Consider the following 144179-nt stretch of genomic DNA (forward strand, 5'->3'; position numbering starts at 1 on the left):
TTGTCTCTGCTTTCTTTCATCGAAACACCTCACAAAATATTTCTACACTTAAACTCTACTTCCTCGAGTCCCAATGGACTTCTAGCCCTATTAAAACTGTTCTTGTCAAAGGTTACTGTGAGCCTAGAAACCTGTCTTGCTTTTCTGGACCTTCCAGAAACACCTACTTTAGCCAGGAGTTTGGCCTAATGGTACAAAGCTTGCCTAGCATGTATGAAGCCCTGGGTTAGATTCTTTAGTAGCACATATACAGAAAACGTCGGAAGTGGTGCTGTGGATCAAGTGGTACAGTGCCATCCTTGTGCTAAAGAGCTACAGGATAGTGCCCAGGCTCAGAGTTCAAGCCTCACTAACAACAAAAAAAAGAGAAAGAAAAGAAAAAAAGAAGAAACACTTGCTCTAATTGAGTATGCACTCATGGTTTCTAGTTGTGTTTTCACTTCACCCATTACTCCTTCTCTGGTGCCTGGCAAGCTACCACTCTAGATAGTAAAGCTTCATTGTTGTCTAGGTTGCATCTAGGTATATGTCATCTTCCCTTACCAGTAGCTTCTCAGCAGGCAATCTCATCAAGCCCTATGAGTTTAAGTAGCATTTGTGTGCAAAAACAAAACAAAAGAAAAGAAAAACTAAACAAAAATTTGTGTCTCTAGTCTTTTTTTTTTTAAATCTTTCTATTCTTGATCGGTCCCGTAAACCCCAGGCTTATATTCTAACTGTTTGGCTTGGTGGAAGAAAATGAAGGATTTTTGTTTTTGTAGCCACAGGATATTTGAGATGCGTCACTATACATCCAAATGAAGATAGGAAGGAAGCATCTATTGGGAGTTATCAGCAAGAGCTTGAACTCCACAGGAGTTCCAGATGAATATATCTAATTACCTGCTTGATATCCACTTCTCTGTGTCCCACAGCCTACTGAGGCGACCATCAACTTTTATCTGGACTAATGAAATGGATCTCTCTTCTTCTACTGTTGCCCTTCAAGAATCCATTCTCCTTGAAGCTGTCACAATGATCTTTCTAAAATACAAATTCAGTCCTATTCTTTTCATTTTTTAAATATCAGCATATATTAGTTGTAAACAGGGTAGTTTTACGGTGACATTTCTACACATGTATAGAATGTATCCTGATCAAATTCAACCCTTCTATCACTTTCTACATCTCATCTTCCCTTCTTAAATCACTTTACCAGATTTCATATATGCATATAAATTACTTTCATATTCATTCAAACTCCTCTGTTAGTCTCTCTCCCCTCAGTCCTACTTGTGCATGTGCAAAGCATGTGTGTGTATGAGACAGACAGACAGACAGACAAACAGAGAGAGAGAGAGAGAGAGAGAGAGAGAGAGAGAGAGAGAGAGAGAGAGAGAGAGAGAGAGAGGAGAGGGAGAGGGAGAGGGAGAGGGAGAGGGAGAGGGAGAGGGAGAGGGAGAGGGAGAGGGAGAGAGGAGGGAGCGCTCATGTGCCTGTTCTGGGTGCTATCCTTTAGCTTTCTCACTCAAGGCTGGCACTCTACCACTTGAGCCATAGCTCCACTTCCAGCCTTTTGCTGGCAAATTGGAAATAAGAGCCTCACAGACTTTCCTGCTCAGGCTGGCTTCGAACAGTGATCCTCAGAGCTCAGCCTTTTGAGTAGCTAGGATTACAGGTATGAGCCACAGGTGCCCGGCTTCATTTTCCCATTCTTTTTCTTTTTTAATCCTGTTCTTTAACATGCTCAAAATACTTCAGTGATTTAAAACTGAATAAAGCATCAACACTTTCCCATGGCTTACACAGCCTTGTGTGATATGATCCCTTTCTATTTCTCAAAATCTCCCTCCATACCTTCACACTCTCTGACCTTTCACCCTTGAAGCTGTCCCCCAGCTTTTCACCTGGCGGGTTCTTACTTATCCATAAGGTCTCTCAAATGCAAACATTATCTTTTCATTGACAATCTCTCTAACCACTTGATATAAAACAGGTATATAAAACATATATATAAAACATCACAAGTCCACAACCCTGACTTATTTTCTTCATTTCTCACACTACAAACGGGTTATTTGGTGCACCTATGGATTACCTGCTGATGATCCATCCTTTCTCCCCACTAGACTATCAGAAGCACAAAGACAAGGCTTTTGACTTGTTCATTGGTCTACTTCAAGTATCTCAGGACAGTGCTTGGGGTCCCATAAGGACTCACTGAAAGAACTAGTATCCACATCCATATCTTCATTCAACCAAGTTTTCAGGAATAGAGCTTCTTCTGTGGGCAGAAGACCTGCTCTGTTTCCACAGGCACATGTGTAAATGCTGTGTGGGGCCTGTCCACGTGCAAGGGGAAGGAGGGGTGGGGACACAGGGGCGTTTGCAGCACTGGGAAGCCAGTGCTGGGAGGGCCAGACAGGAGGCCAAAGGGAGCCTGCTTCCCCTCCATTGATTGCATTAATGCCAGGAATTTGGAGTGAGGCAGGTTGGGTAATGGGTGGTAATTCAGTCCAGGTTTCCAACAAATTCATTGCTGAGAACCAGAGTAGGGAAGGATGAGAAAGACAAATGGGGAGAGAGGCAGGCGCCTCTGGGAGCCTGTGGAAGGGTATGCTCCAGATAGCAGCACTAAGAGCAAGTTTGGGCCAGAGACTGTGGTCCTGCCTGCTTTAGACAGCTCAATGCTCAGGGTAGTCTTGTGTGGGCCTGGGGTGTCTGGAATAGGAAATGTACTTGCTGCCTTTCCTGTCTTGAGGACAGGTTTGACTGAGGGGCATAAAAGGGCACCAGAGATAGTGAGCCACTTTCTGATGGTGTAAAAGGGCTACCAGTGGTTAATGTATAATATGTATTCCGTTGGATTAGGGGACTTGAGGCTCACAGTTTTCCTCTCTCTTCCAAGTATTCTATCCTTGGGCTCAAGTTTCCTCCTCTCTCTGGCAAGGAAGAATATATACATATTGTATGTTTATAATATATGTATATATATTAATATATACTTATATAATATTTAGAATAACATAATTTCAAGAAATTAGAGCCGACATAGTCCCCAGTCAGAGGGGAACCCAATCTGCATGTGTGTAAGTACAGTTTCATGATCTAAGCTTACCAAGATCTAAGCTCTGTGTCTAATTGCTGTAGTCCTTGGCTTATTACAGGGTACATAGGCTGGCAGGTATGAGCAAAAGGAGAGGGGAAGAAAAGAACTATCCAAGTGCAAGTTGTGACTTTATATCTTGGCCTTATGTGTGATGGCCACTTCTTTTCCAGTCTCATTTCCTTAGCCTGTATCATGTACATAACCCCAAATCAAAGTGGATGACCTGCAAGTGGCTGGCTACAGTAAGCACTCAGTGGATGGTAGTAACTTTGCACTTGAACAGCTTTGGAGAGCCTTGTGGAATGGAAAATTAACTTTGTGGCAGAATATGGGAGTATTAGAGGCTCCAGGATGGAGGACACAGAGCGAAGAGATTAACCAGAGAATCTTGGGGCTGGGTGGGACGATCCTCCTTAAGAATCAAGGGTTCATTGAAGAGACCAGATTGGCTCAAGGTCATGGATTCTGGATGAGATAGGATTCGAATCCAGAGCACCTGCCCTACCAGCAGTGCTTGAGGGTAATTAGGCCCCTAGCATGCATGGACTAAGCAGATGGCTAAGAGCCCCTGAGGACCGTGCAGACCAAGAGGAAATAAGGTGTGACCCAGGGAGGATTGCATTGGTGGCTTTAGAGTCTTGAAGGAAGTGGCCTCCATCTCTAGAGAGTTGAGTTACGGGAACTGGCCTTCACACACAGGTGGGAGCCCAGGACATTCTCAGGAAAGAAGCTCTCATCATCTCCTCCCAGGCCCAGGCTGTTTCTGCTTCCTGGGCCCAGGTACCGCCTCCAGGTGCCCCCTGCTTGGCCCCAGAGGCGTGGACTAGGGGGAGATCAGACTGACAGCTGCTAGGCCACGGGCTGGCGGACGCCAGTGTGAGGGTAGGAGTGTGGAGGGGGGGTCAGGCTCAAAGAGGGCCAGCGGGCAGGAGCATGGAGAGGAAGTTCACAGTCTGCGGCAAATGGATTTCAAGGCCCTGTTAAGTGGAAAAGCCTCCAGGAACGTGGCAGAGAAAGGCCCCTGTCTTTGGAGAGGGGCTGTGGGGCAGGATGGGGGGGGGTCTTGGCAGGGTGAAGTTGAGCTGCATGCTTTGTGTGTGATGAGGAGAGGGGATTGGGGGAGGGGGCAGCTGAGCAAGTGGGGCCTTCGGATTGATGTCTGGTTAAGACTAGGCCCGGGTCATAGCTCCAGCTCCAGAATTCAGGGACCTCGGGACTCAGTGTTGTTTCTTAGAGGCTAACTGAACTCAGGCTAACAAGAGATGACTGACTTGTAACAGTTCCTTAACCCATCTCTCTCAACGATGACAGTCAGGGCTGGAATCTCAGATCACAGGAGGATATAGAATTAGTTCAATCATAATTTCTGTTCTCCCAGAGCTTAGAGTCCGATAGGAAGATTAGTTTTTACAAATATAGCACTTCACAGCTTCCAAGACACTAGTCCATCCATTCCTATCTCCCAGGACGATGAGGTAAAATGATCTGAATGGGGAAATGATAGTAAAGAATTGTTTTCTTAAGCTGCTCAGTGACAGAGATGAAGTCCTGGCTTCTGTCTGCTCTTGCCTTCCTGGGTTAACTATAAGCCTCCAGCCATCCTCAGGCTCTAGATCTTGCCCTAAATGACACAGCCTTCCTATGTAGCCCAGCCTGGCTTTGGACACGTGGTCCTCCTGCCTCTACCTCCTGAGTACTGGGAGGAGAATTCCTCTCAAGGGAGATGCTATATAGGATGGCTCAGACCCAAATCCCCATTAGCCCACTGGCCAAGTGCTCTCTTGGCTGTGCTGTTCTTGGGGAGGCTAATCTTACAGCCCTTTCCTTCTATTAGCCTCGGTGTCTCTCATACGATTCTCAGTCCTAAAAGAAGAATGGAGAAGGGCTATGGAGCCAGAGAAAAATCGACGAGGGCTGTGCAGGCAGCTGAGCAGTAGAGGAGGAGCCTTGGGCCCCTTTCCCAGCCAGGCCTCCTGCCCTTTGCCTGGCCTGGCCCCAGGCACAGGGCCCAGCCAGCTGTCCCAGGGCGGGCAGGCTAGTGCATTAGCAAATGTGTTTGCGGTTATGGGCCGCTCCCGAAAGCAGAGAAGTCTTGTGCTAGGGGGGTAGGGATTGAAGACAGACTAGGCTCTGGTTCCCAGCCCTAGCCAAGAAAATCAGAACCAGGCTAAATATAGGCCCCACCCCCAATACCTTCCCTCGATGATACCTTCCTCCTCCCTGGCCTGGGAGAAGTCCAGTGAACTCAGGCATGTCTACAGTGAGCTGTGGAGGGATGGAAGTGGAGAATATCCCTTCATCTACCCTCTTCATCTTATTTACCCTTCCTCTTCTCCCCCCTGAAGAGATATCCAGAGCAAAGGATGGAGACAGGTCTCAGCCCCCTTCATATAACCTGCACAGCAAAACCCATCCAGACTGCAGCAGGATACAAATCTTTCTAGGCCACCTTCTTTTTCCAAGATTGGCCAGGGACTGGCAAGGATAATGCCAATGGCCCTGACGTCTCCTAGCAGCCTGCTAGGACCTGCCCTATCAGATGGCATCCACTATGCAGCAAGTCTTGGCTACAACTGGGCTGAGGCTCAGGGAACAGGAAGGATAGGTGAAAAACTTAGGGGTGAAGACAGGCAGAGCAGGTAGGACTTGGGCAGGCACTATATAGTGTGGTACAATCTGAGCTGACACTTTTTAAGATAATGACAAAGATATCAATAATAATACAGCCAGGTGCCGAGGAACTAGACCGTGCCCAGGCATTGGTGGCTTATACCTGCAATCCTACCTCTACTCAAGGGAATAAGATTTGGGAATCCAAGTTCAACACAGCTCAGACAGGAAAGTCCACGAGACTCTTCTTCCTTCCTTCCTTTTTTTGTTTTGTATGAGACTAGGACTCAAATTTGGTGTTTGACACTTTCGCTCATTGGCTGGCACTATACCACTTGACTCATAATTCTGACCCTGACTCTTATCTCCAATATAAAAAAGAGCTGGAAGGGAAGATGTGACTCTAGTGTTTTAGCACCAGCCTTGAGCAAAAAAAGCCAAGGGACAGTGCCTAGGCCCTGAGTTCAAACATCATTCCTAGCATTCAAATAAGAAAAAAAAATGTATACTGGAAAATCAGGACTCTAAGAGATGAGATAATTATCATGAAAGGCCTTCTAACAGGTAAATAGTAAAGCAGAAAAATCCCGGAATTTCTACACCTGTTCCTTCCTGCAGAACAGAGACATTGTGATCTAACAGACAAGGAACATGGGGAAGTCAGAGTCTCACAGCCACTGGGGATGCTGACAATTAGCTCAAGGGCTGTGTCTTTCTGTCTGGGCTGCTGTTACTTCCCTTGTCAACTTGGCCATCTATTATGTATCCTTCAAGAGCCAACTTAAAAGTTCTGTCTCATCAAACCTTCGTATGGATGTCTCTGTATTCCCACTACTTCATTTCTGTCCTTGTTATTATTCTTGAGGAAGAGTTTTGTTCTTCCCTAGATCTTCAACTCCTAAAAGCTTGAAAAGTCTTTTTGGTCTCTGTTAATCTCCATCTCCTTTGTCCTATAACTAGAATGATTTTGCATTTGTCTCTATGAAATATGAAGCATCTCTTAGTGTACAAGTTATAAACATAGGCATTTCATCAGACAGACTAGAGTTTGAAAATGGCCAGAAGGGGATAATAGTATATGTCTGTAATCCCAACACCTTGAGGTAGAAGATCTTGAATTTAGGAGTCAGTCTGGACTTTGTACGAGCTGTAACTCAATCTGGGCTACATAGTGAGATCCCGTCTCAATAAATAAATAAATAAATAAATAAATAAATAAATAAATAATAAATGAGTGAGTAAAAACAAATGGCTCAGTCTACTCTTCACAGTAAATTTGGTGTGGTGACAAGAATGAGTATTCTGTTCATTTCTTCTGGAGCCACCAGCCACTGGCATGGAAGAGACACTCAAACTGGGCAAGTTCTGAGGATAAGATCTCCTCAGCAAGGCTCACAAGGATGGAGTAATCTAAAGTAGGTATTCCATAAGGGCAAGACTGTAACAACCTTCTCTGTGGACTTGGAGGCACAGCAGTTAGCCAGTGGGTGTGCCTTGCCTTCCCAGAGATAATGGAAGAAGTGGAGAGAGAAGCCTGCCTTGGCCATGGCTTTGAGCTTGGACTCAGACAGACTCAGCACATTATCACCTAGAGCCGCTTGCCACCACCTCCATGCTGGCTGCTGTCTCAGGCCTGGCATTCTTCCTGTGGCAGAGGACACCTGTCAGGCCTGAAGGAAGCTGGCAATAGGCTGAGGAATGAGGCTTTTGTCTGCAAGCTAGGCAGTTCCAGGATGAAACAAGCCAGGGCTGGATGAGAAAGCAAAGCCGAGGGGAAAAGATGTGACTGGCATGAAGGCCCTGATGTCTGCTGCAGTGAACACTATGAATCAGTCATGCCCACTCTATTGATGGAGAAGATAAGGCCCAGCGAGGCAGAGGGACGTCCCTATCCAAGCAAGCGGCAGTGTTGATTTCAACCCAGTTGTGTGCTCCAGCACCCATGTGCTTCTGCTTTGCTCAGTTGACTTTGAAGGAGTTAAAGGTAAAAAGGCAAGATCCACTGAGTCCTGGGAGTTTGTCCCTTACCTGTGGACAGGAATGAAGCTGATGGAAGGGTCTGGTCACAGAGGGACAGGGAGGTGACAGCTAGAGGGACAGGAAGGCGATGATAAGTGGGAGAAGGTAGAAGAGCAGTAGATAAATTGGAATGGGTTCAGAGGCAGGCAATGAAAATGATTAAGGGAAGAGAAGGATTAATTTATAAAAACGGAGATTAGAAGAGCTGCACTGGACTGCTTGGCTAAGGTACAGCTTGAAGGCTGGCAAGTGTCAGTGAGGGATGGGTGCTTGAGAGAGACAGGGAGCCAGCCCCATGACTCACAGGATCCCACCAGTCCTAGGGTCTGGGCTAGATCCTTGTCAGCCAGGAGGGTCTGGAAGGAAGGTCTCTGAGGGCTCAGCAGCCTCAGTAATCACGACAGCCTCAGAAACCCGCTTTGGCCTTCTTCCCTGGTGCTGAGGAATGACAAGGAAGAGTCATCAGAGCAGCCCGCAGAAGCTCATAAAGATACTTCACAGCAGCTCAGAGAGGAGGGTGGCTTTCTTCCACCAAGTAGGCAAGGAAGAAGCAATAGAACAGGGTGCTTCTCAGAGAGGGAGTGATCCTGCTCTGATCACACAGGATTCCATCCCACCACACACCACTGGTCCTGCTTCTGCAGGGCAGCATAAGAGCCATCTTACTACTGCTAGGGTGGGAACAGGAAGCGTGCTGGAAAGCATAGTGACAGATTCCAGTGGGCACTTCTTTCAGGTTCTGGTCCTTGTGGTTGCAAGAAATTCCTTCTTATGTCTATGCACAATCTTTCCTGCTGCCATTCCACTTTGATTTATTGTCTGGAGGGAAAGGGAAAAGGGAAGGAAGGTAGATGGGGAGAAGAGGTAAAGGTAAAAATGAGTGAGGGAGAGAAGATGGACATGCGTATGTACATGGCTCTGTGTGTGTGTGTGTGTGTGTGTGTGTGTGTGTGTGCGCACGCACACGTGCACATGTGTTTCTCAGTAGTGGGGATCCTGGGTACTGTCTCTCAAGACTGGGGCTCTACCATTTGAACCACACTTTCACTCTAGTTCTTGCTTTTGGGTAGTTTATTAGTGGCAAGAGTTTCCCAACCTTTCTTGCCTGGGCTGGCTTTGAATGATGATCCTCAGATCTCCAATTCTTGAGTAGCTAGGATTACATGCATAAGCCATTGGTGCTCATTTAGTCCTTCAGATTTTGCATCTATGATGTATCTGTGAGCTATTTCCACCTATTTTAAGAGATCAAAATAGATTTTGATGTCATTTAAATTTGGTGACAATTTTATAATGTGAATCTTTTACAGCTGAGATACTGAAGTTTCGTGTACTGGGTGTGTGTGTGTGTGTGTGTGTGTGTGTGTGTGTGTGTGTGTGTGTAAAATGATTAGACCAAGACCAGGCAAATGGGCTGTAAAGTTAGAATTTCACCCCTATCAGGGTTAGGTTACCTAGCCAAAGTCTGATATGTCGGCTGGGTCCACAGCCCTGACCATCTATAAAGAGGGAAATCAGAGCCTTCAGTGGTTTGCACAGCATTTGGGGGAGGGTCTTTGCAGCAGGTGCTCAGAGGTAATGAGCCCAATAAACAATTAGGTATCCTGGAGATGGACAGTAGTGACTATCCCAGAAATATATTTATGGGTATGAAAAAGTGGAACACAACACAGGGGCAGTCCTAGTTGGCTTCAGGGCCCAGAGTCCAGACTATTGGGTTTAGATGGTGTCAGGGGCCTGACATGATCTTCCTTCCCTACCTTCCCTCAGGACCCCAGCCACATCCCTTCAGGATCACTGCTCCCCTCCCATCTACTTTCAACCAATATTTCTGGCACATATGATTAAAAGTCTGTGGAATTGTCTGCCCGCAAGATTGGGGGAGCTGGCACATTTGTGGGGGCCATGACACCCAGGCCCTGACTTTGAGATGCTGTATGACTATCTGAATGAGCCTTGCAGGCCTGCCTTGCCTGATGAGCAGAGGTGGGTGAGGCTAGAAAGGGGGAGGGGAGAAAGAGGGGGGAAGGGTTCTCTCTTTTTCCTCCCTCTGGCAGAAATGAGCTCATGTTTTGTCTAATCTAAATTCTGTCAAGCAAGCGAAAAGGAGAGAGACAGAGACAGCACCAGAGAGAGAGAGGGGGGGGGGGAGGAGAGGAAGGGAGGGAGGTAGGGAGAGAGAGGGAGAGAGGGGGAGAGGGGGGGTCTACAGAGTTAATAAAAATCTGCCAAGCACATGTTCTTTCCAGCTCAGAGACAAACCAAAAGAAAAAAAAAATACCAGGAGAGCTGAAAGAGCAGACCAGACGGGGAATGTGTTCTCAGTTCACACAACTTCCTCTTCAACCAGAGAAAATCCTACCTCAAGTCAAACTCCTTGCTTACCCAGCCAGCCGGCCAGCTTTCCACTCAGGACCTATATCAAGGTGGGAGAGTCCAGCCCCAGGAGAGTCTGATTGTTCTCCTAGCTCTCTGATCTTCTTAGGAATGGAAATTGAGGTGAGGATGGGATCAGGGCACAGAACAGCAAGACCTTGATCTCACTTGCCTCTGGTGCATCCTGGAAGATATAGAGGTCATACTGCTCTGTGGCCAGCATATAGGGAGGGCACATTTCCAGGCCCCAAGGAAAACCTAGATAGGCTTTCCTGGAGCCCTATTACCTGAAAAATGGGCTGTGATGCCAGTAGAACAGGGAAGACACACCTGATGAAAAAGTAGCAACTTCTATGGACTTGGGAAATGTGATCCCTATCTGCAGCCTTTCTCCTCTCAGTCTTTCCTGCCAGGCTAGCCTGTAGCCCGCCTCCCATGTCTGAACAGGGCTGGCTGTGCAGTGGAATGTGCAGCTATTCCAACGGGGAGACAGGGAAGTCAGGGGAGCTGAATTGGCCATGCTGAGCAAGACGTTTAAGTACTCAAGCAATAATAGGGCTTTCATGGAGATGGCCAACCTTGGGTTCTGAAGCTATTTTCCACCCGCAACCCTCCTTCCTCCCGCCCTAAGTTGCCCAGCTGAGAATCCTCCTTTGTTGGGCTGAGCCCTGGGGGAAAGAGGGGCTGGGCTTTGTGGAGGGGGGCCCCCAGGCCAGGCTGACTGGGCTCCCTGTTGTCTGGGTGGAGCACATCTGGGCAGTGGAAAGGAACTAGGGCCAAGGCCATGGCCAAGAAAGCCAGTGCTTCCTTCCCAGCAACCCCCAGGGCATAGGCCCTGCCTCTGCTTCTGGGTGAGAGTTTGAATTTGTGTGCTGATATTTCTCACATCCCACTGAGGGACACAGGGACAAATGGTCACTCTTTGTCAAGTACTATGTAGCCAGAGCCATTTTTCATTACAGTGTAATGGACCCAGACATGGAAGAAGGCTTAGGGAAGATCCCAGAACCTGACTTTGAAGGTCCCAGTTGGGGGCCCACAAAGGCTCTGCAGAGGGGTGGGAGCCAATTGGGTGGGGGTGAGACTGAGGCTGGGGCTTGGCCTGGCCTGGCAGGGTAATGAGATCCAGCTGGAAGAGAGGATGGAGGAGGAGGAGGACGAAAGGAGGGGGAGGGGAGGGGGAAAGGGAGGAGGAGGAGGAGAAGGCTCCTTTATCTCTCCTTCTGCTCCACACGTTCTCAGGGCCCAAGTTTTTGAATTTGTGTTGGATAAACAATATGGGATTGTGTACGCAAAGAAGCTCTAATTATCCCCTGAGGTTGTGTTTCCTTAGAGGAAATGAACTGGGCCTGGCATTCGAGGTGGATCGCAGAAATGCACCAGTCCAATAGCTTCCAGATTGCTGCTCAGGCGTGCCATGCTGGGAGCCCCCTCCAGTGGGCCTATTCTCTCTATATCCCCATGTGGGTCTGGAGCACAGCCTGTGCCCTGCCTGACCTGGCCCTGGCAGGGAAGAAGATGGGCTGTTTGTCCTCAGTCTTGCTTCATCCCTGTGCACTGAGCCACCTCTAACCCCTATCAACCTATGCCCCCTGCCACCATCTTTATTGAAAGGTGTCAATGAATGGTCCCTGTGGGGAACCTAGGGTTCCCATCTCTTTTCCTGAACCATGTTTCCCCAAAGCACTTCCACAAGGTAGTTCCCCATGGAGGCTGTCTCTGGGATGAAGGAATGCAGTGAGAAACTCTGCATAGTTAAGGATTTCAGTCCAAGGGACCAGTCTTCCTGGGCCTCCAGCTTCTGAAACAGTACAAACAGCTTTGGACATCACCATATTCTGATTGGCCACCTTATCATCCACCTCCAAATTCTTCACCTGTCTCAGATCCACAGGAACTTGAGGCCCAGGGAGGCAGAAGAAGCAGCTGGGCCCCCAAACCACAGGCAGATAAAAGGTCATAAGAAAACCAAGCAGTTGAGAGATAGCTAAGTGGGTAGAATAGACGGGAGGTGTCAACCGCCGAAAATTAAAATCAAAACATCAGCCTCTCCCCATATATACTCCTCCATTCTCATCGAGAAGGATAAAGTATTCCCAAAGACTAGGTGACAAGGACAAGGTCAAGTGTGAATGTATGAAGCCAGGCACTAGTGGCTTATGACCGTAATCCTAGCTATTCCGGAGGCTGAGATATGAGAATCATGATCTGAAGTCAGCCGGCGTAGGCTACAATTAACCAATAGGAAAATAAACCAAGCTTATCTACCTGTAGAAAGCTAGGACTGGAGCAATGGCTGAAATAGTTTAATGCTGGCCTTGAGTGTAAAAAGTTAAGGGACAAATCCCAGGCCCTAAGTTCAAGCCCCAGTATCAACACACACACACACACACACACACACACACACACACACACACCAATGCATTGAGTTTTGCTGCCACTTCTCTATGCCTAGCCAGGGGCTCAACAACTGCTTTTGGACAACTAAGTTGTTGGAAAGTCCCACAAAATGGATTCTAGGGTGCTACTAGAACTTAATGAGGAGAATCTTTGTCTTGCATCCAAGAAATAGTGGAGGGCCGAGCAAACAGACCCCAGGAAGTTTATCTTGGGGAAGTACAAAACAACAGTACTGGGGTGCCCCCCTTCCCTTCACCCCTGCTGAGTCTGTGGGGATGGACCAAGCAATGGAGGTGGGGAGGGTGGAGGTAGGGAGGTAGCTGGCAGCCCTGGGCTGGGACTGCTCCCACTCCGATGGAAGGTTCGCCCCCATGTCTCCCTTTTATCTTTTCATTACATACAAATTAGGAGTGCGATTAACTTTATTAAAAGCAAACAAAGCTGGTCAGAGAATGGGGCCTGGAGACAGAGCTGGGGGGGGCTTGAGGAGGAGAAAGCGGGAGAACAGGGGAGGGCTGTGGTTGCAGCAGTTAAAAGGGCAGGAGGTGGAGGGTGGGTGGGGGGAGGGGGCTTCCCCCGCAGGATTCTCCATCCCCAGGGATCCCACCATTTTTATGGCCGTCTACAGCCTTCTGAAGTTATGCCAGCTCAGCCCAGCCTGCAGACAGAATTCCAGACTTTAAGAGCTGGAAGGAACCATAGACCATGGCGCCTGTCACTGTTCCCCACCTCCAAATAGAGATGGGGAAACTGAGTCCCAGAGAAGCGTTTAGCCGCCCAAGGCACCCATTTCAGTGAATAGCTGAGGTGGTATGATGAGGTTCCAAGGTTTCTATTTTAAAGATGTTCAGGAGGGCCATCCCTCTGCCTCACCTTCCCACTGTGTCTCAAACGTCTAATCTAAATCCTTCTGCTGCAGATAAGTCCATGTTGTCAGTGGAGCCTTCATGAATGCCAGAATGTCTCTGTCTTGTTCCCTTGGCTTTCTCTTTTTATATAGTTAACTTAGGGAGCCTTGACCACAACATACAGATATTTGGGTATCCTTTTTCGGGACCTCATCATTTCCTCCTGAAATGACTACTAGACAAGTCAGAATCTACTTGCTTCAACTTTTCATTAATTACTTCATTCAGAAAACATTTACTGAGTGTTTACTTTGTGCCTAGTAATGTGTTAAGTGCTGGAGATTCAGTGATGACAAGACAGATGTGAACTTTGACCTCATGGAGTGTAAAAAGGAGAAACTCAACTTCAGAGGGACCATCTAATGGCATAGATAGAATTAGGAGCAGGGTGTGGTGGTACATACCTGTAATCCCAGTACTGAGGAGGTAGAACCTGGAGGATAGTGAGTTCCAGACCAGTCTGGGCTATATGGTGAGTTCAATATCAGCCTAGGCTGTATAGCAAAACCCTTTCTCAAAAACCCAGGGACTGGAAGAACGTAGCTTAGTGGTAAAGCACCTGTCTGCTATATGTAGGGCCCTGTGATTTTGTACAAATGAAAAAAGGATGTGGAGCAGTTGTTAACTTCCTTGATTGGATCATTATAGACTGTAGAGATGTACTGAATTAGCACCCTATGCCTCATAAATTTGTACTGTAAAAGTAATAAGAAAAAGCAACGACAATGAAAAATCTAAGCAAAGTTGAAATTAAAGAGGAGCACTGCTGGGTGTCGGTGGCTCATGTCTATAATCCTAGCTACTCAGGACACTGAGATCTAAGTATCACAGTTCAAAGCTAACCGGAGCAGGAAAGTCTGTGAGACTTTTATCTCTAATTAATCATCTGTAAATTGGAAGTAGAGTTGTGACTCAAAATGGTGGTGTACTAGCCTTGAGCTAAAGAGCTCAGGGCCAGCATCCAGGCCCTGAGTTCAAGCCCCGTGACTGAGGGTAAAGAAAAACAGGAGCACACATTCCCTACTCTATGTACATGTGCTTCTGCCCTGAGCCTTTTTTTAACAAGCCTGTAGTGATCCAAGAGGGCAGACAAGGTGGCTGTGTCTACAATCCCACTCACTGTCCCAGCGTCTTAGTGACTTCTTGTAGCACCTCCATTAACAATGAACTTCAGACTTCTAAAATGATAAAGGTATTTTTTCCTTCCTTTTTGATAAAAAAAAGCCCTCCAGGCTTTATAGATCAAGCACTCTAATAGTGCAAAATTGGTTCCAGGAGGAATTTTTCAACTCTTCAAAGTTGTATAGTTTCTAAGCCCTTTAGAAATATCTTCTAGAAACCAATTATTCATTCTTCACAGAAATTGATCTTAGCAATTTCCCTTCTCTGAGGACATAAAAAAGGAGTGGAAATTGCCCCACCCCACAATAAACTCAGTTGTTATCAAACCATATGAAATTGCCATCCTTGAAGGCCAGCAATGGGTAGGCATTGGCAATTTTGTATGGTTCAACCATGTTACCCATCATCCTGGGTTAAGTGGATCTTCATGTTGGGTTTTTTTTGTGCATAGGTACATATGTGTGTGTGCGTGTGTGTGCGTGCGTGTGTGTGTGTGTGTGTGTGTGTGTGTACACACATGCCAGTCCTGAGGCCTGAACTCAGAACCTTGTGTTTTTGTTCATCTTCTGCTCACAGTGGGCACTCTACTGCTTGAGTCACACCTTCATTTTTTGGCTCTTTATTGGTTGGTTGGAGATGAGTTTCGTACATTAGGAGCCCAGCATGTGGCCTAATGGTAGAGTGCTTGACTAGCATGCACGAAACCTTGGGTTCAATACCTTGGTATCACATACACAGGAAAAAGTGAGAAATGGTGCCGTGGCTCAAGTGGTAGAGTGCTAACCTTGAGAAAGCTCAGGGACAGTGAGTTTTTTCGATTTGCATTTCCAGGTGGGCATTGAGTTATAATCCTCAGATCTCAGCCTCCAGAGTAGACAGGATTATAGGCATGAGCCCCGATGTCCAGCATCCCCACTTTTGTCAAAGCATTGCACTAGGTTCCTTGAGGCTTCCTGGGAGTATTTTCTTCTTGCTAGCCAAACCATTGTGAAACTGAAAATGATGAGAGCCAGCATTTATTTGCATGAGCCTTCTATGTATTATTAGATCCTGTGCTAATTAAGGGATTCACTTGTTCATAACTACCCCACAGGTCAGGTGCAATAGTCCTTACATTTTAGAAACTGGGAAACTAAGAACATTCAAGCAACTTGCTCAACTACTACACACCAACATATTTTTACACTGGCATTTGAACTGTAGCTAGCAGAGCCATTGGCTCTGTTCATATTTCCAACTTGCTTCTGTGCTTGAGTTAGAGGCCCTGTTCCCTCATGACCAAATACTTAGGACAGATGAAAATCTCCTTTAACCTGCCCAAAATCCAACGAGAGGATTGTGGGACTTGAACTATGGGCCTGGCCTCTGTCCCTGAGCAATTCAGCTCCATGTTAGTTCTCTACCACTTTAAGCCACAGCACCGCTTCAGGGTTTATGGTGGTTAACTGGAGAGAAGATTCTTTTGTGCCTGGGCTGGCTTTGAACCACAATCCTCAGATCTTAGCCTCCTGAGTAGCTAGGATTACAGTCATGAGCCACCAGCACCTGGCCAGGAGGGTACTAAGGTGGGATAGAACAGGGCATCAAAGGATAAGTACATGGGGTGGGGATTGAGGGTTGAAACATTAAAGCTGAGGAAGATCTAGGGGTCCCCAGAACTGATCCAGGAAAAGGAAGGGTTACCCACTTTGGTTCTGGTTTCTCAGAAGCCTTCTTCCAAAGGTATTGTCTGATGCTGTGGTACATGGTGGAAGCCTCAGGAATATGGTCCAAGAATTGGGCTTTACTATTAGGTCTGTGCCCTTTCATGTGTTATTTGACCTCCCTGAGCCACAGCTCCATCTGCAAAATGGGGTAATGTTTCAATGAGAAACAAAGCCTAGTTAGAATCTGGCAAATTTCCTGGCCCATAGGCAATGATGGTGATGATTGGACTTCTCATATCTTTAGAGCAGACCCCCAGCTGTGACTCCCAGTCCTCCTCACTCTTGAAGGGCTCCCATCACTCTTGGCGTCCTAGAGCCCCCAGGAACTAGATTCCAGCGACAAAGCGGGACCCAGCCAGTTTAATTCAAGTTTCTATTTGATTTTATTCTCCACTGATATACTGACTAATGCTTTCCCCCTTTCCTCGTAGATTTTCTGGTCTTTCCAAATGTAGGGCCTTAGGGAAGGCTCTCTGTCCCTGCCACTCCTTTTAAAAGCTTTCAAAAAGGGCCACGTGGGCTCAGCAGAGAATGGAACAGTCTATTGTATGCTCCTAGCTCTGTGTGGAAAGATAGGGCCACCCAAACTCTGACAAATGAATCAGAGAGGAAAGAGCCACTCCACAGTGTCCGCCCTATTCTGTCCCTGGTCACGGTGTGGTGGGATCTGGAGCTGACACTACTCAGTGTGGTTTCTTTCCCAGCCTCACATTGATCCTTGGATGATTTAGTATAGGCAAAGCTAATACCAACGTGTCAGGTTGGGTTAATGAAATTGTTTTTTAGAGCTGAACAAAGATCTGTTCTCCTCCTGTCACTTCTATCTCGAGCCTTTTTTCCCAAAGGTAGTATTCCATGCATGCACCACATACAAAGCTACTACCAAGGGACAAGGAACTTGAAGGGCTCCTTAGTAGGTAGTTACCATGCCTGTCTCCCCCCCCTCCAACTTCCACACACTGCCTACTGCTCAGCTCTGACAAGGCTCTCCTCTTTTCAGAGATCTCTGAGGAAGGGACCCTCCAACACACTTTTGCCCACCCATTTCTATTGGCCCACAAAGGCTGCTGACCAGGAAGTTCTTCTGTATCAAACACAAGTCCTTATTTCTCCTGTTCCTCATCCACAATAGAGGGTATCCTGGCCTCCCTGGAGATGGATAGCTTAAGGTCAAAAGGCCTTCCTGGCATGCTTCCTCCATTTCCCTCTTTGGATCATAAAGAAGTAGGCTAGGTGGCAATCAGTGAGTCCTGTGGCTTCCTCCAGCACCTGTGGTCTCGTGTCCATGACATTCTTGAAGTATTGCTTCAGGCAGCTGGAATTCTACTTCTGACTTTGTTATAGCTATTGGACAACAGCTCCTCTCTGAGCCTCAGTTACCCTACCTATATAAAAGGGAGAGTAGAGTGGGACTCTCTGATCTCTATGGTCATCTATAATAGAAGCTTCTCACATGGTGTGGCATTTGAGTAGCTCTTGCTTTTGCAAGGGAGGACAAGAGGCCATTCAGAGACAGCTGGCTGAGCCAGGGCAGAACTTGGGTGGGAAAGAGCAGATGAGGGTGGAGGGCAGCTAGCAGTGGGCAGATTTGAGAGAAGACAGAAGGTGGAAAGGCAGACAGGGAGGAGGCAGGAAGAAAGAGGAGGTGGGAGGGAGGGAGCAGGAGGCAGGGAAGGGAAAGAATAAACACATAATCAGGGTTACTGAGTTTCCTGTGCAGCTGGAGTCATCTTTTGCTCTCCATAAACTCAGCTGTGGCTGAGTTTACCACCCCCTCCGGATGGGTGGCTGCTGCTCTGAAGGAAATCTCCTCTTGAGACCTGAACAAGGAGAGAGGTAGATGGGAGGTGGGCACTCAGCCTAGGAGTCTGAGGCCATTTGCCCACTGCTGTCCTGTCTCAGAACAAGACTGAGCTCATCTTGGCTGGGAGCCATCCATTCCCCATAAGGCAACTTGGTGGGTGAGGAGAAAATAAAGGCCTTGGAGTGAGAATATAGGGTCTTTCTCTGGGTACCCCCTTTCTGAGGTTGCTCTCTCATCTGCAAGGGGAGCTAAGGTCTGGGATGTATGCGGTCTTGCGCATGCACCAGAGGAGAAGATGACACAGTGGCTGGTCAGCAGCTGGACTTCTTTACTCTCTCCCTGCTGTCTCAGCTTGCCTACATCTGGCAGCCTCTCCAGCCTCACCCACCAGGTCTCTGGCCTCTGAAGGGAGGGAAAGAGAGAGGGCAGAGTAGCCAGATGGGCTCAAGATGGAAATGGCTACAGGGGATATGGGGGGTACTCTATCCTTGGTCCTCAATCTTCCTTCCCTAAGTGCTGATTTCCAACAAGCAGGTCTTGGAAAAAGGAGTAAGCAGAGGGCAGGGGCAGATATTACCCTGTTCTCTAGCATTCTCCAAATGAGGTCACCTGGAACCAGACTTGTGAATGTGGGCTCCAGTCTTTAAAGGTCCTTAAACTCCTGATCTTTTCCAGAAAAGTAGGATGTGTGATGGCATCCTGTTGGGAAAACATGTTAGAGTGTTGATGAAGTTCTCAGAGAAAATTTTGGAAAGCCAACATGAGCTACCAGATATTAAGCAAATCACTGTATTTCAGAACTATCCTCATAAATAGCAAATCGCTGTATTTTAGAACTATCCTAAGTAAGCAATGAGTGGCTTTTATCTCAAACTTCCAAACATCTCTGAGGGGAAAGGAAGTTCCCCAAATTCAGAGATGATTACCAAGCTGATAATTGTTTAGATCAGAATGATTCCAGGCTCTCCTGATAATAAAGGCCATGATTGGCTGCAACCTCCATTGCCTCCCGAAAGCTATCATCAAGGCTTGGCCTTATGCACATTTCCTTTCTATGTTCATTCATTCATTTATGCAGTCCTCAGTTCTCTGTTGGCCACCTTGCTTTTTGCTAAGAACAGTGCCAAATGTCAAAACATGCATTCTTCCAGCTGAGTGTTGCATTCGTGTAATCCTAGCATTTGGGGGGATCGTGCACTTGTTGGGATAATGGGATTCTATTAAAGTAGGAGGCTGTTGAGGAGGAGGACAAAGACTAGGAGATGGGTGAGGAGGAGAAGTAGATGAAAGAGGAGGAATAGGAAGACAGGGAGAAGGAGGAAGAGGAGAACAGAAGGCAAAAGAGGAGAAAGAAGAAACAGCAGCAGAAACCACAAATGAAGCAGAAGAGATATACATTCTTCCAAACTGTCCCACTTAGGTTTGAGAAGCCTTCGGGGGGAGGGACTCCAGGAAGGTCCACTGAAGCAGATCGGGTCTGAAATGACTACTCCAAAAGATAAAACTCAAATTTCAAATGAAAGTAAGATACAACTTGCCTTCTTGGAAGCACAAGAATTGAAGTGATGTCCTCATAGTACCCCTTCCAGACTATGAGTCCTTGAAGACAATGGGGATTTCTTAAAGGAAGGTAACATAGGAGTCAAATCCTACCTCTGCCACTGACCAGTTATGTAGCCTTGAGAAAGTGGGTTAACTTCTCAAAGCCTCAGTTTTAGTGTCTGTAAAGTGGGGATAAATATCATGCCTAATAGATTGTTGTGGGGATCAGATGAGTTATCTGTAAAAGTTTGGAAGGGTACACCCAATAAGCAGTTCAAAGCCAGCGCAGGCAAGAAAGTCCAGGAGAGTTTTATCTCCAATTGATGAGCAAAATGCCAGAAATGGTAGAGCTTTAGCCTCTACACACACACACACACACACACACACACACACACACACACACACACACACACACACGATAATCAAGACACCACAGTGTTCCAACCAAGACTTATGGATTTAAAAGTTTTCTTCTAGTGGTGTTCTGAGGAAATAAGATCAGTCAGGTGAGCCAGGTACCAGTGGCCCAGCCTACAATGCGAATTACTCAGGAGGCTGAAATCTGAGGATTGTGATCCAAAGACTATTGAAGGAAGAAAAGTTCAGGAGATTCTTATCTGCAACTAATCAGGAACAAGTTGGACATGGAGATGTGGCATTGTCCTTGAGTAGACAAAGCTAAAGGACAGTGCCCAGGTCCTGAGTTCAAAAAATAACAATGAAACAAAGTAGGATGAAACTGGTGGAACTCAAGCAGATTGCTTGACATGAGTGAAGTAGAATATTAAAACACATTGAAAAATGTCTCCTCTAATAAGTAAGTATGCTTGCTGATTTAAATGGTAGACTAGATAGGAAAACATGAATCCCCTTTAAAAGAGAATTGAAATATTTGAGAACAATGCTATTTGCCTATGTTGAAAATACCCAGTAAGAACTAAACAATCAGTGGATGTAAAGTACTGGGGGAAGAAAAGTTGTTTTGGAACAACATAGTGAACTTCCTATTATTAGTTAATGTTTTCAATGCAGTTAATAGAAATAGCCTGTAAGATAAAAATAACTAAGCTGGGTGCCCGTGACTCCCACCTGTAATCCTCACTACTCAGGAGGTTGAGATCTGAATATCTTGGTTCAAAGCTGGCCTCAGCAGCAAAGTCCATGAGCCTCTTATCTGCAATTAACCACCAAAAAGCCAGAAGTGGAGCTGTGGCTCAAGTGGTAGAGCACTAGTCTCAAGTTAGAAAAAAACGCTTAGGGAGAGCACCCAGGTCCTGCGTTCAAGCCACAAGACTGGCACAAACAAAAGCAAGAACAACAACAACAAAACAACCAAAAGCTGTATCCAGCAGATGTTCAAACTGTTCCATGTTTCTTGCTTTCACCCTTTGCCTCACATGAGTCTTTCCACAAGAGGATATCAGCATTAGTTTTGTGCTCGTCCTGGGGCTTGAACTCAAGGACTGGGAGCTATCCCTGAGATATTTTGCTCAAGGCTATCACTTGAGTCACAGCTCTACTTGTAGCTATTTTGTGTTTGATTGTGATCTTGACAGAGGTAGGTCAGGAAAAGGTCATCTGTGATGGGCAGTGACCCAACTTCTTTTTCATGGCCCCAGAGTCATTGTTCTAACACGTGTCACTCCTATGCTCAGCCTTACTTGCCATGGTTGCTTCATGTCCTCATGACTCATTCCAACTCTGGATTAGGCCTACATCTACCCACTCTCACCTAGGCCACACCCTAGCCTCTTTCTTCATCTTTACTCCTTTCATTTCTGATGCCAAGGATTCAGCCACATCAAACATTGGGTTAAATCGCAGCCTTCTCTTTCCCACCCATTTGCTCCCACAGCTCTTGTTGGGAACACCTAGAAGCAAGCTTTCCTGCCTGTAAACTCCCACTGAGGTCTTACCGAAAGATCCAGGAGTATATAGACTTCCTCTTGGTTAAGGCTATATTCACAGCACTTAGAACCATCCCTGGGACTAACAGGTACTCAATAAATAGCCCTCAGCTGGACACCAGTGGCCCATGCCTGTAATTCTAGCTACTTAAAGGGCTGAGCTCTGATTATTGTAGTTTGATGCCAGCCTAAGAAGGGAAGGCCATGAGAGTCTTACCTTCAGTTAATCATTAAAAACTTTGGAAAGGGGCTGGGAATGTGGCTTGGGGGTACAGTGCTTGTCTGGCATGCATAAATCCCTGGGTTTTATTCCTCAGTACCACATAAGCAGAAAAAGCCAGTGTGATGCTGTGGCTCAAGCGATATAGTGCTATGCTGTGAACAAAGAAAAGCTCAGGGACAGTGCTCAGTTCCTGAGTTCAAGCCTCAGGACTGGGGAAAAAAACACCTTGGAAGTGAGGCTGTAACTGAAGTAATAGAGCCTTGAGTAAAAAAGCTCAAGGATAGGGGCCGGGAGTTTGGCCTAGTGGTAGAGTGCTTGCCTAGCATGCACGAAGACCCGGGTTCAATTCCTCGGTACCACATACATAGAAAAAAGCCAGAAGTGGTGCTGAGGTTCAAGTGGTAGAGCTCTAGCCTTGAGAAAGTCCAAGGACACTCATGCCCTGAGCTCAAGCCCAGGACTGGCCAAAAAAAAAATAGCTCAAGGATAGTACCCAGGCCTGGCACAAAAAAATAAATATACAAAAAAATAGTCCTCAAATCTTGAGTGCACTGCTAGATGGATGAGTCAAATATCCCTCCTCTGTGAAGCAGCCCTGGCAAAGTACATTGACCTCAGCTCATGTTTTGCTATGCCTGTGCCTCGATGTGAGCTCTTACATATTCCATCTCTTCTCTTGAGGCCAAGATCTCACATGACATTTGCTGAGTCCCTGTGGAATCATGGGGGAAATCTCCTCAGGATGTTGGAGTCCGAGACCTAAGCCAGATCAATGCCAGGGAGGGCACAGAGCATGGTCATTAGGATTTTTATAGTTCTCAGCCATGTGATGATTAAATGTGCATCCTGTGGCTATCTTCTCATCCAATGACTGTAATTCCCCTTGTGCTATGAATCTGTCTCTTAGGGGCCCCAGAGGAGATGATGAATGAATGCTTCTTGGAGCATCAGGATGGGGTGCTCAGTACATAGCTCTAACAGGTATATTGTCTGGGTCTACCCTCAATTCCCTCACATTGACCCTTGTAGTAAAGGGGAGAGGCTAGCTAACTGGTTGACTAGGGAGTTCCAGGTCCCATTGCAGGTGTTCAAAGTCCATCTCTCCTCCTTTCTGTTCTTTATCATGCCTTCTTTCTGCCCCTCCACCATCTGTCAGTCAAAGGGCACCAACAAGAGAAAACTTGTGTCTACCAGGTTGACATAATATGCAAAGCCCAAAGGTGAAAAGTTGGGCAATGGGCACTGCCACAGGGATGCCCATGTATCTCAGCCAGCCTTGTGATTTGTGATGTCTCAGGGATCTTTCTGGCAGGGATAGGAAAAGACATCCCCGAGCTGTTCACCTGGGGGAAGACATTGGAATATGAAGTCTCAGGGGGTCTGGGAGACCAAGAGAGGAGAAGCTTCATTATGAGATAGTAATGAGCCATATCATTTAGGAGTTTGGAGTGCTGGAAGGACATGTTCCTGACATCTTGTGAAGCAGAACGAGGAAAAGCTGAGGAATGGTGATGCTCTATTTCCTAAACTGGGTGCTAAAATCACAGATGCTTATTGCCTTACTGCCTTGAAACTTGGTGTGAACATAACACAGACTCTTTAGTAACACAAATATATTTTATAATATACAAAAATAAAGCTAGCCAGGTGCCAGTGGCTCCCATCTGTGATCATAGCTGCTCAGGAGGCTGAGATTTGAGGCTAAAAGTAGGAAGCCAGTCCAGGCAGAAAGTATGTGAGATGCTTATCCCCAATGAGCCACCCAAAAGCCAGAAGTGAACCTGTGGCTCAAGTGATAGACTACCAGCCTTGAGGGGAAAAGCTCAGGTACAGCACCTAAGCCCTGAGTTCAAGCCCCAGTACCAGCACACCAAAAACAAAACAAAAACAAAACTGTTAAAGTTATCTAGGATTAAATATGTCATTAAATGCGCACATTCCACGGAAAAGTAAAGCTATCTGGGTTAATTTTCTAGCTCTTAATTGTTAGATGTTGAACATTGGTTTGGATACTCACCCTCCCTTTTCCCTACTTTTTTTTTTCAGAAGTGAATGGGGCTAATAATTGGCCTTGCTTTTTAAGGTTTATAAACAATTTTGGTAATGCATGGGCATGCAGAGAACTGGATCTGACATAGAGTAAACCTACAGCAAGTGTTAACTATTATTAGTATATGTGTTCTCAAGGATATTAAAATGTGTCTGTGGGGCCAAAGGTGTGGCTCCCGTGGTAGACAACTTCTCTGACATGCTTCCAGCCTTGCGTTCCATCCCCAAGACTGTGAAAAACATAGGTCTGTGCACATAGGTATTGCTATAGTTCCACAGGGCTTAAGGACTAGCATAGGAAAATAACATGTGAGACAGGGTTACATCTGGATACTCGAGCGTAGGAAGTCTATTTTTGTCTTCCTTATTTTCTGTTCCTCTCAAATTTCCTATGTATGTCCTCAATTTTCTGTCAAGAGCTTGATTAACTTGTACAAACAAACAAACAAAAAAATTCTCCAAAAATTTCAAGTGGTGCCTGGGATGTAGCTCAGAGGTCTCAGTTTGATCCCCATCAGAAACATCAACAATAACAGAATGTCAAGAACTTCACCGATATATAGTTGGCTTTTCAGTGCTAAATCACCAGGACATAAAGGCAGATTCATTCAAAAGAGACAACAAGAGTTGTTTCAAGTCCCAGGACCTATCTGTGCAGGGGAGGTCCTATGGAATGCAAGGTCCTATGGAGAAACCCTCTTGTTCTGTGCTTCAGTTTACCCCAGTCTGTTCCCCAGGAACTTCTATGCCTGTTTCCCCCTGACTCACGCTATAGTGTTCTGCACAACCTGGCAGAGGAGGGAATGATCTCTGAGAAGGCAAGCCTGGTTCACCCCTCCCTGCTTTCCTCTCAGGCCATAGAAGATGGCATTAGTACCAGCTCAGGGAAGCCTCGGCTGTTTCTGATTTGCTGTCTTTTTGCCTAGGGGTGGAAGAGAGGGTCTGACCCCACTGGAGACAGGTGTGAGATTGGGGAGGTCTTTCTTGTTGGGAAGGGGAGGAAGAGGAGACTAGGCCTGAAGGCGTGCCCAGGTTGGCTGTTGGGAGGTGGCTGGAAAGATTGGCCAGAGGAAAAAGCAGACATGAATTTCTGCCCAGATTGTGAATTGGAGCTGAGGAAGCAAAGGAGGCTGAGATCTGGGCTGGATCATCTCCAGGGCCCTGGGACAGAAATAGGCCAGGCCACTGGGTTTCCAGATCAGTCCTGTTTTGCCTGCCTGGCTGGGCCACTCATAAGCCACGTGGATGCCTGAGAGGATTGCTCTCAGAATCTAGCTGGGCAGGAATATGGACCTGACAAAGCAGGGCCTCTGTCACCTTGTTCTCCTGTCTTCATAGGAAAATAACTGCTATAAAAACTAGTTGTTCCCCTATGGAAACATAGGCTGCACACAGAACTGGCCTTAGAGAGCCATGATGAGTGCATCATCCTGGGAGGTGATTGGGGAAACTTCTCCCCCCCCAGCTGGACTTTGTTCCAGGGCTCCTGGCTCTACTGAGGGAGATTTCACCCAGCCATTGCTAGTGACTGGAACTCAGTCTTCCCAGTATAAAATGGGTACAGACTGTGAGAACTTAGGTTGGTGATTATACTAGATGGGGCCTCCTTTGTTGACTGGATTATATAGCTCAAGTGAGAAAAAAGGACCCCAGCCATGGGTCTGATTACGAGGTGGCAGGGAGCAGAAAACAGGACAAAGGTCTCAGCGTATGGAGGGAGGCTGGCACTAGTAATTTTGTATCCTTTGTCAGGATCTTCACACTTACTAGGTCCTGTCTCATTTCCATGCCACCTCTAAGTGAGAGTCACCATGCTAGTTTTGGCAGGGCACAGGGACTCGACTCGGGTGGAGGGAAAGGCACCTGTCCCTTTGCCCATGCCATGAAGAATGTTCTGCCCTCCCAGGCAGTGAGGAAATGGGCTTTGGATCACTGCTCACATCCCACAATCCCCCAGACTGAGACATTTTGGCTGAGATGGTGAATTCTTTCCTGTGGGTCTAAGGCAGCTGTTCCAGCTAACCGGGCCAAGTGTGGTCCTCAGGCCTGCTGACAGCAGAGCCTGACACCTAGCTGGGCTGCCTTTTCTATAGAAAGTCCATGGCTGTCTGAGAGCCCACCACCAAGATGAGGGACACACACACACACATACACACACACACACACACACACACACACACACACACACACACACACACACGCACACACTTTAGCCTGGAGCTGGAAAGCTCCATCCATCCTTTGATTTCCATGGGGCTTGTAATCTCAGCATTCAAGGAACAGAGGCAGGAGGATAAAAAAGATTCCTAATTTTTGGGGTAACCTGTGTGAAGTGTGCCTTCTCTAGTCCCACAGTAGAGGGCAGAGAAGGAATGACTGGTCAGACCTTACCAATCATTGGTCCTCTCCTTGGGCTTAGGCAAGTGGCAGCCATGGTGGAGTTTTGTTTTGCTGAAACAGGGTCTCCCTCTCTACTCTAAATTGACCTTGAAGTTGTGATCTTCCTTCTGCCTCCTGAATGCTGGGATTACAGGCATACACCACTGTACTCAACTGTCTATGGAGGTTTAAAACTTTTTCTCAGCATCCTGGTTTCCTGGGGCTGGGGAGGAGTCTAGAAATAGGGAATTGCAAATCAGAAGCTAAAGGTGATAGAAGGATGGAGGTAGCATGTCAGGATAGTGTAGGCCTCAATAAGAAGACAGAACATACACTGAGAAAGGGAGATGTACAAAAGGATGCAGGAAAAAAAAGAAATAAAAGATGGAATAGATTATAGGATACCTCGAGGTCCCCACAATGTCCCCAGGTTCATTTTCTCTGTGGCTCCTCAGCTCAGAGAAAGGCATGCTGGACAGGAAGGTTTCTGACAACCCAAGGAGAATGAAGAGCTTTTGTCTGTTGAAGTCAGAGCCTGGGTGCTCACCCTGAGCTTTTCTAATCCAGGCCAGTGCCCTACTGATTCAGCCAGTCCTGAATCAAGGCTCTACTATCCTTTCTGTCTGTGCAGTGGATTGGCTCTAGTGCTACGTGTTTCTCCTGAACATCAGCACTGGAGAACAGTTTCTCAACCCTCCTGCCAGATAGGTCTGCCAGTTACAGGTCTTCGGAACTGCTTTCCCTGCAAACAGTTGCCCCCTTAAGAGCAACTAAGGCCTGTGGTAGCCCAAGTCTTTAAGTCTCCCTCTCTCAGGCCAGATTGCTACCCAAATGGGATCATCTTTCCTCTGTGTGTCCTGAATGAGACAGTCAGGCAGAGGGAGACAGAGGGAGCAGGAAACTACGCAGTGGGCCTGGTCACAGCTGGGCTACCTCAAGCCTGGCTCCCTCCCAGTCAGTTCCCAGCCCCTCTCACTGTCTTTGTCCTGCTGGCTGGCTGCCTCTTGCTAGTCCCACCCATCCCTGTGTTCCCGATGACTCCAGGCCTTTCCTGCCATGCTCCTCATCCCCTCAAGGCCTCCCATTCCTTGCCTGTCTCTCTCCTCTAGTCCCTGTTTCTGTCTCTCTGATTCTCACTGGCTGCCTGACTCTGGCTGCCTGTCTCTACCTTCCTTTTCCTCCCACTTCCTATGTCCCTTGTCTCTTAAACAGCCTCCTTGCCTCTGATTATGTGTGGGAGACCAGCTTAGATCTGTCCTCCTGAGCCTGGCTGTCGGATCTGGGATGCTGGTTGCTGAGTGGCTGCTTGTACTGTCCCCTCTCAGTGACAATAAAATGGAAGGAGACTTCATGGCTCAGAGGATCACTTAGGGCTGTCTTGGATCCAGTGGCTGCTGCCTCTACTAAGGGAAGGACTGAGGACAGAGGTACAGACGGGCACAATCGCCATAACCTACCTCCCCACAGTGTTTTCTCACTATGGTTCAATTTGGTTGTGCTCATAAAGGGAGCCTGACATCTAGGACAGGATGATATAGGACAAGAAACTGCAGGTGAGAGTGACAAGGCCAAGTGCCATGAAGAACTTCAGTTGTGGTCATGCCAGGCCCCTTGAGCAGTGGCGCTTGAATTCCAAGTCCTACCTCTGTACCAACTATGTGAAATTAAGCTAGAACAGGCATCTCTCTGGCCACTAGCTTGGGGCATCCTCAAGTTCCCCTCAATTGTGCTTTTAAAGATTAAGGAGAATGACGTGTTGGTATTATTAATTATTATTATTAGTAGTAGTAGTAGTAGTATTCACTTGGAGTTACATTACGATGGACTCCAGTTGGGTACCTGTGGCTCACACCTCTAATTGCAGCTGCTCAGGAGGCTGAGATTTGAGGATCACAGTTTAAATCTAGCCTAGGCAGAAAAGTGCATGAGACTTTTGTTTTTAACTAATCAGCAAAAACGTGGATGTGCATGTGTGGCTCAAGTGGTAGAGCACCAGTGTTGACTAAAAAAACCAAACGAACAAGAGCACAAGACCTTGAGATTCCAGCACAAACAAACAACAAAACCAAACAAACACACAAACAGAAACCAACAAGAAGTAGTTCCTAGGCTGCTGGGTCTCTAAGAGCAGAATCATGAGCCTGTCTGGGCCTTGTTTTTCCAAAGAGCATCTAACGGAAGCGGGTGGTGGTAGTGGTAGAGATGGTGGTGACAGAGACTCTACCAAATTCGAACTGGGTGGGCAGCTAGAGAAATGGTGGTGTTGGGAAACCCTGCTTCTTTGCCTCCAAGAACGTGTACTCTACCCCCCATGAGGCTTTGAGTCATAAACAAACAGTTCTGCAGCTCTGCCTCCCTCAGCCCCCAGCCACAGACAGACTTGGAATTTCCAGAGTTTGCTGTTTGCTCTTTTTCATTACTGGGAGTTTTAGAAACACCCATTGCCAAGAGCCAACCTAGGTAGAACAGTTTCTCCCAGTGAGTCTGAGGTTGATTGTGGTAGGGCCTCAGAGGGTGCCCAGGCCAGTCCTCCCTTCATCCCTCCCTTCCCCCCCACAGCCTGACAAATACGTTTTGAGTAGATGCCTGAAGAGAGAGTGAGAGTGAGTGGCTAAAGGACTGCTTGAGGTCAGTGATTGGGCTATGTGGAAACTCCAGGTATACCTCATCATGCCCCTCTGATGTCTGCTCTCTTATACTCTGTTTTCTCATTTCTCTGTCTATGCTGTCTTTCTGTCTCCTTCACTACATACTGTACTCTTCTTTTTCCCAGCAAGTATCTCTGTGTGTCTTAGAGACCCTTAACTAATCAGAACTTCTCTATCCTCTGTCTTCTGTCCCTAAGCTGCCAAAAGCAAACAGCTTGCCACCTGGACCATCACAAAGGACTCCACCTTCTGTAGAGTGGCCCCTTACCTTGTCCTCTTAGGCCACCAGGCAGGCAGGCTGGCCAGGACCCACCTGGCTCTCATTTGTTTCTGAGAAAGGACATTCGGGGTCCTTCTTTGAATCTATCCACCTGCTTCTGCAAGCAAAGCCAAAGTCAGAACTGGAACTGAACTTGAACCAGAACTGGAGCAAAGGGATGAGTTTTACATTCCCCTGCCTAGGGAAATCCTGCCCAGGTTGGAGGACAAGCATTTGTAATCAGGCCCTGGCTTCTGACTGTATTCTTCAGTCTCTTTTCTGAGCAGGTCCTGCTCTCAGAAGGCCTTGCCACAGTATCCAGTGCAGGGTCAGCAGATAACATAAAAGTCCATCTGTCCCTTACTAAGGAGCCAGGTGGGCGCTCCTGCCTGGAGTCACACAGGTGGCACGTGTAGCACATGGCCAGACATTCATATATGGAGTTGATACAGGAGACTTGTACTAGGAGATGGAAAAGGGGCATTATTCCAGTGGGACTGCCCTGTCTTGGCATGTGAAGGAAGAGCCCTGGGCAAAGCAATTCAAATGTTGAGATGCACTTTACTGAGTGACCTTGGCCAAGTTACTTCATCTTACTTTTTTTTGCGTTGTACTGGGGCTTGATTTTAGGGTCTGAGCACTGTCTTTTTTAGCTTTTTGCTCAAGGCTAGTACTCTACCACTTGAGGCACAGTTTCACTTCTGACTTCTGATGACTGACTGGAGAGAAGCGTCTCATGGACTTTTCTGCTCAGGCTGGCTTTGAATTGTGATTCCCCAGATCTCAGCCTCCTGAGTACTAACAATTACAGGTGTGAGCTACTGGTGCCCGTTACTTAACCTGTCTAAGCCTCATTGACCTCATCTCATGCCCTTAATGGGGAATGGACCCTTTGGACTGACTAGGAACCAGTATGATGAGCCATCCCCTTTCTGTTCACTGAGGTAGGCTGCAATCAAACAGAAGAGAGAAAAAGGGACTAATCTAGCCCCTGTATTGTCACCAGCCTATGCCATGTCATAATGCACGAGGACTGCATATGTGGTTTTGTGCTGAGCACATGGCTTAGAGAGGGCAACAGAAGCTCCATTTCAGTCCCCTTGACTATGTGCCTTCATGGCTGTCCTAAAATCCCCATCTGCTTGACCCAAACTTACATTTAATCAATTACTATTTAATGGACCCTAACGAGCTAAGGATACAGGCTCCTAAGAAGCCAGGGCTATAGTACTTGTGACAGCAGAAGGCTGTCTGAATTCCTGCTCAGAACCAAATTTCAAACCAATCCTATTTACTGGACCTCTGACAAAAAGTCCACCTCAAGCCTGGGCACTGTCCTTGAGCTCTTTCTTTTTTATATGTTGTACTTGGGAATTGAACCCAGGGCTTCATACGTACTAGGCAAGCACTCTATCATTTAGCTCATAACTCCACTTCCAGTTTTCTGGTGGTTAATTGGAGATGAGTCTCATGGACTTTCCTGCCTAGGCAGGCTTCAAACCTCACTCCTCAGATCTCAGCCTCCTAAGTATCTAGGACTATAGACATTTTTTCACTATTCTTGACTTGAGTTCAAGCCCCAGGATGGGCACCTAAAACAAAAACAAAGTACCCTCGGTTTGTGGCTGACTGGCTATGTTCCTTTGGCTCAGTCACTCTCCCTGACCAGGCCTCAGTTTCTCCACATGTGGTTGCACTGTGGGGGCTCCTCTAGTTTCTCAAGTCTAACCGAGTTTGCCTTGAGAACCTTGGCTGTCCTTTATAGTCAGATGCCGAACCAGCTTTCCAACTTCTTTTCCACCTCTCCCACTAGCCACACTAGTCCCAACACCCATTGCATTGACCATGGCCTGTCTAGGCATTCTTGCCTTTGCCCGGACTGGGCTACTATTAGGGCCTAGTGAAATTCTACTCAGCATTCCTATGTAGCAAAGAGGAAGTAGCCTAAGACAGGTAGGGATAGGGTTTGCACTGGATGTTATCGCCTGCTTCCCTTCCAGTCTAGTGGGTGTTCTATTTGACAGAACAGTATGAAGGAGCCATAGCTGACCAAGGGATTCTGACAGAGATACATGGGACCTAGAATAACTCTGTGCTTGGTGCGTGTGTGTGTGTGTGTGTGTGTGTGTGTGTGTGTGTGTGTGAGAGAGAGAGAGAGAGAGAGAGAGAGAGAGAGAGAGAGAGAGAGAGGGAGAGAGGGAGAGAGAGAGAATGTGATTGTGCTTGAGATTTTTTTTTGACCCCGTAAGCCTGATTTTGAGGGTATTTTAGAACACAAGCTCTGTATAGTTTGAATGTATATGATCTCCCAAACTCATAGTGTTGAAAGCTTATCTCCAATGAAATATTATTAAGGGAGGAGGTCTTTGGGAGCTAATTCAGTCATGGAGACTAAGCCTTTATGAATGAGGTTTGTGTATGTGTAAAAGAGACCCAAGGGAACTGGGTGTGATAGTAGTACATGCCTATAACCTCAACACTTGGGAAGCTGAGGCAGAATTACAATAATTGTGACACCAGCTATGAATATAGTGAGATTCTGACACAAACAAAGGAAAACAACAACAAAGAAGAGACCAGAGGAGTTTTCATGCCCTTCTCCCATGTGAGGATACAAATGGAAGGTACCATCTTGGAAGCACAGAGAAGCTCAGGGAATCTGATGAAACCTTGAACTTGAACTTGGCCTCCACAACTGTAGGGAATACATTTCTATTTGATATTTATGTGTGTGTGTGGGATAGTACTGGAACTTGAACTCAGACCCTGTGTTCTTGCTTGGTTTTTCCACTCAAGGCTGGCACTCTACCACTTGAATCACAGCTCCACTTCCAGAATGTTTTTCCTGGTTAACTATAAATAGGAGTCTCATAGATTTTGCTTTTTGGGCTTTCTTTGAGCCATAATCCTCAGATCTTAGCTTCCTGACTAGTTAGTATCACAGGCATGAGTCACTACCACTTGACTCTATTATTTAGAAATGGCTCAGATAAAGCCATATTGTTGCAACAGCATGAACTAGCATAGAGTTTGGATCCAGACTGATTTGTTTCACAAGGTGAGTCTGCCTCTTTTCCTAACTGTACACTTTGAGATCCCTGAAATCCCACTGCAGAGCTTCAGTTTCCGCCTCTAAAATAGCATAAATTTTGGAACTGTGGGAGTTAGAAATAACATATGTATAGACATTGCCTAACAGAGTAGCAGCCTTTTGACTGTCAGCCTCATGTTGAGTGAGATATGGACACTTTCAGTCTAATGTGTCCTCAACTTCCTCCACATTCACAAAGTCAAAGTCCCATCTTTTGGTGTGGAAGCTTTTTCTAGTGACTTTCCAGCCAGAATTTCTCTAGGTTCTAATCTTTCTAACCGTGTCCCTTTGCTGACTCTGGACCCTTGGCTTTGTCATGTGCATGACTAGATTTTTACTTCTCAGCAGGCATCATCAGCATACCCTGTGTGTGTCCCACAAGTTCCCCCAGGCCAACTTGAATTTGAATGGAATGTTGGAGGGAGCCTCTCCAGCCTTTCCAAAGTTACTTACTATATTCCTAGAAAGTGAGATGGCTCCTTGTTGTGTTTGTTCTTGCTCTTTGTCCCCTTGTCTTAGGGGGACAAAGATGACTCTTAGGTTTGCTTTCTAAGAAGAGGCAAATAACAAATAGACTTTCATTTTGGTACCAGTCCTGAGGCTTGAACTCAGGCCCTGGGTACTGTCCCTCTGTCCCTGAACATTTTTGCTTAAGGATAGCACTCTACCATTTGAGCCACAGTTCCAGCTTCTTTTTTGCCAGTCCTGGGCTTGAGCTCAGGGCCTGAGCACTGTCCTTGGACTTTCTCAAGGCTAGAGCTCTACCACTTGAGCATCAGCACCATTTCCGCCTTTTTTCTAAGTACCGAGGAATCGAACCTGGGTCTTCATGCATGCTAGGCAAGCACTCTACCACTAGGCTAAACTCCTGGTCCCCAGCTTTTTTTTGATGCTTAATTGGAGATAAGAATCTCACTTTCCTGCTTTGGCTGGCTTCAAACCACAATTTTCATATCTCCGTTTCCTGAGTAATAGGATTATAGGTATGAACCACTGGTACCTGGCTACATAGACATTTTAGTATGGAGCGTACTTCCAGCTCTGCTACTTTATACCTGAGAGATTTTGGGCATATAGCTTGGCTTCTTTATCACTTTACCACCTGCAAATGGGGGTGATGTTCTTCATTTCCCTGTAAAGAGTTCATGCTGCACAACAAGCATTTGAGTAATGGCAGTGCCTCTTGAAGAAAGCATTTCATGAAATACTGAACATGTTGTGGATATGTAATAAATATCCATTGAAATGGTACTTGGCTTTGGGCAAAAGTCAAGGCACAGCTGCCTTTGACCAGGGAATGTCGTGGATGCTGTGTAGGACTCTTAGGTTCACCTTCTTTGGTGTCCCATAATAGCGTGATCACCCTTGGCCTCCTTACTCCAGTCTAATAGGAGTTGCTGAAAGGCCTTATGTGTGGGAGTAAAGAGCAGAAATTTCCCAGGACTGGGGTTCTGGGGAACTTGTAGCTCTACTTATACTGTATGCAGCAGTCTTAACCAGCAAGTAGAATCTGAATGCTTAACCCTAGGCTTGAAAGCCAAGGCTCTGACATGAGGCTGAGCTGGGCTTTGGGCTTAGTGCTGTTCTTTTTCAAAAAAAGTTTTTATTGTTATTATAAGGATGATATACAGAGGGGTTACAATTACCTAAGTCAGGTAAAGATTGCATTTCTTTTTGGAGAATGTCACCCCTTCTCTCACTCTCTCCCAGTTTTTCCCTCCCATCCCTGCCCACAAGTTGTACAATCCATTTTCAACGCAGTGTCTAGTGAGTACCACTGTCAGTGCTGAGGCAGGACTGACTAGGGAAAATGAGGCCTGGTGATGGCAACTCAGAAACCAGATATTTAAAAACATAGAAGCGGGACCGGGAGTTTGGCCTAGTGGTAGAGTGCTTGCCTAGTATACACGAAGGCCTGAGTTCAATTCCTCAGTACCACATGCATAGAAAAAAAGAGGACTGGCCAAAAAAACAACAATAACAAAACACAGAAGCACTATCTGTGCTTCAAAAAGAGACAACAGGATGCATTTCTTATTTCAAGAAGTAGCATCTGTTTGGTGGGAGGATTCATCACTTCCTGAGAGAAATGCCAGCCCCCCAAAATTAAAAAGTGCACTCAAAACATAAACAACCAGAATGGTAAACAAGCAAGAGCCAGAAACTTAGAAAATGTAACAATACCAACATGATTGAAAGCAAAGATGAACACCCATCTGCATAAGTTTAAGTCAGACCTCCTACCTTTATCATATATCACTAATGTCAGACAGCTGCATGTCTCTCTGAGAGCACCCATACTCTGTTAGGGTGCTCCTGCATTTCTGCTTAGTTTTGTCTGAATTATGCCTGCTTTCCTGCTTGCTTCCTTACTCAATAAAGCTCTGCCAAGTTTTCTTACCATTAGGATTTGTCCAGAAACTCTTATTTTGCAATTGAAGTCAAGAACCCTAAGTGAAGAGTCCCTACTTTTACATGGAAACATCACAAATCCTCACCTGCAGCTGGTAACAGGGCTGTTCTTTATTGGTTGAGTGACCCTAGCCAGCTCATGGGAGATGACAGAGCCCGTAGGAAGGTGTCAGAAAGCTGGGAGGAGCTTGGACTGGCACAACAAGGTCAGCAATGAATTAGCTCTGAGTAACAAACACTGCTGGAATCCCTTTTCCTTGCCAAGGCCTGAGCTTAGTGCAAAGGACTCCTAGAGGTGTCATAGAATGCATTGTTACTTGTATTGTGTCAACCAGCAATTGGTCTTGTGTCCTGGCAGTTGTCTGAAGCCTGATCCCCCTTCCCTAGGGGCCTTTGTGAAGTTGGTTCCACCCTGGTACCAACTCCTTATGACTACTCTGCTCCAGGATAAAAGTGTCTCTTGCCGAGCCACTGCCACTCCCTGTGGGGCATCTGCTGCTCCCAGAATCTTATTTTTCTGCCTCCAATCTCAAATTAAAGTAGAGAATAAATGGAGAATAAATGGGAATAATGGATACCAACAGACACAGAGTCCCCTGGAACTCCCTTATCCCCCCCCCTGTTTTCTAGGATGCAGTGACAAGGAAAAGAAGACACCCCACCACCCTCAGGGAACTTGTGTTCTAAGATGATGGCTCAGGATCAAATGGGACAGATTGACCCTGGGTCACCCAGCACATGTCAGAGGTTCCATGCCCCTTCCTGAACCAAGCCATCCTCAGGTTCACCTCAACATCCTTCTCTCACCTTGTCTTGCTCATGTCTCCCAGCACTGGGCAGTCAAGGCTGTTGGGAAGACTTAAAATCCAAGCAGCATGGGCTTTCCCGGGTCCCTGTATGGTGTGGGAGGAGGCATGAGGTCCTCCTCACAGCAGGAAAGGGTTGGGGGCCAGGAACTTGCACAGGCAAATGGTGTCTGTGAAAACATCGACTGCTGACAGCTCCAGCTGTGAGGGCAAGCAATGCCCCTTCGGTCCAGATGTTGGCCTCACCCACCTTCCCCTTGTAGCAGCAGATTTACAAAGACCCTCAAAGCCCATCGGAGAGCAATGTCAGGTTGCAAGGAGAGAAGGAATTGTTAGGGCCACCCAGTCAAGCCACAAGAAGCTAACAGTCTCAAGTCCTCTGCCACCAAGGTTGTGTGGACAGCAGGGGTCACTCCTGGGCTGAGAGTGTCCTAAGGGAAGGTGGGGCCACAGCCTCCTTGGTCAAATGTCTCAGACTTCCTGCCTAGGAATTGTGTGAAGGAGTTGTGATTCTGGCCTCTCTCAAAAGGGAATGAGCTTGTGTCCCTGCAGGTGTGCAATGTGCAATGAGCCTTGGGCACCAAGAGCCAGGAAGGGGCTTGTGACATGGAACCTTCCAGCACTCTGTAGGAGGAGGACCACAGGCCTCCTTTCCCATGCCTGCTAAGTCCCCAGCCAAGGCCCCCAAGCCATTAGACTTCAAGATACAGGGTGCTCATTCCATTACCCCCTCCAAGATCAGAGGGGCTGGAACCTGCTTCCTCTACCCCCACCCTTTAACTGAGTGGGCCCAGCTTGAAGTCTTGATGGAACTCCCCCACCAAGCCGACACTTCTTGTAATGCATCCTCGCTGGCCGGCTGGGAACCGCAGACGGTGCTGTGACATGAGGGGAGATAAGGGGGCTCTCACATTTCCCCTGGCTGGGCTCCTGGGCCGCCAGTATTCACGCTGGCTGATTTCAACATGAAAGGGCCCCTTGAGAAGGAGAGTCCCCCTCCCTTTCCCCCTTCCCTGTGCTAAGCCCCACTCTGCAGTTAACCACTGTCTGAGCCGCCTTTCCCTCTGGAGTACCAGCTCGCCTACTTGCTCACTCGCCTGCCAAAGCCTTTCCCCATCTGCTTCAACCTCATCTTGCCCCTTTGCCATCCAGAACTGAAATCTGCTGCTTGGGGTGGGGGGCGGGGGAGGGCAGAGGCTCCGGACTGCCCCTTCCAGTACCATACTGGGAGGATAAAGGGGAATATTGCAATCTCATCTATCACACAACTTGCTTGGGCTGGGTCTGGAGATTTAGATTATTTAACCAGTCATAGGCCAAGTTGGTGAGAAAACAATGAGAGATCCTGAGACAAAAATCCTAAATCCTAACTCGACAGAGAGGTAGAATACTCTCAGGATCTTTGAGTCTCCTGAAACCTCAGCTCCCAAGTTTCTCTCCTGTCTCTCCCATGACTACCCGAGACAGGTACCCTTCAAAAATCCCCCAAAGGCCTTTCAGGTATCTGCCCTAAATCTTTTCTGTAACAACTTTTTAAACCTTTTATTTTGAGCTAATTTTAGACTTATAGAAAAGTTGTAAAAAATAGAACAGATTGCTCCCGTACACCCCTCACCTAGCTTCCCCTGATATTAACATCTTACGTAACCCTTGTACAACGTTGACATGAAGAATTTAACATTGGTTCAATACTACCACCTAAACTATAGCCCTCATTACCATCTCCCTAGAGTTTCCACTATTTTTGTTGTCAGATCCCATACCAGTTCGCAGGTCACATTCCATAGTCCTGTCTTACTGTCTCTTCCAGCCTGAGGCACTTTCCCATCCTATTGTCATCTTCCATAATCTGGATGTTTGTAAAGAGCAGGTGCTTAGTAGAGACTCTCTCAGGTGGGTTCTCCTCATCCTGTCTCTTAGAGCAGAGATTGTGCAGTTTTGGCAAGAATGGTACAGGAAAAATATTGGCTTCTCTTCTGCTCAAGAGTTCATGGTGTTCATCCGTCTTATGCTGGGTGTCATTTTCCTTGATCACTTGGTTAGGTTGAAGTCTGAAGAGTTAATCCACCATAAAATTGTTGTATTTCTCTTTGTATTAATCAGTGTCCGGGAAAGATATTATACTGTGCAAACATTATTTATCCTATTTTCATCCTTAATTCTCACACACTTCATTGTCTCACCACGCATTACTGTGGTGTTTTTTTTGTTCTTGTCCTGGAGCTTGACCTCAGGCCCTTGGCACAGGCTCTTAGCTTTACTGCTCAAGGCTGGTGTTCTACCACAGCTCCACTTCTGGATTTTTGGTGAGTTATGGAGGGTAAACCTCTTTTAGACTTTCCTACCTGGCTGTCTTTGAACCTCAGGTCTCAACCTCCTGAGTAGCTAGGATTACAGGAATGAGCTACCAGTGTCTGGCAAATTCTCTGATCTTTAAGTATTAGCTACACACAGTGAGTTCCTTTGAATAAGTTCATGGTGAAAGGAAGAAAGGAACGTGCAAAATGAGACAAATGCTAGCTCAGCCATCAGGCTAGTGCAGTACCATCAACTGAGAACCTATCTAAGTAGGGTACTGAAAAATCCATTCTCTACTTCGTCCCTGAGAAAGTCATTTTAGGTGTTCAAACCCAAAATGAGAGCCAGTCTAAAATACACTCAACTAGCATTCCTCAAAGTACCCCAGACCATCAAAACAAGCATTGTGGGAAATTGCCCCTGCCAAGAAGAGTCTAAGGAGAACTATGAGTGAATGTAATGTAGTGTCTCGTATGGGGGACTGGGCTAGGTCAAAGTCATTAAGTAACATATAAAGAAAATGGGTTCATTAATTATCACACATATATCATATTAATGTGTTATGTTAGCAATAGAGAAAAAAACTAACCTCAGGATACATAGGCACTCTGCCTTATGTGTGTGTGTGTGTGTGTGTGTGTGTGTGTGTGTGTGTGTGTGTGTGACAGAGAGAGAAAGAGAGGGGGGGAGAGGGAGAATGAGAATGTAGAGTGTATAGTAGGACTTCAACTCAAGGCTTGCACTCTGTCCATTAGATTTCTCACTCAAGACAGGTGTTCCACTACTTAAGCCATAGGTCAAGTGGCTTTTTGCTGGTTTATTGGAGGTAATAGCCTCATGGACTTTCCTGCCTGGCTGGCTTTGAACCACGATTTTCAGAGATCAGCCTTCTGAGTAGGTAGGATTACATACAGGAGCCACGGGTGCCTGCTGCCTGCCTGACCTTAGCATTATTTTTTTTTTACCTTTACTGTAAGTCTAAAACTAGGCTAAAATACAAATAAAATATTAAAAAAGTCAGTGCTGTCAGCATTATTTCTTGTTCAAATTGCTCCTGCCTTAGCCACAAGAGTCACGTTTGAGTTGGCTGTATTCTTCCAATGAGCCTCATCCTTCTTTTCTGATACAAGAAACTCTGGGTGTATCACAGACTTTTTCTACTCTAAGCCCAATTTGGACATTTCTACAAGGAGCCCTGGTTTCACTCGTTGAGAATGATACCAAAAACCAAACTTTTGGGACTAGGTATGGTGACCCACTCCTGTAATCCTAGCTACTAAGGAGGTTAAGACATGATAATCTGATGTTTGAAATCAGCCTCAAGCAATGTTAACAAGAAGTTGTCCCAAAAATATTTCAGAATAAAAAGAGGCTGGAACTATTGACCATAGCAAAGATATGGAACCAACCTAGACGCCCCTCAGTAGATGAGTGGATCAACAAGTTGTGGTATTTGTACACAATGGAATTCTATGCTGCCATCAGAAAGAATGGCATCGCCCCACTTGTAAAGAAATAGAAAGACTTGGAAAAAATCATATTCAGTGAAGTAAGCCAGACTCAAAGGAACATAGGCTCAATGGTTTCCCTCATTTGTCATAATTAGCACAAACCTTGGACCCTCCTAGCAGAGGTTTACAATAGGGCAAAACCTAGATACATAAGGCCATATGGGATGAGTCTAAATGAAAGGACCTCCAGGATATACAAACAAGAGGCATACAATGAGTGAATGTTGTTCTTTTTTTATATTTTTTATTCTAATTAATAAAAGGGTTACATGATATTTGCCAGATAGAAGGTGCATTAATTCACATTCATTGATACCCATTCACATATCTTGGTCCCCATTACCCTCCACACCACCCCCCCATCTTGGTTTTCCCCCTTCCCTATCCAATTTCAAATAACCAAATACAAATAAATCCAATATATCAGATAACAAAGTGAGATACTGTAACAATATGATATAACCAAGGGAGAGCAAAAGAGATGAGAGATAACATAGTACATCAAGGACAACAATCACTCATTATATGGCTTTTGTTTCTATATCCTGGAGGTCCTTTCAATTAACTTCATACTATATGGCCTTATGTATCAAGGTTTTGCTCTATTGCAAATCTCTGCTAGTAGAGCCCAAGGTTTCTACTGATTATGACAAATGAGGGAAACCCTTGAGCCTAAGTTAATCTCCAAAGTAACAACCATCCCATTAAAAACTAGGCCAAAGACTTAAAGAGAGTCTTCTCTGAAGAAGAAACAAAAATGGCCTATAGACACATGAAGAAATGCTCAACATCTCTGGTCATAAAAGAAATGCAAATCAAAACAACGCTAAGATTCCACCTCACTCCAGTTAGAATGGCCAGGATCAGGAAAACTAATAACAACAGATGCTGGAGGGGATGTGGCCAGGAGGGATCACTACTACACTGTTGGTGGGAATGCAAACTTGTGCAACCACTATGGAAAGCAGTATGGCAGTGCCTCAAAAGGCTAAACATAGAGCTCCCCTGTGTCCCAGCAATTCCACTACTTGGCATTTACCCAACCATCCAGAAACTAGGGCATACTAAATCCACTAGCACAACAATGTTCATTGCAGCATTATTCACCATAGCAAAGATATGGAACCAACCTAGATGTCCCTCAGTTGATGAGTGGATCAACAAGATGTGGTATTTGTACACAATGGAATTCTATGCTGCTGTCAGAAAAAAATGACATCGACCCATTTGTTAGGAAATGGAAAGACTTAAAAAAAATCATATTAAGTGAAGTAAGCCAGACTGAATGTTGTTCTTAATGTACTATGTTATTTGTCATCTCTTTTGTTGTCCCTTTCTTATTCTCATATTGTTACAGTATCTCATTTTGTTATCTGATATATTGGATATATTTGTATTTGGTTATTTGAAATTGGATAGGGAAGGGGGGAAAACAAGTTGAGGGGTGGGGGTGGGGGGAGGGAAATGGGGACCAAGACATGAGAAAGGGTATCAATGTATGTGAAGTAATGCACCTTCTATCTGATGACTATAATGTAACCCTTCTATTAATTACAATTAAAAACAAGAGGCTGGAGGCATGGATCAAATGGTAGAGTATTAGCAATCCTGAGAACTTGAGTATAATCCCTAGTACTTCCAAAAACAAACCAAAGCAAAACCCCTGAAAATCTGGATGCTAGATGCCAGCACTATCAGGGCACACCAGGCCTGCCATTGCTTTTAGGACCTCTCTGCTGACAAACCTAGGAAATATATGTGCATATACTAGCCTACGTTACTGCAATTCAAAATGTTATTGACTCTGTTCTTTCCTTGAGAGATCCACTTCATTTACTGTAACTGTCTCATGATATTCCTTAGCAGAGATCGAACAATGTCTTATTAAACGAGTCCCTTATTGGTAGCTATTCACAACACTAGACATTTTCTTTTACATTATCAAAATGCCATCGGTCCCAGGTGTACACATGTACCAAGTACTTCTCCAGGGCAGACATCAAGGTGGGAAACTGCTGTGCCAAAGGTGTGGGCATCAGAAACCTTGATGGCTCCATATATGCCTTCTGAGGTAGCTGTTCTCATTTGCTATCATTCAAGTCAGCGCTCAGCCCTTCCCCACCTTCCATCCCCCACCACACACTCAGTGCTGGTGAACTAATTGCCATTTCTCTCGTGCTTCTAAGTGTACTATTCATACTTCCTGGGAAATTCTTCCCTCTTGGCAATACAAGGAATTTCACCTCATGTTTCAAAGTTGTTGTATGTATGTATGCCTGCATGTATATACATATGTACATATGTATGTATGATTTATTTTGGTGCCAGGACTGCAGCTTGAACTCGAGGCTTGGATGCTGTCACTGAGGTGTTTTGCTCAAGGTTAGCATTCTACCACTTGAGCCACAGCTCCACTTCCTGCTTTTTTGGTGGTCAACTGGAGTTACCAGGCCCAGCTTAAAGGTTATTTTAAAGGTCACACCCCGTGAAAAGTCTTTTTGAACTTGGTACCACACAAGTAATTGATGACTTGTTCCTCAACGCTCCCTCTGGAGCCTCTTGGATCATAGGGGTTAGTTCAGGAAACTGGTTTAGTCTCACAACTACGTCTCTGTGATCTTTATAGACTGGCTGTGCTCAGGCTGGGCACAGAGAAGGTCCTTGGACAGGTATGCTGAGTAAACAGGTGAGCTTCCCACTGGCTGCAGCCCATGCTTTACCATGGAGCTCCCTTTTGGCTGTTAGCAAGACTCTTGGCTGTAACTCTAGAGAAAGGTAAATATTTGCTGATGGCTAAGACAAATGCCAAGCAAGCTGCCCCGGGAAGGTCAAAGCCATTGTCCTCTTTCCCAGGCCCCCATGGGCTGGCATTTGAAGCAGAAACCTGGGAGCCATGTTAAAATCAATCTCTTTCTCATGCCCCTCACCTCATCACCATAAACATGTAAATTTGCATTTTCAATCCCTTCTGGCTCCTTCCACCTTTTCCTAAGCTTTCCAAGTGGCCCTCCTGCTTCCAGTGCATCCCTTCCCACATAAAAGATCCTAGAGATCAGAAAGGTCATGCCACTGAAGACATCGGTCATTTCCTCCCCCCTCCATATCATATGTGTGCTGTGTGGCCTATGGGCTCAAGTAAAATGTACTCCAGGTGGAGTTTGGGACTCAGAAACAAGTGATCCTACAGAGAGGTCCTTTGCGCTAGACACTGGAATTAACAATTGACCTGAAGCAACTTCATCAATTAGCAGGAGTGGGGTATACTGCAGATCCTGAGCAACACTCAGCTCTCCATGGGACCATGGTGTAGCCCTAAGCTGCTTGTTGAACACTTGGGATATAGCTTTGTTGGTATCTTGGATGGTTTGCCTATGATTTGTCCTGTCCAAAATTCAAGTTGAAATTTGGTTGTATGATGTTAGGATGTAGGGCTTTTAAAAAGGATTCATGTCTTTCTTAGGGGATCTGGGGACTTCTTACTGTGAAGGCTCTTATAAAGTTTCTAGGCCCTTTGTCCACTCTCTCCTACAAATGTACATTTGCTTTTCTACTTCTGCATCAGTCCCTGCCTCCAGAATGATAGACTGAACAACCCCCCCTTTTTACACTACAAACTTCCTAGACTCGGGTGCTGTATGATAGCAATGGAGAAACACCTAAGACAGTATTGCATTCTTCCCTGGAGTACATGGCTTATTATAGGGCCTGATGCATAGCAAGAGGTGTCATTAGTATCAGTGGAGTGAATATATATATATATATATGTGTGTGTGTATATATATATATATATCAGAAGGCTGCGTTGGTGAATGGACGGATATATGCATGGGTGGACAAGCTGATGGAGGGATTGCATCTCTAGACTGAGGAGTAGACTGATGGTAAAATAGGTTAAATTAGTATAGCTAGCTATAGTAGGATACACTGAGATTACATGTGGAATGCTTTTAATTTAGTGAATACCACAAGATTCATAGGCTTGAAATAGATTCAACCTATTTCAATGTATGAAATAGATCCCTAGGCTTGTCTAACCATCTCCTAGCAACATTGAAATTCGGGGCCGACTATCTTTCTCATATTATGATGAGTGAACAGATTCAGAGATGAGGGATTTGCCTGACCTCTCATAGTAATCAGTAAAGTAAAGATTTTAACTTAGGCCTACTTGGCACCAAAGCTCATGTTCTCTCTACAACCTCCCATCAAAAGTGTAGGAAGGCTGAATGGTGAGGTTCATGCCTGTAATTCCAGCTACTTGGTAGGCAGAGATAGGGAGGATTGAGATATGACAAAAAAAAATTGATCCTTGACAACATTTCAGTAAGACCCCATTTTGGTCATAAACTATGCATAGCAGTGTATGTCTATAATTCCAGCTACAACAGACATCACAAAATGCTATAGGTAGGAAGATCTTGGTTCAAAGCTGGCCCCAGGAAAAATTTTGACATCCTATCTAAAAAGTACTTGTGGAAAAAAAATGTGACTCAAGTAGTGTCTGCCTAGCAAGGACAAAGTTCAAAACTACAGTACCACCAAAACCAAGAAACAAACAAACACAAAGCATGGGGCACTCATTATGGTAATCTGAGAGGTAATAGTTGAATATGGACAGCAGATGTGCGTGAATGATTCTAATAGTTACAGGGTGAGATCAGACACGTGTGAGTTTGAATTTAGCCTCAACTACTTGCCAACTGCTTGACCACTTGGTACCTCAGTTTCTCCATGTATACAATGGGAATGGTAACATCTAGTTTCCAAGCTGGCTGTAAGACTGACATGAGCACAGACTTGGAAATCACACACACACACACACACACACACACACACACACACACACACACACACACACACACACACACTGACTGCCTGTTTTAGATTCAGGCTCTGTTAGCAGGGGTGGCCAATTCTGTGTGGTCCTTGCCTTTCTCCTTAGGGAGCTGAGCGTAAGAGACAAAAGTCATAGAAATCAGCAAAGAGTCCTTGGAATGTGTTATGAAGGGAAAAACAAGAGAGAAAACCCACAGTCTCTTGTAGATGAGGTGGTGGTGCAGGATTAGATCTTTCTCAAGAGGGAACATCTCAGCTACCACACAGCAGCCAACCACACAAGGTAGAGAAACAACATTCCAAGCAGAGGAAAGAGCCAAGGCAAAGGTGTTCGGGTGGAAAATGAACTTACTGAGTTTTGAGGAGGGCAAAGCTGGGATATGGAACAGATTGGTGTAGGGATAGAGCCAGAAAAAAAAAAGAAAAAAAGGAGTGGACAAGTAGGAGGAGTTTGTATGCACCTTCTCTCATGGGAAGCCATTAGAAGGTCTTCAGCAGGGAAGTGACATGACCTGATTTACATTCCAACAGAATTTCTTCTCCAGGGGTGTGCAGTCTACAGTGTGGAGAGCAGATTGAAGCAGGGTGGGGACAGAAGCCTTCAGTGAAGCCAGCAAGGAAACTGTAGACTTTAGACTTAAGTCTGAGGTTTTCCTTGACTTATCTTCAGCACTCCGCATCCCATCTGTCAGCAAGCCTCTTGCTCTATCTTCAGAACCTACGCCTCGAGTGGCCACTTCTCGCCTGGCTGTCTCCACCCTGAGGTGACCCTCCTTGCTCCCACTAGCACTCCCAAACCAGAGGGCTTTGGGACAGTCCAAACTAGATCCCTCCTCAAAGCCCCAAAACCCTCTAAGATTGCACCCCTCCTTCCCATTGACCCGCCCATTCGCACCCTCAGTCCAGTCCCACTGACCTTCTTGCAGGTCCTCAAACATCACTGCCTTGTAACTAAGTAACCAGTGTGTGTCTTTGCACCCACTCCTCCCAGCCTAGAATGCTTTCCTGACATCCATCTGCAGAGCTGCCTTCCTTCTTTCCTTCCTTTTGTCCGCTGACCTTAAACTTGAAGCCTCCTACTTCAACCCCCAGCTTGATCTTGTTTCTTCGTCCTATTCCCCCACAGCACTTAGTGCCATCAGTCACATGGTATATTTTATCTTGTTTATTTTGTCTCTGCTCATTGCATTATGATTCTCATAAGAAGAGAGTTCTTTGTTTTCCTTGTTTCTGTTTCTCCTGTGCCTCAAACAGCATTTTCACATAGTAGGTACTTCATAGATCCTTGTTGAACAAACATGTTATTGAGTGAAACAAGAGGAGAAGCTCTGTCTGTGTGCTAATATTACACCCACACAAGGGCTGCCCATTGCTAGAACCATTGGCATGTGTGTATTCATAGACATGTGTGTGTGTGTTTGCATGCCTGCGTGGACATACATGTGTATGCCTGTGCACTTGTACGCTGGCACACATGTGTGCATGTCAATGTGTCTCTGCATAGATGCATGTATGTGTGTGCATGCATGTCTACAAGTGTGCATCTGTGTTTGTGCATGTATATAAGAAAATGTTAATTTGCTTAGGGTATGGGGGCTTCATTTATTATTTCCATTACAATGTTTCTGAGCAAGTATCAACTTGCCCATTTTCCTGCAGTGGCTGGTGTAGTGGGCCAGCTCACTGAGTGCTATACTATTATTTGTTATACCCACCCTCACTCCCCCTCTACTGCCATAGGTTGTATGTACATGCATATGAATGTATGCACATATGTCCTGCCACTATCTGGTTCTCCGAGCCCATTGGATGGGCATTTTTGTCCCTGATTAGGCAGGTGGGGGGAGTAAGTGCAGACCCAGTTTGGTAGAGGAATCTTTCCATATCAGACTCTGGAGTCAGTCATGGATTCAAATCCCAGTGAAAGAATAAATTTAGTCACAAAGTTAAATAGATTAGTTAGGGCTATTTAGTTAGGGTCCAGGGCCCCTGGAGATTATCTTGACACTGGAAGACATTGCTTGCTTGTCCAGCTGAGACCAAAACTATTTTTAAAAATGCAAGATTGCTTCAAAAACTCCCAGCCACAGAGATAGGATGTCCTGATTTCATCTCTTCACCTCTCCTTTTTCCTCATAATCTCAGTTGAGGAGGGAGAGATGTGGTAGCAGGAGACAGATCTAAGAACTAGTTTCAACTCTGTAAGCCTACAGTGACTCAGCAGCCGTCTGATGGGTTGATTTTCCTATGCCTAGTTTGCATAGGATCAACTGATCAAAGGACAGCCCAGGGTATAAAAATCCCTAGATTCTGGCCAGACACAGAGCCAGACCATACAACAGATTGGGAGAGCAGAAACACAGACGGAGCAGCAGAGTTCTTGACAGAGGCACTTCATTCACTCAAGCATTGTAGCAAGAGAAATCTACAGTGTCACTACTAGCGATGGAGCTGAATTCCTGAGACATAAACCTGAGAAGGCTACCACAGTAGTACAAGCAGTGGAGGTGCAACATTGTTAGGAATCGTCTGCTACTGAGATGTGACACCAAGCAAGTGTTGCTTGCTACAGGGCTGCAACTCTAGTGGTCTCTTGACTTAAGAGTCAGAAGGGCTGTAACTAGAATGAGCTCTTCCTACCTCAAGCACCAAGAGAAGAAAGTTCCCTAGCATCAACATAGCTGATTCCCAACAGAGGGACTTTGGGGAATTGACTGAAGCTCTCTAAGCTGCAGCCTCATCTCTTGTACCTGGGGGATTCTTATAATCCCTTCCTCAAGGGCTTGCTGGAAGGTGGAACAAGCAAAGTGTAAATGGATGTCTCATGAATCAGAAAGCATCAAATACAGGACCTAGATATCCACAGCTCTCTCCTGGAATGAGTATCATTCATTGTGCTTCAAATAAAAGCAAGTCACCCTTCTGTGGATATTCCAGCCCCAAAGCAGAAGGGCATGGGAGATACGGTTCACCAAGTAGCTGACCTTTGCAACAGTGCTGTGAGCTAAGTTGTTAGCTTAGCCCATCCACGCTATAAGTTGCAGTACTGCTGCTTAGAAGCAAGAAAGCGTAGGTGGAGAGATGTAAAAGGCTTTGGGGAGCTGGGCATGGTGAGTCAGGGATATGGCTCCACCCTCCCCTTACAATGTCCCAATTCCAGAGTCTGCATTGGCTACTCTCCCATTAGGGTAGGGGTGGAGTGGAAGGGTGGCAGAGAGGAGGAGGCTTGGACAGGCAGGCTCCTACCACAAAATTAGTGTCCCAGTAGGAATTCAGACAATGCTGGAAACCCCAAAACAATTTTCTGACCGTGGGAAAATATAGTGTGGGCTGGTGTGTCCAGTGTGTAGTTCCAAGAGGGGAGCTGTTGGCGATCTCGACTCCCATACCCGACACCCTAAATTTCAGCCACAGACAGGTTGAGGAACCCTTAGATATCATCCCAGCAATCGCTGTTCAGTTCAAACCCCTGGGAACTGGACAAACCTCTGCCCTACTCTAAGCTTGGAGCTTTGAGATGTCTTCATTTCATAGATTTGGGGAAATACCTGACATGATTTTTTTGAATTGTTGACACTACTTGGATTTAAGCTATGTACAGCTACAGCCACTTTTGCTTGAGCAAATATCATGCCTCTTTGGCTTATCATTTTCTCACAAAGGATTTCAGGCTTTTGCCTAGGGTTGGACACAAACTTCTTGTATAGCTGGGATTACAGACCTGTACCACCATGCCTGGTTTGTTAGTTATATGGGGATCTTGCCACCTTTTTGCTTGAGCTGGCCTCAAATGTCGATCCTCTCAATCACTGCCTCCTGAGTACCTGCAATTACAGCTGTGAGACACTGTGCCCAATCATTTCTCAAACTGTCTAATAAAGTCTTATTTTTCTCTATATGCCAGAGAACCCCTTTTATAATAGAAGAAGCAGAGACCTACAGAAAGCAAGATGTTCAACACAGGATACATAGGATAGAGTTCAGGTCCCTGCCCATTTAGGTCTTAGCCACATGGGAAAACTTTCCCGGGAGCACTGGTGACATAGATGAGAATGACACTTTGCCAGTAGCTCACAATTATAACCCTAGCTACTTAGGAGACTGAGATCTGGGATTAAAATTTGAAAACAGCCTGGGCAGTAAAAGTCCATCTGTCTCTTTTTATTTCTGATAGCCCTGGGACTTGAACTAAGGGCCCGGGCACTGTCCCTGAGTTTCTTTTGCTGAATGCTAGCACTCTACCACTTGAGCCATAGCACCACTTCCTTGTTTTTCAGTTTTTTGTGTTACAGAGGAATCAAACCCAGGACTTCATGCATTCTAGGCAAGCATTCTAACCCTAAGCCACATTCCAAACTAGCCATGATACTCTTTTTTCTAATTAATCTCCAAAAAGGCAGAAATGGAGCTATGGCTCAATAGGTAGTAGAGCACTTGAGTTCAAACCCCAGGATTCCTCTCTTCACATATGTGTGCAAACGCCCCCGACCCCCCCACAGAAACAAATGTGATAAAAAGCAAGAGTTCTGATTGGGTGGAAGATAAAAGTATGTCATTATTGTACTGAGGATCTCCATTCCCACCTACAGCTTTTAGGCTGCAACATCTCCTGTAACCAGAGCTGTGGCAAGAAATCAGGAGCCCTCCATTTGGTCCCATAACTGCTACAAATTCCCTGGGGCCTTTAGACCAGACCCTTTTCTTCTCAATCACATTGGTACTCATCTACAAAATGGAAGGCAACTCAAACATCCCCCACACTAAGACTTCTTCTAACTCTGACATATTTGGCTTATAGAAAAAAAAGACCATTTGAGCAGGATGTGGTGGCTCATGCCTGTAATCCTAGCTACTCAGGAGGCTGAGATCTGAGGATCAAGGTTCAAAGCCAGCCCGGGCACTAAAGACTGTGAGACTCTTGTCTCCAACTAACCACTAGAAAACCGTAAGTGGCGCTGTGGCCTCAGGGGTAGTATGGTAGCCTTGAGCTAAAGAGGTCAGGGACAATGCCCAGGCTCAGAGTCCAAGCCACATGACTGACCAAAAAAAAAAGCATTTGAGTAAACTAAGTTGTGGTCTTAACTCTGCCTGCATCCAGAATTCATACAAAGGAAACCATTGCTATATGACCTTGGCCACTAATTGCTTTTTCTAGGTACTTATTTTCCTCCTGTCAACTAAACACCATGGGTATAAGGACAGAAGTAGCTGCAGTTCACTAGACTCTGAAGCCTGAATGGATGCAGCTCTCATTATTCTAACTAGATTCCCCAGATGGAGAGGTTTTGAACAAGTAGGTCTTTCAAGGGTGGAGTGAACCATGTAGGCAGACCTGACATCTCTATATCAGTGGGCCATCAGTGAGAGTATAGAGGCCTCCAGCCAACGGCCTCCCTGCCTTGATGTTGCTTTCTCAGCCTCCAGTTCTGGGTACAAAGTGGAACTTGTCAACTCAGCAAGCCAACAGAAAGGGTGCAGGGCCTAAAACTTGCAGCTTCTGCCAATAGCAGTAGCCCTGCTGAGAGTGGTAACACATACCTGAAATCCCAGTACTCTGGATTCTAAAACAAGCAGTTCACATGTTCAGTACCAGCCTGGGCTACATAGTGAGATTTTTCTCTCAGGGAGAACAAGCTGGATATTGCTAGTTTATGACTATAATCCTAGCTACTCAGGATGCTGAGATCTGAAGAAGGAAAGTCTATGAGTTCAAGGTCCCATCCTGGTGAAGAAGAACAAGAATGAAGAAGAGGAATAGAAGGAGGAGAAAGAGAAGGAGGCGGCAGTGGTGGCAGAGGAGGAGGAGGAGGAGGAGGAGGAGGAGGAGGAGGAGGAGGAGGAGGAAGAAGAGGAAAAAGTGGATGACAATATCATTTACATGGTGTTTCCCATATGATGTACCATCCTGTCCTAAGTATTTTCTATAACTATATTGACTTATTTAATCCAAACAATAATACTATGTGGCAATTACATTAATGATATGCAAAGGAGAAAACTGAAATGCAGAACATTCCAATAACTTGCTTCTAAGGGTACAAGTTGACACATGGAGTCAGGCCTCAGTGTCCACCTTCCTCCCACAGTATTGGAGATTGAAGGAGTCTGTTTGCTACTCTGTGTGCCCCACAGTCTACCCAGCTCATTCTGGGCCCTTGTTTCCCTCCAGGGGTGCATAGCCTTGAACAAATCTATCACTTCATGTTTGATTCTCTAAGCCTTGATTTCCCTCTAGGCAATACAATGATTGGGCCCGATGCTCTGTAAATGCTCCTAGCTCTGCTATATTAGCACCAGTCTAGTCCCCTGCCATGCTTCTGCTTTGAGGTTGGAGCCCCAGGATACCTTTCTTCCTACCCTTTCCAATCTCTCCTCTCCCAGGAGATTGTCACCAAGTACTTTTCTCAGGCTATGGACGGTCAATGGAAAATCAACCAGGCCAGTTCCAACACAAAAATCTGTTTCCCATAATAGGAGAGTAGACATTAGTACCTATGACGGCCCATCCCCATACTAATCTCCCTTAACTTCCTTTCCTCGTCTGTGTGTGGGATTCCAGAGTCACCCCCTAAGTCCCCTAGTTTTAAGGCACAGCTTGCAGCTGTCCAGCAGCTTTGTTTTCAACTCTGTCTTTAGCTTTGATGGTTTGGAGTACCTGGAGTTTGGGACCAGTGGCTATTCTGAGCTTCATGACTCTTCCTTCCTCCTGAGCAATGGTGGACACACAAAAGTGTGCTACGTACCTCTAGGGGAACGTTCTAGTTGCAGTACAAAGAACACACTTTCAATGGATGGACCCAGAACACAACATGGTACATGAGATTAACCAAGCTCAAAGAGACAAATGGTGCATGTTTTCTCTCATATGTGAATGCTAGATCTAAACCACAGTGGGACAAGATAAATTATACGTAACTCTAGGCATTCACACGCAGTGAGACCAAAGGAGGATATTCTTTTTTTTTTTTGCCAGTCCTGGGGTTGAGCTCAGGGCCTGAGCACTGTCCTTGGACTTTCTCAAGGCTAGAGCTCTACCACTTGAGCCTCAGCACCACTTCTGCCTTTTTTCTATGTATGTGGTACCGAGGAATCGAACCCGGGTCTTCATGCATGCTAGGCAAGCACTTTAACCACTAGGCCAAACTCCCGGCCCCAAAGGAGGATATTCTTAAGAGAAGAACACAAAGGTGCAATGCCTATGATCATATAAAATAATATTTATCGAAATAAATGCAGGAAATGGAAGCAAGAAAGACAAAATAACACACTTTCCAGCTGAAGAATAGAAAATACTACCCCCCCAAACACATCTCACTGAGAGCAGCTTAGCCCGTGCAAATGCTTAGCTCTGAACAAGTTGCTCAGCTTCTTTGAACTTCAAATTCCTCATCTCAATAGACAAAATCACCATTTTTTTTCTGCTGGAAGGAATCAGGTACAACAGCAGGCAACAGATCATTTGTGTTCAGAGCCTGGTTTCTAGCAGGAAATCAGCACAAAGAATTCTTTTCTTGTGTCCAGTGCTGGGGTAGAACTGAGGAACTTGTGCATAGTAGGTCAACGATCTTCCATTGAGTGATTTGAAGCTAATAAATGAATCTCAATTTTCTGAGCTAAGAGACAGATACAAAAATACTTCTCCAGTGCCTATAATCGTAGATATTAAGGAGGTGGGAGATCTGAAGATTATAGCTCAAAGCCAGCCTGGGCAGGGAAGTCCATAAAACTTTTATCACCAGTTAACCATCAGAAAATCTGAAATGGAAATGTGTCTCAAAGTGCTAGAGCACTAGCCTTGAGCAGAGCAGCTCAGCAATATCACCCAGTCCCTACAATTGACAAAAAAGAGAAGAAAAGAATTCTCCTCCAATTAAGGTTTGTTTTTTTTTTTAAGAAAACAAGATAATGAATGTAAATTCCTAGTATGCTTTCAGGCAGATGGTAGAAAGTAAAATATATATTTACTGCTCCACCTAGCTCCATAAATTGAGATACAACTATTTGCCCCCACATGTATAACATTAGTTGTATGTTTATAATGTTGTATTATACAAATCTTCCAAGAGAGAGAAAAAGGAACATCTCTCAACAATTTTTCTTAGGCTAGCCACATAACTTGACAAATCTTAATTCCAAAACTAGACAAGGGAAATAAAAGAAAAGGAACACTTCAGACCAATCTGTCTCGTAAACATGGATGCAAAAAAATTCCAAAAGTAAAGTAATAAGGGATGGAATTGAACACATATTAAAAGAATAATTTATCATGACCAAGTGAGGTGTATTTGAGGACTGCAAGAGAGGAAAAAATCAATGAAACAAAAGAGTTGGTTCTTTGAACCAGTCAATATAATTGACAAATCTCTAACAAGGCTGACAAAGAGGAAAAAAAGGAGAGAAGAAACAAATTAGTAATATCAAGACTGTATCAGGAACTATTGATACAGACCCTGTGGATATCTAAAGAAAAAGAGGCAATACTTACGAATAACTCTACACTTAGGAAAGTGACAGCTCAAAATAAAATGGATCAATGTCTTGAAAACCACAAGCTCTTATGGGGTGAGAATGTTGAAGCAGGTGACAAGGATGAAGATGCATTGTTTGCATAAACTGCTTTGTTATATGGCACATCCAGTGTACACCTACATAAAGATAATACTTTATTTTAAAGAAATAGATAATTTGGATTGTCCTACAGCTAAAAAATCAAATTGAAAATTCATACTCACCTCAAATAAAACTCTAGTCCCAATTGCTTTTACAGGATAAGTTTATAAAGAATTGAAGAACAATTTTTAAAATTCCATATAACCCTCATCCTTTTCCATTCCTCTGTGTGTGTGTGTGTGTGTGTGTGTGTGTGTGTGTGTGTGTGTGTGTCTACTACCGTTTGAACTCAGGGTGTTACAATTGCTAGACAGGCACTCTACTACATGGGCTATATAAATAGCTCTAAATTCTATATGATTCTTGACTCATAAAGTCAGTGTTCCCCTGGCATCCAAACTGAACAAAGACAGTACAAAAGAAGATAATACACATAAAATTGGTCAATAAAATGTTACCAAATCTAACTTAGCAAACTGCACACAGAATTATCTAGTACAACCAAGAGTTTATCCCATGAATACAAAGAATCTTCAAAAGAATCTCCTAGAACTAGTAACTTCTATAAGATCACCAGATACAGGATAAACACATAAAATAAGGTTTCACTATATCAAAATATGTATAGGACTTGCGTGTTTAAAAATCTCAAAATGCTAATAAAGCAATCAAAGATCGAAACAAATAGAGGGGCATACTATTCATAGATTTGACGATTTAATATAAGAAATGTGTCAGTTTTCTCAAATTCATATACGAGTTTAATGCTGCTATTACCAAAATTCCAACCGGCTTTCTTTTGTACAGACAAGATGATTCTAAAATTTATATGAAAAGGCAAATGAATTAGAATAGTTAGAATAGCTAAGATAATTTTGAAAAAGAACACAGTGGGAGGAATCATTGTACCTGATTTAAGAGTTATTACATAGCTACTGTAATTAAGAATGTGTGGTACAGAGAGAGAGAGAGAGAGAGAGAGAGAGAGAGAGAGAGAGAGAGAGAGAGAGAGAGAGAGAGAGAGAGAGAGAGAGAGAAGGGGGATCAAGTGAACAAAACAGAGCAGCCGGAATCATATCTGAACATATATCCAATTAATTTTAGACAGAGGGAAAGAAGCAGCTCACTAGAGAACTGACAAACTTTTGAACAGAAGAGGCCAGAGCCAGCCACCAGTGACTAGTGCCTATAATCCTAGGTATTCAGGAGGCTAGAATCTGAGGATTGCGGTTCAAAGGCAGCCTGCAAAGAAAAGTCCATGAGACTCTATTTTTTTAATTTTTTTCTTTTTTATTTAATCTTATTGGGTGATTCACAGAGGAGTTACAGTTACATATGTAAAATAGTTGAGTACATTTATTGGTGGACATTGCTACTCCTTCCATGTATTTCACCCACTTTCCCTTCCTTCACCCCCCCCAAGTTGTAAGGTTCATTTCCAACATATTGTCTTGTGTGTGTCCCTGTTACATTGGTTCACCCTTTGTCTCCAATTTATCACAGAAAAAGCTAGAAGTGGTTCTGTGGTTCAGCTGGTAGAGAACTAGCCTTGAGCAAAAGAAGCTCAAGGACAAGGCACAAGCCCTGAGCTTTAAAGGCCCAGGACCAACACACACACACACACACACACACACACACACACACACACACACACACACAAAGGTGTGGCCATGAAAGAAGAAAAATGGCTAAATTGGAAGTGTCATTAAAATTAAGTACTTAGAGTCCGCAATAAAAATGGATGAAAAAGACAAATTACAGACTAGAAAAAATATTTACAAACCATGTATTTGACATAGGATTCATATCTAGAATACATGAAAAGCTCTTAGACTCAATAGTAAGACCAAACAAAACAAGACAAGATAAAACAAAACAAACAATCCAATTAGGAAATAGGCAAAAGACATGAAGAGACATTTCACCAAAGAGGATATACAGATGGCAAATAAGCACATAAAAAGTTAGTCAACATCATTAATGTAAATTAATGCAAATTAAAACCACAACGAGATATCATTATATAGCTATCCAATGGCTAATTTTTTTTTAAAAGTGACAACGGCAAATACAGAAACTGAAGTGCTCACACAGTGCTGCTACATTCTGAAGTAGCACAGTCACTTGACAAAAATAGCTTGGCAGGTTCTTGTGAATTTAAGCATGCAATACCATATGACCCAGCAATTGCACTTTTAAGGACTTATGCCAAATAATTCAAAATGAACTTTTATATGAAATTTACACATGAAGGCTCCTAGCAACGTTCTTTATTATAGCTCCAAACTGGAAACACTCCAGCTATCCTTCAAAGAGTCACTGACTAAACCAGCTGTGATGTATTCATACAGTGGAATACTAGTCAGCAATAAAAAGGAATGTCCAATACCCGATAACTTTACTCCATCTCCAGAGAATATTGCTGTATGAATAATCCCACCAGGGTTCCATACAATATGATGTCATTGTGGAACATTCTTGGGATGAACACCAGGGAAAGAGAAGAGAATTGTGGTTGCCAGAGTTTTGCGATGAGGTAGAAGGGAAAGGGAGGGGGTAGGACAAAAAAAGGCTTCAGGATTGGGCTTTGTGATGACACTCTTGGTTGGGTCAATGTCACATTTCTAACTATGAAATAGTATTACATATATACTTTTTGTGCTAGTACTGGGCTTGAAGTCAGGGCCAGGGTATTATATTCTTTAGCTTCTGTTCCCAAGATGGTGTTGGTTCATTGGAGATGAAGTCTTTTGGACTTTTCTGCCTTCACTGGCTTTGAACAGAACTCAGATCTCAGCCTCCTTACTGAGGATTACAGGCATGAGCCACCAGGACCCAGCTTAGTATTATATTTTGGTGAAACATTATCACTGGGAGAAACTAGAGGGAACACAAGAGCTCTTTATATGACTTATTACAACTAACTGCATGTGATTTTCCAATGATCACCAGATCAGAAGTACAATTTATTGCCAAGGAAAATTTAAAAGTATATTGAAGAAGTAAGTCATTTCTGATGACCAAGTGAGCATGTGTGTGTGTGTGTGTGTGTGTGTGTGTGTGTGTGTGTGTGTATATACGCGCACTTATATAAGAGTGACTGTGTTTGAGTCCTGGAGCTTGTCCCTTATAGCCACACACACTTCCAGATTTTTTTGTTGTTGGTCATGGGGTTTGAACTCTGGGCATGGGCACTGTCCCTGTGTTCTTCAGCTCAAGGCTACTACCCTACCCCTGCCCTGGGCATTATCCCTGTACTGTTCAGATCATGTCTATTGCACTACCACTGGAGCCACAGCCCCACTTCCCATTTTCTAGTGATTACTTGGAGATAAGAGTCTAACATTCTTTAGTGCCAGGCTGGCTTTGAACCATGATCCTCAGATCTCAGCCTCCCGAGTAGCTAGGATTACAAGCGTGAGCCACAGCATCTGGCCACTTTCAGATTTTTGCTGTTCAATGGGAGATAAGAGGTTCACAGACTTTCCTGATCAGACTGCCTTTCATCCAGTCTTCAAACCTCTGCCTCCTGAGTAGTTAGAATTACTCAAGTAAACTTTAATCCAGGAATTCTAGAGTAGCTAAACAATCAAATGCCAAACATTGTCAATCACCTAACAGAAAAAAAAGGAAGGGAACAAAACGATGACAGATACATAAAAAGAATTTTGCAAAATTTAACACACATCCATGATAAGTCTTGGGCAAACTAGAAATAAGGCATCTTCAATCTGAGAAAGAGCATTTACAAAAATTCATCTTCATAGGCATAGAGTTTGGCCTAGTTGGTAGAGTGCTTGCCTAGCATGCACGAAGACCCGGGTTCAATTCCTCGGTACCACATACATAGAAAAAAGCCGGAAGTAGTGCTGAGGCTCAAGTGGTAGAGTGCTAGCCTTGAGAAAGTCCAAGGACAGTGCTCAGGCCCTGAGCTCATGCCCAGGACTGGCAAAAAAAATCATCTTTAAACAAGAATTAAAGGGAGAAGTAAAATGACCAGTAATGCATTTGACATGACTGTGTTATAGAAAACACAAAATAAGCTATTAGAACTGGTAAGTGAATTTAGCAAGATTACTGGATATGCAAACTTGTACTCTATTTTTGTATACCAGCTTTTCTGTAAAACAGATTTTAAAAAAAAAACATGTGATTTGTAATGTCATAAAAATCAATTACTTATGAATAAATCTATTTGTGAAAAAAAAACATGTGCATTGAAGCTACACATTACTGAACCTAAAATAGACTTAAATAAGCAGAAGGCAAATTTTATTCATTAATTAGAACGTTTGGTATGGTAAAGATGTCAATTCCTACTAAATTAATCCAGAGTCAATATGTCTCACTCAAAAACCCCAGCAAGTAATGGATGGAGCTCATGCCTGGCTACTTTTGGGGTTTGACAACAGGAGGATCACAGTTCAAGGCCAGCCTGGACAGAAACTTTTGCACATGGTAGTGCACTCCTATTACCTCAGCTATCACTAAAAGAATAAAATGGGATGACTGTGTTCTAGGAATATACTATGAAAAGGAAGCAAGAGCTTGTCTCAAAAATAGGCAGTAAAAAGAAGTGGCCAAGACATGTCTTAAGTGTTACAGCACCAGCCTACCAAGCATGAGGTTCTGGCTTCAAACCCCAGTACCACTATAAAAGAAAAGAAAAATCTCAATAAGTGCTTTTGTGCATGTCATATGACACTGGTAATTTGGTCCTAAAATCCAGATGGGGATGCAAAAGGATGGGAACTAGTCAGATAATTTTGCATGAAAATAATTTCTGACCCACTAAAGGTTGTGTTGAGAGTGTGTAAAGAGAACTCCTAGAATAGGAGAAAATATTTCCAATGTTTGGTAAAAGACTTGTAGTTCAGAATATAGGAGGCACCTCAGAAAAATGAGAAGAGAACTTTGACAAACAATTGAAAAGAAACAACAACAACAACAAAAAATATCAAGCCAGGCACTGATGGCTCATAGTTGTAACTCTAGCTAGTCAGGAGGCTGAAATATGGAAAACTGTGTTATAAGGCTAGCTTGAGCTGAAAAAGTCCATGAGACCCATTTCCCATAAGTGACAAAATGCCAGACTGCAGATACAGCTCAAGTGGTATAATGTCAGCCATTAGCTAAATGGGTGAGCTCCAAGTCTTGAGTTCAAACTGTGGTACCGGCAGTATAAGAAAAAAAATATCCAGATGGTCAATAAATGTATAAAAATGTTCTGGACTTAACCAGAAGGAAATGGAAACTCAAAGCCATAATGAGATGCTGGTTACCTAAAGCCAGTAAGCACAATGAGTGAAATGAACGACAATGTAAATGGTCAAGTACAGGTAAAGGGGAACAACTGAAAAACACTTGTGCAATGCAGGAGGAGTCCACAATGCAGAGCCCTTTGGAAAGTTGGAACACACCATTTTTTTAAGGCTGAACAGTAGACCTTTCATAACCATGGTTTCTGTATTTGTAGATTCAACTGTCCGTGGATTTGAAACATTTGAGGGTCAGCAACTGCATCTTTTCTAAATATGCAGACTTTTTCCCCCTTCACTCCTAAACCATTCAGCATAACTCTTGCATAGCACGGAAATTGGAGCAAGTTTCAATCTAGACATGATTTAAATAAATGTGAGCAAGTATGGTGCCGGTGGCTCATGCCTGTAATCCTAGCTACTCAGGAGGCTGAGATTTGAGGGTCATAGTTCAAAACCAACCCAGGAAGGAAAGTCTGTGAGATTCTTATCTCCAAGTAATCAGCAAAAAGCCAGAAGTAGAGCTGTGGCTCAAGTAGTAGAGTACTAACCTTGAACAAGCAAGCTCAGACACAATCCCTGATTTCAAGCTCTAAGACCAGCACATGTACACAAAAAGTAAATGGGAGTATGTTTACAGGTGATGGTGAGTATCAGGTCATTTTACACAGAAAACTTAAGCATCAGTCCATTTGGGTTCTGGAAGCCCATGGATACAGAGGAACAACTGTATCTGCTTTTCTGTAAGTCAACAATGCCTTTGCAAAATTCATCTAGTTTGTTTCTAGTCATCTTAGATATAATAGCCCCTCAGTCCCCAAATTGTGGTTGTCCTGGCAACTGTGTGCAGGCAGAACTGGAGACATGAAGGAGCAGGAGCAAGGAAAGAAATGATGGCATTAGGCTTGGCAGTGACCATGGGGGTGGGTGAGGAGACAGGCTGAAAGACTCAGAGCTAAATGGCATATGGGAGGTCACAGGGAAGCCAAAGACTGAATCTGAAAAAGAGAAGCCTGGAGGAAGAAGACGTGGGAGTGTTTAAGGAGGTGGGTTTGATCTGGAGCAAATGATATACCAGTGGACCAGACAATTAGGCCACACAGGGATGTGTCATATTCTCTGTTCAAAAGTCACTGGAAGGTATTGCCACATACTGTCTAGAGAGATGAAGTAAACTTGAAGATGGAGGACTCTAGGCCCTTGGCCTTATGCACGATGGTGGGTGAACCAGAACTGCCCAGGCGAGAACATCCTCATTCTAAATTTTCTTTGTCAACTATTGCTGTTCAGTGCCTCTAGGTTTCCAATCCAGGTCCTCCGTTGTGTGCTTGGGCTTCTGTTTCTGGACTGATTTTTGTTTCATTTTGGGCTTTTTTAAAAAAAATGAGCCAGTCTTTTTTTTAATGTAATGTATAGTGGGGTTACAGTTATATTCGCCAGATATATATATCCCTTCTCATGTTTTTGTCCCCATTTCCCTCCCCTCCCCTCCTCCAATCACCTTGTTTCCCCCCTTCCCTTTACTATTTCAAATAATCAAATAAATGTATATACAATATACAATATACCAGGTAACAAAGATATAGTAACCAATGGACAACTGAGAAATAAGGTAGTACATTAAGAACAACAATCACACAAGATAAAGCTCTTGTTTCTATATCCTGGAGATCCTTTCATTTAGCCTCATCCTATATGACCTTACGTATCTAGGTTTTGCGCTATTGTAATCCTCTGCTAGGAGAGTCCAAGGTGTGTAAGAATTATTACTGTGGCCCAGGCTAGCCTGAAACTCACGATACTCCTGCCTTTAGCTCCAAGCTGCTGGGATTACAGGCATGATCCATTACATCTATCAATGAACTTGGTTTTGATACAAGTTGGGAGGCAGGAGTGTCTTCCCCGCCCCCCCCCCCCCGTAAGTCCTCACTGCCCAGGCAGTGCGAGCGCTCGCGCGCGCTCTCTCTCTCTCTCTCTCTCTCTCTCTCTCTCTCTCTCTCTCTCTCTCTCTCTCTCTCTCTCTCTCTCTCTCTCTCTCTCTCCCTCCCTCCCTCCCTCCCTCCCTCCCTCCCCCTTCCTCCCTCTATCTCCCTCTCTCTCTCCCTCTCCCCCAGCTCTTTCTCTCTCCCTCCCTCCTCCCCCCCCTCTCTCTCCCCTCCACCCCATCAGGCTGCACTTTAGGGTTTTGCTTTCTGCAAAAAATAGCATCCATTTCTTCCCTCTTATTTGCTCACAAGATTTTCTTAGATTTCACTGATCATCTAAGCTAGAACCCTCAGTGTGGACATGGGGAAACTGAGATCCAGAGATGGGAAGCACTTGTTGATTCCTTGGGAGAATGAAGAGCAGAGGCCGGGCTAGAACTCAGGCCTCCTAATCCACAGCTCTGGATTTCCTTTCCTCCCTTTAAATAAGACAGAAGGAGAAATAGAATATGGAAAAAAAAACAGACAGAGGCACACGGGGAGGCAGAAAAAAAAAAGCAGGAACAGGGGGAGGGCGTAAGAGAGGGAAGAAAGGCCCAAGAGGTGGGGAGATGGAAGGGAAAGAAAGATAGAGAAAAGGAGAAAGGGGCGGGAGCAACGCAGCAGAGCAGGCCAGCAGGAGCCAAGCCCACAGCCATGTAGAAGGCAGAGCTGGGTGGCCCCAGAAATCCTTACCTGCCAAGCCCCATCAGCCCTCAGAGGCCCAAACCAGAACTGAGCAGTCAATCTAAACAGAAAACAAACAGAGCAAACTGAAAACACACCGGCTTGCCCCCCCCCCCGCCCCCGCTGCTGCTCTGCACATTCATTGGCCCCCAGGAGGCCACTGCAGAACGCAGAGCCTCCAGCTTTTGTAACCCTCCTCTCCCTGTGCCCCCCCAGCCCCCAGCCACCCCCCACTAAGAGCCATAGACTCTGTTCTGTTCAAGATGCCATGGCAGGGGAGGGGGCAGGGCTCTTGGGGCCTGGGGTAGAGAGATTGAGCTGGAGGGGCCTTGTATTCCCTGGCCTTGGCCTAGCAATGAAACAGTAAGGCTAGTGTGGGGGGGGACTGAGGGAGGGCAAATAAGCGAGCAGCGTTCTACCCCTCTCCCCATTGCCAGTCAGGGTTTCTGAGTAGTCCAAGGCCTGTCTTGGATGGGGCTGGCAAGGATTGAGAATACTTGGTGACAGGACTGGGTCAGGAAGGGGGCACATGAAGTCCCTATTAATAGGTTTAAAAAAATCTTTGTCTTCCTTTGAGTTGGGAGCTGGGAGCATGAAAACGTTCTGGCTTACTGTAACTTATTGCTACTAGTAAGTATAGGAGTGACAGATATCTAATAATAGCCTTCTGCTTTGCAGTTACCAAACACCCACCAACTCCCTCAATTCTCCTAGTCCTTACAGGCAGACTCTGAGATGAAACTCATTTACAAACGTGGAAACTGAGGCTCAGGAAGTTGAAGTAACTTGACATCTAGCCGGGATTAAGTGTGGATCATCGAAAGCAGGGTGGTGGGATCTTAAAAACACCTAAGCTAGGAGACATCATCAACCCCTAGAAACACCTCTTTTACGGAGGCAGCAAAGGCAAGGGGTGCAGGAGTGGAGACAGTGATTTAGCAGGTGGCTGGGTATTCCGGAACAGGCATCAGTCCAAGATTCAGAGAAGTACTCAGAGGTTGGAGCATCCCTAAGAGTTGACACTGGGGGTAGCTCAATAAGAACATGTGGAACCAAGTACTTTATGATTAAGTACTTGACTTTAAGGATACATATTTTGGGCCAGTGCCAGTGACTCACCTGCAAGCCTAGCTACTCAGGAGGCTGAGATCTGAGGATCACAGTTCAAACCCAGTCTGGGCATGAAAGTCTGTGTGACTCTTATTTCCAATTAACTATCAGAAAGTCAGATGTGGTACAGTGGTATTGGTAGAGCACTAGCCTTGAGCTGAAGAGTTTACGGACAGTGCCTGGGCTCAGAGTTCAAGCCCGACGGCAGACCACAAAAAAATACACATTTAGGAGCCAGACTCCCTGGATTCAAATCCCTGACTGACTACTTGCAGTGTGACCTAAGTATGGTTGTTTGAATTTTCAGTGACTTTCTTTTTCTTTTTCTTTTCTTTTTTTCTGGTGATACTGGGACTTGAACTCAGTGCCTGATGCTTTTGGTTAGCTTTTTTGTTCAAGGCTAGCACTTTATCTCTTGAGCTGCATTTCCAGTTCAGTGTGTGTGTGTGTGTGTGTGTGTGTGTGTGTGTGTGTGTGTGTGTGTGTGTGTGTGTGATTGATTGGAGGTAAGAGCCTCAGGGACTTTCCTGCTTAGGCTGGCTTTCAACTTGGAGTCTCAGATCTCAGCCGCCTGAATAGCCTGGATTATAGGCAGGAGCCACTGGCTCCAGGCTGAGTGGATTCTATATAACAGCAGATTATGTCTGCTGTTCTAAGTAAAGCAATTGGTGGAGTGCTTGGCACATGGTAAGGTTCAAATATTACCTCCTGATATCCTCATCAGTGTTGTGTTGCTATTCCCAAGACCTGTGATGCTCACTGAAACAATATCCGCAGCTGTGGTCCCTGTCCTCAGGACCTTGATGTATGCAAGAAAAGTCACCATTAATCACTAAGGAACACAACAAAACAAAGATTGTAACTGTGAGAAGTACTATGAAGGGATAGCACTGTAATTCCAGACAGTAACAAATTGAGAAACTGATTTTCTTATGGAAGTGACACTTGAGCTGTGTTCTAGAAGAGATGTCACAGTCAAATAACAAAGGGGAAAGAAGATCATCCCAGGCAGAGCACACAGCATATGCAAAGGTCCGGTGGTAGGAGGGAGTTAGGGAGCCTGATGGAATATGTAGATGGAGAGGCAGTTAGTGGCCAGATTGAAGCAGATTTTATAAGCATTCCCAGGAATCTTATCTTTATTTTAAGAACAAATGTAAACCAGAGAAGGATTTTAAGGATAGAATGCCATGGTTGGAAAAAGACAGGGCCAACTAGGAGCCTGGGTTGAGAAAGCCCTTAGACAAAAAGGTAAGGGGAAAAGGCAACACTAAGGAAGGTGACCAGAGATTAGACCAGTCTTGACCCTACCACTGGTTCCTTTGATGTATGTCTGGCCATAGGTAAACCCTTTGGGTAAGCTTCAGTTTCTATCTACAATCCAAATGTTGTGTGTTATTTTATTTTATTTTTGCTTGGTCATGGGGCTTGAACTCTGGATCTGTGCACTGTTCCTGAGCTCTTCAGCTCAAAGGTAACATCCTAACCCTTGAGTGACAACGCCACTTCTGGTTTTCAGGTGGTTAATTGAAAATTAGACTCTCATGAACTTTTCTGCTTGACTTGCCTTTGAGCTGAGATCCGCAGATCTTAGCCTCCTCAGTAGCTAGGATTACAGACAGAAGTCACCAGCGCCCAGCTCCAAATGGTTTTTGAACCCTCCTTCTAGCTTGCCCTGTGTCTTTACCCCACCTCTTTTTTTAAGATAAAGGAAGGCATTTTGAAAGGGGCACAGCCTCTTGTCCTGTCTTCCCTTCTTCCTGTACCTCTCCAATGCCTTCAACCCAGCCACTACACCAGGCTCTGTGGGAAGGGAAGGCTGTTATTGGAAGCGGGTGATATTCCCTCTTCCTCTTCTTCGTCCACCCCTGCAGGCAGCAGCATCATCAGTCTTAGGGTACAATGGCATGGAATCCATTCAAGGCTGGGCCCGCGAGGCTCAGGGGACCCCCAGCGTGGTTGCTGCTTGGGCTAGAAAGCCCAGAACCACAGGCAGCTGGGAGAGGCTGCCCCCACTAGGATGATGGAGTGGGTGTGACATAAATTTCTCAGGACAGGCAGAAGAAGAGGGGAAAAAAATCCATTTACAGCCCCTCCTTGCTGAGTCTGGTTCCAATCAGGCCCCTGGCTGGCCAGCTCCCTAAAACCCACTACACCGGGCTGATGCTCCCAAAAGCCACAGTCGTTCAGGGCTTTTGTCTTTGTTCCTCTTCGCCCTACTGTTTAAGAAACATACACAAAGACATACACACACATAGCCACCACCCCAGTGGGACTCTGTGTACTCACACCATGCAACTGTATGCACAGACACTTATCCATACACACACGTGGCCTCCAGGGTCTGTGTCCCCACAGATTCACACACACACACACACACACTCAGACTCAACATGTGTATTACACAGCAATGTCCCTTTCTGGTTAGGATCTAAAGATCCCAGGAAGTGTCTTTCTTCATAGCAGTCCCCATAGGAGGCTCAGACTGATTAAGATTGGTTTGGAGGACACAGGACAGGCATAGCAGCCATATTGCCGTTGCAGCTCAGATATTCAAAGGTCTGAATCAAGCCCTACTTCTTTGCACACTCATTGTGGCCTTTCCCAGGCTACTTTGCTACTCTACCCTGTTCCTAACCCTCAGAACAGGCCACCAAAGGACTTACTAGGCCACCCAAGAAGTATCTATTACTCTTGATCTGAGCTGAACAAACTTTTCCTTTCATGGGCTTTCCATCGTGTACCTGAAAGTTTGAACCATTTGGTTTCTCCCTGAAAAGCCAGAAGGGGCCTCTTGTTTATTCAAAATTGCACAGATCCAGTCATTTCACACCAGACCTCAGCGGTCAAGCCCAGCTCCTTTCCATAGCCCCTAGGTCACACACATCACACACAAGGGATTGCTGGTGTTGGCAGGGAGAGGGAAGGACTTCCAGCAGTAACTTGGTAAAGATTTAGGAGCTGGGTGAATTGAACGTGGATAGTATTCCTCTTTCTCCTACCAACAATAATCAAAATAATGTCTCTTAAAAAACCTTGAGGAAGTCGGGGGCTCACACTTGCAATTCTAGTTTCTCAGAAGGATGAGATATGAGAATTGTAGTTTGAAGTTCAGGCACGAAATTCATGAGCCTTTTTAAAATCCAATTATTGACAGCGTGAGCTATGGCTCAAATGATAGAACTATATAGCCTTTAGGGAAAAAGGTAAGCAAGAACACGCAGTCCCCAAGTTCAAGCACCAGCACACACACACACACACACACACACACACACACACACACACACATACACAGAGAGACTTAATAATATCTAATCCAGTTACATTGTATTATTTAGGGAATAATGTCAAGAAAAAAGTCTGGGCATGTACATGGTTAGTTCTTTCCTGCATATTTCAACTAGCAGCTCGTTAAGCTCTTGTGGATGGAGGACAACGAAGAGTCTCACAGAAACACCGACAGCCCAACAGATTCTGAGAAACAGTCCATGATCACAGAGGCGAAAGCTGCATCTAACTTTCAGGCAAAGAAAACCAAAGAGATCAGGGCCTTGTCCCCATGGCCTGGAGTGTCATGGTCAAGAGAAACTGACTGACCAGTAAAGTTGTGCCTAGCTAGACCAGTGACTCAACAGTACAATTTGTTCCTTCCTCCCTCCTTCTAAATTAGCAAGTAATGATAAGTACAAAGAAAGAAATGAATGTGTGACTTTGTATACGTCATTTTAACTCACTGTATCTCCCTCTTTTCAGCTGGCTTATGAGGATAATATGGTATTTATCTTTCATTATAGTTACATAGATGTAAAGGGCTGAAAAAGAAGACTGGCTGAGATGGTTGCTGGTAACTCCTATGTGCAATTTTACCTATTCAGAAGGCCGAGATCTGCAGATCATAGTTCAAAGCTAGCCCTGGAAGGAAAAATCATGAGGCTCTTATCTTCAATTATTAACCAAGCATACTAAAGTGCAGCTGTGGCTCAAGTGGTAAAGCTCAGTCCTTGAGATAAAAAGCTCAGGGATAATGCTCAGGCCCTGAGTTCAAGCCTCAGGGCTGGCACAACAAAATAAAGAAGAGAGTGTGAGGGGGGATGCAGACAGACAGTGACGCAGAGACAAAAAGAGGAAAAACGAAGGAGCGGGAGAGAGAGGGAAAGAGAGAGGAACTTGTTCATTCTTAGTGTGAGACAAAAATCTTAGCTTTGACTATTTTATAATCCACTAAAATCCTACCTGGGGTCAGAAGATAGTAGTAACTGGTTGGCTTCCTACTGGTTTTACTATTTGAATATTTATAGGCTTTGTTTTAAAGCATAAGCTGGGTACTGATTGCTCGTTCTTATAATCCTAGCGACTTAGGAAACTGAAATCTGAAGATTGAAGTTCAAAGCCATCCAGAACAGAAAAGTCCATATGACTCATCTCCAATTAACCAACAAAAGGCTAGAAGTAAAGATGTGGCTCAAGTGGTAGAGCACCCACCTTGATTGAAAAAGCTCAAGGATCTGAATTTTGCTCTAGTATTGGCACACAAAAAATCTAGATCATGTGGTATATATGAATTTACATTCAGCCTATTTTATATTACTTAACATTATACCAGAGGCGTTTTCACATCACTATATATTCTTTTAAAACATCCTTTCAAGTTATCATTTTATTTAGTTTTGTAATGCTGAACATTTAACTTATTACTGTGTGTGTGTGTGTGTGTGTGTGTGTGTGTCTGTGTCTGTGTGTCTGTGTGTCTGTGTTTGCCTGTCCTGCAGCTTGAATTCAGGGCCTGGGCACGGTCCCTGAACTTTTTAAATCTAGGCTAGGGCTTTACAACTTGAGCCTTAATTCCACTTCTAGCTTTTTTTTTTTTGCTGATTAACTGGATATGAGTCTCATACACTTTCCTGTCCTGGCTGGCTTTGAAGCATGATCCTCATATTTCAGGGTCCCATACAGGCATGAGTCATCAGTGCCCAGACAGCTTATTCATTTTTGTAATACATTTAAGATACATTTTATCTCAAAGTTGCATATATTTCTTTAGTATAAATTCCTATAAGTAAATTATTTGTCTCAGTGTACACCTGCTTTGAAAAGATTTGATATTTCCAGGTTGCTCACCAAAAAGGTTATATCCATTTGCATATGATTTTTCTTTGTATAATTGAGCATTGTTTTGTAATAATTATGAATATTGCCTACCTTATTATTTCTTTGATATTGTAATTTTAAATGATTTTATATAATAGTGTAGTTAAATTATAATTGAACTGTTTTTATGGCAAATACACTCAGTAGTTTATTCTTCAGTCTTTATGGTTTTTAATATATGCTCAAGTTTCTGTTGCTTTGATTTCTAGTTTGATTCCATGATAGTCTAATAAAATGCTGGAGGTTATTTCAATTGTCTTATATTTGTTAAGTCTTGTCTTACATCCTAAAATATGATCTATTTTGGAGAAAGCTCTCTGGGTCTTGAGAAGAATGTGCATTCGGTAGCTTTGGGGTGAATGTTTTAGATGTCTGTTAAGTCCATTTTACCTGCAGTGTCATTTATTCTGAAATGCTTTTTTTTTCTTTTTTATGGTTTTGTTTTAGCTGAGTAACTTATCTATTGGTGTGAATGAATGCGAGGGGATTATTGAGATCTATTGCCTATCATTGTGATATTTGGTGTGCATGTGTTTCCAATTGTTATCTCCTCTTAAAAAAACTGTTGAGGGGCCAGGAGTTTGGCCTAGTGGTAGAATGCTTGCCTCGCATGCACGAAGCCCTAGGCTCAATTCCTCTGTACCACATACATTGAAAAAAAGCCAGAAGTAGTGCTGTGGCTCAAGTGGCAGAGCTCTAGCCTTGAGAAAGCCCAAGGACAGTGCTCAGGCCCTGAGCTCAAGCCCAGGACTGGCAATTTTTTTAAATTGTTACTAGCTTTAAGTGATTTCTTTTTCTCTCATAACTAAGGTTTTTTTTTATGTCCATTGTGGGATTTGAACTCTGGGCCTGGGCTTTGTCCATGAGCTCTTCAGCTCAAGGCTACCACAAAACCAGAAGTGGCACAGTGGCTCAAGGGGTAGGGCCGTAGCCTTGAGCTGACTTTTTAGTGTCTGGGCTGGCTTTAAACTACAATCCTCAGATCTCATCCTCCTGAGTAGCTAAGATTATAGGCGTGAGCCACCGTTCCCAGCTCCTAAATTAGGTTTGAAGTTAGTTTTATGAGATATGAGTCTTCCTACTTCTGCCTCAAATATCTTTTTCCATTGCTTCACTTCAAGCTTGTGTTTGTCTTTGTCAGTGAATTGTATTTCTTATAGGCAACAAATAGTTGGGTCTTTTTTTTTTTTGCCAGTCCTGGGCTTGAGCACTGTCCTTGGACTTTCTCAAGGCTAGCACTCTTCCACTTGAGCCTCAGCACCACTTCCGGCTTTTTGCTATGTATGTGGGGTACCGAGGAATCGAACCCGGGTCTTCATGCATGCTAGGCAAGCACTCTACTTCTAGGCCAAACTCCCGGCCCCATAGTTGGGTCTTTTTTGTTGTTGTTTAATGTTGGTCCTGGGGTGTGAACTCTTGGCCTGGGCACTCTCCCTGAGCTTTTTTTGCTCAAGGCTGGCAACCTACCACTTGATCCACAGCTCTACTTTTGGCTTTTGGGTAGTTAATTGGAGATAAAGGGCTTGTGATCTTGTAGTCTTTTCTCCCTAGTCTGGCTTCAAACTTTGATCCTCAGATCTCAGCCTCCTGAGTAGCTAGGATTACAGGTATGAGACGCTGATGCGTGGATATAGATGGTTTTATTTATGAAAAAGAACTTTGATGAATACAGTAGTCTAAACTGACAGTTATTTTCTTTCATGGCTTGAAATACATCTTTCCATGTCTTTGGGGGGTTTAACATTTCTGCTGAAAAATTTGGTTATTCTGATAGGTTGGCTTTTATATTTGACTTGGAGTTTCTCCCTTGGAGCATTCGATATTGTTTTCTTCTGCATATTTAATGTTTAACTGTAGTCTGGGTTCCTTTGTGATCTTTATTAGCTGTTCTAAAATGCCCTCTGTACTGAGATATTATCTCTTCCTCAATATTCCTCTAATTATTTGATAAAATGTGTTTTATATGACTTTAGCTTGCACCTCTTCTCTTCTGTGCCCATGATGTATAGGTTTCCTTTTTAATGTTATCATAGAGGTCTTATTCGTTTTGCTTATATTTCTTTATTTTTCTCTTTATCCAAATTTTCTAACATATCCACCTTTTCTTCAAGTCCTCATAGACAGTGTTCAATTTGATCCATTCTAATGGAGGGTTTTTTTTTGGCTTGTTTTTGTTTTGGGTCTGAGACCAGGACAAGATGCTTAGTACCTGATACCTTTGCTCATTGAACTGAGTCATGCCTCCAACTCTTCAACTGAGTCTTAAAATTTTGATTTACTGAAATTTTTCACTTCAAATATTCAATTTGATTTTTTCAAAATTTCTATATCTTCATTTAATTCTTTGGTCATACCCTGTACTGTATGTCTCATTTCGTTCTGCTGTTGATTTGTAGTCTCAGAATTCATTCAACTGTTTATTTATATTTTCATTGAATTTATGTATGCATTTGTACATGCCCTCTTTAATTTTGTTTGTCATTCATATAATTATTCTTTTGTATTCCTTGGAGTTTAATATGCTTCACTTCTTCCTTAGTGTTTGTCACTGTGAGTTTGTTGACTTTTAGAGGACCCATGTTGCTTTGTACTGAGATTTGTGCATCTCAAGACATTGCTTGCTAATTTTAATCACCTGTAGTCTTTCTATAGTTGGAATATTTTTCAGTATGGAGGAAAGACTGTGAAGAGCAGTTTTTGCCAGTGACTTGGGGGATATTTCAGAAGCTAAATTTTTGCCTAACGGGTTATAGAACCATACCTAATTCCCAGCACCACTCAGGTAGAGGAATACTGGCTGTGGTCTCTTATAGTGTATGGATTGGTGGTATTTGTGGGTTGAGGGTGGCACTAGTCAAGGCTCACTTATCTGCTTCTGCTTCTGTGCTGCTTTCACCTTAGAAGCTTTCCTCATTTCTGTAATGGAAGCTGCCGCTGGCTGCACAGTTTATATTCTGTGGACCAGGCAGGTTCCCACTTGTTGTGGAGCACTACCTCCCAGTTTGTATGGCCTGGATCAGCAAATATGCGGGCCTAGGGGCATCCCCCAAATACATCATATAATAAGGAGGAACAAACTGATTGAGCATTTGTTTTTATTTATTTATTTTACTACATTAACAAACATTCTTTATATCCCATTTGATCGGAGTCTGGGCTAGAATTTCAGAATCCCAAGACTAGTGCTGCTAAGTGAATTGAGCCTTGCAGGTTAGAGAGCAGCTCAGAGAAATTTCCTACCTACAGAGGGACTAAGAATAAATGAAAGAGCTAAGGTTATATAGTCACTCCAAGAAATCCAGAAAAGGCTGTCATGTTAGGGGAAAGCAGCCCAGGGGATGCCAATTCTTGTAGTTGGCAAAAAGGCCTCCCCAAAATATGTGTGGAGTCTCCCTGCCTGGCCAGACAAGAATAATTCTAATGTAAATTGGGCTTTGGAAATGCAAATGTAAATGCCAGGCTGACTAGATTGACATGGCTTCTGAACACTGGAGGCCTGGATGTATGGCTCTCCAGGGAACCTGGCTGAAAAGGAATCCCAAGAGCTCAGGGAGAGAGAGAGGATGTGGTGTCTGTGTTGCTGGGAGAGCAGCTGGGCTAGTTGATCCATGGAAGCCTGGAAGCCACTGGGAAAGAATGTGGCAAGGGATAGTTGGGAGGAGATGCTGCTGGGAGATAGGTGATCCCCCAGCTTAGGGCAGTGAACTACGGCAGGCATCCCATGACTGTGGAGGCACAAACTGAAGGCTAGATTTGGAAATGCAAAAAAAAAATACAACAAAAAAAAACAATCTTAGCCTGAGCAATCTAAAGGCAAAAGAAGCAGCTTGTGTACAATGCTAATCAGTGAGCATGATGCAATCAAGACATCGATTCACATTATCCTACAATTCTGTTGATTGAGTACCAACTGTTTGCTAGGCCTCAAAGTACATATTAATAGCACTGACTTTACATGGAGAAACTGGAGCACAAAATGGATAGATGACCTGTCTAAAAATGATACAGATAATAACTGATGGAGCCACATGTCTACTTTAGGGCTCTTGCCTTTGTGATTCTATTACTGATTACCTTGGGAGGGATTGGTAGCAAGTACTCTCATATTCCTTTTTGAACTTAGAACTTTTTACTTTCTAGATAGATGTTTTCCCATGTGGGCTAAACCCCCAGCCCTTTTTGCTATAGTTATTCTTTAGGCGGAATCTCAACTTTTTGTTCAGCTCCATCAAGACCTTGAATCGCCTACCCATAGCATCCAACATAGCCAAAGTCACAAGCATGCACGTACCATGCCCAAGTTGTTGACTGAGATGACTTTTTGCCCAGGGTAGACTCAAACCACAATCCTCCCAATGATCATCTCCATAGTCGCTGAGATTACAAACTTGTGTTACCATGCTAGACCCTAATTCACCTCACTTGAATGTAACATCCTGGGCAACTGATAATCCTGAAAGATTGTAATATAAAGGATAGTGAGACATCGTAAGAAAACTTACAAGTGCTAAAATTAAAAAAAAAACAACTTTGAGATAACAGTAAGAATTTAAGATAAACACCCGGAAAAAATTTCCTCAGAAAAATCATCTTTGAATACAATCAGTAACTAAGCTCTGATATTCTTAGCAGTTTTCCTTCTGAACCACATGGTTCCCTTTTCCAACATTTTGTCACCTCTATAGTTCTCATTGTGCATGTCTACCAAAGGCAGTGTCATGCATGGCTAACAGAATTGGAAAGCCAAGGTCACCTATGAGGAACCGTGTATTTGGGAAGTAGCTCACCTCATGGATTAAATCCAGCCAGGTTTCATCTGAACTTTCCTTCCTCATCCCATCTCTAATCTCTACCTTATGGGCTGTTCATTTGATCTGATAGTTTTCTCAGCAGTCCAGAGTGAGGCAAGAAAGCAGCATGGTGACAGAGGTAAGAAAGGGAGAGAAATAAAATGGAACAAGAATGGATTGCAATCACCAATACACTGTTCCTACTCGGCCACTACTGTTGCTATGGCAGATACATTCATCACATTCAAGTCTAAAAAATGGATGATGAGAATTCTATCTGTACTGTTGGGTGGTTGTGTGGATCCCATCAAAGTTTATGCTTGCTTAGTACCATGGCCAAATTTGGAGCTAGGAGAATGGGGGAACAGAAAGATATATAGGATATCCATGCTCTAGCCTTCAAGATGTTTCAAATTCACTCGTGTTGGGGGGAGGGTGCAGGTCATGTGTGGAACTTCTGCCTAGCATACAAAGGGGCCTATATTAGAGACTCAGCTATGATTATAGTTCTCCATTTTGGCTCATCTGTGTGCACTGTTTATTTTTTTCAAAGGAGGGCAGTACCGGGGTTTGAGTTCAGAGATTCAGGTTGACTAGCCATTCCCCCAACCCTTTTTGCTTTCAGTTATTTTTCTCAGTTAGGGTCTCATGCTTTTACCCAGGGCAGATTTCAGACTGAGTTCCTTGTACCCATGTAGCTGCATTGACAAACATGAGCCAACACACCCAGCCAATGTGCACTGTTTACGGTGTGTGGCACACTGTACACACATCATATTACATTATACTCACAGCCCACGTGATATACACATAACAATCCAGACCATGGTATTTTGAATGGGAAATGGAGGCTGAAGAGATTAAATGTCTCACTGCAGTGATACAGATGCTGAGTGGCATAGGCAAGTCTCTGGGCCAGGGGCCCAGAGGAACTCTTTCCACTAAGGTCCTCTGATCGCTCTCCTCTCTAATCCATCACTCTTTAGGCACACAACTGAATGCTTTAGCTGTTGTTGTCAAGGGGTCCCTAGGATTACTAATCAACCACTTAACCCATGTTTAACTCGATTTTCTCCTTAAATAATCAGATCTCACATAAGTAGTAGGATAAAATGCTTTTTAGTACCAGGGGGAATGGTAGAATATTCAGTGCCCTCAAAGTACAGCATCTAGATACTTTATCTTACCTGATTTTCTGACTATATATTTGTTTTCTTCCTTCCCTTCCATTCCCTTCCCTTCCCTTCCCTTCCCTTCCCTTCTCTTCTCTTCCCTTTTGTGTTGGTCCTGGGACTTGAATCCAAGGCCTGAACACCATCCTTTAGCTTTTTCCCACTACAACTTGAGCCATAGTTCCACTTCCAGCTTTCTGTTGGTTCATTGTAAATTAGAGTCTCATGTACTCCCCTGCCTGAGCTGGGTTTGAAACTTGATCCTCAGATCTCAGCCTCCTGATTAGGTAGGATTGTAGACATGAGTTGTCAATGCTGATGGTCTCAGACTATATTTTTTTACAGCATCATATTGCCAAAGTGTCAATGCCCAGGCCTTCAGGCCTATGAATGAGAGCTGTTGAGTTAACCTAAGCTAATGGTTGTGAAGGAGAGGGGCTGTTGGCTCCAGCATTGGGCCAAAGACTTGTGGATCAGCTGTTGATATGTAAACAAGGAGGGACTAACAACAGGCCCAAATGAAGGCTAGAGAGTGCTTCTCCATCCTCCTTGCTTTGAGAGGAAAGAGAGTTGGATCTTTACAATTTCTTGGCCTTGATGGAGGTTGCTTCCAGTGTCTGACCACAAAAAGAGGAAGTCAGAAAACAGAAGGAAAGGAGAGGAGGACTATGCTAGGTCCTTTCATGTATGTGATTTCCCTTGTTCCTGGCAGCTAGGTCATGCCCATTTTACAGGTGAGGAAACTGAGGCTCAGTGATGAGAAGGACATCGCCCCACTCCATGGATCAAGGAGTGAAATACTGATGTCAGTGCTCTTCAAAGGCTTTCTTGATCCTTACTTCATGTACATGGTTGGTTGGGGAAAAGCTGGGACACTCGGGTTACTACTAAGGCCATAGACAACAATGGGGACAACCAAGAGCACGCCACGTACGCATCCCCAGGTGCTTCCTGTAAAACTTCACCTCAGTTGTCGCTCTCTTCCTTTTGTAGATCAAGGCTTAGAGGACATCTTCCCCACTCTCTAGGAAATGGAAAGAGACTGAATGAACATTTATGTAGATAATAGAGGCTGAAAGAAGGGCAGTGACCTCTGCTCAGAGGAAAGCCCCTCCTAACTCCACTCTGCCCCCTTGGCATCGTCTCAGGGCTTTTCTAGAGCCCATGCCAAGCCTCCTCTGCTGGGGGTTTCCAGAGGTTCGGGGAAATTCCAGGAGGCCAGGACTTCCACATTTCTCTCTCACAAAAGCACAGCCGTCCCACGCATGCACTGGCTGATCACATATAGCTACAACTTCTCATTTGAGTCTGGGTGTGGATATAGGATTGCACACACACACACACACACACACACACACACACACACACACACACACACGCAAAGCACTGGGCAAGGCCATTGTGCACAATGATTCCCAAACCCACATTCTCAATGTCATAGTCACAGATTGAATTCAGCCATGAAGGGAGCATTTACACTGTGGTAAGTGACAAATACTACCAATCAGGGCTTCTTTTTATCTCCCAGTAAGAAAGGTATCAAACATTTTCCAGCCCCTCATTGCTAATTCATGCCTCCACATTATATCCTAGAACCTTCCCTAGGTGGCCATTGCTTCTTCCAGACAAGCCATCTGTGTAGCTGATTCCCTGCAATAGTGTTGCCCCATTTGCTTTCTCTCCTTACCCATCCCCCTATTCATCAACAGCTTTCATTAAGATTTTCTTTGCTAAGCCCGGTGCTGTTAGCTCTCACCTGTCATCCTAGCTACTCAGGAGGCTCCAATCTGAGTGTTTGAAGCCAGGCCAGGTAGGAAAGTCCTTAAGACTTTTCTCCACCAAAAAAACAAGAAATGGAGCTTCAGCACAAATGACAGAGGACTAGCCTTGAGAGTACCCTGAGTTCAAGCCCATTTACTGTATCTTTATTTTCCCTCTCCCCTTTGCTTTATCTTCTGATACAGTCTCATACTTGCATTCATGGATGTGTCTATAAATGTACATGTGCACAGATACATATGTCTTTTCAGCCTAGCAGTCAAAGGGAGCAAAAATATGCCATCTGATTTGTAGCCAATGATTTCTTCCTTGTAGAGACTCAGCAGCCATCCTGAGGTTTTTTTTCTCTTTGACACCAAATTGGGCCCCCTATGAATCCCCTCTTACTGCTGATCAGGCCAACTCCATAGCTATAATCCTCAAAGAGAAGGAAGTCTCATGCCAGAACCATATCCTTCCCTTCCCTGTCTTCAGTGTTGCCCTGATGAGCTGCCTTGAACCCAAGTCTGGAGAAAGCCAATATGAGGCAGATGCTGCAGCTCAGGAAAGCAAAGCACAAGGTTCCATGAGTCCTACTGTTTGCAGGATAACCTGGTTCAGTTCTTTCCTTCTCTCTCAAGTTGGCTGTGAGTGGGCTAGTTCATTTATTCATCAGAATAACAGCTGCATGAAGACAGAGTTTGAAGCTGGTTTGAGATTTTTGCCTTATTCTCAGTGCTTACTAAATGCGTATTAAGTATTAAGTGAATTAATGAACACATTTACTCATTCAACGACTGTTTTGCCCAACTTTAAAAATTTGTTTTTGCTAGTCCTGGGGAGTGAACTCAGGACCTGAGCACTGCCCTTGGGCTTTCTCAAGGCTAGTGCTCTACCACTTAATCCAAAGCACCACTTCCAGCTTTTTCTGTGTATGTGGTACCGAGGAATTGAACTTGGGTCTTTGTGCATTCCAGGCAAGCACTCTATCACTAGGCCAAACTCCTGGCTCTAAACATTTTTTATTTTATTTATTTTAGGGTGCAGGTTTGGTGCAGGTACTGGGGCTTGAATTCAGAGCTTGATTTTTTTCCCTTAATGCTCTATCACTTGAACCATGACTCCACTTTTGACTTTTTGCTGGTTAGAGTTTCTCAGATTTGTCTTCCTGAGCTTGCCTCCAACTTCCATTCTTAGATATCAGCCTTTTGATTAGCTAGGAATACAGGCAGGAACCTCATATCTGTTTCCTCAAGCTTGTTATTCTTTACCAGGCCATTTTGGATCCTGCTGATGCAAAGTATAAGACAGTTCTCAAGGAGCATCTGGTCCCATGTATCCATGGAAGTGGGTGTTGGGGAAGCCAGGAAGCAACCACAGGGTGGTTTATAGGCCCTAGTGCTGACAGGTAGAGAGTGAAGACACATAGCTTCCAGGCCAAGATGGGGTGCTATATGGGTCAAAGTTGCCATGGTATTTGTTTGCATGTGCTCAATGAACTGCACTGGCTGCTGGCTGCTGTGGCTTCCCAAAGTCTCTTGGCCAGAACACAGTTCCCACTCCTTCAGCCGGCCCCACCCACCCAAGGAAGCTGAGCTCTTGGCCCAGAAAGCAGGGGAGGCAGGCAGGGAATCCCAGCCCCTCCCTGCCCCAGACTGGGCCCAGAAGGGCCTGGCATGCTTCTAATATCAAGCAGCAAATTCAATCAGGCAGATGAGAATTCCTATTATTTTAATATATTTAGAAGAGAGTTTAAGGTGGATTTTGTTCCACACTGTATATTTTTACAACATGAGGTCAAGCCGTTTTGATATATGCTGTAATGGAAGCAAGAGGGGGGCCTTGGGAAAGGGTGATTGAGAGAGGATAAAAAGAGGGACTGGGTGTTGGAGAGAAACAGACAAGAGAAAGCCATCAAGAAGGAGAGATGGAGAGGAGAGAAAGAAACACAGAAGAGAGAATAAAGAGAGGGTGGAAAAAAGAGGAGACATGGAGGAGAGAGAGAAAAAAAGAGAGAGGAGTCTGGGAATTTGGCGTAGTGGTAGAGTGTTTGCCTAATATACACGAACACACAGGTTCGATTCCTTGGTACCACATATATAAAAAAAGCTGGAAGTGGTGCTGTGGCTCAAGAGGTAGAGCTCTCGCTTTGAGAAAGTCCAAGGAGAGTACTTAGGCCCTGAGTTCAAGCCCCAGGACTGGCAAAAAATGAAAGAGAGAGAGAGAAAAGAGGAGAGGGGAGGGGAGAGAAGAGGAGAGGGGAGGGGAGAGAAGAGGAGAGGGGAGGGGAGAGAAGAGGAGAGGGGAGGGGAGAGAAGAGGAGAGGGGAGGGGAGGAAAGGAGAAAAGAGAGAGGGAAAACAAAGAGTGACAGGAAGGATAAAGAGAGGAGCCAGGAGAGAGAAAAAAGAGGAAGTAGGGAGGCAGAAAAGGAAAGAGAAGAAAGATGAAAAAGAGGAGAGAGAAGGAGAGGAAAAAGATGAAGGGAGAGAGATGGGGGGAGGGACTGCATGTGTTTCTGTGGCTCCAGCTTTTACACATGTCCATGACGCCATATGTCTTTCTGTGTCTGTTTGTTGTTTGAGTAGACAAATCCACTTGGGGATAAATAGGATGGTTTTTCCACCTGCAGGAAGCGAGGCAGCCAAAAGCTGATTGGGGCTGCTCTGCTGTGCTACTCTCTGAAGGCCCAGGCCTGGGACTCAGGTTGCTCTTGAGGCAAGCAGGGCTCTGCTTAGAAATGGAGATGCAGGACAGCTGCCAGAAAGGCAAGGCTATTCTAAGGAGCCTTAAAGCGCCCCCCCTAAGTAATCTTAAACAGGAGAAGGGCTGTAAACCACCCCCACCAGAGGCTGTAATGTTGGTTGTACTACGTGGCTTCTTACTTCACTCCACTTCAGAGATGGGCAGTGGTAATTAATGTCCAGTGCCTGACAGCCATATGAGTGGCATAGGCCTCCCCCTCTCTCCTTTTCTCGTGTGTGAAACCAGGATCGTCAGATCTCAGTCTCCTGAATAGCTAACATTTGGTCTGAGGCACCATACCCAGCTGCCTCACAGCACTTTTCTTTTCTTTTCTTTTCTCTTGTCTTTTCTTTTCTTTTCTTTTTGAAAGTAGCATGCCTGATTATGCAGGAAGGCTTCATTAACTGGATTGGGAGGAAATCATCCAGTCTGAAGACCCAAGGATAAAAAAGATGGCTTTTTGGAGGACTTTTTCAGCAGAGAAATGTTTGGCTAAAGGCCAAGGTTCTCAGTGTCTGTGAACTTATCCTTATTCAGTGACCCAGGGAAGGTTCTCAGTTGTTGATGCTCAGAATGAGATCCCCCTGCCTGAGTCTGACCCTGACAAATGACCTGGGGTGCTATTGAATTCATCCTCCTGCTTCTAAGCATGTGCTTATGCTTGAAAACCAAAAAGAATAATGTGTGCGTCTCCATTAGGGCATCCCTGACATGGGATGCTGGTACAAATCAGTCTTTACTTCATTCTTCTTCCAGCTGGTCCAGCTCAGAGTACATAAGAGACCCCTGCTTTTCCCATCCTCCAGAGAAATGCAGGAGGATATATTGCTATGTACAATCTCTGCTTAATTTTGGCACTATTGGGGCAGGCAAATCACAAGGGACTTGCTCTAGTTTGATGGCCTTTTCTCCCCTTTCTGGAGGAGAAAGCCAGACAATGGCCAGGTAATGAATTAACAGAAAGATGAAGTGAGAATGAGAGGAGAGAGACAACAACTACATTGCTATCTATTCCAAAAATGCAGATCTAGCTGATGCTAATGGTCCACGCCTATAATCTTAGATATTCAGGAGGCTGAGATCTGAGAATCACAATTTGAAGCCAGTCAAACAGGAAAGCCTGTGAGATTTTTCTCTCCAATTAACCATGAAAAAAACTGAACATGGAACTGTGTTTCAAGTGGTAAAGTGCTAGTTTTGAGCAATAAAAGCTTAAGAATAATATTCAGGCCCTGGGTTGAGGGCCCTAGGACCAGCACAAAACTTGTAGACTTGTAGGATAGCTGACCTTGAACTGAGGACGCCCTGTAGACAAAGTTTCAGAGTTCTCTGATAGTTTACCAGAAAATGGCAAGTGTATTCCCCTATCAGCCAAGATCTGGCTTGATCACTGCTGTCCTGCATATAAGCTTAGGAGTCCAGGCAATCGGGTCAGCCTCTGGCTCTGAAGAAAACATTCTCTAGAGCCTGATATCTCCTGATAGGCAATCTTATCAATTTCCTTCCCTGTAAACAAGCTGCCATTGAGTGCCTATTGTATGCATTGAGGTGTCAGAAAGGGAGATTTGGCAGAGGAGAGACAAAACTCTTAAGATCTGGCAAATTTAGGGGAAAGCTCTCCAGAGCATAAGAGGACTCAAGTGGTGAGTTTGCTATTGAGGCCTGGAGCTATACTAGGGCCAAACAAGAAAGGCGCACAAAAGAGCCTGGGTAGCCATGGCAGAATAGTTGTGGGCTAAATCACAAAGCCTGATCTTGGAGCCAACAAATGAGCCAGGCAGGAAGTGTGGTTCTAGAGGTACGGCCCAGCAAAAAGTGATCCTGCTTCCTAAGTGTGAGGCCCCACTAAAATATATATATATATATATATATATATATATATATATATATATATATCAAGAAAAGGAAAACATTTAAGGCTTAAGGCTTGAGGCTCAAACCATGGAGCATCTGCTTAAGCAAGCACAAAAGAATTCCTGAGTTCAAATCCCAGCCCAGCCAAAAAATAAATAAATAAATAAAAGAGACCATTGGTTGGTTACCAATGGCTTATGCCTATAATCCTAGCTACACTGGAGGCTGAGATCTAGAGGATTGTAGCTGTAAGTTGGCTTAGGTAGAAAATTCTATGAGTGTGTATCTTCAATTAACCAGCAAAACGTTAGGCTGGAGGTATGACTTAACTAGTAATGCAATAGCCATGAGCAAGCAAGCTATCCAAAAACATGAGGCCTGAGTTTAAACCCCAATCCCAGTCTCATAAAAGAGTAAAGGTTCGGGGGCCGGGAGTTTGGCCTAGTGGTAGAGTGCTTGCCTAGCATGCACAAAGACCTGGGTTCGATTCCTTGGGACCACATGCATAGAAAAAAGCTGGAAGTGGTGCTGAGGCTCAAGTGGTAGAGCTGTAATCTTGAGAAAGTCCAAGGACAGTGCTCAACCCCTGAGCTCAAGCCCAGGACTGGCAAAAAAAAAAGAGTAAAGGTCCAGAATCCTTGGGCAGGGAACACAGGGTTTTTCTTATTTCTTTGGTTTTTTTTGTTTTTTGTTTTGTTTTGCAGAGGCTGTGCTTAGAATGATCATTAAGAAAAGGTAATAAGTTCTCTTTGCTCCTTTTCATTGTGATGGAAATGTCAGCACAGTGGTCCAGATGCTAGGTGAGTGAGGTGTCTGTCTGGTTTGGCCCAAGTGAAGCCCTTAGGCTATTCCCGAGAGGGCCCTAGGGAAGGAAAGTTCAAACTTCAGGGACCTATGCATGTGGCCTATGCCATGTCTTCCTTGCTAGAGAGTACAGCTCTACCTGTCAGCATGTGCCATGTGTGTGTCAATTTCTTGACCATATACCAAAAGACGCTAGGATAGCTATGATTACAAATGTGAGTCATCGGGGTCCAGCCCCATTTATTTTTATTTCTTTAAATATAGATGCTACCACTTTTTTAAAAAAAAATTTACCTCCTAAGAATTAGCTCTTGGCCTTCAGACTTGCTCCAAGTTTGCCAAGTTCAGTTCCTCCACAGAACATCAATGTAATTGCCCTGGCAATGACTACAGCTTCAGTTAGCTCTCAGTCTTCAGCAAATGACAGAAAGAAAGACTTCTCTCCAGGTGGTGACAGGCGAATCTCAAGATACCTTCACCTCTTTTGGCATGTCTTCTCTTCAGGAGCTAGAGCTTTGTGCCAAAAAAAAACCCTGGCCCAGGTGTATAAGGCTTGGCTGTGCCACTCTGAGAAGCCACACCCCCTGTCAGCCCCCTGCCTTTTCAATAGGAGCACTTGCTCGAGTCGGACAGAGCCATTGATCAGGCTTGGTGGAGCTCTGAGACTAGCAGTCTGTGCTAATTCAGTTCATCCTTGTGATACTGGCTGGCTTGGCCCTGGAGAAGGTTGCTGCAAGAGAGACTTTCATTCCTCATTCCCTGCCCCCATTCCTGTGCCTGCCTTCCCTAACTGGCTTCCCAGCCAGCTGCAATTCCTTTCCATGATACCTCCCCTGATCTGGCCCCAAACTCTTCCCCAAACTCTTCCCTAAAACTTCCCCTCCCCCAAATCCTTCAGGGAAAGATAGACCTCTTCTTTCCTTCCTGATGTTTCACCAGCTGGGAATTCCTATGGAAACAGAGCCTGGAAATCCTTTCAGTTTGGGAAGCGCTGGCCCCTTTCCCCCAGTGGCCCAGCTGTGTGTGTGTGTGTGTGTGTGTGTGTGTGTGTGTGTGTGTGTGTGTGTGTGTGTGTGTATTTGTGTTGTTGTCTGGTTCTAGAGATTTATAACCTGTGACAGGAGAGAGTTGCCCCATTTAGAAGCATTTCTCCTGTCCTGGAACAAAGGTCTGTGGCCAGGGCTCCCTGGGGAGCAAACACACAGGGAGGAAGCCACAGGCCACAGTCCCACCCCTTCCTCTCCCGCTCCCTGCCAAGCTTGTTCCATCTTCATACCTGATGGCTATGTCCCCTGCTCTATACTCAGCTCTTTTCTACCTTGCTTCCTGTCTTCAGAGACCACCCTTTCTCCCATCAAACACCTCTCACATCTTGCCAGACCTCCCGTGGAGCAGCCTGTCCCGATGGTATCACCAGAGTGACCTTCCTAAAACTCACAAATGGGATTACCTCACTCCCCTGCTCCAGAGCCCTTTAAGGGTCCCTGTGGCCCAAAGAATCCAGTTCTGACTAATTAGCTTGCTATTCAAAAGCTCTTGCTTCAGTCTGTCATCATCTCCCACCACTCCCACCCAAAATCAAAAGGCTCTCCTTGCTCCCCAAAGTAAGGACCGTGGGTAGATGCACTGAAGACACCTTAAAATCTCTGACTCCTGCCGTCCATTTGGGGATCAAGTGCTGTCAATCCATGTTTTCTGCCATGTGTAAACACATCCACACCATTTTCCCTGCCAGTATCCCATTTCTTACCTGACCTGGCCACATCCTGTCCTCACAGTCTTACTGAGATGGGATCCAGTTTCTAATCATGTTCTGTTCCTCTTAGCAGCTGACCACACCCAGAGCTACCCATTCACCTTCCAGCCTTGCCTTCAAGGTGGCCATGTCGGTCTTTGTCAAAGTGAGCAAGTTGTGCTCTCAAAGTTTCTGGTCATTGTCACACCCTTGCTGTCACCAGCAATGTCCTGCCGCCTGTCTGTCAGTCCAAGTTCTCTATATGTGCTGTTCCCTCTAGGAAGCCTTCCTTGAAGCCTCCCTACTAAGAACATAACTAGTCTCTCTCTAAACATCCTGTAAGTTTTCCCATTGTGTTTGATGATTCTAAATAGCGGTGGAGGTTCTGCAATCAGCCATCCCGTGTGCACGATCTTAGCTTTAATGTTGCTCATTTCCCACGTAGATTCACATAACCTTTTTGAGCTTCTGTAAAACAAAGATAGCTGCTGTTAGTTACTAATTCTCATAGACCTTTATGAGAATAGACGGATGTGCATGCCACAAGGAAACAGCTGAATTGGTGTTTTCAGCATTGTTATGGATCATATGACCTTCTTCACTGGTGTCTTAGCCTGGTTTTTGCTGCTACAATAGAACACCTGAGACTAGGTCATTTATAAAGGAAGAAGGTTTGTTTTGACTCTGTGGCTCTAGAGACTGGGATATCCATGAGTCTGTTGCTGGCAAGGGCCTTATACTGCTACAATTAATGCAGAAAATAAAAGGACAAGTGGGCACACGCCAAGGGACAACCTTGCTTATATAACAGCTGGCTCTCATGACAACCAACAGTTTCTTATACCCTATGCAAGTGAGATCTTATTCTCGTGCCATGAGAAAGGCATGAACACATTCATGATTATTCTGTCCCCATGACCCTTCCACTAGGACCTACCTCTTTCCCGCCACCCCCCTAGCAATGCCACACCACAACCAACAGATGAACTCTAGGTCAGACTCAAACCACAGCAATTTGCCTGACAAATCTTCTTGGGCAGGAACCTAAGCACATTCCTTTTGTCCACCATACTGGAGCTGCTCAGAAACATTTGCTGACACAACTGAAGCTACCTACTGCCTAACACTTCACAGAGTTCTGAACTCTGTGGAAGGAAAGGGAGCCTGGGAGATAACAGAAATTTCCTCCCCTGGCTGAAGCCTAGGGGGTATGCCACTCAGTTGCCACCCCCAAGACTCTTGCCTGTCCTCTGAGACTGACTACGAACATGGGAGCCATAGAGACAAGTTGGAGAACACTCAGAGAAGTGAAGTCCCTGAGCCCTTGGGAAGGGCAGGCCCAGTTAAGGACTGAGATGAAAGCGATTCCATGTGTATGGCTTGGATGAAGGACAGTGCTGGGCGCGCCGGGGTGGGGGTGGGGTCATGATAACTGGAGACAGGGATTTCAGCAGTGCAAACAAGCTGAAGAGAGGGAGGCCTGAGGGCTCTGTGTTGAAGATGGCACTGCTCATGCAAATGGGCTTTGGGTTTTTTTGTGTGTGTGTGTGCCAGTCTCGGGATTTGAACCCAGGGCCTGGGGACTGTACCTGAGCTTATTTTTTGTGCAAGAATAGTGCTCTACCAGTTGAGCTACAGCTTCACATCTGATTTTTCACCGATTACTTGGTGATAAGAGTCTCACAGACTTTCTTGCCTGGGCTGGCTTTGTTGTAGTTTTGTTTTATTTTGTGTTGGTCCTGAGGCTTGAACTCAGGGCCTAGGCACTGTCCTTGAGCTTCTTTTGCTCAAGGCTAGCACTCTATCATTTGAACCACAGTGCCACTTTTAGCATTTTCTGAGTAGTTGGTTAGAGATAAGTGTCTCATATCCTTTTCTTCCCAGTCTGGCTTTGAACCACGATCCTTAAATCCCAGCCTCCTGAATAACTGGGATTCTAGTGCCCGGCCATTGGTGCCCGGTTGCAAGTGGGATTCTCAGGTGCACACATGGAGCTTCTTGGAGCCTAAACAGAAGATTTTGCACATGGCTTCTTTCCCCAGGTAGGCAATTTTGTGTAGTGTTGGACCACCTAGGGACTTATTGACCAGGCCACTGCCAACATCCCACTCCTTCTGCCCATACTGTCTGCGATTTGTCTGGGGTGCTGTGGGCCAAGCTAGGGAGGCTGAATCAAGCAGTTGGTACAACAGAAACTGAGGGTTTTGTGCATTATTCACAAGTGATTCCTGAACCCTTCATCTCCCATTTTCTCCTGTCTCCCCCCACCTCCCAGCTTTCAAGCCATTGTTTTCAGACCATAGACCTCTGCCCTCTCCTCCCGGGTACTAGGGGCAACTTAGGGGCATGGAGGGGCCAGGAGGAAATATTGGAAATGGCCTCTCCATCCTCCCCCTCAGATCCAGACCTTGTTGTCCCTGGGCCAAGATAAATAAAACAAACAAGGGAGAGGCCTCTGTGTTCCTTACCGAGGGCCTAGCAGCCCCTGTCGTGAGGAGTAGGCTGAACCTAGTTTCCCCAAGGCTGCCTGAGTTGGGGTGGGGGCTGCCTCACAATCCCCTACCCAAAGGAATGTAGGAGAAGAGTGGCCAGGCCAGGTACCCAGGAATCAGTGACAACAAGAACAAAGCAGAGCTGCTCCTTGGTGACTCTTCCCTTGCAGTGCTGAGTTTATGAGCATTGCATAGGGAGAGTTAGAGAACTAAGGAGGAGGAGAGGAAGCTGGAGAAGGGGGAGACCAGAAAGAGCACCCTAATGAAATCCCCAACTTTGCATGCTTCTTGTATTTGGCCCTTCCAGGTCCCTGGGTCTACCTTCTATTGGTGTGGTGGTGGTGGTAGTGACAGTAGTGTTGGTACTGGCTTGAACTCAGAGTCTGGACACTGTCCCTTAGCTTTTTCACGCAAAGCCAGAGTCTACCACTTGAGCCATACCTTCACTTCTGGCTTTTTGCTGATTAATTGGAGATAAGAGTGTCACAACTTAGGGCCAGGAGTGTGACCTAGTGGTAGAATGCTTGCCTAGCATTCATGAAGCCCTGGGTTGTATTCCTCGTACCACATACATAAAAAAAAAAGCCAGAAGTGTTGCTGAAGCACAAATGGTAGAGCGCTAGTCTTGAGAAAGTCCAAGGACAGTGCTCAGGCCCTGACTCAAGCCCAGGACTGGGAAAAGTGTCACAGACTTTCCTGCAATGGATGGCCTCGAACCATGATCCTCAGATCTTAGCTTCATCTCTATGTAGGATTATAGGTTTGTATCACCAGTGCCAGTCTGGGAAGGATCTATGATTTTGCATGGAAACAGAAACTAAGGTAAGCCTTCACAACTCTGCTGGTGAGTCTTCTTTGTTCAAACTCTTTTTCCATCTATAAAATGGAGGTCCCCATTCTTGCATTCCGGGGTTATTGGGAAGTACACCAATGGTAATAGCAATAGGATCCTAGAAAGAATGTTCTGGCTTGTGGACCTGGAATTTAACCTTTGAACTTGGCTCCTTTCTGTGGCAGCAGAAGACACACAAACATGTGCAAGAGACCCCAATCCCAGTGGCTGTCACTCAGCTCTTTCCATATGATTACTTGCCAAGATCACCAACTCATTACAGTTCACAATTCTTGGTGAAGGAAAATTGCTCCTGAGTTTTGAGTGTCTAGTTTGGAAATCCTTTGTATCTATCCTAAATCCTCCCTGCTGCTGTTTCTGTTCAGATCTCCCCATCTCTGACACCTCCTTACGTTTTTACTCGCTCCATTCATTCAGGTCTCTTCTGGGGAAGAGAAGAGGAAGAAAGTATAAGGTGGCCCCGTGCTTTGCTAGATGCAATACACTATGGGGTGGCCTGTCTTCCACAGCTGTCCCACACTCTCGGCCTCTCCCTGCACCACCCAAGCCCATACTGCCTCAGCTGGAATACTTGTGGTCTCTCACTGAGCATTGCAAGTAGGGCGCCAGCCCTGACTTTAATCTTGCCTGGCAGCTCCGTGGCATCGATAAGCCCCAAGTTTATGGCAGAGGAAAATTGAAAGCCACATTACCCCCATCAGGGTCCAGCTTCCCCCCACCCCCATCTCCAGTGGGCAGTGAGAAACCCAGCTGTCTCTTGGGATGGAATATTGTAGAGGGCAGGTGGCATGATGCCATCTGCTCCCCTGGCATAGCAGCCTCCCCCCAACTCACCCTGCCTAGCCCAGTCAGGAGGGCTTCCCCAATGTTTGCGATGGGGGCAGCTCCCTCCTGAGTTTGAGGTTAAAGGGGACGCCTTCTCCAGGAATCTACAGCCAAATTGCTGAGCTGTTCAGAGTGACCTGGAGATGATGTTTGGAAATCTGATTTGTGATAACATAATGTTCCTTTTAAGTAACACTGGCTGGAGAGGAAAAGAGGAAAAAACGACCAAGAAAAACAACCTTATTGAGGTTTAAAAGGGGACGCTGTCGTGGCTGCCTTCTTAATCTCCCAAATCATTTTCCTCTCTCCCCCCACCTCCTGCCCCAGACCTGCTTTTGTTTATAACAATCTCTTGGAAAGAAGATTGAAAGTGAAATCTGTTTCCTTGTTTAAATATATATATATATATATATATAAAAAGGGGGGGGAAGAAACACTCTCTCCACCGCCACCCCCACCTCCTCAGCATTGTGGGTAATTGGAGGGCTGCCTGCTTGGGCTAGTGGGTCAGTACGGGCTCTCCAGTGCCCACTCATCACCCCATCACAGAAAGATTACTAAGGAATGAAGGCAGGCTGGGGGTAGGATGGTAAAGTGGAGGAGAAACGGCAAAGCTACCACTTTTTCACTGACTCTAGGCACTATTTATATAGTGGTGGGTGGCCAGCAGTTTGCTATCTCCAGATTGGACTAAATACAGTATGAGAGGCCAAAGTTAGACACAGGCAGGTCTTCCACATTCACTGACTACTTTCATCATCTGCATTCACAGTATGCAGGCCAATTAGGGAAAAGAGAAATTTAAGATGCATTCGGGGATTACTAAATGATTCTACAAGCCCTACTCTGCTAAGGCTTACTTTGTGACAGGTGTGGGGTGTTAAGATGAAACCACCTGCCAGGTGCCTTGGCTCATGCCTATAATCTTAGCTGAATAGGAGGCAGAGATTTTTGAGGATGTAGGTTTGAAGCTAGCCTATGCAGAAAAAAATGTCAGTGAGACTCATCTCCAATTAACTAGCAAAAAGCTGAAAGAAGATATATGACTAAAGTGGTAGAGTGCCAGCCTTGATCAAATAAGCTACGTGAGAAGTCCTGAGTTCAAGCTCCAGTAATGGCACACATACACAAAAGAGGATGAACATCTGTGTCCACCAATAGAGGCTTGAGTGACAGCCGATGGGCCCTCCCACTGGGGAAGAGAAGCTTGTGTGGACAGATGGCCTCAGTAGGGGAGGATGATGAGGATAGTGGTCCGTAGAGACCAACACACCAAGCAGTGGTCACCATTACATTTGTCCCAACAGCCCCCTACCGAGATGTTTCCATACATTGCCTTTGCTCTGCCAGCGCCCAATGTCTGACATCTCAGGTGGCACCTCATTCTCTATCCATTGTCTGGCCCTCTTCCTAGAGTTCTACTATGCCTGGCCCAGCCAGAACCCAGCTGACAAATGTAGCAGGGTGAGGATGAGGCAGTCTGAAGAGAGCAGGAGATGCAAAAAGCCCTCCATACAGCCAGCATGGCTGCCTGCCAGCCCAAAGTAGATTCCTCCAACCTTGGCTTCTCAGGAACGTTAGCTTCCCTGGGCCTTGGTGCCGGGACCCCTGCCTGCTGGGGAGCTATGCTTCAAGAAAAGAAACAGAGAGCGCTTTCTGGTGTTCTTTTCAGGGGGCCTTGCTCTCCCCCCCCACCCCATCCAGGGCATGTTATTACTATCAGAAATATCAGACGTTTCAACTCAAATTAAAGTCAGGTTAAATATCTCTACTGCAGAAATTCAACATGGTTCCAGATGGAGAGGAAAAACTCTCTCTCAGCCTTCTGACTTTACTCCCTCCCACTCTCTCTGTGCAAGATAAAAGCGTAGTATGTTTTTAGACCACTCAAGACAATCCTTTGAGCTGACATATGGGGAAACTGAGGAAAACATCCCTTGACAAGTACATGCAGTAAGTTAGTGGCAGAGCTAAGTCTAAGGCTCCAGGGTCTTGGTGGTCATTCCACAGTGCTCTTTTTCACAACAGCCATCCACCTTGAAAACTTCAAAACTGCCAATACAAATGGCCTAGCTTTTTTTGTTGGGTCATAGAGCTTGAACTCGGCCTGGGCACTGCCCCTGAGCTCTTCAGCTGAAAGCTACCACCCTACCCCTGGGCCTGGATCTTATCCCTGAGCTCTTCAGCTCAAGACTACCACCCTACCCTTGAGCCAAGCCCCACTTCCCGTATTTTCTAGAAATTAATTGGAGGTAAAAGTCTCAGGTCCTTTTGTGCCTAGGTTGTCTTTGAACCTTGATCCTCAGATCTCAGCCTCCTGAGTAGTTAGGATTACAGGCATGAGCCTCTATGCCTGGCTGGCCTAGCCTACAAAAATCACTTAATATTGCTTGATATAAAGCCATATAGTCAGGAGCTGGTTCTTACTCATTTCTGGGTCTCAGTTTCCTTATCTCATTGTTTTTTGTTTGTTCACCCATTGTCCTTATGCATAGCAATGGATCCTCAATGTGAATCCAGGTGATTCAGTCCCAAGGGCTCACTGTCCTTCCCAGCCATGTTAGGGTGCACTGAGGGTTTGGTTAATATAAAGTCATGTGACCATTCCAAACCTTCTCTGGAATTTTACTTATGTATTCATTTATTATTATTATTATTATTATTATTATCATTATCATTATTATTATTATTAACTTTTATTTTGCTGCCTGTCCTGGAACTTGACCTCAGTGCCTCACTGCTGTGCCTCAGCACAGCTTCACTTCTCTCTCTCTGTCTCTCTGTCTGTCTCTCTCTCTCTCTCTCTCTCTCTCTCTCTCTCTCTCTCTCTCTCTCTCTCTCTCTCTCTCTCTTTCTCTCTCCCTCTCTCGTGTATAATTGGACGTAAGAGTCTTGTAGATTTTCCCCTCTGGTCTGGCTTTGAATCAAGTTCATCGGATCTCAGCCTCTTAATAGCTAGGATTACAAAAATGAATCATCAGTGCCCAGCTTTCCCTGGAATTTTTAATGAAAATATGAGGAAAGGCCAGGAGTTTGGCCTAGTGGTAGAGTGCTTGCCTAGCATGCACGAAGACCCGGGTTCAATTCCTTGGTACCACACACTTAGAAAAAGCCTGAAGTGGTGCTGAGGCTCAAGTGGTAGAGTTCTAGCCTTGAGAAAAATCCAAGGACAGTGCTCAGGCCCTGAGTTCAAGACCATGACTGGCAAAAAAAAGAAAGAAAATATGAGGAAAAAGTCACTGAAGACTGATGAGGTAGAAGACATAATCTGAGAGTTTCAACAGTTGTGAGAAGAACCTGAGAAATAAATACCCATTGAAGACTGGATAAATCTCATTTGAGTCTTACATCAAACATTGTCATGCCAGACAACTCATGCACAGACATATGTCATAATGCCAAAGATTCATTGTGAACAATTTCATTATTGTGCAAAGGTCAGAGAGTATATTTGCATAGATTTAGATGGCTCTGATATCCTTATGAGATATATTCTTATCGGACCAATCATTGTACATGTGGCCATTGTTGATCAAAATGTCATGTTTCATGTTCTAAAAAATATTTATTTATTTATTCATTTATTTGATAGTCGTGGGGCTTGAACACAGGGTCTGAATACTGTCACTGAGCTTCTTTTGCTCAAGGCTAGTTCTCTACCACTTGAGCCATAGCACTTCAGCTTTTTCTGTGTTTTGTTTTTTTTTTTGCCAGTCGTGAGGCTTGAACTTAGGGCCTGAGCACTGTGCGTGGGCTTTCTCAAGACGAAAGCTTTACCACTTGAGCCAAAGCACCATTTCCAGCTTTCTTCTGTGTATGTGGTACCAAGGAATCGAACCTGGGCCTTCGTGCATGCTAGGCAAGCACTCTACCACTAGGCCAAACTCCCAGCCCATGATTTTTCTGTTTTATGTGGTACTCAGGAATCGAACATGGTAGGCAAGCACTCTAACACTAAGCCACATTCCCAGCCCCTGTGTTTCATATTTATGGAAACCAATAACTCCTTGTTCATCAAAAAATCAGTGGTTCACCCCTGTAATTTTAGGTACTGAGGAGGCTGAGATCTGATGATCCTGGTTCCAAGCCAGCAATAGCAAGAAGATCCATGAAATTCATAGCTCCAGATGGCCAATCAAAAGCTGGAAACAGAGCTATGACCCAAGGAGTTGAGTGCCAACCTTGAAAAAAAGCTAAGAGAGAACTCTCTTGTCCTGAGTTTAAGCCCTAGTATTAACACACACACACACACACACACACACACACACACACACACACACACACACACACACCACATGCACCGTTTTGAATTAGACCAGTTTGAATAGGATTTCCTGCTGTTTGCAGTCAAAAGAAGCCTCAATAATGTAAGAGAAATGGAATATCTCATGTCACTGAATGGTAGAGTTAGAAAGGATTTTAGTTAGGATGATCATCCAGTAGACAGTAAAGGAAAATGTGATGAATGAATGAATGAATGAGTACCTGAGATAACCATGCCCTTCAGAGGCTGGCATAAAACTTTACCCACTTATTTGATGAATTCTTCCAGATGCCTTTACATGTAGCAGATATTTACAGTCTTTGTACTTGCATAGAGGTGATTCTGAATGCTGGTTCCGCCATCTCCCATCTGAATAATGAGGAGAAGGCTCTATCTCCAAGCCTCAAGTTTAATCCAAGGGGTGTCATTCTTAGCTGGCTTTGGGGCCTCACTCTTCCATGTAAGTTGTTATACCCTGGGTAGAATTGGTAGCCTAGCCATGAATCTGAAGGCTCTCTCTTCCTACCACAAGGTATAACAAGGTATGATAACAAGACTTTGAATATTAGGACAGCAGACATTTAGGGGATCATTTGCCAAGGGTAATAAATAGGCATGGCAAGCATCTTTAGAGGCAGCTATGCTAGGACTGGGCAGCGACTCCTTCTAGGATTGTAGAGACAGTGTCTGACTCTAGGGCCTGAGGTGACTACTGGTATGATGAGAGGAGATCTCCCTGAACCTGTATAATCCATAAACTTTACAAATTTACATTGTACCCCTAGGGCTGTGGACATTGACACTTGTGTCTTCTTCACTAGATACACATTCAGTTTTACTCCTAATAATTTAAAGGATTCTAACAGCTAGAATAATAGTACCATAAAGCTAGTGGCCTTGGTATTACAGATCTGTAGTTGCATTACTCAAGAAGTAGAGGCAGAAAGTTTACAGGTTTAAAAGGCCAGCCTCCACTATTTAGTGGATTTACCAGGCTAAGCTCCATAGTGAGACCTTGTCTCTCACACACAAAGAAGAATATTACTGTGAATGCTATTGTCGGAAATACAGTGTAACTGACTTGGGAAAACCAAAATATTGCCCCAGACCAAAATCAGCACTCCCCACTAGTTCCACAGGAGAAATATGTGCACATGGAACAATGGTAAAGGAAAGCAAAGTAACACTTCATTTTTAGCTGGGTTTGGGGCTTCACACTTCCATGTAAGCTGTTATACCCTGGGTAGTTTTGGTAGCCTAGCCATGAATCTGAGGGCTCTCTCTTCCTATCACAAGGCCAAACCTGATTCTACTATTTATTCACTCCCATTGTCCTCACAGAAGAAAGACACACAAGGGGAAAAATGGCTGCTTAATATCTATCCCTAGTCAGTGTACTCCTCCAGTTATATGGGTGTAACAGAAAGAGAAGCAATCCACACTCTTACCATGCTACTTGGTATATTATGACTTGATCCATTAGTGATAAAGGTGGTGTTCTCCAGCTGGGCACTGGTAATCTTAGCTACTACTGTAATTTTAGCTACTTCAGAGGCTGAGATCTGAGGACAGAGGTTAAAAGCTAGGTAGGGGAAGAAAATCTGTGAGACTCTTAACTTCAATTACCTAGAAAAGAACAGAAATGGAGGTGGAACTCAAGTATTAGATTGTCAGCTGTGAACAAAAATGCTCAGGGAAAGCATATAGGTCCAGAGTTCAAGCTCCAGTATCAGTATATTAAAAAAAAAGATGGTTCCATCACCTGATAATTGACCCCTCTTCCTGATGGAGACAGGAAAGCCAAAAAAAGGGAATGATTGGGCACGGTGTGTATTGCAGTGTTTCAGAAAGGGAATGTAGATAATAAAATGCACATTGAGTTTCTTACCTTGTTTGGAGGCAGAGAGGCATAGAGATTCACACTAAATGTTGGTAAAGAATGCATGTGTATGAACAATGTAAGGATAAACCCCTGAAGCTTTTCAAAATAAGACTTATACTTTTCAAACCATTCCTGAAAAAAAATTTCTGAAAATGAAATGGAACAAAGAAAATTTTGTCCATCTAACAAAAAGCAGCAGCAATGGAAAGAGAGCAATAAGAAAGCACGCTCAAAAAAAAATCAAAATGAGATGGCAGGAATTAGTCCAAGCACATAAGCAATCACAATAAATGTGAATGTTTAATTGCCCTATTAAAAGACAAAGACTCTTAGATTAGGTCAAAAGCCAATATGGCTCTATGCCATTTACAAGACACATATGTAAAACAAAATAACACAAAAAGATTGAAAATAAAAGAATTGAAAAAATACACTCAAGTGCCAACAAAAAGAAAGCAGATGTAGCAATATTAATGCCAGACAAAACAAAACTCAAAGCAAGAAATAGTCAGAAGGAAAAGGAATATTTAATCAACAATAGCTACCTGCCATAACAAAAAATATAGCTGCAATGAACCTTAAAAAGATAGGATAAGAATAGAGATTGGTAGATACACAATTTATTGTTAAAAAAAACCCTGCATTCCTCAGAAACTGACACGAGGTGCTAACTTACTAATTGACCTACTAACTAACTAAAGCCTCACTGTATTGAAACAATACAATTAGCAAGCACGAGCATCTGTGTGTTTGTATGAACCAAAAAGGCACATGCTTTTCAAACACACACTGAAATACTTACAAAAATTTATGATGGGCTGGCAATGTGAGTCAGTAATACAGTGCTTCTTTAACATTCACAAGGCCCTGGGTTCTGTCCTCTAACAATGGGAAAAATTAAGCCACAATAGAAATGTCAACAATTCTCAAACAATGAATGTCATACAAGGTCACACAATAATCATAGATTCAATAAAACAGCAATTTAAGAGCAAAATACTTATTTGAATTCTATCTCCCAAATATATGTTTAAGTAGGCAGACAATCTAAAAGAAAAGAATAGAAACAACAGTGGAAATTATGAATAAGTTAAAACTAAAAAGGAATCAAATATTTATCAAAATAAATGGGATTTAATCAAACAAGTACTCTTTGGAAGACGTCTGGCATTGAAGGTGTTTATTTTAAAATAAATAAATAAAAGAGTATGAGCTAGTGGATTATGTTGAAATTTGAAGTTAGCCCAGGCAGGAAATGTCCATGAAAGTCTTAATCTCCAGTTGACTGCTAAAACGCTGGAAGTGGAATTGTGGTTCAAGTGGTAGAGTTCTAGCCTTAAGCAAAAAAGCCCAGGGACAATGCCCAGGCTTTGAGTTCAAGCCCCAGGACAGTATAATAAACAAATAAATGTAAGTCAAACTTTCAAGAGTATGAATGACAAATGAAAATAAAAGGGACTTAAAGACGCAAATATACATGAATAAAATAAAATATTAAAAAAGAAAATGTACAAATTTTCATTGACAATACATGAAAAGTTCTTTTTTATTATCGGAGAAATAGATTATTTTGTATTAGTTATATAATGTTGTGTAACAAATTATTCCAAAGCTTAGTGGGTTAAGAATAATACAAACACAGGCCCCGAGGATGAGAAGATGAGCAGGGAAAAATATGAGCAGCTCCCTATCTCACTTCAGATAATTAGATAAACTTGTGAGTTGGCACTAACAGGATCCATAAAGAATATTGCAAGCTAACCAGGACAATGTAAAAGTCATCAATAAATATTTAGCAAATGATATCTAACAGAATCCTAAAGCAATAGTAATCATGCAGACTATACCTCCAGGAACAGATTAATTTTTAGAGTTTTCCATTCTTATATACACAGCTCTCTTCTAGGTTTTAGTGTTGTTCTTCCGTATGTAATATATATTAATTTCTTTAACTTGGGTAATGACCTCAAGAGGTCTACTTTAGAAAACTGAAGAGAATAGAGGCAACACAAGCTCACAGCTAATAAAGAGACTAGTTCAAATCCACCTCACACTGTGCTGATTCAACATTAAAAAATCTATTAAGTACTTCATGATAATGTCATTAGAAGATAATTACATCACCATTTTAATAGATGACTGTTAAAACATGGTAAATTCAAATGACAATTTCTCATTAAAACAAAACAAAAACATGATGGTTGAAAGGAATCAAATATATAAGAAGCATCATCCCAATTAGTTGTCAATTATTAGAAGTCTTATTCACAAGAATAAGAATGCCAATACCCACTCTTGCCACTGTTTTTCAACATCGTATTGAAAATTATGATCAATGTAATACAGTACGAAAATCAGGTATCATGTAAAACCTATTGAAAAATAAGACCTAAATCATTATTTAGAAATGATATTAATGCCTACTTAGAAAAATCCAAGAGAAGCAAATGAGAAATCATTAGGACTAGGGAAAATTCCGCTGTACTGCACAGAAAAAAAAACTTTACAATTAAAATCAATAGACAATCCCCAAATATTTAAACCTTAAACAACACATTTATAAGTAACATAATTGGATCACAGAGTAAGGCTCAAGGGAAATATAATAGTGCTTTGAACTAAATGAAAATAAAAATACACCTAAAATGTTGTGGGATAAATAAAAATAGTAGTTAGAGGGAGATTTACAGTATGAAATACATATATTAAAAAAAAGGTCTGCAATCTGTAATCTAAGTTTCTACCTTAGGATACTAGGAAAATGAAGAGTAATTTAAACCTAGAAAGTAGAAGTAAGGAAATAATGAGAATCGGAGCAGAAATCAATGAAATTGAAAATAGAAAAACAATAGGGAAAATCAACAAAGCCAAAAGCTGGTTCTTTGAAAAGATCAATAAAATTAATAAATCTCTAGCGAGACTAATAAAAAAGAAAAGAAGACATAAATTACATGTATCAGAAATGAAAGAGAAGCCATCAGTATGGATCTATTAGATATCATAAATATAATAAAAATACTACAAACAACTTTATGTCCCAAAGTTGGATAACCTAAATGAAAAGAACCAATTCCTTAAAAATCAAAAATTACTAAAACTGACAGAGGGAGAAATAGATCATCAGCATAGATGAATATATATGAAAGAACTTGATCTTCTAATGAATAACCTTTCCAAAAAAGGCAGCAAGTACTGATTCTTTCACTGATGTATTCAACCAAACACTTGAGGTTAAAAAAAAACCAACAATACAATCTTGTCCAGAAAATAGAAATATAGTCAACTTTCCAATTCATTCTGTGAGGCCAGCATTCCAGCAATACCAAATCAGGCAGATAAAGACATTTCAAGCAAGACAATTATATACCAATATCTTATATTTTTGCCAGTCTTGGACCTTGAACTCAGGATTTGAGCACTGTCCTTGGGCTTTATCAAGGCTAGCACTCTACCACTTGAGCCACAGCACCACTTCTAGCTTTCTTCTATGTATGTGGTACCAAGGAATTGAACCCTGGTCTTTGTGCACTCTACCACTAGGCCAAACTCCCTGGCCTAGACCAATATCTTTTAGGAACAAAGATACAAAATTCCTCAGGAAGAAAAAAAGCAACGAAGTGAATTCACTAGTATTTAAAAGACATTATAGGGTAAAAAGAAGCTTATGATAAAAGAATCCTTTTATTGTAAACGTATGATGTAATCTGACTAAAGGATGGTAACAGAAAAAGGTATTGACCTAAGTAACTTTGGAAATCAATAGTCTGTCTATAAGACTAAAAGTAAAAGAAATTGACCAAGTACAGTAGTTCAAGTCTGTAGTTTTCACTACTTGGGAGGCCTAGATCATGGGATTGTGATTTGAGGTCAACTCAGACTTAAGATTTTAAAAAACTCTATCTCAATTGAAGGTTGCTGCATAGCTATCCCAGCAGTAAAGGGAAATACAAATAGGAGGATCATGGGATCATGGGATTCCAGGCCAATCCAGGCATAAAGCAAGACTCTACCTTAAAAATAAGGAACCAGGGGCTGGGAATTTGGCCTAATGGTAGAGTGCTTGCCTAGCATGCCCAAAGGCCTGGGTTCGATTCCTCGGTACCACATACATAGAAAAAAGCCCGAAGTGGTGCTGAGGCTCAAGTGGAAGAGCTCTAGCCTTGAGAAAGTCCAAGGACAGGGCTCAGGCCCTGAGCTCATGCCCAAGACTGGCAAAAAAAATAAGGAACCAAAAAGGGGGCTGATGAAGTAGCTCAAATGGTAGTTTTGCTCAGCAATCATGGGGCCCTGAGTTCAAACTCCAGTTCTACAAAGGAAAAAAAAACATACATAAGTACTATACTGTAGTTGGTGAAGTTATTTCTTATAGGGGTGTGGATTAATAATTGTGATGCCACTATACATATATCCTAGAACCGAACAATTAAACAAATGGATGTTGGATAATGGTAACCTGGTTTCTCACTATTCTGGTGAGAATGTGTAGATAAACAGGAAAAGAAAACTGTAGTCATTCAAGTGCTATCATTGTATTTGACATCTGTATGAACTCATGTTAAGCTTAATATATAGATACATACAGATTATATTTAGCCATTGATAGCTAGGTGTATTTCATGGGTTAGTATGCATACAGATATTGTTTCGCAGCCAATAGGACCTAGAAACATTGACACCTCAACAGCCATAATCACACTCACTACCAAGATGTTGGTTTCTAAATATATCCACCAATAATAGCAACCAGTATTCCTTGAAGAATCCAATGATTTTAGACCAAGGGCATAACACATACAAGGTAGGACTAGAACATTTTGTAGTACCAGAAAGTAAGCCAATATTTGAAAAATAAAATAAAAGCAAAACACAAAAGTAAAATAAACACCTTATTGGGATATATCAAAGGAGTATGAGGTAATTCAAAGAGCTCTCAATGGCTGAATCTACAAATTGAAGCAACAAACAAACATGCTATAACACAAAAACATAGAAAAGTCTATTAGTCCATAGTGGTATAAATCAAAAGGTGAATAAATAAATAAATAGAAAAGAAAGAAATTTTCCATGCACAAGAATTCCAAATAATAGAGATAAACACTCTGCCCACATAGGCTGGAACATTGCACCCCACTCTAAATATGGATACACCACAGTAATTTTTCCCAAGAAGTACATTATGGAAAGGAACAGAATCTTACACTGGAGTCATATGGCAAGTGCTACTTCAGCATTCGTGTCATTAATGGTGGCAAGACATGTTGATCATACGTTCTCTTCACATTCCATAACAGATGGCATTTATCTCTGTGGCCTCCCCCTCTCAAACCCCAAACCCTAGTTTTCATCATCAGAAGCGTATCAGACAAATCCCAGTTGAGGCACATCCTACCAAATATCATCAAAACTGTCAATGCCACCCACAACAAAGAAAGAAAAAGCTTGGTATTGGTTGTTTACATTTGCAACCCTAGCTACTCAGAAGGCTGAGATCTGAGGATTTCAGTTCAAAGCCAGCTTTGACAGGGAAGTCCTTGACACTCTATCTCTAATTAATCACCAAAAAGTTGGAGGTAGAGCTGTAGCTTTAAGTGGTACAGTGTGCAAGCCCCAAGTTCTGGCACACACATGCTCACCAAACCAATCCAAATCAAACCAACTGAATCAAACAAACCAACCAACCAACAAACAAGAAAAGGCATAACCAAGAGGAGCCCAAAGATACACGAGGACTGAATGTCCTAGACAGGATCATGGAACAGAAAAAGAGATTACATAAAAACTAAGGAAATATAAATAAACAGATTTTAGATAATTGTAATATATTACCATAACTTTATTGTATCATAATTGTAAATTGCTTAAGGGGGAAAATGAAGTATGAGGTATACAAGTGTTCTGCATACTCTCCTTGGATTTTTTTTTTATAAATTCAATACTATTTCAAAATTGAGTTGCTTAAAAAGAATCGATAGAGGGGCTGGGAGTTTGGCCTAGTGGGTAGAGTGCTTGCCTAGCATGCATGAAGACCCAGGTTCAGTTCCTTGATACCACATACATAGAAAAAGCCAGAAGTAGTGCTGTGGCTCAAGTGATAGATTTCTAGCCTCAAGAAAGCCCAAGGACAGTGCTCAGGCTCAGAGTTCAAGCCCCATGACCAACAAAAAAAAAATCAAATAAATGATAACATAACCAATATCAGAAAATGGCACCATGTTTTGTGGGGAGGATAAAATGGGCACATGAATGGGGGAAGTGTGAGAAAACAGACATTCTATGCAATGTATATATGTAAAAGCTGAACTACATAATTTGAAGGTAGAGATGGGAGGATAAAATGGAAAAATGCAGGAAGGGCTGACATTGATCAAAATGCACCATATTCATAACCTGACATGTAGAATTGTAACCTCTTTGTACAACTACTTAATGATAAATATTTTTAAAAAGAAAATCTCAAAGCTTCTTCCAAAAATGTGAAAGAAAAACAGCCATAGAAACCAGCAAAAAAAAAAAAGAAAAGAAATTAGAGAAAGCAGCTGAAGTGGTAGAGCTCTAGCCTTGAACGAAAAAACAAAAGAGACCATGAAGGCCCTGAGTTCAAGTCTCAGTACCATCAGAAAGAATAAAAAGAAAATAGATAAATGAATTCATTTTACAAAAGCAACAAAACCTTAAAATTCCTAAGGAAAACCTAAATAAGAAGTGTGCCAGACATATAAATAGACGCCTGTAATTTTTTTTTTTACTGAGGAATGATTAAAGAGATCTAAATAAACTGTGGTATATACATGTTCTTGAATGGGAAAACACAACATGGTAAAGATATCAGTTCTTCCTAAGGAAATCATAAATTTAATTCAATCACAGTCAAAGTCCCAGCAGGAGTTTTCATAGCACTTGACAAATTGATTAGAAAATTCACATGTGAGAGAAAATGCACAAGAATAGCTAAGACAATTTTGAAAGGGGGGAACAATGAAGAGGGAAACTTGCTTTTCCATACATCAAAATATTTTACACATTTCTAGGAATGAAAATGGTGTGCCAGAGCTCTATTCAAAATAGGTAACAATGGATATGGCATAAACTCAGACCAATCAGAATGGACAAGGGTCCTAAATAGTCAATTTGGCCGGAGGCAGGATTACTGGCCTAATAATCAGACCTAGCAAAGGGATAGAGATATAGAACAATAGAACTGAATAAAGACCAGAAACACATCCATGTGTATGTGGTAATCTGGTATTTAATGAAGGCAGCTTTTCAAATCAGGAGAGAAAGAATGGTCTATTCAATAAATGGTATTGAAGCAATTGGCTACCCATTTGGGGAAAAATTTAGATCCTTTCTTCACATGATTAAAAAAAATGAAATCAGAGACAAATTAAAAGCAGAAGACATCAAATACACACTAGAACATTATTTGAAGAAAATATCAGAAAGTATATTTATGATCTTGATGGAGAGAAAACCTGCCTTTAAAGAAACCACAGAACGCAAAAGCTCTCAGCAAAAAAGGGCAGTGTCAAAATTCTGAAATGTTGGCACGTAAATAAGTCCCATGAACAAAGTGAAAACATAAGTGACAGATCAGGAGAAATGATTGGTCACTTTTATCCATGGTGGTCTTCCTTCCTTCTGTTTCTCTAACATCTGTCGCCACATCTGAACAACTTGAATTTCTCCTCTTGTGAGATTCCTTTCCAAAACTGACCAATCCAAAGCGCACACTTCCTATTCCATCTCTTCACCCTGGCACTGTTCTGATTATCAAATGTTTGGATGCACCTGCTTCTCTTCCTAGTTACGATGACTTTGCAAAACGCACTAAAACATCACCGAAATGGATCTTATTATTTACCATTTTTTTCATCTACAGTGCTAGATGTTCTCAATTCAGGACTGGAAAAAGATGTGGAATTATTTTGTGAATACTCTCTTATCCTCTGGACTCTGTACTTTCTCCCTGGTATGCCTTTATTTCAATTATTGGGCCTCTTGGAACATTCCTCTAATTTTCTGTTTTCCTTTGGGAGGGGGCATTCTGTCTGCTTTCTACTAATGTTATCTTTTAATACTATATGTAATTTTGTACTTTCACTACCGTTTTTGGCAAATGGACAAACAGTACTCCTTTTTTTTTTGACAGTCCTGAGACTTGAACTGTGGGCCTGGACACTGACCCTGAGTTTTTTGTTTTTTGTTTTTGTTTTTGTTTTCTGGCTCAAGGCTGGTGTTCTACTACTTGAGCCACAATGCCACTTCAGGCTTTTTAGAGTAGTTTATTGGAGATAAGAGCCTCACAGACTTCCCTGCCCAGGATGACTTCATACCACAATCCTCACCTTTCAGCCTCCATGAGTAGTAAAAATTAGAGGCATCTTCTTTCTTTTGACTACTTGTTGTTATGACCAAAAGTTTTCCTCTATTGTCTGTCAGGCCTATCCATATAGCAGAATTTTCTATATACTGTACACATCAGAGTTGGATGGGTGTCACTTGGATTATTCAATGAAATATGTGTGTGACAGATTCCATTTTGGAGCAGATGCATGGTAAAACAGTGTGGGCCTCATGCTTCGCCCTCTGTTCTCAGTGTTATAATATCCAGATGGATATAGCTTCTTCAGCTCTGATCCTAGAGTTGACAAAGATATAACGGATGACCTTGGTGAGAACACACAAGACCACCTTTGGAAATCTCTGAGATGTTGTGCTTGTTTGTGTTTAGAATTCTTCAGTTTCCTTTGCCATTATTCTTTCTGAATTAATTTTTGTTTTGCTGTTTGTCTTCCACAGGAAGAGATTTCCTTGCATTTCTGATAGTCCTTAGCTATCTGCTCATTGTTAAGAATGAGGAACTGAAAAATGTACTGGAATTCTAGAAGTACATATAGAATCATGTTGCTTTTCATTGGCCAGAGAGTGAGTTCCTGGACTTCTTTATTGCTGTTGTTGGTGGTGGTTTGCCAGTCCTGGAGCTTGAACTCAGAGCCTAGTCACTATCCTTGGACTTTCTCAATGCTAGTGCTCTACCACTTAAGCCACAGTACCACTTCTGTTTTTTTTTCTGTGTATGTGGTACTGAGGAATCGAACTCAGGGCTTTGTGCATGGTAGGCAAGCACTTGACCCCTAGGCTACACTCCCAACCCAATCCTGGACTTCTTAAGGGGCACCCAAATACCATTCCCAGAGAGGACTCCTCCAGTCTCTGGCAAGGGAAGGGTGATTCATGAATGCCTATGTTTGGGAGCTGAGCAGAGGAAGCAGAGGAAGAAGCACAGAAGAAAGGTGATCATTTTCCCGTCCTTCTCCAGCCTTGTCTGGAACATGCCTGTTGGCTCCTGGTCCAGCTTCGCAGGGAGCTAAACTTCTAGTCCACTGTCAACATGGGAGGAGAGATTTGCAAGTCAAAATTTAGCTCATGAACTTTCAACCACGTCACGTATGTTCAGCACAAATATATCCTTGCTTTCAGGGCTATCTGGTGGTACATGTCATTCTTTAGTTTTTCTGAGGTTTGTGGAAGAAATGGATTCACTTCTGGGTTACTTCCAGGGCCAGTTTGGGCTTCCCTTTCTCTAGTTCTCATCTATCAACATTCTAACTTGCCACATTTCATTGTAGGTGTCCTTACTTAGGTTTTTGGTCCTTTAACTTAGCAACTTCTCAAAATCTTCTCACTGCCATTTGAACAGGACTTGGTGGAAATGACACTAAGTATATTTACAATCTACTATGTTTAAACTCAAAGTTCTGAAATGTAAAATAAGACCTATCTTAGCAATGTGCTTGATAAGCCCTTGTAAGTCCTTCTCTCAGCCACAATAAGAATAGATCATGGTGTACTCGTGGATGACAGAGAAGGGAAAAGGTGTATTTATGGTTCAATCAGCTGATTTCCCTTCTCTGGTGTTAGATAGATGTCTGCTTAAAGATGAGGGGGTGGGGTCTACAGAGAATTCAGGCATTGGTAAGAAAGAAGGTAAGAGATATTTCAAGATTAAGGGGAGTTTTCATTGAATCATTAAGGGTTTCAAAGGAAGCCAAGGGATAGCAGATAGGCTTGGGAAAATTCAGCGGTAAAGAGGGGAAAGAGATTAAGAAGGAAAATTATTGAATAGAAAACTAGTGTGTAGAGGAGCCATACTAGGATTGTGCCAGAAGGGCAGAGTGAAAGAAATGACTCTAGGCTCCAGGGTCATGCCTGTTATATTGGCTACTCAGGAGGCTGAGATCTGAAAATGAAGTTTCAAAGCCACCTTATGCAGGAAAGTCAATGAGACTCTGATCTACAGTTAACCACCACAAAATAGCTAGAAGTTGATCTGTGGCTCAAGTGGTAGAGTGCCAGGCTTGAGGAAAAATCTCAAGGAGAGCACCTAGGACCTAACTTTAAGCTTCAGGACTGGCGCGTGCGTGTGTGCGCGCGAGCGCGCACACACACACACACACACACACACACACACACACACACACATCTGTAGAGAAAAATGATTCTGTTTTCAAAATAAGAACAGTCTCTGTCCATTCTTCTACCTTGCTTCCTTTCTCCTAATACCAGCATGATTCTACCCAACCGGAATCTCTTCCGCTGAATGAACAATGACAAGCACAGTTACACCCACATTCAGTCAGCCAGGGTGAGAGAAGAAAGGCCCACCTGCGCCTGTGTGTGTGTTCTCAGACCGAGGATTAGTCCCAGGGGTCTGGCTGAGTAGGCGGAACACATGTGTCCATGTGTCCTTCCTCCCACCATCAGGCTTGCTTCCTTGCTCTCCTGTTCATATCTCTATAGCAATCTTTGTTTGTTCACTCATTCATTCATTTGTTGAGTGCCAAGTAAGCATTCAAGCCACAGTTGCAGGCGTTTGAGTTAGTGGATAAAAAGTATATTTCTACTTTGGCAGCCACTGGTGGCTCCTAAGAGTTCAGGAGGCTGAGATCTGAAGATTGTGCTTCAAAGGCAGCCTGGGCAGGAAAGTCCCTAAGACTTTTATCGCCCATTAACTACCAAAAAAGCCTTAAGTGGAGCTGTGGCTCAAGTGTTAGAGTGTCAGTTTTGAGTAAAAAAGCTCCAGGACAGCACCCAGGTCCTGATCTCAAGAGCCCAAAGAAGCACCAAAAAGAAAAGTGAAAAAAGATATTTGTAGGGGCTGGGAGTTTGGCCTAGTACTAGAGTGCTTGCCTAGCATGCATAAAGACCCGGGTTCAATTCCTCAGTCCCACATACATAGAAAAAAAGCTGGAAGTGGTGCTGAGGCTCAAATGGTAGAGATCAATCCTTGAGAAAGCCCAAGGACAGTGCTCAGGCCCTGAGCTCAAGCACAGGAGTGGCAAAAAAGTATATTTCTAGAATGTACTATTTGCCTTATTCTTACTAAAATGGAATGGTTGCCACAGGTCATTCTGGATTTAGAATGGTCCAGAATCTGGACCTAGCATGTCAGTCAGAACAGAAATGACCTATGAGAACAGCTACCACTATTAACTTTCAGTGCCACTGTGATCTGAGGCACTTTTAGCTCTCACCTGGAGAACTGTCATAGCTTCCTAACTGTTCCTCTCCTTCCCTTGGTAACCATTTCTATGTCCAGTATTTATATTCAAACCTAAATCCATGAGTGTGGCTTTTCTACTAAAGGCTTGTCCTCCCCCACCATTCACTCAGCTCCTGTCCACTTTTACTACTCATACTGTACCCTGCTTGGCTTCCTGTAGGCTTCAGCCCACCCAGAAACTCTCCTGCCCCAGGACTGTTGCATTTGTTCTTGCCCCTGCTCAGAATGCTCTTCCTCAGTTCACCAAGCACTTTGCTCCTTCACCTGCTTTCAGTGCTGACTTCAATGCACATTTTTTAAATGTTTTTTTTGTGTTTTTAATGACACATTCTGATTCATCTTCATTTTATAACTTGATTGGATTAAGAAGCATCTAGAAGATGAATAAAGCCCCCCAGAGTATATATGTGAGAGGTTTCCAAAGGAATAATGAATGGGGGTGGGGGAAGACCCATTCTGAATGAGAGCAGCTTTACTCCAGAGGTGGGCTCCTGGTGGACCTGTGCTTCTCTGCCCCCGCCCACTTCCTGGCCACCATGATGTGAGCTGCTCTCTTCTACCATGATCTCCACTCCATGATGGTTTGAAATTCTGAACCAAATAAAACTTCCCTAAGTTGATTCTGTTGGACATTTTTTTTTCACAGTGACAAAGAGGCCTGGATAGTACACAATCTCCCTCCCCCCACCCAAACCTTATGTTTATGCTTCTCCTTCATTAAAACACCAGCCCCAGGAGTCCAAGCCCTTAGAATTGTTTTGCCTATTGCTTCATCTAGGTATATAGCAAATATCTCTAAAATAAATGCATTAGCATGAAGAACACATTGTCCGGTGGTTGACTGAGGAGCACATGTTCGGTTCATCTTACTCCACAAAATGCTTTCTCTTTCCAGTACACTTGATCCCTGCAAGGGACATGAAATGCTGGCCTGCCTCCTGGGCAGAGCAGGACAATCATTCCTGTCCAGAGGGTTCACCCAGATGACCACTTTCCAGGTAAAAGGCTTTGAATCTTTCGTTTTCATGTTTGGAAATAGTTGTAGGGCCTTTTCCTTCTCATCAAAAGAGTAATGAGTGTTTCATGCCTACAATCCTAGTTACTCAGGAGTCTTAAGATCTGGAGGATCATAGTTTAAAGCAAGTCTGGGAAAGAAAAGTCCTTCAGACTCCATCTCTCATTAAGCAACAAAAACTGGGTTGGAGGTATGGCTCGGATGGTGGAAGGTAGAGCACTAGCCGAGGGGAAGCAAGTCCTGACTTGAAGGCCTAATATCACTGTCCCCAAAATAGGCAATAGATGTTTACAGTAAACAATTTTAGGTGCCCCATATATAAGAGGGACCCCAATTTTTACTCTTCCATTCTATCTCCTCCCGCTGCTGCCTACCTACTTTTTATTCTCTTAACAATTGAATCAAGAATCTTTTTCCATATCAATACTTGCAGAATGCCATTGTTTTCAATGGCTGCTCTGTGTGACTGCTCCATAATTCATTGAAGCAAGACTATTTTTCATTGTAATCAACAGTCTGGCAATGAACATCCTGGTATATACATCTTTGCTCTCTTGACCCATTATTTCCTTAGGATGAATTCCCAGAAGGGAGATTGCTGGGTCACGCAAGCTCTGTGTTGGATGACTCCTGATAGTATTGTCCAAATGTGGGAGGACTCCAAGTCTGAGGGCTTAAGTGTGACCCTCTGTCCTAGATTTTCCCTACATGGCTCTGTCACCTCTTAAGCTCTTTCCTCTAAAGGGAAGGGGGCTATGAAGGACCATGGGAAAAAAACACTCATATCCTTCTTAGTGATCAGTGACTTATCACATATCAGGCACTGTTTTAGAGGCTTTCCATCTCCCAACTCATTTATTCCCCATAACAATCTTAAGCTACATATATGTATAATTTTATACTATTCTTAAATATATATTTATACATACAATCTCACACTATTATTAATGTACACATTTATATATACAATCTTATACTATTATTAGCTCCATTTCACAGATGAGGAAACAGAGGCTTAGAGTTCAAATAGATTGCCCAGATAAGCCAGGCAGTACCAGACCAGAGCCTAGACCCTTCTCTCTTACCTCTGGAATATTGTTTCCAAAGCCCCACCTTTGGAGCACAGCACAGCAGATTCTGTGATTGCTCTTCCTTTCTCGAGCTGTGTGATGTTAGGCAAATTGCTTCCCCTTTCTGAAGCCTTGATCTCCTTGGTGTCAATGAAACCTGGTCACACTTACCTTGGCATCTTTTCAGGAGGATTCAATATGCTAATAGAGAGCAAAACTCATAATAGCACAGAGCTGGTACTCGGTAATTGGGAATTCCCTGCCTTGTCATGTGATCTGACCTTGTTACACTCCCTCTCCCAGACCCCATGACCACAAATCCCATGGGAAACAGACTGAAGTCTTGACTCTTCCCCTGAGGTCTCTGAGCCTTGTGTTTCTGGCTCTTTCTCACGCATCTCCCTCATAGGCCAGAGCCTCAGAAGTGTGGATTTCAGAAACTTTCCCCCTTCTTATGGCCTGATAACCCCTATGGTGGCAGCCAGACAGCCAGAGCAAGACAACTCTCACACCCATTCAAGTCCCCTGTGCTGAAGATGGGGCAGGGTAGAGGGTAAGCTCCCCTCACCCTGCTCGCACCTTCTCTGCTCCCTAGTCCCTGGGCCCAGTTTGCCTCAGATTCCCGGCCTCTGAAATCATAGCTCCAGCCCACCGGCCTGGGCCCTGGGCCAGCTCCTCCAGCCCCAGGCTCGCCGGCAGAATCTTCGCCTTTGCTCCCTGAAGACTAATCACTGTCCTGTCAGCTTGGCCCTCTTTCCCTGTATTATTGTACAGGAATAGCTGTGGCCTGGCTTCCCCTCCCCTCTACGGCGCTCCCTGCCTAAGCTCCTCCACTGCTGGCCTCTGATCTCTTAGCACACATCACATTTCCTCCTCCTCCCTCTTCTTTTCTCTCTCTTGCTGCTCTTTGGCTAGGACTTGACCTCTGCCTCCTGGAGCCAGGCACAAACTGGATAAAACAGGCACACAGGGCGAAGGAGCAGCCACCTGGTCGTCCTCCCCAAGAACCCAAGCGGGGGAGGGAGGAAAGGAGGGAATGGCAGTAGTAGGCAAGACACTCTTTCAAAGACCACGCCCCTGCCTCAGATCTAAGCCTTTATACTTGGTGGTGCACACTCTCCGGATTCCTTCCTTCTAATTACGTACATCAGACTGTTGGGAGATATGAGGCCATAGTCAGCCAAGCAGCCATGGGGGGCAGAGTAACCCCCAAGAAATCCAGAGAAAGGGGTCAGGAGTATGTTCTGGTGGTAGAATGCTCATCTAGCATGCACTTAGTCCTGGGTTCGATTCCTCAGTTCCACATAAACAGAAAAGGCCACAAGTGGTGCTGTGGCTCAAGTGGCAGAGCGCTAAGCCTTGACAAAAATTCAAGGACAGTGCCCAGACCCTGAGATCAAGTCACAGGACAGGCAAAAATATAGAAGAAAGAAATCCAGAGGAAGATAATACCAGGTATTCCAGGGCATATGTAGAGGAAGCAGCAGGTGACAAGACCTTAGTAGGGTTCTGCACATCTGAACTCTATTCCTCTGTGCAGGGGCAGGGGGCTTGGACCAAAGATAAGGCAGGGCATCGGGGACATAGACAGGGCATGAAAACACTAGAAATAAACCAGGTGCCAGTGCCTCACATCTGTAATTTTAGCCATGCTTTGAACCCAGCTTGGGCAAGAAAGTCCTTGAGACTTTTCCAATTAACCACCAGGAAAATGGAAGTAGAACTATGGCTCAGAGTGATAGGATTGGCTGGGATTGTGGTTTAGTGATAGAGTGCTTGCCTTACATCCATGAAGCTCTGGGTGCAATTCTTTGTACCACATAAACAGAACAAGCCGGAAGTGGTTGAGAAAAACCCAAGAATAGTGCCCAGACCCTGAGCTCCCAGGACTGGCAAAAAAAAATTTAGTGGTAAGTGCTAGTAAGCCTTAAGCATAAAGATCAGAGACAATTCCCAGGCCCTGAGTTCAAGCCCTATAACCAAAAAGAAACCAAAAAAACAAGCAAACAACAGCAACAAAACACTAGAAAGAGCACCCAGTGATTGCACCAGAGTTGGGCAAAGTTGGTACAGAGGCATCATGACTCACTAGAGCCTAAAACTAGAACCCAAGATCAGGGTGGATCCACAGCAAACAGGACGTAGAGCTATGAAGAGGCAGCCGAGGAAATTCAAATGTTGAAACTACCCTGATGGGTCTGGGGAAGCTTTTGCTTTGCTTAAGTCATACATTATATGGCGTGTTCAGCTGGGAGTTCTATAAGCTTAGCTCTATGTATCTGTGTGAAGCACTGTTCAGGGGGAAACACTGCAGCTGAGCTAGATGTCCTAAGACACTCCACTGATGGGTAGGAGACAGGACAGAGCTCCAGAAAAACTAGCCCTGCCACTCATTTGTCTACATGAGCACTTCTGGATGAGCCACTGCTCCTGGGAAAGCCTCGGGCTCCTCTTGTGGAAAATGTGTCGGTTACGGAATGTGTCAAAGTTACAGAAGAAAAAAAGTATTCTTTTCCAAGCTGGGCACAGGTGGCTCATGCTTGTAATTCTAGCTATTCAGGAAGTTGAGCTCGTAGGATCTTGGTTGAGAGTCAGTACAGGCAGGATAGCCATAAGACTCATCTCCAATTAGTCACCATAAAAAAATGGCAGAAGTGAAGCTGTGGTTCAAGTGGTAGAGCACTAACTTTGAATGCAAGCACACACACACACACACACACACACACACACACACACACACACACACACACACACTTTAAAAAACCCAAAGTATCTTTTTCCCGCTCCTCCAAAACCCTCAGCTCAGCCTCAACTGGCCTGATTCTGGAAACTTCCCTGAGCCCATGACAAGTTGGGTTGTTGTAGCTATCATCATAGGTCACAAGATGGTGAAAAAAAGAGCAGCGGGGTGGAGCTAGGGTTGACAAAGGGGGCTCAGGGCCCTTAGGGAATTTCCATACTCCCCAAATCTGCCCTGAGTATGGATGAGGAAATGCATTGTTTCCCCCCAATCCTACCAGTAATTTCTCAAATTCATCATTTCTTGCTAACAAGAAAGAGCCAGACCACAGTGGTTTGGAGCCAGGTCAGACCCTCACGGCAGCTTCAGGGGGCTTCACCCAAATGTGTAGCATGATCCTTCTTCCCCAAGACACCCCCTTGTATGATCCTCCCATGTATCCTGGATCTCCAAGCCAGATCATTGCCCCTGCTGGATTTCCAGTCTCTAGTTCTGGCAGATGGAGGGCCCCTTGCTCAAAGAAACAAGCAAAAAAGGGTGGAAAAACACCAGGAGGAGGGCAGGCAGGGTGGCTTGGAGTGTAGTGAGAGGAGGTCTGGATGAAAAATTATTCTCCCTTGTCCTCTTCTGCTTCACCAGAAACAGCTAGCAGGACTTGGTTTTGTGAGTATGAGCTCCACAGCTAAACAGCACTGACCACAATGAGTATGTGCTCCTCAGTAGGTTCAAATCCCAGCCCTGCTTCCTTTTTTTGCCAGTCCTGGGTCTTGAACTCAGGGCCCCAGCACTGTTCCTGAGCCTCTCAGGGCTCAAGGCTAGTACTCTACCATTTGAGCCACAGCACCACTTCCAGCCTTAGCTGTTTATGTGGCACTGAGAAATCGAACCCAAGGCTTTATGCATGCTAGTCAAGCACTCTATCATCATGCCACATTCCCAGCCCCTCCCCAGCAGTCCTGATTCTTTCTAGGTGTATTTGCTAAGTGGGAAACTGAACTCAGAATGAGTTTCTATGTTGCTAAAATACACATATGAATAAAGTATACCTCCATGGGCATTTCTTTTCTTCTCCAGCTTTTTCTGTGTATGTGGTATTGAGGAATCTAACCCAGGGCTTAACCCATGCTAGGCAAGCACTCCTGACATCTTTTCTTTCTTTTCCTTTCCTTTGTGCCAGTTTTTGGCCTTGAACTCAGGGCCTGGGCATTTTTCAAGTGGTAGACTGGCACTCTACCACTTGAAACACACCTCCCTTCTGACTTTCTGCTGGATAATTGGAAATAAAAGTCTCATGGTCTTTTTGCCTGGGCTAGCCTTGAACCTTGTTCATCAGATTGAAGACTCCTGAGTAGCTAAGATTGAAGGCATGAGGCACTGGTGCCAAGCCTTGTGCTGTGAACTTTAAATGACATCATACCTACCAAATATCTGGCATACTGTTGACATAGGGATATGTTCCATAAATAACATCATTATGGCCATTGCCACCATGATTTCTGAATATGCTGTCTGATGCAACGTGTGATGTCTAATGGTCACAGGAGACAGTAGGCAGTGCTCTGTAGACCCTCAGTTCTGTACTAGTAGGTTAGATACTATGTGGCCATGGAGGTTTCCATATTGCCCTGACCTGAAGAGCAGAGCTAGGTTCCTGAATCAGGCATTGTCCACGTAACTGGCTTCTTTGTCCACTAGGATGAAGGGGCCTGCTTCTGTTTCCCATTCAGAGACAGCCTAGGCTCCAGCTCCTGCTTTCCTGTCTCAAACTTATGAGCCTCAGCTTGGCTTGGCACAGCAGCCCTGCATAGTACATTTCCCTATCCTCCAGAGACACAGGGAGGGAGGATTCCTCTAGCTGGAAAAGTCCAGATCAAACAGGAGGCGGGGACTGGTTTGAGAGAAAGATTTGACAGAAAACAAAACCGTAGTCTTAGTGTCAGCCTACGTCCCAGCACCTAGCCCTGATTCCAGGGTCTAAGTGAGCTACTGTTAGACATCACCTGTTCTGCTTTTCTGTCTACTCAGAAAACCCTATGAATCATTCAGGACTCACAGGAAATCCTGGCTGCCGTGACTTAGGAGGATTGGGAAAGTGTTTCACCCATATTCATGGATTGACTTCCAAATAAAGCAATGACTGAGACATGGCTCATAATGACTTGCTTTGACTTGGTGGTAGAAATCAGGCTACTAGGGCTTTGAGTGGGGCCTAGTGGCACAGTGCTTGTGTAGCATGTATGAAGCCCTGGGTTTGATTCCTTGGTACCACATACACAGACAATGCCAGAAGTGGTGCTGTGGCACAAGGGGTAGAATGCTAGCCTTGAGAAAGCCCAAGGACAGTGCCCAGGCCCCGAGTTCAAGCCCCAATACTGGCAAAAGTAAAGAAAAGAAATCAGGCTGCTGACTCGAGCCTAGGATCAATATCAACCTCAGCCTTTCTCTAGGATGTTTCGGGACTCTGGTTCCATTTTGATGAGTTTTCCCATCCTATAGATTGGTTTGTTTTCATCTCTTTAGCATTTAGGGTTAGCTGCTCTTCCTGGGTATGTGCCTAGAAGTCATGCCCCCGGGGTCATGTAGAATCCTGGAAGCTCATTTCCTGGTTTCCCAGGGACTATTCATAGTCCAGGGCCTTCTTGTCCTGCTCCCAGTGATCTCCATACTTCCAACTACAATCTCTAAATAATACCCATCCCATTCTGAGCCCCCACCCCATTATCTGGCCCCAGACAATCACCAGAGCTTCTCTGCAGTTCTTTTTTTCTTAACTCCACAGTCAGAAGGAGCATCTCCATGTGAGTTTGTCAGCTCATACTCACCTTCTCCCTCCAAATGCTGCCATGATTCATATCTCCCTCACTGCAAATACTGAAGTTTCTTCAAATGATCCCTCCCACGAAAGCTTACAGAGTCCTCTTCTCCCCTTTATTTCTCACTGCTTTTATCTCCAACCATCTTTCTCCACTCTTATGTCCAGCCAGATTAGCCTCCTTGCTGGCCACTAAGGACACCAATAGGCTCTTACTTCAGGGCCTTTGCATTTGCTATGGCCTCTTCCTGAAATGATCTTCTGCTGGATAAATGTGCACAAGTCACTCTCTGACTTCCTTCAAGCTTCTGATTAAGGGTTACTTTCTCAGTGAAACTCTCCTAACCACCATATTTAAAGTTGCTACTCTCTTTCATCTCCTCCCTAACTTTTCCACGCCCCTTCTTTACTGTATTTTTACTACCAGTCTATTCTACTGAACCATTTTCTTTGCCAGTCCTAGGCTTAAACTCAGGGCCTAGGACTATCCGTCAGCTTTCTCAAAGCTAGCGCTCCACCACTTGAGCCACAGTATCACTTCAGCTTGTTCTGTGTATGTTGTACCGAAGAATCCAATCCAGGGCTTTGTGCAAGCTAGGCAAGCACTCTACCACTAGGCTACACTCCCCGCCCTACCATTTTGCTTCTCCCCTCCCCCCCACACCCTATCTCTGACTTGGTCATCAGCTCGATGAAGAGAGAAATTTGTGTTTATTTGTTGGTACCTGCCTTTCTCAGTGCTTACCACTGGACCTGGCTCCTAGCAGCCACCCAAAGGAAACAATGCAGGAGGTTCTGGGGTTGTACTAGAGCAGAGAAGCCAAGACTATGCCACAGAAAACCCTGTTCTGGATCCTTTCTGCAGGCTATCACGGTTCTATGATCTGTTGGAGGACACTACCCTATAAGCCAGATCCTAACTCACAGCTCCGTCTGCCATCTGCTCCCACACCCTATAGCAGGAGGAGAAAGTTTTACAACCCCAGGATGTGTCTGCACCTGACATTGTTCTTGACCTTCCCTGGTCCCTCCAGACAACAACAAAAAGACTCCAGCTCCTCTCTGGAGTTGGTGCTACCACCCCCGCCTTGATTACAGTTTAAAGGGCTGGGCAGGAATGCCTGGCTCCAGGGCCTTTGCTCATGTGACTGGCAAGCACTGTCTGGCCAAGCCAAAGACCCAAAATTACAGCTCAGCACTGGCAGGAAGGCCCTACCCACTCAACCTAGGCAGAGAAAGAGAGCTTGGAGAGCTTGGCTGGATCAAGGGTGCTATCAGGAAGGCCCCATGAATGTAGAGAGAAGCAGAAAGGGACAAGTGGAGAGAGGAAAGGACCACAGAGAACAGGGAAGAAGAGGAAGAAAGGGATATACATGAAAAGGATGCAGAGGTAGGTATCTCTCCACACACAGCCAAAACTGACAACCCCAATGGCTTTCTAACTCCATTTGTCTAGAATGCACCAAGATGCCTTCAGGGCTCCTGAGGCACCAGTGAGAACTCAGGAGATAGGACTGTCGGGTCCTATTGGCTCTCAACCACAATGAGATCTTGTTATCCAGTTCAACATTGGGCTTTCACATTAAGAAGCTGTTTCTTGGAAATTTCTGTTCTACTAGCTACAAAAATGGAAGGAAGCAGAAGCAAGGAAGGAAGGAGAGAAGGAGGGAGAGAGGGAGGGAGGGAGGAAAGGAAGGAGACAGGAAGAAGGAAGATTAGGGAAGAGAGTGAGACTAGAAGGAACACTGGGGGTATGGGAGCTAAACTACTATTTATCTTTCACCCCCTACACAGGGGGGCTCAATGAAGGGACTGGAGAAAGAAGTCTCCTCTTGTGCCCTGGCATTTTCTAAAGGCCTGTGGGCATGCAGAAGAAAAGCAAGGAGAAGTGCTTTTCTTAGGGAGGATGTTAGGAAAAGCTATTGATTTTTTTCCCCCTGGGGAGGATCTATAGAGGTGCTTCTAGGATTCTACAAATAATGAAGTGTTTTCTACCAAATTATGAATTTGATAACAGTCTGAGACACTTATGGCTTGTTTTTTTTTTCTCTTCCATTCACTGGCATTCTAATGAAGAACTATTTTCCGGGGATAAAGACAGTAAAAAGCTTGAAAGTGGCAACCCTGGACTCTACTACGCAGACAACTAACTCTGGCAGCTCCCACCATTGCCTTGTGGCAGATCTGAGGTGGAAGCATTTGTTCTTGGGGAAATGTCTTTGAAGGAAGAACAGGCCGCCTTAGTGGCTACATGGACAGGGAGATCTGGGCACAGAAGTTAGTGGTATGTCAAGCACCACAGAAGTTTGGCTGCAGATATAGGGGTGAGTGGAGCTGGAGGCAGGAGTACGATTTCTACCCTGGTAACTGGAGGAATCCAGATTGGCCCTGGTAGGGAGGTTCCCCAACCTGGCTTAGCCTAGCCTGGCCTGGCCTAGAGGCTTTAGTAAGCTAGCCTGCAGCCCCGGCCCCTCTGGCGTTGCCATAGTGCTCTGCAGGTCTTCCTAGCAGCTTAGTCTGCCAGGCGGAATGTGGCCTGGACAGTTTCCCAAGGAATGTAATCAAGATGTAAATGGGGGGCCGGGAGGAGCTGGCCGATAGGGTTGTCACCTCCTCAGGCCCATGTGGAGCTGGCTTGGACTGGCCTAACCGGGACAATCTCCTGGTTGGGCTCTGCTCCCGGACCTAGTGGCTGTGAGTGCCAGCTTCCCTGGCCTGGTGTGCTCTGAGAGATGAGAGATGCCTACTGGGGGCAAATCTTGAGGTTCCTTTGCTGGCCCTCTTGCCCACCTCTTCCCCTGTACCCAGCAGGCAGATGTCTCCCTGGGTGTGGGAACTGGACGAGGCACATCTGGCAGAGATTTACAGGAGCTTCAGGACAGCTTTGCCTTATTAGTGGAGTTCAAAGGAAAGCTCTCAGGAGGTCCAGCTCTCAGAAGTCCAGAGGCACAAACTTGCTTCAACCACTGCCACCTCTGGTCCATCCGCTTAAATCCTCTGGGACCTAGGCACTGGGTCATAGTTCTTGTGGAGGTGGGGGAACTTTTGCAGTCAATTATAGACCAAGTTATTAGGGAATCTTCACCTCCAGGCCCTAGGACTGACATGGTTCCAGGATGAAAATTATGCAGCACAAAATTTCTAGGACCATTCCACATCCTGACTTGTGTTCCCTAATGCCACAAAATACATTAAAATGGGGTTCAAGTACCCACATTTTGGAATGTGAATGGCCAAGAACTTCCCGGTATCTCTAAATTCATACCACGATAGACTGTATTCAAGTTTTAGGTTTTAGATCCTGTCACTGAATAGATTTTGTGGCTCTGGGTAAGATGAACCATTTCCCCTCTGGAGTTCCATTTTCTTCATTTTTTCAAATGAAATTAAATTAGAGCTTTAATTACCCTTGAGGCCATTGCTGGCAACTCATGCCCTGTCAGACATTGCATGGGGCATTCCAGGCCTCGGATCTCTTCTCTGATCATACAGACTCCTTTGCCCCCTTGGTCTGTGTTCTTGACAAGACAGCTGATTTGAGCTATACCCTCTGTAAGTGGGCCGATCTGACGCAGTGGAAATCACCCATTTGTTGGCTCTTGAGTCTTCTTCCTTCTCCTCTCTCTCTTGTCCCCTTTCCTTCCACTTTCTTACTCTTTCCTCCCTTTGCATCTTTTTTTTCCCTCTGCTGTCTGCATGACCCAAACCCATAGTCTCTCTTGATAACAGTTTGAGTTTTCTTTAGCAGTTAGAAGTCCAGGTCTGTGTCTAGCTTTACTCTGCTACACATGTAGGAAGTGGTACTGATACTCATCCCAGATCCCAGTCCTAGTCTCAGCCTTAGTACCAGTACCAGACCCCTAGTCAGTCTTCATACTGCCAAAAACAACACACACACACACACACACACACACACACACACACACACACACACACACCTTCTTCCTGGGAGAGTAGGCACTCACGAATGTGCTCATTCTATTTTTATTCAGATTTTTTTTTCTGGGTTTGTGGTCCTTGAACCAGATCTGTACTTGATAAAGTGAAGACTCACTTTTACTTAAAAAATCTGAGCTCCAAACTGGGCACTGGTGACTCACACCTGCAGTTGTAACTACTCAGGAGGCTAAGATCACAGGATTATTGTTCAAAGCCAGCCCAGGCAGGGAGTCTGTGAGAATGTTATCTCTAATTAACCACCAAAAAAATCAGAAGTGAAGCTATGGCTCAAGTAGTACAACACCAGCCTTGAACACAAAAAGCTCAGGCACAGCATCTAGGCCTTGAGTTCAAGCTTCAGGACCAGCACAAAATAATCTGACCTCTAGAGGCTGAGTTAAAAGGATTACGAGTTGAAGACCAACCTGGATGACAGTGCAAGACCACATCTCTAAGGAAGTCAGGGGTGTGGAAAACCATCTAATCTCTCAGCTAAACTAAGAACACAGGCACTCCTGCTGTTTCTCTATCAAACTGTTGACCTCTTCTGCATGCGTCCATCACGTGGAAACAGGGCCTAGCCTATCATACTCATCCTTGTGTATTTCCTCAGAAGCCTTTACCCTCCACCAAAGGTGTAGTGCACATGTTAGAAAGTTTATTCAGCTAACAAGAGTTTACGGGCATCCACTGGTACTAAGCTCCAGGCAGAGAAACAAACATAACCTCACCTCCTGGAGCTTCCAGGAGATAATGGAGACACATTGAGTAAGTAGTTGTGCACTGGACACCATGGCTACCCCTGTAATCTCAGCTACTCAGGAAGTGGAAATTGAGAGGCTCATGGTTAGAGTCCAGCCCTAGCAAAAAGTTAACAAGGCTTTATTTCAACCAGCAAGTCAGATGTGGTGGTGTGTGCCTGTGATTCCAGATATGCAAAAGGAAGAGGATTGCAAGACATATAAGGATTGCTGGTCAGAGGCTGATCTCAGAACAAAAATTGTGAGCCCTTATACCCCAAATAACTAAATAAATGGTGGGAATGTGAATCTGATGGTAGAGCACCTGTTAATCAAGTATGAGATTCCTTGAATTCAAATCCCAGTACTACCAAAGAAAGAGAAGGAGGAGGAGGAGGAGGAGGGGATAGAGGAGATGAAAGAGATGGAGGAGGAAGAGGAGGAGGGGAAGGAGTGGGGGAGGTGAGGAGTGGGGGAAGGAAGAGGAGGAAGTTGTTGCTGGGTAAATACCGCTAGAGCAAGCTTAGAGTATCCTCACATAAGAAGTCTGACTCAGACAAGTGCTCTGGGGTGGCCTGGAGGAAATGCTGTTTAGGCTGAAGCTGGCAGAGCCTGCAAAAGTCAGACAAGAGCAGAGCTCCGGATTAAGTTCTGTGTTTTAATCATTATCATGTGGCAAGTCTCATGTTAATGTCTTACAGGTAGCAGCTCATGGAATGTTCTGTCACTTTGTGGATAAGTTCCTTTTCTCAGAAGACAGTGAGGCTCAGAGCCCAAAAAGGACTTGTCCCAGGTTGGTTCAAGCTCAAGGTCACAGTAGGCATCAGAAGCAGGTAGAATCCAGACAAGTCTGTTGCAAAGCCTGCCCTTTGAAATAGCAGGACTCAAACCAATAGAAGCACAAATAGCTTGAGCATGAGAGAGGTGTGATCATTTTCTAGTTGCTTATAAAAGGATATTCTGGCCATGTGCTAGTGGCTCACACTTGTTATCCTACATGCATGAGGCTGAGATCTGAGGATTTCAGTTCAAAGCCAGTCCAGGCAGGAAAATCAATTAAACTCTTATCTCCAATAAACTACTCTGAAAAAGCCAGAAGTGGGGCTGTTGCGCAAGTTTTAGAGCTCTAGCCTTGAGCAAAAGCAGTTCAGGGACAGTGCCCAGGCTGTGAGCTTAAGTCCCAGGACTGGCAAAAACAAACAAACAAAACATCCTGGAAGGAGGGACATTAATCTATATGATGTTAGAGGTAGAAACCCACTGAGGAAACCATTGCATGAGCCCAGATGAAGATGTGATGGTGCCTTGGGCTAGAGCAGTAGCAGTAAAGTGGGTTACAGGAGATGGATTGGGGAGCTATTTCTGAGGCAGAGTCACACCTAATGGTAATCCTACACAGAACTTTCTAGATTGCTTCCTGCTTCCACAGGCAATATCTAATTTGAATTGCTTAAGCCCATGTCAGGAAAGATCAGTGTTATCCTTGTTCTACAAGCAAGAAAATGGAGGCCCAGGGAGGAGTCATGGGTTGTTCAAGATCACAATTGCAAGTGTGCATGTGTTCCTAAGAACACACATGGATGCCTGCATCCATGCGATCATGCATGACTACATGGGCATGCATCGTGCTGAGGTCCAGATGTGCGAGTGCGCATGTGCATACAGGTATGTGCAAACATGAGTGGACAGATGTGTGAATGCTTTGTGCCAATGTGTGCTTGTATTCTGTGTGTCTGCTGCCTTAGGTGGGCTCTTGGATTGTATACTCAGGAAGGACACATTGCTAAGTGGTACAGCCTGGACCATGGAGGAAGTTAGGGGATAGCAAATGCTCCTATTGGTTTCTCTTTTCCCTTGGTCCAAGTTTCAACACAATAATAATAACAGTTTGAATTATTGAACATATATTGTACATCAGGCTCTATGTTCAGCCTGCCATATGTATTCTATCAGTCTAATCTTACTACCCTATAAGGCAGCAATAATTCTCCCCATTTATAGAAGAGGAGACAGGTCAGCACAGAAAGCCTGCAATCCGGGACTATCTCCAGGGCAGGGCCGGGGCACAGCCACCCAAGCCCAGAAGGTCGGACAGCACAAACTCTCTTACCAAAGGCCTGGGCCCTGACCCTGCTGCTTGTGAGATTGTCTATCTCAAGACTTGCTCAGGTTTCCGGCCTCTGGCCTCCAGGCTCCAGGTTCCAGGCAGTCAGTGAAAATTTATGGCTTGAGAAAGTTCTTGTAAGTCCAATCCCCACATCCCCCTCACTGACCTTGCATGGTTTATCAAGATACTGGCTCCTCCTCCTCCACCCTCTTCCAGCTGCAGCCGCCTCCCTCCCTTCCCTCCCCCCACCCTTTGTCTCTGGTCACAGCTATCCCTCTGCTCTCCTTTCCTCCTAGCTGACCTTGCCACCACACAGCACAGCTTCAAATTGCAGATAACATTCCTTCTCTTTTCTCCCCCTCACCCAGGCCATGAGAGCTGAGAAAGGAGTGTTTGAGACACTGGGTACACCCATGTGCGATGTGTAGAGCAAGCATGGAGGACAGGCACAGGAGATCTAGGGAATCTCTCTAGTAAAGTGACATTACAAATACATAGAAAGGTGTACCTCGCACCATTTCATGCTTTGGGGGATGTTGGCACAGTGCCTGGGGCTGTGAACATGAGCAATATTAATTGCAGCATGAATGGGTAGATTGACAACATTTACCTCTGAATGCATGTATTTCTCCTATAGTTGTGGACTTGTGAGCTTAGCCTTAAAAGGCAAAAATGGCTGTAAGCTCCAGTCAGTATGTTAGGATGGTCAGACGCTGCCCCAGTTTCTTTAATTTTCTTACCCTCCCTCTCTCCCTCCCTCCCTCCCTCCCTCCCTCCTCCTTCTCCTCCTCCTCCTCCTTCTTCTTCCTCTCTCTCTCTCTCTCTCTCTCTCTCTCTCTCTCTCTCTCTCTCTCTCTCTCTCTCTCTCTCTCTCTCTCTCCTCTCTCTCTCTCTCTCCCTCTCTCTCGTTAGTTGTGTGGCTTGAACTCTGGGCCTCTGTTTCTAGGCTCTTCAGTTCAGTTCAAGGTTACTGCTCTACCACGTTGAGCCACAATGCCACTTTCAATTTTCCAGTGATTAATTGGAGAAAAGAGTCTCACTGACTTTCGCATCTGGGCTGGCTTTGAATCTTCATCCTCAGATCAGCCTCCTGAGTAGCTAGGATTACAGGCATGAGCCACCTATACCCACTTCCGTTTCTTTACCTTTCTATGCTTTATTTTTCTCCTCTGCAAAATGGAGTTGGTAATCAAAATGCCTATTTTAAAGGGCTGTGAGAAATATAAAAATAATTATGAAGCCAGGTACCAGCGGCTCACACATATAAACCTATCTACTTAGGAGGTTGAGATCTGAGGATTGCAGTGTGAAGCCAGCCTAGGCAGGAAAGTCCATGACACTATTATCCCCAATTAACCACTAAAAAGCCAGAAGTGGAGCTGTGGCTCATGTGGTAGAGTGCCACACTTGTTCAAAAAAAGTTCAGGGATAGCACCTAGGACCTAAGTTCAAGTCTCAGGACCAGCACACAAAAAATGTTTATGATAATACATGGTATACAGTAGACAGATGATCAGTAGATGCTAGGAAGTACTATATGGATGAAAGAGGAAAAATTCCTCATTGACTGGCTATTGAGACACGTGTTCAGCACAGTACTTAGCACTTTACACATATTATTTAATTCTAGCACTTGTTAGACGTGGTGCCTGACCTCAGGTAAATGTTCCATTTGTGTTTGTTGAATGAATGAAAGAACTCTCCTAAAACCCTTTGAAGTGGGGAGTTTTGTAAGTAGGGAAAGATCACTGTGAAATCTGTCTTTGAACTGTGGGTTTAGTTCCCAGTATATGTTTCCAACCATTTCCGGGAACTCACATGGGTGGGGCAAGGTCACAAAGTGTGAGCCATTTTTTTCTCTCTGTGTGGGAATATGGGTATGTATAGAGATGCACACCTTCAGGGTGAGCACAAGCATGTGTGCTCACTCTCCTGAGAGGTTGAGGCTCCCTCAGGGTGGTGGCAGAGGGTCTTTTCTAGAGAAAGGAGGCCAGCAAAGATGGCGGGAATGCTGTGTTTTGCCTGTCAGAGTTAGTTTTTCCCTGAACCTGCACAAAAATAAGCCAGGATTCAGAATGCAACCTCCAACTCTGAAAGTTTCACAATGGAGGAGGCTGCTGGAATCTGTCCTACTCAGGTTATTGATGAGGAAATTAAAGCTTAGATAAGACAAGAGGCACAGATAATATACCATAGATAAGTCTAAGACATTAGCCTTGGGTTAGAGTTAGCTAAGCCAAGAAATAGCCAAAAGATCTTTTAGATCTTGGCCATGCAAAGGGGGAACATTTGAGAATGGAGCCCTTCTACCCTGGCTAGACACTGGCCTGATCTCCAGGTCTGGCCCAGGGAGCTTGGGATCAGTGCCCTCCCTGATCATATAAGCCAGTTCTGGAAACAGAACAGGGCAAAGGCAATGGGTAAGGGGCCTTAGCTACTGCCCAGAATATTTCTAGGCTCAAAGAGTCCCCAGGGGGGACTGCTCTGGCTGTGTGCACAGGGCTGAAGCTGCTCTAGGCCTTGTTTGTTGACTCTTACTCCTGCCAAGGGGAAGCTATTCCGGATGGAGACACAAGAGAGTAATTTGTCATTGGTTGCCCCTGTCTCTCATTCCAATTTCCAGCCAATAGGGTGGTTTCCTGCTTGACACTGGCTTTACCTGCAAGGTCCTTGTGGTAACTCCATCATCTGAGGGCTTGGAACCAGGCCTCCTGCTGGAGGGTCCAAGCTGGAGACTTCAACTTTTTTAGCCCTTTCACATCCATCTTCCCACTCCCAAGCAACAGCCAGGCTGGGACATACCTCAGAGGCAAATGATGCTGCTGCTCCCATCCTCACCTTCACATCACAAACCAGTCCAGCGACTCAGCCAAAAGCACATGGAGTCCCTGGAAAGTCTGGGGCTGATGATTAAGCCACCTGACCCCAGGCTATGTGCTCTTCCTGTTCCTATTCCTGACTATTCCCTATGCTGATCTCTGACATTGTCCCAGACCGCTTCCCTGACCCTGGAACCCTCAGATCTCCCAGAGATCATACGAGAATCCCAGTGCTGATGAGAACCCCTGTAGTCCAGGTTGCTACTTCAGAGCAAAGCTTCCCTCTAGTCCCTCTGTCCAGCCAGGCATGGGTCACATAGGCTGCTCTGGAGAGTTTTAGGTCTAGGCTGGACTTGATGATGCGGCGAGGATGCCAGGAACAGGATATGTGTACAATATTAATAATAATCATGTGTACTGATCCGCTTCCTATGTGCCAGGCATAGTGCCAAGCGTTTGGAACACATGAACCCATGTTGAGACTTCTAAAGCTTGGGGGATGGTGTCGAATCAGGTGTGATTTGCCTCACTCTCAACACTAACTTAATAGTGCTTTTCCCACCATAATTTGTTCTGATGGCTATTACTGATGGGAGATTTGAAATATCAAATAATGCAGGCCCCTTACTCTGAGCAAGTTCTACTATTGGCAGCTACAGTGGCAGAGATATCTCTGTGGGACCCTTCTAGAAGCCAACCAACCTGTAATCTCCAGAGAAGTCACAATCTGAGACACCCACCTTTGATACAGAAGACAAGATTCAAATGCCAACTAATCAATCATGGTTGGGTCATTTAAAAAAAAATCTTGGTGGCAGCTTTAAAATCAATCGGTCTCCTGGTGTCCCTATCTTGATAGGCTCCCCGCAGGGGACTTCATCCTCTTTTAGAAGAGAGGAGGGTGGAATTTATTTATGAAGAAGTGAGGACATGGTTCAGACCTAGAGAACTCCAGAAGGGAGGTCACCATTGCAATGAGCTAGTCACCAAAATTAGTTGTGAGCAAATGGCTCCAGTCAATGAGACAGGAGAAGGCTGAAACTGGGAATGGCTGAGAGAGACTGTCCATGGAGGGTAAAGAGCAAAAGTTGATTCCAGTGCCCAAGATAGTGACAGGAAGTTAGATTTCGTTAAGGCAGAATTTGGCCCAGATGAATGAATCTCTTAAAGCTTTTTTTTGTAGTTATTGTTGTTTTGTTTCCTTTTCTGGTTGATTGGCTGTGTGTGTGTGTGTGTGTGTGTGTGTGTGTGTGTGTGTGTGTGTGTGTGCCAGTCCTGAGACTTGAACTCTGGGCATGGCACTGTACCTGAGCTATTTTGTTCAAGGCTAGCACTTTGAATAACACTTCCACTTCCGGTTTTCTGGTGATTAATTGGAGATCATCTCCTGGACTTTCCTGCCAGGGCTGCCTTTGAACCTCAATACTCAGATCTCAGCTGCCTGAATAGCAAAGATTATGGATGTGAGATACCCTTGCCTGGCTGTCCTTGAGCTTTTTAACTTCAAGGCTAGCCATCTATCATTTGAACCACTTCCTCTGGCTTTTTTTTTCTGACTAATTGGGATAAGAGAATCATGGAATTATATATTGGGGCTGGCTTTGAATCATGATCCTCAGATCTCATCCTCCCTAGTAGCTTGGATTATAGGATGAGCCACTGGCACCTGGCTTAGGGTGTGTGTGTGTGTGTGTGTGTGTGTGTGTGTGTGTGTGGTCACTAATACTCATCTTGAATGACGTCAATTGAGACATCAGAACCCTGCCAGTACAAGAAGAAAGGGACAAGTGGGAGGAGTTGTAGAGGGCTCCAACCTTTAGCAGAAACAATGAAACTGATAACCTCTCTTAACTGATATCGTAACCTAAGATAATTGATAAATCATCCAGCAGTAGGGGATAAGATGATACCAGGTCTCACCATAGCCCAAGAACCATACAAGAGAAAGTCTGAGATTTTTGGCCCCACTCCATTCCATGCAGCTCCTTTTATTTCTAGTGATTCTCCATCTAGGAGTACTTACACAAGTGCTTTGCTTGAAATTTCCTAAGAATCCCATTGAGATCATTACTGCAGTCACATGTATGCCATGTAATGATGTTTCACTCATTGGTAGCCCATAAATACAGTGCTTTCCTAAGTTTAAAATGGAGCTGAAAAAATCCTATTACCTAGCTACATCATAGCCATTATAGTGTCATACATGGCATGACACGTTAGTCACATATTGTAATGACACTGTAAAAAACCACAGTCATATAAATGTGTAACATACAATTATAAACAGTGCCTAATATTTGATAACGATAATAAATGGCTTGTTACTAGTCTATATATTGGCCCTTCTATACAGTGGGGGGGGGGTAGTTTGCATCAGTCCTGAGGCTTGAACTCAGAAAATGGACACTATTCCTGAGATTTTTCCCATGAGGCTTGTACTGTACCCCTGAGCTACAGCTCTAGTTCTGGCTTTTTTGTTGGCTAATTGGAGAAGAGTCTCTTTTTTCCCTGCCTGGGCTGGCTTTGAAACATGATGCTCAGATCTTGGCCTCCTGAATAATTATAGGTGTGAGCTATCAGCACCCACCTCTCCAATACTTTTTACTCTGAGTTTTCAGAATATATTCCTACTTACAAACAAAGTTCACTGGAAAACCACGTAGTATTGTGTCTACTGATGGTAGCTTCTCACTGATTGAATCAAGAGGCCCTATTAAGTGAATGTATAAGTACAATCTGTGATTCACACAACGACAAAGTCACTTAATGACACATTTAACAGTCATTCAGCAATGCATAATTGCTGAGGACCCCAAATGGTATGTTGTTCTACTCCAGATCACCTGACTGGGAGATGGTTGTGGCTGAGATTTGATTCCAGAATTGGGGTCCATAACCACTCTATTTCTCTGTCCTGGAGCCTATTGCAATTGCAATTGTGAGAAGCAAAACCAGATGATGAGGAAGCAGAGCTCAACTGGATGACCAGTTTATCACAAAGGCTTGGTTAGTGGATGGTGACTAATCCATTGAAGCATGAAGTACACAGTAATTTTTCACTGATGGTACCTTTGCAACCTCCAAAATGACAGGAAACCATTGAGGACTCTAAGTAGAAACTGAAAGGCAGGGAGAGAGGACAGCTCTACAAGGACACAGGGAGAATTGTGGCAAAAGTAAGATTTCCTAAAGGCCAAAGTCCTGATGCATGTACCCAAAGATGACGGGGTTAGGGACCAATTGAAAGTGAGAATGGTCCCATGAATTTCAAGTGCCTTGGGATACCATCAGAGGAAGGAGCTGCAACTGTGCAGAAAAATTAGTGGCAGCTGGCCGTGGTGGCTGACACCTGTAGTCCTAGCTACTCAGGAGGCTGAGATCTGAGTATCAAGGTTCAAAGCCAGCCTGGGCATAAAAAGATCTGAGACTCTCATCTCCAATTAACCTCTAGAAATCGGGAAGTGGGGCTCAACTCAAGGGTAAGGCAGTAGCCTTGAACTGAAGAGCTCAGGGACGACACCCAAGCCAAGTTCAAGCCCCATGACCCACAAAAAAACAAAGAAAGAAAGAAAAGAAAAGAAAAATTAGGGGCAGACATAAGCTGGAGAGATCAGCTAACAAAAGAGCTGCTTGACTGCTGGGGCAGTCTTTCTCTGAAGAAAAGAACAGAAGATAGAGAGGGTGCCTTGTGAAGAGGCTGGATTTGGAAATTTCATAGCCCAGCCCCTGAGTCCTGCCCAGATTCCCTTCCCTCACCAGATTCCCATGTATTTCCTTACTTAGACTTCCCAGCCCAGGAGTGTCAACTGTACTTATGATCTCTATTTTTCAGAATAGGAAACTGGGGCCCAAAGTCACACAGGTAAAATGCTGGCCACTTGAGGAACAGAATCTATCTGCCTTCCCGCTGCTACTTTACCAGGGTCCACTACCACCCATCTCCAATGTGTAGTATAGATTTAAGAGAGCCCAGAGTGCTGCCTGCTGTCTCCAATCTGTGTGACCATGGTATCCTCATGATCAGAGGATGTCCAAATTCTACATTTCAAGTCCACCAACCATGGCTTCTCATGAAAGTTTGGAGCAGAGTAAGCCTGGGACAAAGCCTGGCCTACATGGAGGAACATTAATCAGGTCATTATCCCTTGACGATGTTGCTCTTTCTGCCCAGCTGTAGCAAATCTTGCTTTAGGTCTGCCCACAGGGCCAATGGGGGTCTCCCAGACAATGGTGGCGGATGCAGTCCCCCACTCTGTGAAGTACTGTGCCAGCCACGGGCACTGAGCCAGGGCAGGCACTGTCAGTTCCTCAGCCTACTTCCTCCCACAGCCAAGAAGCAATGTGGCTGCTTCTCAGATGTTTTGGCTCTGCTCTCTATGAAATTCTGTCCCCTCTCAGCTGCCTTATAAAGCTCCAGGGCCCAGCTCTGCTTTAGTCAGTTGAAATGTCAGTTTCAATCAGGAGTGAGGAAAGCCTGGGACATCCTTGGCACAAGGTGACCCAAAGACCTGAGAGTTGGGCTTAATAAACTCTGTCAGGCATAAACCTAAGGACTGAGCAAATGATGTCACACAGTGAGCCATGTGACTGTACCTATAGAACATTGCACATGCTGATCCCTTTCTTCCTACCGAGATCACTGATCCTTTCTTTCTTTGTCTCCCCTGGATGATGTCATTTCATCTCCTGCTTCCTAGTTTAGACATCGTCAGGAAGTCTTCCCTGACCTAACATCTGTGTTGAGTCCCTCCCAGAGCTCTCACAGCTTTCTACCCAAACTGTACTGCACTTGTTTACTTCTTTTGCCCTTTAGATTGGGAGTCTGTAGAGGAAAGGCCTGCCTTGCCCTTAGATATATCTCTGCTGTCTACTCTAAGGCTCAACGTGTAAAAGATAGTGGATAAAGTTTGGGTGATGGAATGATGTCCTTCTGACTGACTTGAGGGATACATCAAATCTTTCTTTGCTAGGCATCTCCTGTTCCATGGGCAACTGATAGTGGTGCTGGGCTCTCTACAAAAGTCCCCTCTGTGAGGTCCATGCCTTGACCAGACTGGTCTTGTCCTTACTGCTACTGCGGTCTCCTGTGAAGAGTCTTACCTCCATGCAGGGCTACCCACCCCAATTTCCAAGAAGCTGTCCACTCCTCCCTGGAATTCTGCTTCCTACCACCCTGAAAAACTTCCTTGTCTCCAGAAAATTCCCTTCATAAGTCATTTCCACAAGTCCCACCTTAGTCTCCTAAGCTCCATTCACAAACCTCCTTTGGGACCGTGGTTCTTCACGGGTGGTCCAGGGAATAGTAACAGTCTGTGGGACCTTCAAATGTTCCATGGGCAGGTCCAAAATTCAAGGCAGGCAAACTGTGTGGTGGGGTGGTGGTTTTTTTTCTTAAAGAATATTTCTATAGTAGAAGCAAAACTGTATTTAAAAACCCAAGAGTGGCTAGTTTTTCAACAGTCACTGGTGATTTATCCAGTGAAAGGGCCATCAGACCATTTGAGCTTTGGAAATGGGCCAGCATAGAATAGTCAGTGTTTAAAGATGTTTCTTTTGTTGTTCATGCAGGTACTAGGGCTTGAACTCCGAGTCTTGTACTCTCTCTTCAGTTTTTCATTCAAGGCTGAAGCAGTACCACTTGAGCTACAGTAATAATCCTCAGACCTCAGCCTCCTGAGTAACATAGATTACAGGTGTGAGCCAAAAGCACCAAGCATCTACGACTTAAAAGATCTTGGATCCTTTGCCCATTCTGTATATAGAAAAGCTGAGGCTATGAGGTAGTTGAAGAGCTGGTACCTGAAATGCAGTAAGCAAGGCCCAATGGAAAGGGTGAGCCCCAGAAAACATTTGGCAGAGGACTGGGAGTGTTGCCTAGTGGTAGAGTGCTTGCCTACCATGCACAATGCCCTGGGTTTGATTACTTGGTACGAAGCCCTTGAGAAAGTTCAATGACAGTGCCTAGGCCCTGAGTTTAAACCCTAGGACTGGCAAAAAAAATCATCTGGCAAGCTTCCTCCCATAAAGGACCATGGTGACCTCAGTAATCCCGGGACTACAACCCTCTCACTCAAGCTTCCAGGGATAAGGCTACATACGCTGCTGCCCAGTCTCTGGCCTCAACCCCCAGTTCTCCTGACAGCCTTTAAAACTCTGGCCCTTTGGGGAATCTCCCCACCCACGGCTCCAAGGCAGGCAGGCAGGCAGGCAACACCCCTCCTACACACACACACACACACACACACACACACACACCCCAAACCTGCATTCTTGAATAGCTGCCATGACTTCATTGGCTTCAGCCCCAAGAAGGAGTGTGGAATGTACTTCCCTGAACCATTGGGGAGCCAGATAATGTACGCGCGTGCGCGCATGTGTGTGTGTGTATGTGTGTGTGTGTGTGTGTGTGTGTGTGTGTGTGTGTGTTGTGGAGGAGGAGGTATATTGCAGAGATGCAGAGAAAGGGCTGAAAATAGAAAGATAGGCTGTAAAGGAAATAGAACGATGATTTCAAGAGCCAAAACTACTGCGAGTGGAAACTGTGGGGCAGTAACCCTGGAGGTAAAAATGGGAAGGAAGCATTGGGCCATGATTTCTTAACTTGTCTCCTGTATCCACAGTCAGAAGTCATAGAAAAACAGGTACCAAAACTCTGTGGACACACCTCTAATATTCATTATAAGCAGACATATGATAACCATGGGTAAGAGGAGAGGCAGGAATCAATGTCAGAATGTAGGAAGGACATTGAACTCTGCAGATATTGAACTCAAACGAGCATCCTAGCCACCACTTATGTACCAGCATCCAGTCACCACACACCAAGTATTCTCAGCAAGTTGTTGGTCACTAATTACAATATGTCCTAGCTTTTCCCTTTTCATAAAAGTGAGAGAAAAAAAGATTACAGACAGCGGGGTATCACTGGCTCATACCTGTAATCCTAGCTATTCAGGAAACTGAACTCTGAGGATGGTGGTTCTGAGCCAGCCATGGCAGGAAAGTCTGTAAGACTCATCTCCAATTAACTATCAAAAAGGCTGGAAGTGGAGCTAAAGCTCAAGTAGGGCACTAGCCTTGAACTAGTCCCAGGACTGGCACAAAAATTAAAAAATATTTTTAAATAATAGCAGAAACTTCTGAATCCTGGTGAGAGGGAATAATATACTTCCTTTGGCTTCTCTTGCTATATACAGTTAAAAAATCTTGGGCAATATATGCCTCTATTTACATAAACATGTATAGCAATATCTATATCTAGCCCTGTGTCACTTATAGGTACAGTGATACCTATATTATCTAGATCTGCACTTACATAACCTACAACTAAACCTACATCTACACCTACCTATACACTTAATCTACACAGTCTATATCTATACTTACATCATCTACTTTGGCATGTGCATCATCTCCCCACACATATTATCTGCGCATATATGGAAATACATCACTTCATCTATATCTGCTACATTTATACATCATCTATGCATACACCTACATCAACACCTAACACTGTATTACCTACACCTGCAGTTGTCTATATCTATATGACTATGAGAGGTAAAAAGAAGGCCAAGGAACTCAAGACAGAAGATAGTGGTATCTTGGGAGATAAAGACAGAAAATAGAAATACCAATAGGAACTGATAGAACACCAGACCTAACTGAAAACAAACCAATTAAAAAATAAAATCTAAGTTTGTTCTCTGTAGCCAAGGACCGGAAAAGAAGTGTGCAGCAAAACAGGAAGCATTATCTACCATCCCTCCATCTCAGTCTACAATCAGCGGACATAGAAACTGTGGTTTTGTTCCCTAGTTATGACCAAAGAATAAAGGCTGAGTGGATTCCCATGGCCACCAGCTATAATCTGGGGTCACAATCCCTCCTTCACTTTGTCCTTATCCCATCCTGGCCACTTGGATGTATCAGAGAAGGTTGAAAAACATTTCCCCCTTTGTTTATTAGTAATGAGGTCATCCCTACCCCTATAGTCAGAGGAAGTCTTGTGGAGGAGCCTGAAATCCTGTATCTACCTATCAATAACAAGGAGTCAAGAATCTGGACTTTCACCTCAGCCTGATAGTGCCAGATGACTCCTGCTGAAACAGAAGACATAAATATGTTAAGTGTCAAGATAATATGCTACGTGTGCAAGTTGCATTAGGAAAATCAGCAAGAATCAGGAAAACTTCAACATGAATGAGAAAAGTGAGCCCAATATGTGCCCAAATTGAATTGACCCAGATTTTGTTATTATTTAAAGATGCCATCATGAAAAGTATTCAATAGAAATTACATGTCTGAAACAAAGTTAAAAACATGGAGAGACTTAGTAAAGAAATGGAAGATGTATAGAACATTGCAAAATGGAAGGTAATTTTTGAATGGGACAAGGACTGCAATGAAAAAACTCAGGAAATGATCTTAAAAAGAATGAAAGGAACAGGAAAAAGAATTAGTGACCTTAGAGAGAGAGGAATAAATAACACCCAACCCAGTCAACAAAAATAAAATATACTGGAAAAAAGAGACTAATGGACCACTGGGATTATGAAAAGAGATCTAATTCATGAGGGTGCATGGTGTGAAAGTAGAGATGAATGTAGAGGAAGCTGAATATCTACTCAAAGAAATCATCAAAAATTCTCTAAATTCAGATCCAACAAGCTGAGCAAACCCAAACAAGATAAAGTGAAAGAAGTCTACATCAAGATAAAGTGAGTCAAACTTGTAAAATTTAAAGTCTAAGAAAAGATACTGAAAGACAGAAATGGCACCTTACTTATAGAGAAAAACAACATAAATTATAATATATTCCCCATCAGGAAATAGGAAAGTTAGGAGAAACTGGTTTTTCTTTTGGTGATACTACAGTTTGAACTCAGGGTCTCATGTTTGCTAGACAGGACTCTACCGTTCAAACCACACATTTTTTCCCCCACTACAGTTGAAAGAAAAGAACTGTCAACCCAATGTTTTGTATCCAGCAAAAAATATCTTGCAGGAATGATGGCAATTTCAGACAAAGGAAAACCAAAGGAATTCGCTACCAACAAGCTTATCCTAAAGGAAGAGCTAAAGGGGGTTCTTAAGATGAAGTAGTAAAAGGAAGAATAGTGTACTATCAGGTAACACGAAAGAATGCTTGAAAAGTAAAAGTCTGTGTAAAAATAGGGACCTTTCATGCTCCCTTGATTATATTTGGTAGTTGAAGCAAAAATTATAATATGCAATATGTTTCTCAATGTACGTAGAAGAAACACTTTAGAAAAGAGTGTATGGGTGAATGCTGGTGACTCCTGCCTGTAATCCTAACTACTCATTACATTGAGATCTGAGGATTACAGTTAGAAGTCAGCCTGGTCAAGAAAGTTTTTGACACATTTATCTCCAATTAACCCATAAAAGACCAGAAGTGGAGCTGTGGTTCAGCTGGTAGAGTACGAACCTTGGACACTGTCCATGAGTTCAAGCTTCAGGACTGGCACAAAAAGAAACAAAAGAGGAAGTCTATAGAGAATGAATAAGAAATTAACTTCATACATACATCTTGTAGAAGTAAAATGTTGACACAAGTATATGGTAATACATTGAATATTCAAAAATGAGACTATAACATATCAAAATCTGTATAAGGCAGGCTGAGTGTGGTGGTACACATATAATCATAGCACTCGAGAGGCAGAAGCAGGAGAACTGCAAGTTCAAGACCAGGCTGGTATATATTACAAGTCCCAGATCAGCCTGAGCTATAAAGCAAGACCCTGTTTTTTTTTTTAAATCTGCATAAGTTGGGAAGGAAATTTATTGTGCTAAAAGTGCTACAATTAGAAATGAAAAGTACTGAAACAATATAAACTCTCACCATAATAAACTAGAGAAAAACAGCCCCAAAGGAACCCAAAAGCAAGTAGAAGGAAGGAAATCATAAAACTAAGAGCAGACTTTCAATATAAGCTAAATCTGGGATGTCTTAGCCTGGAAGCCACTACCCCATCCTAACCACAAGAAAAAGCTAAACAAACTGGAAAAAAAATATACAAGTCTTTTGAGATAAGTAAGAGAAGGGCAACCCACCACTTCCAAGTTAAAGACCAATAAGAAAATCGCAAAAGTTACCATTTACTGGAATGGAAATCCAAGGGCAAAACTCTGCCTGGGACCAGTAGCCAGGCAGAAAAACCTCAAGTGTCATTGCTCAGTGCTTGCTGTGAAAAAGTCTGAAATTAAAACCCCTGAAGTCATTCAGGAGCTGATGGCTCACACACCTGTCATCCTAGCTACTCAGGATGCTGAGATCTGAGGATCACAGTTGGATATCAGCCTGGGCAGAAAATTCCATGAAACTCTTTTTGGTTTTTGAAAGTGCCATGAAACTCTTATCTCCAATTATCTAGCAAAGATAGGAAGTGGTGTAGCTCAAATGGTAGAAAACCAGCCTTGAGTGTAAAAGATAAGAGAGCATCAAAGCCCTGAGTGCAAGCCCCAGTGCTGGCACAAATATAAAGCAAAACAAAAAGAAAAAAAGTGTAGATTTAGTCAGATCATACTTCTGTGAGTTTTACCTCCTGGAGATCCCTTTGTATTTCCACCAGGAGAAAGAGAAAGTTACTTTTTTTAATATAGTAGCCCATTTACTCCTTTGCATTTATTTTTTTCAGATGAATCTAACCATATATACAAAATACCTGTGGAATCAACATAAAGATGAGAACTTGGATAAATCAGTGTGTGCTTTATAGCCCAGGTAAGCAAGTGAACACATGCACTACCTTACCATTGTATATTTTGTTCTTCGTCTCTTCTGAAGCTCTGAGTTTTCTTAATTTTGTGATTTGTTTTCTTTTACTCTCTTGACACTGTCTTTTGATGCATATAAGTTTTTTTTGGGGGGGGGCGGGTTTGCCAGTCCTGGGCTTGAGCTCAGGGCCTGAGCACTGCCCTTGGACTTTCTCGGGGCTAGAGCTCTACCACTTGAGCCTCAGCTCCATTTCCGGCCTTTTTCTAGGTATGTGGTGGTACCGAGGAATCAAACCCAGGTCTTCGTGCATGCTAGGCAAGCACTCTACCACTACGCCAAACTTCCGGTCCCAATGCATATAAGTTTGTAATGACTATAAAGCCTGAGTTTAGCCAGGTACCAGTGGCTCATGCCTGTAATACTAGCTATTCAAGAGACACATCTGAGAACCATGGTTCCAATTCAACCCAAGCAGGAAAGTCCCTGAGAATTTTATCTCAAATTAACCAGCAAAAAGCCAAAAGTGGAGTTGTAGCCCAAGTGATTGAGTGCTAGCCTTGAATGGAAAAGCTCAGGGACAGTGGCCAGGCCCTGAGTTCGGGCCCTCGGACCCACACACAAAGAAAAAAAAGTATGATTGGGATACAGAATTAACATGTATTGCAATAAAACAATGAAACCTCTTTATGTACACATAACTGAGGCAAGCCAATAAATTATTTATAAAACCTATTTATCTACGTTTCTTTTTTAATTTGTGTCTTTCATGTTATAATCTATGAACCAATTTCCAAATCTTAGACCATGAAAATTTGTCCCTCTGTTCTCTTCTAAAAGTTTCATGGCTTTAGCTTTTAAATTTAGTTTTTTTGCTGCATGTTGAACTAATTTGTACAGGGGATGTAAGGCATAAAAATCTGGCTTCATGTTTTATATGATTGCTTCTAGATTCCCAATTTTATTCCACTGAGCTCTATGACTATGACAATACCACCCTCATTTAGTATTGTTATCTGGTAGTAAAATTTGAAAGCAAGACGACTAATTCTTTTTCTCCTCCCCCACCCTCCTCTTCTTCCCCGCCTTTCTCCTCTGCTGCTATTAGAAACTTGACACACTTTTGTTTGAATTTTAGGGTCAGCTTTTACATTTCTGGAGTAAATAATATTGGGACTTTGATAAAATATTGCATTCAGTCTGTGCATTGTTCCAGAGAGTATTGCCTTGTCACTGTTAAGTCTTGCAATCTATGAACATGGGATATCTTTCCATTTTTCTAGACTTTCTTTTTCATTGAACTCAGCAGTTTCATCTGTTTCAAGTCTAGCCCATAGTTGATTTTGTATATACTACTAAGGGTTTGCTCTTTTATTCTCTTGTGTACAGAATTCTTTTCTTTCACCTTTCAGTTTACTAAAGCATGATTGATAAAAATCATATGTATTTAAGTTGTACAACATGATTATTTGATATGCAAATACATTGTGAGATAATTATCACAACCCAACCAATTAACATATTATTTCCTCACATAGTTACTTTGTGGCCAGAACACTTGAGATCTACTCTATTAGCAAATTTCAAGTATAAATAAAGTAATTGGGTTGTATGCTCACTATCTGAAACTCAGTTTATCTTCTAACTTACAGTCAGTATTTCCCTATTTCCCCAACTTCCTGGCTCTTGCTGGAGCCAGACTCCACATATATGTGAAATCATGCAGCATTTTTTCTTTCTGTTTAGCTTATTACAATTAAAATAATTCCCTCCTGATTCATCCACATTGTCACATGGCAGGACTGCTTATTTATCTGTTTATCTATTTATTTATTTATTTTTTTGCCAGTCATGGGCCTGAGCACTGTCCTTGGACTTTCTCAAGTCTAGAGCTCTACCACTTGAGCCTCAGCACCACTTCCGGCTTTTTTCTATGTATGTGGTACCGAGGACTCAAACCCGGGTCTTCGTGCATGCTAGGCAAGCACTCTACCACGAGGCCAAACTCCCGGCCTAATTTTTTATTTTTTTTGGCCAGTCCTGGGCCTTGAATTCAGGACCTGAGTACTGTCCTTGGGCTTTCTCAAGGCTAGAGCTCTCCCACTTGAGCCACAGCACCACTTCTGGCTTTTTCTTTGTATGTGATATGGAAGAATCAAACCCTGATTATCATGCATCCTACTCGAGCTCTACCACTAGGCCAAACTCCAGGCCCCAGGACTGCTTATTTTATAAGTAAATATTCCATTGTATACAGATACATGGCACATTTTATTCATTCATCCATCAATGGGCATTTAGGCTATTTCCATGTCTTTACAGCTATAAAGAAAGCCATAATAAGTGTGAGACTAAAGTTACATCTTCAAGATAATGATTTTCCTCTGGATATATTTCCTGAAGTAAGATTTCTAGATCCTGTGGTAGTTCTAATTTTAAGTTTTTGAGGAGCCTTTTCATTGCTTTCCATAATGAGAGTTCTAATTTACATTCCCATATAATGTACAAGGGTTTTCATTTCTTTGTCAACATTTTGAAGTTTTGAAAAGAAATCCATCCTAATAGATGTAAGGTTGTACATAACTATACTATATCATTTGTTCTATTTCATTATGAGTGGACTTGAGCACCTTTTAATATACCTATTCACTGTTGGTGTCTGCAAAAATGTCCACACACGTCTTTCTCCTCTTGTGATGGCCTGGATATATGACCTTCCCCCCACTCATAAATTGATATCTAATCCTTCATGAGATAATATGAAAAGGTGGTGCCACTCTGGTGTGATGAAATTGGGAAAGAGAACAGAAGGAGATTCCTATCCTCCCCCACTACCCCTGCCCCACCCCTACCATGTGATGATGTGAAGGAAGCCCTACCTGTGACAAGGAAACCTCACTGAAGGGAAACTGTGCCTGTGTCTTGATTTTGAACTTCCACTCCCCTTTGCTGTGAGCAATAAATTCCTATCGTTTACAGTCTGAGATCTGTTAAAGCAGCCTGAAGTAATGTATATATTTTCAAGCTCCAGTTATTTGTTTTTCTTTGCTATTGAGTTATAGGAATTCCTTATATATTTTAAATACTGATTATCAAAAAGATGGTTTGCAAATATTCTTCCTGTTTGCTTTTTCTGTAATTGATAGCCTCCAGGAGTTCCATGGTTTCAGGCATGGCATTTTGACCTTTTATCCATTTTGAATTGATTTCTGTGTATGGTTTAAAGGTCCAATTTTTTTTTCCTTTGCATGTAACTATCCAGTTCTCCCATCATCATAACTGAGTAAAATCCTCATTCACTGTTTTGCATTAAATGAACAATTATTTGATTCTATCAGTCATTTATGAGTTATTTCTGATCTCTATTCTATTCCATTCCTCTATGTGTCTGTTTCTATGCCAGTACCATGCTGGTTTTTTTTTAAATTATCATAGCTTTGTCATGTATCTTGAAATTAGAAATTGTCAATCTGTTCTCATTGCTTTAGCTATTCGGGGCCTTGTGTAGAATGTGGTAGTTTCTGTGAAACATGATATTGGATTGTATTGAATCTATAAATTACTTTGAATAGTATGACATTTTAACAATTTTAAGACTTCCAATGTATGAATATGGGATATCTTTCCAATTCTTTGTCTTTTTCCATTTCCTTCATCAATATTTGTCAATTTCAAATGTTTTCACTTACTGAAATTTATTTCAAAGTATTTTATTCTTTTTGATGCTATTATATAGGATCATGATTGATTTTTTAACTAAAAACATTTCTGACAAGGTGCAGGTGGATTACTCATACCTGTAATCCTAGCTAGTCAAAAGGCTAAGATCTGAGTATTGAAGTTCAGAGCCATCCCAGGCAGGAAATTCATTGAGACTCTAATCTCCCATTAACCAGTAAAAAACTGAATCACTGGCACTGATTCATGCCTCTGTAATCCTAGCTATAAGAAGGCTGAGACCAGAGGATCACTATTTCAGTGGCTGTCTAGGCAAGAAAGTTCAAGAGACTCTTATCTTCATTTAAGCATCAAAGAAATCCAAATGTGGAGCAGGACTGGCAAAAAATAAATAAATAAAATAAAATAAAATGTGGTTATCTTGTTTTCATATTGAAGGTAAAGCTTCCAGGCTTTTAGTATTGGGTTTAGTGTTATACATGGGCTTTTATATATGGACTTTATTATTTTGAGTTTCATTCGTCCTACAACTAATTTGCTGAGAGTTATATCATGATAGGATGTTGATTTTTTTTTGCTAGTCCTGGGCTTGAACTCAGGGCCTGAGCACTGTCATTGGACTTTCTCAAGGCTACAGCTCTACCACTTGAGCCTCAGCACCACTTCCAACTTTTTCTCTCTGTGTGTGGTACCGAGGAATCGAACCCAGCTCTTTGTGCATGCTAGGCAAGCACTCTACCAGTAGGCCAAATTCCTGGCCCGGATATTGATTTTTTGTAAATACCCTTTCTGCATAAATTAAGATAATACATTTTTGTTTTTCATTTTGTGAATGCATATTTATTGATATGGATATGGAAAATTATCATTGTGCCTCAGAACAAAATCCAACTTGATCATAGTATGTGATTTTTAAGATAATGATGATTTCAGTTTGTTAGTAGTTTCTAGTTTTTTAGTTTTACGTTCATAAGGGATATTAGCATATAATTTCGTTTTTGTAAAATTTCTTTGTATGGCATTTAATAGCAGCTTAATGCTAGTTTCACAAAATGAATTCATAAATGTTGATATCTGTTAAAATTAATCAGTGAAGTCATCTTATGTAGTTTTCTTTGTAGAGATATTTCTGATTAGTGATTCAACTCTCCTTACTCATTCCTCTTATTTTCAGACTTTCTCTTTTTTTGTGGGTCATGAGGCTTGAACTCGGCCTGGGTGCTGTCCCTGAGCTCTTCAGTTCAAGCCCTACCCTTGAGCCAAGCCCCACTTTCCGTTTTCCAGAGGTTAATTGGAGATAAGAGTCTCAGGTCCTTTTGTGCTAGGGCTGGTTTTGAACCTTGATCCTCAGATCTCAGCCCCCTGAGTAGCTAGGATTACAGATGTGAGCCACCATGCACGGCTTTTCTATTTTTTATTAATGATTTAATCTTGTCAGTCTGGGTGTTTCTAGGAACTTTTCTACTTTTGCTACATTATCCAAATTGTTTATTTGTTCATAATATTCTCTTATAGCCCCTTACATTTCTGTGCTGTCAGCTGCAATGTTTTCTTTCACTTCTGATTTTATTTACATGAATATTCTCATTTTCCTTATAGTTATTCTAGCTAGAGGTTTGTCAATTTTGTTTAACTTCAAAAAGCCAAATCAGGACTGGGAGTTTGGCCTAGTCATAGAGTGCTTGCCTAGCATGCACAAAGACCCGGGTTCGATTCCTCGGTACATAGAAAAAAGCCGGAAGTGGTGCTGAGGCTCAAGTGGTAGAGCTCTAGCCTTGAGAAAGTCCAAGGACAGTGCTCAGGCCCTGACCTCAAGCCCAGGACTGGCAAAAAATTCATATATTCTATTGTTTTCCTGCACTCTATTTCATTTAGTTCTGTTTTAGGCTTTGTTATTTTCTTCTTCCTGCTAAATTTGGGCGTAGTTTGTTCTTTTCCCATTTCCTTGAGGTATAAAGTTAGATTGTTTATCTTTTCTTTGTTTATCACTTTCCTTAGAACTATTTTGCTGTATCCCATAAGTATTGATATTTTGTTTTCATTTGGTTTGTCTCAAGTATTTTTTATTTCCCCTTTGATTTCTTCTTTGACCCATTAGTTGTTCAGAAGTTTGTTTCATCTCCACATTGGTGAATTTTACAGTTTTCCTCCTGTTATTGATTTCTTGTTTCATACCATTGTGGTTGGAAAAGATACTTGATATCATTTCAATTTTCTTAAATTTGTTAAGGCTTGTTTTGAGGCCTAACATATGATCTACCCTGGAGAATGTTCTGTGTGAGATTCAGAAAAGCATATATATTCTGCTGCAATTGGAAAGAATGCTATGTATATGTCTGTTGCATCCATTTGGTCTAGAATGTAGCTCAAGTGTAATGTTTCTATGTTTATATTCTGTATGAATGATCTAGACATTGTTGAAAGTAGGATATTTAAGTATCATGCTTTTATTGTATTGCTGTCTATTTCTGTTAAAATTTGCTTTATATATTTCAGTGTTCTGACATTGCTTGCAAGTAAATTTGTAAGTATTATATAGTGTTGGTGAATCAACTACTTTATCATTATATAGTCACTTGCTTTTTATTTATAGTCTATTTTTTCTGTAAATAATTATGCCTTTTCTCTTCTGGTTTCCCTTTGTATGGGATATCTTTTTCAATCCTTTCATTTTCCAGCCTATTTCCTTAAAAGTAAAGTAGGTTTCTTTTAGGTAGCATATAGTTGGGTCTTGCTTTTTACCAATAGCTATAAAAGGCCATTTTAACTTGACAGCAACATAACCAGAAAAATTTAAACTTTTCCCCCCCACACACACAATTTAAGTTTTTGTTTGTGTGATTGAGTTTGTATGATTGATGTTGCCCATATGTCACTTTGAAGTTAAACTTTACCTCAAACTTAGAAAACTATTCTATTCCCTAAGTACTGGATACTTCAGCATGCCTAACACATATTAGATTTTGGTTTCAAATTCCCTCCTTTACATTATTGTCGCATGAGTAATTTTTAAGAGTTTTCATATTTTCTTTAACTTTTATATTTGAGTTAAAAGTGATTTACATATAATCATTGCAGCATTAGGATATTCTGATCTTGACTATATAACTATCCTTTTTCAGTGAATTTCATATTTACATGTTTTCTTACGCCTCATTAGGATTCTTTCATTTCAACTAGGAAAAGTAAATTAAGCATTTCTTAAAAGCCAGGTATAATCAATGATGAAACTCCTTCAGCTTTTGTTTGTCTGTGAAGGTTTTTATTTATCCTTTATCTCTGGTGAGCAGCTTTGACATGTACTCTTCTCTGGTAGATTTCTTTTTTCTTGTAGTACTTTTGAGTATATCATCATGTTTTGTCTTGGCTTGCCTGGTTTCTGCTGAGAAACCCTGTGATAACATAATGAGGGATCCTCTGTGTGACAAGCTTCTTTTTGCTGCTTTCAAATCTGTCTATTCATCTTGGACAGTTTTATTATGTAGCTTCATGAAATATTCATTGAATCTACTTAAGACACTTGGATTTTCATTTACTTGGACGCCCATATATCTCCTCTCATTTGAGTTTTCAGTGAATTTTTCTTTTCTTCTAATTTTTTTGTGCTTATCCTGGGTCTTGAACTCAGGACTTGGGCACTATTTCTGAGGTTTTTTTGTTTTGTTTTGTTTTTTTGCTCAAGACTAGCACTCTACCAGATTTTGGTGGTTAATTGGAGACAAGAGCTTCACAAATTTTCCTTCCCAGTCTGGCTTCAAATCACAATCCTCAGATCTCAGCTTCCTGAGTGGCAAGGATTACATATGTGAGCCATTGGCACCTGATGAATATTTATTTTAATAACCTCTTTGTTCCTTTATCTTTTCTCCTTAGATTCATTTAACATAAATTTATCTTTCTTGTTATTATTCCATAAAACCTGTAAGCTGAATTACACTTCATTTTTGTTTACTTTCAGTTCTTTGACTACATAACTTCTGTCATGTTGTCCTAATGTGCTTAAACATAATGTCATTACCACCAAAGGGTCCTCAGTATTTCTTAGGATTTTCCTTCCCCCAGCCCTTGGCAATCATCAGGCTTCTTTTAATTTCTGTGTATTCTCCTATTTTGACCATTGTGCATAAATGGAATCATACGGTTCTTGTCTCCTTGACTGGGCTCTTGTCATGTAACATGTTTTCATGATCCATGTATGTTCTAGCATGTGTTCCTTTATTTTGAATATTTCGTTTCATTGCACACAATGCTGTGTGTGTGTGTGTGTGTGTGTGTGTGTGTGTGTGTGTGTGTGTGTGTGTGTTCCAGTCCTAGGTGTTGTATTCAGGAACTGGGTATAGTCTCTGAGGTTTTGTGCTCAAGGCTGGAGCTTTACTACATGAGCCACAGTTCCTCTCCTGGCTTTTGGGTGGATAATTGGAGATAAGAGTCTTTTTCTAGGTGCTAGTGGCTCATATTTATAATCCTAGCTACTCAGGAAGATGAGATCTGAAGAACATGGTTTGAAGGCAGCCAGGGCAGGAAAAACCCTGAGAACCTTAACTACCTAAAAAGCAGAAGTAGAGCTGTGGATCAAAGTGATAGAGCACTAGTTTTGAGCAAAAAGGCTCAGGGACAATGCCCAGGCCCTGCGTTAAAGCACCACAACTGACCAAAAAAGGTCTCAAGGACTTTTCTGCGCAGGCTGACTTCAAACCTCAGTCCTCAGATCTTAGCCTTCTGAGTAGTTAGGATTATAGGCATGAGCCACCAGCACCTAGCATTTATCACTATTTTAAGTGATTTTTATGTTGTCTAAGTGCTACCCCTCCCCCGGGTATGCTACTTACACTTTCTCCTATCCTGTGGGTCTTTTCACTTCCTTGACAGAGCACCCAGGACTTATTTGGACAAAGCCCATTTTATTTTTTCCCTTTTTTGCTTATCCTTTTGGCATCATATCAAAGGAACCCTTGTTTAATCCAAGGTCAAAAAGCCTTCCATCTATGTTGTATCCTAAGTGTTTTATAGTTTTAGCTCTTATATTTAGGTCTTCAATCAATTTTAAGTTCATTCTTTAATTCAATGTAAGAGAGAACTCCAGCTTCATTCTTTGCCATGTGGGTGTCCATTTGACTCAAGCCCATTTGTTTTACACTATTCACATCTCATTGAGTGGTCCTGTCACTCCTGTCTCAATGCATGTACATTTATTTCATTAATCTATCTGTCTGCATTGATGGCAGTTCCACACTGTCTGGACTTGCTGTAGCTGTATGGAAGTTTTAAAATCAGAAAGTTTCCAATAATCAACCTGATTGTTAAAATTGTTTTGGCTCTTCTGGTTTTTTTTTTCCATTTGCACATGAATGTTAATTTGTATCTATTAGTTTCTAGGGAATGGGAGGTATCAAGATTTTGATAAGGATTATATTTAATTTGTAGACCAATTTTGGGAGTATTGCCATCTTAATGCATTGCATGTATTTCCATCTATTGTATTTTATTTAGCGTTCTGTACTATTTATCCTTAATATAGTTTCTTGATTCCTCAATGTTTTATTCTCTTTGGTGTCATTGTATGTGTAACAGTTTCCTCCCTCCCTTTCCTCTCTCCCCTTTTCCCTCCCTAGACTTTCTCCCGGCATTCCTCCCTTTCCCTCTCATTCCTTGTTTTCCTATTTTAGCCAGAAGGGTCTCATTCTGTTGCCCAGGCTGGCTTCAAACTCCTGGAATCAAGCAATCTTCCTACCTTGGCTACCTAAGTAGTTACAGCTATAGGTGAGTGTGTCACTATGCTCAGCTATTAGATCTGTTTCCTTTCTAGATTGTTAATGACAGTGTAAAGAGAAAATATTTATCTTGCATCCGTCAACCTGGTTAGTTAGTTCGTATAGTGATGTTCTTGCCTTTTTAGGATTTCTTAATTTCTTTTTGTCCAACTTGTCATCCAGGTTTTATTCATTTGTGATCATGCAATTATTTGTAGTGTTAGTATACAAGCATTTTGGTTTTGTAAAGTTGCTAATAATGTCTTCTCTTTCTTTTGGGCTTTTTTTTTGTTTGCTCAATCTAGTTACAGGTTAGGCAATTTTCCAGATCTTCTCAAAGAACAGTTTTGTTTTGTTTTGTTTTAGTCTTGGTCTCTTTTCGTTTTTCTTTACATTCTTAAGTCTGTATGTCATTGATTTCTACAGTAATAACCACTTTTTCCTAGTAGTTCTTTTAGTTTTTTTCCCCATTTCCTACTTTCTGAAGTTGGAAAGTTGGGTTACTAATTCTATATCTTTGATTTTTGAATGTAGCCATTTTCAGTTAGAAAAAAAATTCTGCTACAGATTTCTAATTTTATTCATTGTAGTTGGAAGTCAGATGTTGCACTATTTTCTCATTTTAAATTTATTAGGATTTGTTTTATAGCCTAGAGTATAATTTAGATAATTGTTTAATAAGTATTTTAAAAAAAGGTCCCACTTAGTGCAAGCTGCAATTGAACAGTCAGTGCTTCTGACTTTGCTACACAAATATTGGGATTAGAAGTTCATACCACCATACCTGGATAACCAGTAAATTTGTAACATTGTTCCAGTCTTATATTTCCATGTTATTTGCTGTTTGGATTTATTGTACAGTAAGTAGGGCTTTATATACCTTCAATTATTATTATCCAATTCACCCCCAATTAGGTCAGTTTTTAAAACATTTTATTTTATTTTGTACAATTCAAATCCTCTTTTATTCTTTGATTTATTAGCATACATTGGTTATACAGGGAGGCAAGTTTCATGATCACATTTCCACACATTTAGAATATAGTCTAATCAGTCTCATTCTATCACCTTTCCTGCCTCTTTTCCCCCTTCCCCAAAATACTTTCCTCAAGTTTAATTTTTCAATTTTCATAGTTTTGACCAATCTACTTGGACATGTTCATATTCTTTCATTCTCTTTGTTGCCCTCATACCCTCACCCTCCCACTAGCTCCCACTCACACACAACCTCTCTTTCCACATCCCCTGCCCCTATTGATTAAAGTCTTCATTGAGGCTCTTTATGCTGTTTTCATATATATATATATATATATATATGCATTCAAAATTCTTCCTCTTCCTTTTTTTTCCTTCCCCCTTCTCCTCCTCAGTAGTCCCTTAGAGTTAGATTCCTGGTCTGTGCTTATCCATACATTTAATAATAATTCTGCAAGTTTTTTTTGCCAGTCCTGCGCCTTGAACTCAGGGCCTGGGCAGTGTCCTTGGGCTTTTTCAAGGCTAGAGCCACAGCACCATTTCTTTTTGCTATGTATGTGGTACCGAAGAATCAAACCCGGGTCTTCAAGCATGTAGACATGCACTCTACTTACTACTAGGCTAAACTCCTGGCCCAAATTCTATAAGTTTTGATACATGTATTTTGGAACTTTATATGCATATATGTTCATGATTGCTATATCTTCTTGATAGATCATCCCTTTATCATAATACACTTTCTTCATCTTCAGAATAAGTTTTGTCTTAAAGTCTATGTTATGTTATATTTATGTAGCCACATAGTCTTTAAGTTACTGTTTGTTTATTTTTTTAATTTTTTGTTATTACAAAGTTGATGTACAGAGGAGTTACAGTTGCACAAGTCCAGTAAAAGGTACATTTCCTTTTGAATATGTTACCCCTTCCCTTGCTAAGATTTTTAATTTCTTTAAATAATTGTGTAAAGCGGTTTTGAGTCAAGATGTCAGATTTTGAGTACACTGCATCTTGACTCATGTCGCCCCTTCCATTATCCTCTCTTAGTGCCACTATTTGTTTGGTATTTTCTCCATACCTCTTTGTTTTCATATCTAAAGTTTTTGTTTGAGAGGCTTGTTGATGCATACCTGTAATCACAGCTGTTTGGGAGGCTAAGGCAGGAAGATTGTGAATTTGAGGTCCACCTGAGTAATCTAATTAGACATTGTCTAAAAAATTTTTTGGTTGGTCATGGGACTTGTACTCTGGGCCTGGGTGTTGTCCCTGAGCTCGTCAGCTCAAGGCTACTGCCCTACTCCTTGAGCCACAGTGCCACTTCTGGTTTTCTAGTGGTTAATTGGAGATAAGAGTCTCATGGACTTCAGTGCCTGGGCTGGCTTTGAACTGCAGTCCTCAGCTCTCAACCTCCTGATTAGCTAGGATTACAGTCATGAGCCACGGTGCCCACCCTGAAAATAAATTTTTGTTGAGAAAGAATGTTGCCAACTTTTCTGCCTCACACGTTTGAACCATGATCCTCCAACTTTTGACCTCCCAGGTAGCTACTACAGACAGGCATGAGCCACTGATACCTCACTCAAAACAATTTTAAAATAGTTATAAATGCTTGCCTAACATGCAGAAGACCTTAGATTGATTCCTCAATAAAACACTAAGGTTATTTTACATACAAATATAGCTGCATTGTCTCTCCCTTTATATTGGTGTGTGTATTCACCTTTCTTTAATGTAATTACTAGTACACTTGGGCTTACATCTACCATTTGCCAATAATTTTTCTATGTATTTTATAACTTTGTTTCATAGTCCTCCAATCACTACCTTTTTAGTGAGAAACAAATATTTTCTAGTATGCAATTTCATACTAGAAAATTTTATCATTTTGTCATAGTTTTAGATATTTTCTTATCAGTTACATTTTAGTATATAAAATATAATTGTGTGTTCTTGTGTAGTTCCATTTCCTCCTTTCTATTTTGTTGTGTTGCTGGAATTATACCCAGGCCTCACATCTGTTAAGTAAGCTCTGTACCACGACTAAAACTCCAGCTAACTTTATTATTACTTGTTGTAACTCAAGGCCTGGCATTGTCCCTGAGATTCTTTTTCTCAAGGCTAGCATTCTACCACTTGATCAACAGTTCCACTTTCACTTTTCTTTTTTTTCTAGTTTATTGGAGATAAGAGTGTCACAGACTTTTCTGCCCAGGCCTGTTTTAAATCACCATCCTCAGATCTCAGCCTCCTGAGTAGCTAGGAATATAGGCATGAGTCATAGGCTCC

The sequence above is a fragment of the Megascapheus bottae genome, chromosome X (assembly GCF_031878675.1).
Source record: "Megascapheus bottae isolate mThoBot1 chromosome X, mThoBot2.hap1, whole genome shotgun sequence".
NCBI lineage: Eukaryota > Metazoa > Chordata > Mammalia > Rodentia > Geomyidae > Megascapheus > Megascapheus bottae.